At 39.5% G+C, this 144,179-nt stretch overlaps 3 protein-coding genes and 2 long non-coding RNA genes across 6 annotated transcripts in view; 3 read left to right on the top strand and 2 right to left on the bottom strand.

Annotated features, from left to right (window-relative positions):
• LOC129675654 (solute carrier organic anion transporter family member 1A5-like) overlaps nt 1-15,918 on the bottom strand; it is a 43,911-nt gene extending 27,993 nt beyond the window's left edge. The window contains exons 1-3 of the mRNA XM_055605629.1: nt 15,859-15,918; nt 6,964-7,105; nt 4,108-4,240 (exon numbers count right to left, since the gene is read on the bottom strand). Of these exons, the coding sequence (XP_055461604.1) occupies nt 4,108-4,240; nt 6,964-7,105; nt 15,859-15,918 (335 nt within the window). The remainder of the gene's footprint in view (nt 1-4,107; nt 4,241-6,963; nt 7,106-15,858) is intronic.
• A 33,048-nt stretch (nt 15,919-48,966) lies between these two features.
• Nucleotides 48,967-73,940, top strand: LOC129675666 (uncharacterized). 2 transcript variants are annotated; one of them, XR_008719968.1, is made up of 4 exons: nt 48,967-49,039; nt 49,966-50,060; nt 51,110-51,226; nt 73,876-73,940. It is a non-coding gene; the product is annotated as an uncharacterized LOC129675666 (long non-coding RNA). The 2 variants fall into 2 exon arrangements; XR_008719967.1 differs by lacking the exon at nt 73,876-73,940 and adding an exon at nt 54,078-54,611.
• On the bottom strand, nt 73,220-110,379 carry LOC129675665 (solute carrier organic anion transporter family member 1A5-like). The gene is made up of 14 exons (XM_055605647.1): nt 110,313-110,379; nt 105,014-105,155; nt 101,298-101,430; nt 95,770-95,876; nt 92,903-93,049; nt 89,536-89,634; nt 88,232-88,453; nt 85,580-85,744; nt 84,313-84,508; nt 82,605-82,770; nt 80,572-80,744; nt 76,581-76,645; nt 74,784-74,901; nt 73,220-73,997 (listed from the first exon to the last, which is right to left on the bottom strand). Exons 1-14 carry the CDS (start codon nt 110,370-110,372, stop codon nt 73,778-73,780), a joined length of 2,013 nt encoding a protein of 670 aa, XP_055461622.1. The 5' UTR covers nt 110,373-110,379; the 3' UTR covers nt 73,220-73,777.
• A 16,670-nt stretch (nt 110,380-127,049) lies between these two features.
• On the top strand, nt 127,050-132,808 carry Iapp (islet amyloid polypeptide). The gene is made up of 3 exons (XM_055605554.1): nt 127,050-127,145; nt 127,455-127,549; nt 132,083-132,808. The coding sequence occupies exons 2-3, from the start codon at nt 127,467-127,469 to the stop codon at nt 132,279-132,281; spliced, it is 282 nt and encodes a 93-aa protein (XP_055461529.1). The 5' UTR covers nt 127,050-127,145; nt 127,455-127,466; the 3' UTR covers nt 132,282-132,808.
• On the top strand, nt 127,564-130,783 carry LOC129675610 (uncharacterized). Its single transcript, XR_008719962.1, has 2 exons — nt 127,564-128,256; nt 129,442-130,783. It is a non-coding gene; the product is annotated as an uncharacterized LOC129675610 (long non-coding RNA).
• Nucleotides 132,809-144,179: the final 11,371 nt, after the last annotated feature.

The raw sequence follows: 144,179 nt of genomic DNA, 5'->3' as shown, positions 1-144,179 counted from the left end.
AAAAGGAAGAAAGTTCATTTCCTCAAGGATAAAGAGATCCAATATGAAGATGTAGCTCTATTGATCATTCGTGCCTTAAAGTACCAATCCCAGGTTAGATGCTGAACACTCAATAAAATCAGAAATGGTCAGAAATACCTGCAATACCAGCAATCAAGAGATGTGTTCAAGAGAATTAGATATCTTTATCTATAGAGTGAGTTTGAGAGTACCCTGAGTTACGTGAGACTCTATTAAAAAAAAAGAGGCTTGTGAGATACCTGATGCCTCTATATGTAAATATGCTTATGTGAAAGCCTGACAACATAGATTCCACCCAGGTCCCATAGGGTATATACAGAGAAAAAAAAATAGACTCCTCAGAGTTGTTCATGACGTCACATGAAAGACGTGAGAAAGATATTGAAAGGATAGTCAGCTTAAGATCCATGGGATTTGGAGATTGGGACACGGATGTTTCAATTGAAGGTGAAAGGAAACGTAACCATTGTGCCGCTTAGAGCACCAGTATCTGTCCCAAGTCTCCCCAAAAAGCTGAAAGAAGAGACTCCCAACATAGGGCCCAGGTGGGTTCACAAAAGACAAAGTCTAAAGTGAGGGTTAAAGTGCACATATGGAAAACCTAGATGCACAGTGCTGTCCTCCATCTCTCCAAGTGGAATTGCTCACAGGTATAAGCAGATCTAAGGAGGTACACTGAAGACTGAGGACGCGGTGGCGGAAAACAAGTGTCATTACATTTTTTAAAAAAATCTCTGCATAATAAAAGGTGATGTTGTCACTCATTCTGGCTAGTAGCTGAGTTTCTACATCTTTTGCAAGAGCAGATAATTTTTTCCCTAGCATTACAAGTTACACACAGTTTAGAAACAGCTCAAAACAGGCCAGTCTCTGCTCAATTTCCTATTGACTTATCCTACTGAAACACACACAGCATACATGTGCGGGCACACAGAACTCCCATTAACCAAGTCTGCATTGCATACAGAATTTCCAGCTAGCTTTTTGTTGTTATTCTCACAGATATGAACAAATAACCAAGGCATCATGGGGACAACCTATTACAGTGAAGTCAAACACAAAGAAAAGCTATACTTAAAGGAGCCAGGGACAATGGAAACATAAGGAAAGTCGCACAGGAAATACACTGAATTCTTGAGAAAATAACAAGATGTTCTCCCAGAAGATTTCAAAGAGTAAACAGTACAAGAAACTTTGCAAAATGTCCTGAAATAAGGCACCTGACTGGGGTGGCAAAGCTCTTATACCAATAGTCATCAGTTTCAGATTATGGAGCTAAAAAAGAAATCAATCATAAGAATTAGGAATTAGACACCGGCATTAGAATACTAATTCTAATACCAACTCCCACAAAGTTTGAGACAGTGTCTTCAAAGTGCATAAAGAACCTTTTTCTTTAGAGAATGAAGTATGGGAGAGTAAACCTGGAAACAAAAGACAGGATTCTCCTCCAGTGAATATTTAAGAGCAACACAGAGACAAAGAAAGAGAGTGGTGGTGGCTCATGGTTGTAGTACCGACACTTGGAAGGCTGAAGCAGGAGGATCACCAAGAGTTTGGGGTAACCCTGAGCTACATAGCCATACCCTTTCTCAAAAAGAAAAGAAAAACAAGCAGGACTAAAGAGATGGCTCAGTTTTTAAGAGGATTTATTGCTCCTGAAGAGAACCTGGGCTTATTTCCCAGTACCCACATGATAGCTTACAACCATCTGTAACTCCAGGTTCAGGGGAGATCCAACACCAGACATACCAGACACATGGTGCACATATATAAAAGGGGCAAAACAATCATATACATAAAATAGATGAAAGATCTCAAAAACAAAGAAAAGTGAAGAAAAATGAAAAAAATAACTAAAAATAGGGGAGGGAGACAGGAGGAAGAGGAAGATGAGAGAATAAACTAAAATATCATGAGGAAAAAAATGATGGGTAAATTTTTTAAAATGGAATTGAGACAGCCTAGAAGTTTGAAGTTTAGAGAAAATGGAAAACAGAAAATGGAAAAAGGGGGACTAAACATTAAATCTAGATAAAAATTAAATTTTATAACTAAGAGTAGCATGAGTCTGGGGTAGAAAACCTTTTTATAGTCATGCAAATATAAATTGCAAATTTTGTATAGCATTTAACGTTAAATTATTAAAAACTACCAATACTAATATCCAGTATATATATAAAAAACTCAAGAAGTTAAACAGCAGCAAACCAACTAATCCAATTTAAAAATGGGGTACAGAGCTAAATAGAGATTTCCCAATAGAGGAATATCGAATGGCAGAGAAACACTTAAAGAAATGTTCAATGTCATTAGCCATTAGCGAAATGCAAATTAAAACGACCCAGAGATTTCACCTTACTCCCATCAGAAGGGAGATCAAAAACTCAAGTGACAACACATGCTGGAGAGGTTGTGGAGAAAGGGGAACCCTTCTCCACTGCTGGTGGGAATGTAAACTTGTATAACCACTCCGGAAAGCATTCTGGCGCTTCCTCAGACAACTAGGAATAGCACTTCCTCAAGATCCAGCTATACCACTCCTAGGCATATATCCAAAAGAGGCTCAAGTACACAATAAGGACATTTGTTCAACCATGTTTGTAGCAGCTTTATTTGTAATAGCCAGAACCTGGAAACAACCCAGATGTCCCTCAACAGAGGAGTGGATGCAGAAATTGTGGTACATCTACACAATGGAAAATTACTCAGCAATAAAAAAACAAGGAAATCATGAAATTTTCAGGTAAAGGGTAGGATCTGGAAAAGATCATCCTGTGTGAGCTATCCCAGAAGCAGAAAGATGCACACAGTATATACTCACTCATATAGACATAAATTGCTGGATAAACCTACTATAATCTGTACACCTAAAGAAACTAATCAAGAGGGAGGACTCTTGCTAAAATGCTCAGTCCCTATCCAGAAAAGCAAAGAGGATGGACATCAGAAGAAGGAGAAAAGAGGGAATAAGTCAGGAACCTGCTACAGAGGACCTCTGAAAGGCTCTGCCCTGCAGATTATCAAAGCAGATACTGAGACTTGTAGCCAACCTTTGGGCAGAGTGCAGAGAATCTTATGAAAGAAGTGAAAAACAGTAAGATCTGGAGATGACAGGAACTCCACAAGGAAAGCAACAGACCAAAATAAATCTGAGCACAGGTGTCTTTCCTCAAACTGATACTCCAACCAAGACCATGCATTAAGATAACCTAGGACCCCTGCACGGATGTAGCCCCACAGCAGTTCAGTGTCCAAGTGGGTTCCATAGTAATAGGAACAGGGACTGTCTCTGACACAAACTTATTGGCCTGCTCTTTGATCACCTCCCCCTGAGTGTGAAGCAGAATTACCAGGGCACAGAAGAAGAAAATGCAGCCACTCCTGATGAGACCTAATTGACTAGGACCAGAAGGAAGGAAAAGAAGACCTCCCCTATCAGTGGACTTAGGGAGGGGCATGCGTGCAGACTGGTGGAGAAAGGGAGGTATTAGGACTGGAGGAGGGAGGGAACCACAGGGAGGAAACAAAGTGAATAAAGTGTAATTAATAAAGAATTTTAAAAAACTACCAACTCAGACAGCCAAATAGAACAAAGAATGGAAAAATTTCCCCAGAAATCAGGAAAGGGAGTAAGATATGATTCAACAAAATCTCAATTTTTTCAATTCTTTGTGCAAGTTTCTTTGGAAAACAGCAAAATAAAAATCAGCTTTAACGCTTGTCTATCTCTTGGTGACCCATGATTATGTCAAGTTGTAGATTCCTTGCAACCAAAGTATTAAAATAGTTCTGAGGAAAGACTGAACCCAAGGGTTGGCAGATTTAGAGAATCCATGAGTCCTCAATTCATGAAAGTTGTGTCCCAAGTTCATTCCTCACAAATTGACTGGACAGGACATTAAATGGGCACAAGGTCATAAAAGTCACAAATCATATTGGCAAACCAGATACCACATCTTCTAATTTCCATATCAGTTTTCTGTACATTGAAGGAGCATCGCTCCTCCCAGAGACAAATTATGAGTCTTATTTTCTGTAGTTGAATGATGAACCTAAATTAACATCAACGACTGGAATACTCACCGGCCCATGAGGAAGTGAGGTAGTGACATTAAGAAACACCCTAGTCCCATAAGTGCACATCCAACACCAATAATGATAGGTCTGTGCATTTTTGTTCCAAAATAACTCACGAATATGACCAACAAAAGGTTTCCTGGAAGAGGGGAATGAAAATGCTTGTTTCAGTAAAGTATTGGCCCCTCTTGGTCAATAGCCTCTGCACTTGCGCTCTAGGTTTCATGCTTTAACAACACTGAAACCATCCCTTAAGAATGCAAGGATTGGTCTTAGGATGTTTTATGTATAGATTTAATATGTAAAATAATTATGGCACTAAAGGAAGGTCTCCTCCACTTTGGACAATACTAAAGCTCTATTCAGGATTATCCTATCCTTGGGACACACACACAAAATGAGTTGAAAAGAACCAAATACATAAGTAAGTTCTCTACAAACTACATATTTTTAGTTTGATGAGAATGTTTACCCTGTTCCTATTATACATGAAGGAAATATCACAAAAATGTAACATTCTTCATTAATGACTTAGCATTCCTCTAAATGATCTTAAATATTTGAATGGTATAAGTTCTGCTTTCACTGGCAAATGTGAATTGCTTCCTCTCACAATTATTTCCCCTGAAGTCACCTACCACACCCATTAGTGGTAGAAATAATTAGTATTTTCTAACTTAAATAGAAATATTTAATCTTTAGTCTGAAATACATGAAATTTACAGAATTAGAGTTTTCCAAATATATTAATAACAATAATAAAATTTTCCATGAAATTGTGCAAGAATTTTTTTCAATAATCATTAACTGGGCAATAGCATTTCTGTTCAGAGTAAGGTAAGACAGTAGTGACATGAACAGTCTTGATTCCTTCACCAACAGCAGTATAATATGTGGTAAGGCTCAGCCCTAGCACACACCTTAACCCAAGAGCTTTCTGTTTATTGTAAACAAGGAGTTGTGGGGTGGCTCAGGCCTAGCACACACCTTTAAACAAGAGCTTTTGGTAAACAAGAAAAAAATAAAGCCAACTATAGGTAAAGAGGTGGATAAGCAACCAGGTGACAGGCATGAACATTAAAAAACACAGGAGGCTGGGTATGGTAGCAAATGCCTGAAATCCTAGGGAGGCAGAGGTATGCAGATCTCTGTGAATTCAAGGCCAGACTGGTCAATTCTAGGACAGCCAAAGCTACACAAAGAAACCCTGTCTTGAAAAACCAATATAAATAAGTAAATAAATAAATAAAATAAATATGAAGAAAACAGAGGAAGAAGGGATATGGAGTTGAAGGGCATTTAAGACAGTGTGAAGAAGGAAAAGGGGCTTTTCCTTTTGGGAGGTCAGCTGAGTAAGAAGGTCAACTGTGTACTTTCTCTGACTTTCTGAGCTAGTAGACTTTTACCCCAGCATCTGGCTCCTGAGTCTTTATTTGTAAAGTGAAACATTAGGATTTTCCTTGAAAAGCAACAGTATAAATAGTGGCATATGGCACCCTAGTCATAGTAAATACTGCAAAATATCATGGAGCCAATGAGCACTTGAAAATCAGATCTAAATGCTATTTACCTTGTTGTTAAAAAGCACAAACATTCCTGCTGATAGGCTGTTTAAAAGTTCTCATAATTTCACTTCAGTGTAACCGACTTCCTGTTTACCTATATAGCTTAATTTCGTGCAATTAAATATAATCCTGAAATGTCCCTGTGTTTTCATAAAGAGTCCTCTGCATAGAAAGATCAATATACACTCCTAACCCCATACTGGCTTTCAGCCATCTGAGTTATAAAAGGGGTACAACGGAGCAAGCTATGGTCCCTACCAATTTCTCATCCCTTCAACATCTCTCCATGCTCATGTTCTAACTTTCCACAAAACTGGGATGACTTTATTCCCAAATGAGTTGACACTTCATTCTCTGAACAAAACTTCCCTTCACATTTACCTGTTGATTTCTTTGCCTGGAAAAACTTTCTTCTTTAGGACACTGCCTTTTCTATCACAACTGTATCCCATATGACCTTGGATAACCAATGTTCCACACTGGGTGCATCCAATGCATAGAACATGAGAAAAAACTATGTGAGGTCTGTGTAAACCATTCATCATGACTCCTCTGAAAGGCTAGTACATGAGTGGAATAGTAAGCACTAAGAAACTTGACCCTGGGAGACAGCACAGAGCCTCCTCAGTGTGGGTGAACTTCTTTTCAATCTCGATTTTATTTCCTGTTTTGATTAAATACATTAAAGACAAGTTCACCATGAAGAAGGAAAAAGCTATGCTTAAACTGGAAAAGAGAAGCACCAAAGCTTCCATGTCACCTTGTTTATAGAAGGACTCTTTTCCTCCTTCACCCATTGTACTCTCATATCCCATATCATCACCCAAATGCAGGAGTTGAAGTTCATCCTCTCTTCATAGGAATTATGTCTGATGCAACTCAGAAACACTAAAGCTTCCTCATCTTCCCTAGTGGCTAGGATTGGAGAGCCATGAAGCTCACAGACATAGTAGGGGAAAAAATTACTCTCCCATTTGGAACATAAATTTCTCCAGGCTCTCACATCAACATTCTAGAATGCCAAGGAAAAGGCCTTAACTTCTCTTTGAGTTATCAAATGGTAGAATTGGAATTAATGTTCCTTATCTTCTATGCTCATCAGAAGAAAGAGACCCTATCAGGATATGTGGGAATAATTAGCTGTCATCATGAGAATAATTAAATTATTGGCTTCTTCTCAAGAAACCAGGCTATGCAGTCAATATTAGGAAGCACATAACTCAGACTATATACTCTAATACAGGAAATAAAGATAAATATTAATATATAAAAATAAGTAACTGTAAAAATAACTCACCCATCTCAAAGCTCCCACTGATTACTCCAACTATTGATGTGGGGAGACTGAACTGTCTCTCTATTTGTGTGAGCATAGAATTCATATAAGCTCCTGATAGTCCTTTGGCTAGATATGCACATGTTAACGCCAACAGAAATATCTAGGAAGAAAATAATTAAGAAAAATTGAGAACTTTGTTTTCCACATATATATCTGCCATCAAATGACAAAACAGCTTTTACCATGAGGTAGAGGATTGTGTCCAACTCAAAGAGCACTTGAACCTGCAGGAAACTTTAAAATGTAATCTCTCCTCTGTCACAATGGCCTCGCTCTGGAAAAGCAGTTAGAATAGTTTGTTATGGGTGGTGAATTTTCTCAATATTCTTTGCTCTTTAATAGTGTACGTTATTCACACAGAAAGACATGGAGTTGTGACATGGAGTTATTCTATGGAAGACACAGCTATTGATGGGTCTTCAGCATTGCACTGTTATCTGCAGGACAAGTGCTGTCCCCTTTAAGGAAGGAAAGGAACAGAACACAGAATTACACCAAGGCATTGTTTTTGCAGCAAAGCTACTATGTTCTCTCTGGCTGTCCTGGGACAGTTTGATACTTTGTCTTCTCTTTCAGCATTCTTGGGCACAAAGATTTACATTCTCAGTACTGGAGGCAATGGCCACAGCAAAGTGATCTGAGACTTTCTTCTTCTTAGTGTACTATTTTCTAAAAATTTTATCTCAGCAGTCCAAGCGATTCTCATGGTATAGAAATGCAGGGCAGAACATTTCTGGGGTCCCTAGGGTACAGGATAAAGGGTGGCTGTGTGCTCAAACTATGCTGTATTAGAGTAGTACTCATTACTCATAACTTATTGTCACAAGTACCAATTAATTTAGCTAAACATGAGCAGAAACAAATGCAAACAAACAATAATTGGGAACTGGGAACACCAAGTTCAGTATACCTCAGAACTACTCTGCATCTCTAATGTAGTATAATTCCATGACTAGACATTCTCCTTCTAAATTCAAATGCCATTTACAGAGATGTTCACTCTTCCTGCTCTAACTCTTTCAGTGGATGTGATGGACAGTTTAAATTTTTCAGTTAGTTTTATAATTCAAATCTGATATTTAAAAGCAAGGCCTACCAAATTGAAAAAAAAAAAAGACAGACTTGGGAAGATCATTTATTCTATTTGTATTTTGGAGAAGGATACAAAATAGGTAACGAGCTCACTGTTCTTTCTCTAAAGTATTTGTGCAGAAAGTAAAAGAAACCAATGGCCACAGTGCTTCAGATCTACTATTACATCATATCTCTCTGTGTAAAGCTCAGCCTGCTGACATTTCACCTCAGCACTGTAGAGTCTGAAGCTAATCCCTTTGAAATAGTCTTTTCAGGTTTCCTAAGGGAGTTTTTGGTTTTTTTTCTCTTACATTCTTCATCCTTTCTTCTTGTGTATGAATATGTACTTGTGGAGAAGACAATCTCAGGTGTGATTCCTCAAGCTTTGTCATTTTTTAATATTATTGTAAATTTTTTGCAATTTATTCATCTTATATCCCAATTGTAGCCCCCCTTCCTCAACTACTCCCAGTCCCATTCTCCCTCCCTCTTCCTGCCATAACCTTCCCTTTGTCTACTCTTAGAAGGAGTTCTCCCCTGCCATCAGACCCTAGCTAATCAAGTCTCATCAGGACTGCCTGAATTCTCTTCCTCTGTAGCTAGGAAAGGCTGCATCACCAGAGGCAAGGAATCAAAGAGCAGGCAACCGAGTTCATGACAGAAGCAGTCCCTGTTCCCCTTATTTAGGCTACAACTGAGCAGATAGTCTAGGTCCTCTCCATGCATAGTCCTTGGTTGGTGCATCAGTCTCTGCAGAACTCCCTGCACTCAAACTTTTTAGCTTTGTTGGTCTACTTGTGGAGCTCCTGTCCCCTCCATGTCCTTCTATCAACTCCCCCTTCTTCCATAAGACTCCCTGTGCTCTGCCCAAAGTTTTGCTGTGAGTCTCAGCATTTGCTTTGATCTCCTGTTGGGTGGAGCCTTTCAGAAGAATGCTACAGTAGGCTCTCATCCTGTTCCCTCTCTTCCATCATTTCTACTGTCTATCCTGTGTGCCATTCTGAATGAGATTTAGGATCCTCCTTGTTATTTAGCTTCTTTAAGATTTTAGATTTTAGTATGGGTATCCTATTTTATATGGCTACTATTCGCTTAAAAGTGACTATACACCATGTGTATCTTCTGCTTCTGAGTTACCTCATTCAGGATAATCTTTTCTAGTTCCATCCACTTGCCTGATTTTCCTGATTTCCTTGTGTTTATTAGCTGAGTGGTATTCCATTGTATAAATGTACCACAATTTCTGTATCCATTCCTCCATTGAGAAACATCTAGGTTGCTTCCAGATTCTGCCTATTACAAATAAAGCTGCTATGAACATAGTTGATCAACTGTCCTTGTTGAATGATGGAGCGTCTTTTGTGTATATGCCCAGGAGTAGTATAGCTAGATCTTGAAGTAGTGCTATTCCAAATTTTCTGAGTAAGAGCCAGATTGATTTCAGAAGTGGCTGTAGGAGCTTGCACTACCACTAGCAATGGGAAAGTGTTCCCCCTTTTCCACATTCTTTCTAGCATGTGCTGTCACTTGAGTTTTTGATCTTAGTCATTGTCATTGGTGTAAAATGGAATCTTAGAGTCTTTTTTATTTGCATTTCCTTGATGACTAAGGATACTGAGCAGTTCTTTAAGTGTTTCTCTGCTATTCAATATTCCTCTGTTGAGACTTCTTTGTTTAGCTCTGTACCCCATTTTTAACTGGATTAAGTGGTTTGTTGGTGTCTAATTTCTTGAGTTCTTTATGTATTCTGGATATTAGCCCTCTGTCAGATGTAGGGTAAGTTAAGATTTTTTTTCCCAGTCTGTAAGCTGTCGATTTATTCTATTGACAGTGTTCTTTGCTTAACAGAGCTTTTCAGTTTGATGAGGTCACATTTATTAATTTTTGATCTTAGAGTATGAGCTGTTAGTGTTCTGTTCAGGAAGTTGTCTCCTGTTACAATGAGTTCAAGGCTCTCACCAACTTTTTCTTCTAACTGATTTAGTGTGTCTGGTTTTATGTTGAGGTCTTTGATCCACTAAGACTTTAATTTTAAGCAAAGTGATAGATGTTGCTCTATTTGTATTTTTCTACATGTGGACATCCAGTTAGACCAGCACCCTGTGTTGAAGATTCTATCTTTTTTTTCCATTATATGGTTTTGGCATCTTTGAAAAAAATTAGTTATTCATAGGTGTGCAGGTTTATTTCTGTGTTTTCAATTCAATTCTATTGATCCACCAGTCTATTTCTATGCCAGTACCATGCAGTTTTTATTACTGTTGCACTATAGTATAGCATGAGATCAAGGATGGAAATAGTGCCAGAAGATCATTTATTGTACAGGATTGTTTTAGCTATTATGGGGTTTTTTGTTTGTTTGTTTGTTTGTTTTCTTAAAAAGTTGAGAATTGTTTTTTCAAGGTGTATAAATAATTGTGTTTGGTATCTTGATAGGAATTGCTTTGAATCTGTATATTGCTTTTAGAAAAATGGCCATTTTTACTATGTTAATTTTACTGAGCCATAAGCATGGGGGATCTTTCTATCTTTTGATATCTTCTATCATTATTTACAGATGATACGATAGTATACATGAGCGACCCAAATTTTTACCAGGGAACTCCTACAATTGATAAACACCTTCAGCAAAGTAGCTGGATACAAAAAATAACTCAAAAAGTTCTGTAGCACTTCTGTATATAAAAGACAAATGGGCTCAGAGAGAAATCAGGAAAGCAACACCCTTCACAATAACCACAAAAAAAATTATAAAGTATCTTGGTGTAACTCTAACCAAGCAAGTGAAAGACTTGTATGAAAAAAGATTTGTCCATTTTGTAATGGCAGGGACTCTCACCTACCTGGATGCACCCACAAGACAAAACTGACTTGTCTGTCAGCCCCAATTATTTGTCATACTCCACCCAGCCCCTACACTGGAAATATAGTTATGTGTCTCCATACCTAGTTTTTAGGCTTTGAGGACTGCACTTGGGTCCTCCTGCTTCCAAGACAACTACTTTACTGCCAAAGATATTTTCCCAGATCCTTTGAGAAATTTCTCTTTCTTTTCTTTACTGCTTTTTGGTTGTTAAATTTACTGTATGTTCATTTCATACATTACATGATATGTTCCGATTATTAGTTTCTTCCTTTCTCCTCCTCTCTTTTCCATCAACACCCTTGTTTCTAGATGGCCTATACAAGGTTTATGTGTGTTGATTTAGTTTTCTTTTACCTTTTTAGATTAACCAACACAATCTGTGTAGCCACTGAGTGAAAACTAACTTTGGTACCTGGGAAGTCACCAGTGCAAGCATGATTGAAAACCATGAATGCCATCATAGAAATTTTCTTGGTGATTATATGTCTAAATTTATGAGCCAGGTCCTTCATTCAGTCTGACAATGTAGACCATTTGACTTCCTTATCATTCTACATAGTTCTAAATTCTGAAAAGTAATATTTTTAAGTAATTACCTCTAAATTTTGTGTTTTAAAGTCATGGTTTTAAATTTTTTTCCTTAACATTCACACCAATATCTACTCTTGTTAAACTCTGAAGTAGTTTTGGTGGTTTGAATAGGACTGGCTCCATAAACTCACAAATTTGACTCTGACCACCAGGGAGTAGCACTATTGGGAGGTTGGCCTTGTTGGTAAAAGCATCTCACTGAGGTTGGCTTTCAGGAGTTCAGAAGCTCCAGTCAGGCCCACAGACAGCGTTTTTCTGCTACCTGCTGACAGGCATGTAGAACTCCTGGCTCCTTTTCCAGCACCAGGTATGCCTCTGTCCTACCAGTCTTTCTTCCATGATGGTAATGAACTAAATGTCTGAATCTGTAAGCCTGAACCAATTAAATGTTTCCCTTTATAGGAGTGGCTGTGGTCATGGTGTCTCTTCACAGCAAGAGGAACCTCAACTAAGACACCAGAAACTAACTTTGAGAAGATGTGATTATAGATGCTTGATGACTTTTCTCAACAAACTATTAATCCTAGTAATCAATAACCACATTGCTCATCATTATCCTAATACATGAAGCTGTGGATGCAGCTCGGTGCTTAAGAGCACTAGTTGCTCTTGCTGAGAACCTGAGTTATTTTCCCAGGACAGACATGATGGTTGAAAAACACTGAAAACGCCAGTTGCAGGAGATGTAACACATTCTTCTGACCACCAAGGTTACCAGACACTCACCTGGTACACCAACATAAATGAGGCCAAAATAATTATTTACAAAATGAAACATTAATTTACATAAATGAAAACACCTTACAGTTGTAGAAGTAATTATAGATATGGGATAGAGAAGTTGCCTGGTGTGTGTGAGCACCTGTATCTAATCCCTCATGCCATTAGTAGAGGGTAGCCCTGAAGGGTGAGCACACACACATCCAGAGACAGAGACAGAACCAGACAGACATAAACACAAAGAGAGAAGTCTCAGAAATTGTTTTTTAATCTTAAGAAGTAGGACTACCATTCCTCTTTTCAGATGAGAGACAGTGTCATATAAACAAGATGCATAAATTGTCCAGAAAGGAATAGTTAATAAGCATCAGTTGAGGATTAGAAGCCAGGGGATCTGGACTCCCTAGAAGCATGTGAGAACTGTAGAAAAGCATAAAGTATTTTGAGTTCCAATAATTTGTATATCATTGTTGGAAAAAGCACTTTCTAGGAGATGATTCTGAAGCCTCTTTTACATTAATATATGGATTCCACCACACGTGAACAAACGGAAAATGAGCTAATGACAGGATGGCTTAAGAAGTAGCAGCTCAAGAGGAATATTTGAAGGGCTCTGCAAAAAATAAGCCAGTGCTTGAATTTTCTGGGTTAATGTAAGTTCACATTTTGTGCTGTGAAGACACCTTTGTAGCTATGAGAACAGTAGTTGTCTCTAAAATACTTAATACCACCAAAGCAGCTAACAGAATAAACAGCTTTCTTACAAACAATGATTGTTGTATTGCCAAAGCTTGAAGAAAATATTTGTCTGACCAGGTCATATAGTCATCTTTGCATATTAATAAGCAGAGTACTTCCTTCAGAGGAACAGTTTTCTACCCATGACCACTGACCTTCTATCAGGAACACCTGAAGACTGAGCACTGACTTGACTTCTGATATCAGACTAAACTCCACCACAATTTAAAACATGCCTAACTACATTTTAAGCCCCATCTTTGTTTAAGACCCTCTAAAATATTTTTTAAAAATTAAACACCAAAAACCAAATGGCTCAAAAGCACTTATGGAAATCTTTAATGTCCTTAGTCATCAGAGAAATGCAAATCAAAATGACTCTGAGATTCCAACTTACATCTGTCAGAATGTATAGATCAAACCTCTAGTGACAGCACATGCTAGAGAACATGTGACGGGAGAACATGTGACGGGGAACCCTCCTCCGCTGTTCGTGGGAGTGCAAACCTGTATAACCACTTTGGAATTAAATCTGGGTTTCTCAGAAAATTGGGACTAGCTCTACCTCAAGACCCAGCTATACCACTCCTAGGCATATACCCAAAAGATGCTCTACCATACAACTAGGACACTTGCTCAGTTATGTTCATAGCATCTTTATCTGTAATAACCTGAACTGGAAACAACCTACATGTCTCTCACCTGAAGAATGAATAAAGAAAATGTGGTACATTTACACTATAGAATACTACTCAGTTTGAAAGGGTTAGACTAACATTGTAACCTATATGTCTTCTAAAGCCTATAGTTTTGAGTTTTAGGTTCAGGTTAAGCTAAAGCCTCTTAATACCTTTCCAGAGAATGGAAAAATGTGACCTTATCTATGAGGACAGATAGAAAAAAAAAAGGCAAGCAAGCAATGACCTTCACTCAGCAAAAAGAAAAACTCCTGTCTTTGAGATAGCATTTCTTAGCAACAAATCTAGACTTCTTCTGAGTAGCTTTTGACCTCCAGCCAAAAGTCTGTAGCCCCTAATCTTCAAGGATGAGTTAACCACCCCCACCTTCAATTGCAGCTGCATCCACACTTGGCAGGACTGGCCAAGCTTGAGCACCTAAGACTAACCAATTATCTTACTTTATAGCTTCCTCGTCCAATCCTAGATTGCCAAGACTGCAACTTCAAATCTCCCGCAATTTTTCTTTTAAAAACCTAAAGGCCTTTGTCTACGGGTGCCATTCTTTGCTGACCGGCAGGGGTGACCCCATTGCGCAATGGTTAATAAACCTCTTGCTTTTGCAACGAGTCTTGGTCTGGGGGAGTTTCTGGGAAGGGCACGATCTTGAACTCCTGAGCTGTGAGACCCCAGGTCTTACAAGTTATTAAAAACAAATACACCATGCAATATGCAGGCAAATGGAACGAACTAGAAAAGATCATCCTGTGTGAGGTAACCCAGACACAAAAAAGAAAAAATACACATGGTATATACTCACTTATAAATGGATATTAGTCCTAAAATACAGAATAACCAGGTTACAATCCATAGACTCAAAAAATCCAAGGAGGTCCCAAGAGAGGATGCTTGATTCTCACTCCAAAGAGGAAGTAAAATAGACATCTAAAGTAGATAAAGGGAGAAAACTGGGTGAGAGAGGGACTGGGGAGGGTAACAAAGTGAGGATCAGAGATGGAGGGAGGACTGGGAAAGAACAGAAATCTCTGAGAATTGCACCTCTGGGACAGGGGAAGGTTGTAGAGTTCATGGTGGTAAGCCTAGCTGAGACCCTTAGCAGTGGGTGTTAATGAGTCTGAAGTTGTTACTTATTGTAGCCAGGTGGGATTTACAAAGGAGGGAGGGGGACACCAAACCACTCAGAAAATCTTTGATCCAAAATTTGTCTTGCCTACAAAAAGTGTAGCAGTAAAGGTGGAGCAGAGATTGAGAGAATGGCAAACCAAAGACCGTCAATTTGGGAGAGAGGCAACCCCTCACACTACTAATGATACTTTGCTACGCTTGCAGACAGGAGCCTAGCATAACTGTCTTCTGTGAGGTTACATCCAGCAGCTGAGGTTTCATGCAGCAGAGGCAGAATTCCACAGTCAAACAACAGGCTGAGCTCAGGGAGTTTTGTGGAAGAGTGGAAAGAAAGATAGAGGGAGCCAGAGGGGTAAAGTACACCACAAGAACACCTACAGAGAAAATCAACCTGGGCCCATGGGGGCTCACAGAGACTGAACCACCAACCAAAGAGCATGCATGGGCTGGACTTATACTCCCTACACACTTGTAGCAGATGTGCAGCTTGGTCAACATTTGGGTCCCCTAACAATGGGATTAGGGGCTGTATCTGATTCTGTTGCCTGCCTTTGGAACCCTTTCCCCTAGGTGAGTTTCCTTGTAAGGCCTCAGTGGGAGTAGATGTTCTTAGTGCAGCTGACACTTGAGGTGCCGGGGTGGGATGGTACCCCTTGGGGGGCCTCTTCTTCTCTGAGAAGAATGAGAGGAAGGATTGGAGAGAGGGGGCCTGACAGTAGGCCTGAAAAGAGAGGGGAGAGGGGGCTGAAAGTAGTCGGCAAAGTGATTAAATAAATGAATTAAATAAATGATTAAATAAATAGCAACAACATCAAAAGTAGCTCTAAAGCATTTTGATTAAATTTCATGGATGATTAATCCTGGTTAGCTATCCATAATATAAAACCAATTTCTTTATGGCAAGAAATTAACAACATATTGGGTAAAATGGCATTTGTGTCACAAAACTTCATGTAAGCTGAGCAATGTTACAAGGATTTTCAATGCTTGTTTAAAAGTCTCTCACGCCTATATACATGCATACATCTAAATAACCCATACCTTGATCTTGGAAATACATCTGACTCCATGGGTTGCAACACTTTTCTCGGGTTCTTCCATGTTGTTCTTCTGATTGTTTCCAGATGTTTATGCTGTAAATGTCCTGCTGCTGTCTTTCCAAAAAAACAAAAAGCCCAGACAGTTATTAAATGATTTACTTAATGGTAACAAGTCATTCTATTTTTATTTCTAATGTTGAATTGTTTTTCTTATTTTATTATTTTTCTCTCGTGGATTACATCCCAACCACAGTTTCCTCTCCTTCTATTCTCCCATGTCCCTCCCCACAGCCTACTTTCTCCTGCAGACTCACTGCTCTTCATTTCACTTTAAAAAAGAAAGTTCTGGTCTTCCAGGAATATCAATGAAACATGGCATAACCAGTTATAATAAAACTAGGTACAAACTCTAATATAAACTTTAAAGGAAACAACTTAGTAGAATAGTTGGTAAATTATTAACCCCTACAGTTTTTTTATTATTTACTGAACTGTAACAAGTAATTCTGGGGAAAAAGGAACATTTTTTAGGGCAAGGCTGTCTTAGGGTTTCTATTGCTATGATAAAAAGCAACTTGGGGGAAAACAGTTTATTTTAACTTATAGTTCTATATCACAGTTCATCACTGAGAGAAGTCAGACAGAAACTGAAGGCAGGGACCTGGATTCAGGAGCCAGTGCAGAGGCTATGGAGAAATGCTGCTTGTTGCTTTGCACCTCAAGTCTTCCTCAGCCTACTTTCTTATAGAGCCCAGGATTTCCTGACCAGGGACCGCATCTCCCACGGTGCGCTGGACCCTCTCCCATCAATCATCAATCAAGAAAATGTACTACATCCTGTCTCAAGTTGACATAAAACTGTCCAGCACAGCTGGTGATGTGGTCGTGGGGGCAAACTGTTTGTTTTTTAATCTTGAGGAGTTTGAATTCTTAGTAGCCAAGTAAAGAGCTGACCTTCTCTGCACTTCCCTGTAATCCCAACACTGGGAGAACCCAGAGAATAGGATCACAGCAGTGTGCCCCCCTGACACTCTAACCAAACAAATTCCCAACAGGTTCAGTGAAGAGGTCTGTAGTGGTTTGAATAGGTATGACCCCCACACACACCAGACTCATTTGAAGGCATGACCTAGAGGAGTGGCAGTGTTAGGGGATGTGGCTTTGTTGGAATGGGTTTGGCCTTGCTGGCGGAAGTATGTCATGTGGGAGTGGGCTTTGAGGTATCCTATGCTCAAAATAACCCCTGTGGAGCAGTTTGTTTCTTCTGCCTGCAGATCAAGATGTAGAACTCTCAGCTCCTTCTCAAGCACCATACCTCCAATCCACCATGCTTCCTGCCGTGATGATAATGGACTAAGCCCCTGAAACTGTAAGCCAGCCCCAATTAAACATTTTCCTTCGAATGGCAGAGAAACACTTAAAGAAATGCTCAACCTCAGTAGCCATCAGGGAAATGCAAATCAAAACAACCCTAAGATTTCACTTTACACCCATCAGAATGGCTAAGATCAAAAACTCAAGAGACAACACATGCTGGAGAGGTTGTGGAGAAAGGGGAACCCTCCTCCACTGCTGGTAGGAATGTAAACTTGTACAACCACTCTGGAAAGCAATCTGGCGCTTTCTCAGACAACTAGGAATAGCGCTTCCTCAAGATCCAGCTATACCACTCTTAGGCATATATCCAAAAGATTGTCAAGTACAATAAGGACATTTACTCAACCATGTTTGTAGCAGCTTTATTTGTAATAGCCAGAAGCTGGAAACAGCCCAGATGCCCCTCAGTGGAGGAATGGATGCACAAATTGTGGTATATCTACACAATGGAATATTACTCAGCAATAAAAAATAAGGAAATCATGAAATTTGCAGGTAAATGGTGGGATCTGGAAAAGTTCATCCTGAGTGAGCTATCCCAGAAGCAGAAAGATGCACACAGTATATACTCACTCATATAGACATATAATATAGGATAAACCTACTAAAATCTATACACCTAAAGAAACTAATCAAGAGGGAAGACTCTTGCTAAAATGCTCAATTCCTATCCAGAAAGGCAAAGAAGCTGGACATCAGAAGAAGGAGAAAAGAGGGAACAAGTCAGGAGTCTGACACAGAAGACCTCTGGAAAGCTCTGCCCTGCAGACTATCAATGTAGATGCTGAGACTTATGGGCAACATTTGGGCAGAGTGCAGGGAATCTTAGGAAAGAAGTGGGAAACAGTAAGATCTGGAGAGGACAGGAACTCCACAAGGGGAGTAACAGAACCAAAAAATCTGAGCACAGGGGTCTTTCCTGAGACTGCTATTCCAACCAAGAACAATGCATGGAGATAACCTAAGACCCCTGCACAGATGTAGCCCATGGCAGTTCAGTATCCAAGTGGGTTCCATTGTGATAAGAACAGGGACTGTCTCTGACATGAACTGATTGGCCTGCTCTTTAATCACCTCCCCCTGAGGTGGAAGCAGCATTACCAGGCCACAGAAGAAGACAATGCAGCCACTCCTGATGAGACCTAATTGACTAGGATCAGAAGGAAGGAAAAGAAGTCCTCCCCTAACAGTGGACTTGGGGAGGGGCGTGCATGCAGAGGGTGGAGGAAGGGAGGGATTCGGATGGAGGGAGGGAGGGAACCACGGGGGGGGATACAAAGTGAGTAAAGTGTAATTAATAAAGAAAAAAACATTTTCCTTATGAAAAGGGGCCATAGTGGTCATGATGTCTCTTCACAGTATTAAATTCCAAACTAAGACAAGACCCCATCAAAAAGCAAAAGGTTGAACATTCTTGAAGAAGACATTGAGCATAATTCATATGCCTGTGTATGTGCACCTGCATGTATGCTTAAGTGCACACTCAGACCCAGACACACAAACCTATATACACAGAAACTAAACACACAGAGAAGGAGAGGGAGATACAGAGAGAGAGAATATCTTGAATAGAAACAATTGAACAAGTACCTTGAATACTATACTATACTATACTATACTATACTATACTATACTATACTAGAAGGTTATTTTATTCTGAATAACCTTGTAAAAAAAAGCATAATAACTGGATGTGTATGATTTCTATTGAAAAAGCCAATGCGAACAACTATTTTTATTCTTTGGTGATATTAATGATAACCTCAGAGCTTGTTAGGATCTGATCCTAAGCTAATGAAAATGTGGTTAAAATAAAGCTTTTTATTAGCTAAAGCAAATAAGATGCAGGTAATGTTCTTTGAACTCACTTGACAGCTGTTACCTCTAAGAATAGGAAGACATCTTTTGAGTTTGCACTAAACCTCCATGTCCATGAAGCATAGGCTCTTTGCCAGCTTCCTTCTTGAGTTCTTTGAATTCCAAAACTTCCCTGGAATTTCAAGAAGAGTGTTTCTCTTCTTTGGGTCATTGCTGATCCACAGAAACCTGTGGAGACATAGAATCGTTGTAATCACAAAAAATAACCTATATAGAAACAACAAATCAGTCTATGATCTGGTGAAGAATCCAACAATTCCAGATTTTAAAATGCAGTGTTTATTAATTGTTGATCTTAGAGCTTGAGCTATTGGTGTTCTGTTCAGAAAATTGTCTCCTGTACCAATGAATTCAAGGCTCTACCCCACTTTTACTTCTATTAGATTTGGTGTAACTGGTTTTATGTTGATGTCTTTGATCCACTTGGACTTGAGTTTTGTGCAGGGTGACAAATGTGATGTCAAGGTTGGCTGGAATCCTTTGGTGGGGCAGTCTCCCCATCTCTGAGAAAAAGGAGGTGGGGTGATGGTGGAAGAGGATGTGAGGGTGAGAGGAAAGGAGGGAGGAGGCTAGTATTAGGCTGTAAAGAGATGATAAATAAATAAATAAATAAATAAATAAATAAATAAATAAATAAATAAATGCAGGGTTTAGAAAAATACCAGACACCTAAACAGAGATCTATATGTGGTTGTTTAAAACATATATATTACGTACAGACATTCCTCTCTGTATAGGTAATATGTAGGTACAAGCATTTAGATGCAACACAAAAATGTTACTTGAGCTCTATTCAACTGTGTTAGCCTCATCAAACTATTTTGTGTCTTGAGAGTAGGATATTTTTCATCATCATCAAATTATTTTAATTTTATTTTTAGAAAATCTGCTCAACACTGTGGTGTGATTTCTCGGGAGAATCTGTTGTTCTGCCACGTTCCTCTATGCTGCTGCTGAAAGTGCATGCTCCTCTCACAGGCAGGTCCAGATGTTGTCATCTTTGGGGCGGGAATCAAATGAAACCTGGGAGTCTCAGGTTCTGCTTCTCTTAGGAGCACCTAGAGCATTCAAAGTAAGGTTCATGCGAAAGGCTCCTGGATCTCACCAGAGTGTGGAAAAGAGCTTTCCACAGGTGTTACAGTTAGCTCTTTTTCTCTTTTTTAAATGAGATTGCCAGTACCAGATGGCAGTTGAAAATTAGATGTTCCAAAGTCAATGGTGATACCGAAATGTTGCAACCCTTCGGTTAAGCTGCCCTGCTAATGGCAGAGGATGTGGGTGAACACCTAAAGGTCTGACTGCTGTTTGGTCAGTGGTCAGCGGCTCCCCTCTGCAGATGAGCACCCAGCTCTCAAAGTTGGGCAGACTTCAGAAGTGACAAGGCAGCTATGACTGTCTGGCCATAAGCCAATTTCTGGAGTCCAGCAGTCCAGGAGAGAATTCTTCAGAGAGAACGGAAGCATGTCCTTCCCCAGAGTAAATGATGAATCTCAGGCGGTCATGGTGAAGGAAAGGAATGAGAGACGGAGCAAGTGTTTATTTTGTGAATAGGAACATTTTAAAATGTGGGGAGTGAGAGGGGCTTAGGGGGTGGATATGTTTGATTCCCTGGGGCTGAGGCTGCTAGGCATACTTCATTTACATGTAGTGGTACAGACCTATTGTAAGAAGGGGAACACAGAACTTAGTTGTTCTATGGTGGGAGAAGAACTGCAGGCAGGGTTAAAGATCATTTGCGGAAAGCTAAGGTCTCATTAGCGTAGAGTAGGGTATTTTCAAGAATTCCCAGGTGCTTACTGAACAAGTTTCTTATTAGGAAAGGGTCAGGCCTGTAGTCTTCCCTGAGGGCTTCACTGTAGTTTTCCTTGTAGCTCTCCTTAGAGGATCTGGGGTGTCCCCATATCCGGAGAGGAGTCAGCCCAGAAGAGAAAGAAAGTCCATCATTTCTGTACCAAGCTCAGGGGCTATCCCAGACTTCAACCTTACTAACAGAGTCCAATAAGTATCCACAGCACTAATTTATGAAAATACTCTGAACAACATCCATTTAGCAAGTGAACCAAAATTATTCTAAGTTTATAAAACATTTAAAATGTTTGTACCAGCGTTCCCAATTCCAGTCAACTTTGAGTGACTGTGTATGACACTAGCTTTACTTGCTACTTTGTAGTTATAAAAAATGCTTACTGAACATCTACTATGTGCCAGTCACTGAATAAAGCCCAAGATTCAACAAAGAAGAAGACAAGTTTGCTGTTCTATAGAAAAGTGAAATTGTTTAAGACACCGCAGGCACTAGAGAAAGTTGCTTGGACCCAGATATCTAGAAACCTAATCTTTTCCTTGGAAAAAAATAACATTTTTCTTATAAACAAATAAATGTACACTAGGATAGAATGGGGTCATGCAGACTGAGATATAACTTGCCAGGATGCAGTCAATTTCAGAGGAAAAAAAATTGTAATGAAAACCATTCTCGTGTGTCATTTGGGTGCAGTATAATAGTTTAACCTTTGATTCTTTAAAATAAGCACAGGTCTGAAGATCTGTTTGCAAGCTATATGCATGCTTTGAGACAGGTCACTCAGTTTCTATATAAAAGAAAACAGCATCTATCTTTCTCAAAGTACAGAGAAGAAAATGATAGAAGAAAATGATGGATAGCAGAAAAAATCTAATGTAGGAAAACAGTAGTAAAAGCATAAGAAGAGTTAGGAAGCCAAACTGGGAAGTGGGTTAAAGGCTGTATCAGAAAGAGAAGGAGCTGAAATGCACAGGAGTCCTCAAGGACATAAAGCCACCATTGGAAGGTCGGAAATCCCTGAGATCCAGAACAAATAAAGCTAAGGTAAGACCAGATGAACACCAACTAAGACAACCATAGTCCTCACTGAAGAATTAAATATGCTTATTATAAAATTGGTGCACAATGTTCAAAGAATGGTAGCTACTTGCTAATGCACAATAGACTTAAGTTCTCAGTGCTTTGCAGACTTAGATCAGGAGACAGGTCATTGCATATTTCAGCAGCTCTCACACCCTATACTCACATCTCTAAGGGACACTAAATACAAAAGTTTGCCTTCAAGTCAATGGGTTTCTTTATTGACATGAATGCATGAATTTATCCCTTCTTTATATCTGGAAAAAGGCCATAGTCAACATGTCTTTACAAAACAGTCTCTCCACAAGAAAAAAGAGCAACTGTTTGAAGGTTTACTACCAGGAAATCCACTTGTAAATAGAGACAAGCTATCATATTCCTGGGTGAGTTTTTGTTGTTGTTGTTGTCTGTTTTGTTTTGTATTGTTTTTGTTTTGTTTTGTTTTGTTTTGTTTTAAGATAGGGTACCTCTGTGTAGCCTTGGCTGATCTGGACTCACTTTGTAGACCAGGCTGTTTTCCAACTCACAGATATCCATCTGCCTCTGCCTCTATGAGTGCTAGAATTACAGGCCAGTGCCACTATTTTGCAGCTAAGTTATCACATTCTTTTCTTTCTTAATTAAATTTTTATTTTTTACATCAATTACAGGTTATTCCCTTTGTGTGCCACCTGTAGTCTCCTCCCTCCTACCGTCCCAACCCTACCCTCTCTCCCTCATCTCCTTCTATGCCCCTCTCCAAGTCCATGGATAGGAGACATCCTCTTCCCCTTCCATCTGACCCTAGCTTACACGGGCTCATCCGAACTGGCTGCATTGTCCTCCTCTGTGGTTTGGCAAGGCTGCTCTCCTATTAGGGGGAGGCAGTCAAAGAGCTAGCCACTGAGTTCCTGACAGAGACAGTCCCTGTTCCCCTTACAAGGGAACCCACTTGGATACTGAGCTGCCATGGGTTACATCTGAGCAGGGGTTCTAGGCTATATCCACGAAAGGTCCTTGGTTGGAGTATCAAGTCTCAGAAAAGACACCTGTGCCCAGATTTTTTGGTTTTATTGCTATGCTTACGGAGCTCCTGTCCTCTCCAGGTCTTATTATCTCCCCTTCTTTCATAAGATTCCCTGCACTCTGCCCAAAGTTTGTTTATGAGTCTCATTATCTGCTTTGAAACCCTGCTGGGTAGAGTCTTTCAGAGGCCCTCTTTGGTATCCTCCTGTCCTGTTTCCTGTTTTCTATTTCCAATGTCCATCCCCTTTGCCTCACCTTTTCTAGGTGCACAGATTTTTGTAGGTTTATCCTATATAATATGCCTAGTATCCATTTATAAGTGAGTACATAATGTGAGTGACTTATTATTTCTGGGATACATCACTCAGAATGATCTTTTCTAATTCCCACCACTTGCCTGCAAAGTTCATAATTTTCTTGGTTTTAGTTGCTGAATAATATTCCACTGTGTAAATAAACCACAATTTCTCTATCTATTCCTCCGTTGAGGACATCTGGGTTGTTTCCAGGTTCTACCTATTACAAATAAAGCTGCTATGAACATGGTTGAACAAATGTCCTTATTGTGTATTTTGAGTATATGCCTAGGAGTGATATAGCTGGATCTTGAGGAAGCACTATTCCTAGTTGTCAGAGAAAGCGCCAAATTGATTTCCAAAGTGGTTGTACAAGTTCACATTCCCACCAGCAATGTAGGAGGGTTCTCCTTTCTCCACATCCTCTCCAGCATGTATTGTCAATTGAGTTTTTGATCTTGGCCATTCTGATGATATAAGGTGAAATCTCAGGGTCATTTTGATTTGCATCTCCCTGATTACTAAGGACACTGAGCATTTCTTTAACTGTTTCTCTTCTATTCTATATTCCTCTACAGAGAATTTTCTTTTTAGCTATGTACTCCATTTTTAATTGGATTACTTGATTTGTTGCCTTTTAACTTCTTTAATTTTTTACATAATCTGGATATTAGCCCTCTGTCAGATATAGGATTGGTGATGATTTTTTCCAATCTGTAGATGGTCATTTTGTTCTGAAGACAGTGTGTTTTGCTTTACAGAAGCATTTCAGTTTCATGAGCTTCCATTTCTTGATTGTTGCTCTTAGAGCTTGGGCTGTTGGTATTCTATTCAGGAAGTTGTCTCCTGGACCAATGAGTACTAGATTCTTCCCCACTTTTTCTTTTCTTTTTTTAATTTATTTATTTTTATTAATTACAGTTTATTCACTTTGTATCCCCCATAAGGCCCTCACTCCTCCCCTCCCGGTCCCATCCTCCCTCCCCCTTCTTCACGCATGCCCCTCCCCAAGTCCACTGATATGGGGGGTCCTCCTCTCCTTCCTTCTGACCTTAGTCTATCAGATCACATCAGGGATGGATGCATTGTCATCTTCTGTGGCCTGGTAAGGCTGCTCTCTCCTCAGGGGGAGGTAATCAAAGAACAGACCAATCAGATTATGTCAGAGGCAGTCCCTCTTCCCATTACTATTTAACCTACTTGAACACTAAGATGCCATGGACTATATCTGTGCAGGGGTTCTAGGTTATCTCCATACCTGGTACTTGGATGGAGTATGAATCTCTGGGAAGACCTCTGTGTTCAGATTTCCTGGATCTGTTGCTCTCCTTGTGGGGTTCCTGTCCTCTTCAGATCTTACTATTTCCCACTTCTTACATAAGATTCCCTGCATGTTGCCCAACAATTGGCCATAAGTCTCAGTGTCTACTTTGATAGTCTGCAGGGTAGAGCCTTTCAGAGGCCCTCTGTGGCAGGTTCCTAGGTTGTTTCCTATTTTCTTCTTCTTCTGATGCCCATACTCTTTGCCTTTTGGGATGGGGATAGAGCATTTTAGTCAGGGTCCTCTCTCTTGATTAGTTTCTTTAGATGTATACGTTTTAGTAGGTTTGTCCTATGTTATATGTCTATATGAGTGAGTATATACTGTGTGTGTCTTTCTGCTTCTGGCACTGCTCACTCAGGATGATCCTTTCCAGGTCCCACCATTTACCTGCAAATTTCATGATTTCCTTATTTTTCATTGCTGAGTAATACTCCATTGTGTAGATGTACCACAATTTCTGCATCCATTCTTGAGTTGAGGGGCATCTGGGCTGTTTCCAGCTTCTGGCTATTACAAATAAAGCTGCTACAAACATGGTTGAGCAAATGTCCTTATTGTGTACTTGAGCCTCTTTTGGATATATGCCTAGGAGTGGTATGGCTGGATCTAGAGGGAACGCTATTCCTAGTTGTCTGAGAAAGTGCCAGATTGTTTTTCATAGTCGTTTTACGAGTTTGTATTCTCACCAGCAGTGGAGGAGGGTTCCCCTTTCTCCACAGCCTCTCCAGCATGTGTTGTCACTTGAGTTTTTCATCTTGGCTGTTCTGATGAGAGTAAGGTGAAATCTCAGGGTCGTTTTGATTTGCATTTCCCTAATGGCTATTGACATTGAGCATTTCTTTAAGTGTTTCTCTGCCATTCGATATTCCTCTACAGAGAGTACTCTGTTTAGCTCTGTTCCCCATTTTTTAATTGGATTACTTGGTTTGCTGCTTTTCAGCTTCTTTAGTTCTTTATATTTACTGAATATTAGCCCTCTGTCAGATAAAGGGTTGGTGAAGATTCTTTCCCAATCTGTAGGCAGTTGTTTTGTTTAGATGATGGTGTCCTTTGCTTTACAGAAGCTTTTCAGTTTCATGAAGTCCCATTTATTGATTGTTGCTCTCAGAGGCTGTGCTGTTGGTGTTCTGTTCAGGATGTTGTCTCCTGCACCAATGAGTTCTAGGGTATTCCCCACTTTGTCTTCTTTCAGCTGTTTGTTTGAACAATCTTCTGTTTCTTTTATTTCATTCAGTGATTTAAGCATTTCCTCTCTAAAGGCCACAAACTGTTTGGCTGCAACTTCCTCTAGTTTTTTATGGATGGCCATAATCTCTTTGAGTTTATCTTCCTCTAGGTCTTTAGGTATTTTATTTGTTTCCTCTGTTATTCTCTTCATAAGCATAGTTGTTAGTTCATCTTCTTGGATTTCAGTTATGCTGGGGTGTCCAGGGCTACTTCCCTCTGGATAACTGGGTTCTGGAGATGTATTGCTCTGTCTTTTGTTGGTTGATCTTTTATGCTGGCCTCTACCCATTGGGCTATCTTAGGTGTTTGGGGTTAGTTTGGTTCCTGGGGATCTTGTGGTGAAGAGAATCCCCTTGGCAGGAAGATGGTTTTTCCTGAAGGAAACCTTCTCAGATTTTTGGGTATAGTCACTGGATGGCTGGTGTTTTTCAGGAGTTGCCGCTGCTCACCTCAGGATAGAGACCTGAGTGGTAACTGTGGTCCTTGTTAGTCGAGAGGGTTCTCCTCTCACCTGGGGAAGTCCTGAAGACAGCTGCCCTGCTTCTGGGTTTCTTGTTGTATATTTAGTGATCTGCTGCTGTAACCTGTGTGTCCCATGGTTTGGTCAGTTTGTTAGGGATAACTGGTTGCCCCTTGGAGCAGTATCTTGGGGTTGATCTCAGGGATTCCAGGGTTTTGTAGGTCTGAGTTTGGGGCTCTATGTCCCAGTACCCAAGCAGTAATCTGGCGGGTGAGTACTGCTCTCCTGTTAACAGCAGGCTATCTGGTGCACAGCAGGCCCCTGGGTTGGGCCGGTCTGCGGGACCTATTCCAGGGATATACTGGGTGGCCTAAGTCTGTCCCCTTTGCTTCGGTCCTTGTGAGGATTTCTCCCGATAGTGACTCCCAGTCTCTGTTACCCTAGGGCACACAGCTGGAGAGCTGGCACACAGCAAGTGTCTGTGCCTGTGGCTGGAGTCCAGTTCAGTGATGGAGGCTAGAAACCGCTGGTCTGTGAGACTTTTTCCAAGGAAAGACTGGGTGACCAAAGTCAGTACCGTTTCCTTCCTTCCCTGTGGAGTTCTCTCGAGACTGGGACTTCCAGTCTCTGGTGTTTATTGTGCCCACCGTTCAGCTTGGGAAGGTGATCAGGATTCCCAGGTGTGTGGCTCTGGTCTGGGCACCTGGTGCCTGTGTGACCTGGGATTTCTTCCAGGTTCTGGCTGGGTGGCCTGAGAGTGGACCCGACTGATTCCCACACCATGGGGGTTTCCTCTCACCTGGGAAACACGATCGCTGTTGTTTTAGGGCCCAGAGTTCAGCCTCTTGGTCGCTGTACGGGAAATGTTGTCCTGCTCCTCAGACACAGTGTTCTCCTGGTGCCGCCATCTTGTTGTCTCCCACTTTTTCAAGTAACTGATTTAATGTGTTTGGTTTTTTATGTTGAGGCCTTTGATATACTTGGACATTAGTTTTGTGCAGGGTGATAAATACGGATCTATTTGCATTTTTATACATGTAAACATCCAGTTAGACTAGCACCATTTGTTGAAGATGTCTTTTTTCCATTGTACGGTTTTGATTTCTTTGTCAAAAATCAAGTATCCATAGCTGTGTGGGGTTTTTTTGGGTATTGTATTCGATTACATTGATCCACCATTCTGTTTCTATGCCAATACCATGCAGTTTTTTGTTTTGTTTTGTTTTTTTACTATTTATTACTATTGCTCTATTGTGTTGTAGTACAACTTGAGATCAGGGATGACGATACCTCCAGACGATCGGTTGTTTTACAGGATAATTTTGGCAATTCTGGGTGTTTTGTTTTTCCATATGAAGTTAAGAATTTTTCTTTCAAGTACTGTAAGGAATTGTGTTGGTATTTTGATAAGAACTGCATTGAATCTGTAGATTGCTTTTGGCAGGATGGCCATTTTTACTATGTTAATCCTACCAATCCATGAGCCTGGGAGATCTTTCCATCTTCTGATACCTTCTTCAATTTCTTTCTTCAGAGACTTGGAAGAGTTTTTCAAACAGGGTTTCGCTTGTTTAGTTAGAGTCCCACCAAGGTATTTTATGTTACTAGTGGCTATTGTGAAGGGTGTTGTTTCCATAATTTCTTTCTCGGCCCTTTTGTCTTTGGTATACAGGAGGGCTTCAGATTTTTTTTTTTTTAGTTAATTTTGTATCCAGCCACTTTGTTGAAGGTATTTATCAGCTGAAGGAGTTCTCTGGTTGAATTTTGGGGTTCACGCATGTAGACTATCATATCATCTGCGAACAGTAATACTTTGACTTCTTCCTTTCTAATTTGTATCCCCTTGATCTCCTTTAGTTCTCTTTTTGCTCTAGCTAGGACTTCATGTACTATGTTAAAGAGATATGAAGACAGTGGGCAACCTTGCCTTGTCTCTGATTTCAGTGGGATTGATTTAAGTTTCTCTCCACTTAGTTTGATGTTGAATAAAGGCTTGTTGTACATTGTCTTTACTATGGTTAGGTATGGGCCTTGTATCCCTGATCTCTCCAAGACTTTAAACATGAACGGGTGTTGGATTTTGTCAAATACTTTTTCGGCCTCTAAGGAGATGATCATGTGATTTTTCTCCTTCACTTTGTTCATATGATGGATTACATTTGATGGATTTCCATATCAATATATGGAAATTATGAAGGAAACCACCCCTGCATGCCTGAGATGAAGCCTACTTGTTCATACTGGATATGTTTTACGTGTTCTTGGATTCAGTTTGCAAGTAGTTTGTTGAGTATTTTTGCATCAATGTTCATAAGAGAGATAGGTCTGAAGTTCTCTTTTTGGTTAGGGCTTGTGTGGTTTAGGTATCAAGGTGACTGTGGCTTCACAGAATGAGTTTGGTAATGTTCCTTCTGTTTCTATTTTGTGGAATAATTTGAAAAGAATTGGAGTTAGCTCTTCTTTGAAGGTATGGTAGAAGTCTGTGCTGAAACCATCTATTCCTGGCCTTTTTTTAGAAGGGAAACTTTTGATGACTGTTTCTATTTCCATAGGGGATATAGGACCATTCAATCTTTCTACCTGATCTTGATTTAATTTTAATAAATGGAATCTAACCATAAAATTGTCCATTTCCTTTAGATTTTCAAATTTTGTGACATATAAACTTTTGTAGTAAGACCTAATGATTGTTTGGATTTCCTCAGTGTCTATTGCTATGTCCCCCTTTTCATTTCTGATTTTGCTGATTTGGATAGTTTTTTCTGCCTTTTACTTTGTTTAGCTAAGGGTTTGTCTATCTTGTTGATTTTCTCAGAGAACCAGCTCTTGGTTTCATTGATTCTTTGAATAGTTTTATTTGATCCTAGTTTTTTATTTCTGCCCTGAGTTTGATTATTTCCATACATCTACTCCTCTTGGGTGTATTTGCTTCTTTTTTTTTCTAGGACTTACAGGTGGGCTATTAAATTGCTTGTATGAGATGTTTCAAATTTTTTTTGATTGCACTTAGTGCTATGAATTTTCCGCTTAGCACTGCTTTCATTGTGTCCCATAAGTTTGGGTAAGTTGAGTCTTCATTTTCATTGAATTCTAGGAAGTCTTCAGTTTCTTTCTTTATTTCTTCCCTAACCCAGCTGTCATTGTGTAGAGAGTTGTTCAAGTACCATGTGCATGTGCATGTAGGCTTTTTGCTATTTCTGTTGTTGTTGAGGTCCAGCTTTAGTCCATGGTGGTCAGATAGAATACAGGGGTTATTTTGATCTTCTTTTATCTGCTGAGGCTTGCTTTGTGACCAACTCTATAGCCTATTTTGCAGAAGATTATATAAGGTGCTGTAAAGAAGGTATACACTTTTGAATTTGGGTGAAAATTTCTGTAGACATCTATTAGGTCCATTTGATTTAGGACCTCTGTAAATGTCATTATTTCTCTATTTAACTTATGTCTAGATGATCTGTCCCTTGGTGAAAGTGGAATTTTGAAGTCTCCCTCTATTAAGGTGTTGGGATTGATGTGCAATTTAAGCTTTAATAATTGTTTTATTTACAAATGTAGTTGGTCTTGTATTTGGGCATAGTTGTTGAGAATTGTGGTGTCTTCCTGGTGGATTTTTTTCCATTGATGAAAATGAAGTTCTCCTCCTCATCTTTTTTGATTAATTTTGTTTGAAAGTCTATTTTATTAGATATTAGGATAGTTACTCCAGCTTGTTTTCTGGGTCCATTTGCTTCAAAAAACATTTTCCAGCCCTTTTCTCCGAGGTAGTGTTTATCTTTGTTGCAGAGATGTGTTTCTTGGATGCAGCAGAATGTTGGATCCTGTGTCCCCAACCATTCTGTTAGTCTGTGTTTTTTTTATTGGAGAGTTGAGTCCATTAATGTTGTTAGATAATAGTGACGAATGTATAACCAATGTTATTCCCTTTTATTGTGGAGATGGTGGTATTACTATGATTCATTGCTTGTTTTCTTTTAATTTTTGTTGTGAAAGTTATCTGTATCCTATGTTTTCTTGGGTGTCAGTCGTTGTTTTTGTTGGAGTTTTCCTTTAGTATCATCTGTAGGGCTGGGTTGCTGTGTAGATATTGTTTAAATTTAGTTTTGTGATGGAACATTTTGCTTTCTCCATCTATGTTGATTGAAAGCTTTGCTGGGTATAGTAGTCTGAGTTAGCATCCGTGGTCCCTTAAGGTCTGCATGACATTTTCCCAGGCCCTTCTGGCTTTCAGAAGTTCTGTTAAGAAGTCTGGTATGATTCTGATAGGTCTACCTTTATATGTTACTTGGCCTTTTCCCCTTGCTGCCTTTAATATTTTTTCTTTGTTCTGTAGAATTAGTATTTTGACTATGATGAGATGTGAAGAATTTCTTTTCTGGTCTAGTCTATTTGGTGTTCTGTAGCCTTCTTATATATTTATGGACATCTCTTTCTTTAAGTTGGGAAATTTTTCTTCTATGATTTTCTTGAAAATATTTTCCAGACCTTGGAGACTGGAATCTTCTTTTTCATCTATTCCTATTATTCTTAGATTTCATCTTTTCATGGCATCCTTGATTCCTTGGATGTTTTGTGGTTTTGTGTTTGGGACATTTTCAACTTTACTTTTTCTTTGAGAGAAGTATCAGTTTCAGCAAGTGTATCTTCAGCACCAGAGATTCTCTTCTTCCATCTCTTATAGTCTATTGGTGATGCTTACCTTTGTGGTTCCTGATCATTTTTCTAAGATCTTCAACTCCAGGGTTTTCTCTGCTTGTGTTTTCTTTATTGATGGTAAATTGTTTTTATTCCTTGCACCAATTCCTTTATCTGTTTGAATGTGGATTCCTGTCTTTCTATGATGCCTGCTATTTTTTGTTCATTCCCTCTCAATATGCCACTAATTGTGCCTCTACTTGTTTGGCTGTATTTGTCTCTATTTAAGAGCTTTCTTCATTTCCTCTTTATTTGCCTCCCCTTGTGTGGCTATTTCTCTGAGAGATTTGTTCATTTCCTCTTTATGTGCCTCTAATAACTGGATAAGCATAGCTTTAAAGTCATTTTCCTCTGTTTCCAATGAATTAAAATATCAATATTAAAATATTGATTTTGTGGGTTGCTGGTGGAGCCATTATGTCCTGATTTTTGTTAGGTGTGTTCTTATGCCTGACATCTGGCCATCTACTTATCTGTAACCTTCACTGTTTGTTCCTGGAGTCTGTACTTCAGACTGGGTCCATCTTTCTCTGATGTCTGGAGTATTCTTCGGGAACATAAGAGCGGTCCACTGGTTTGAGTGTGTGCGTTGGTGTTTCAGCTGTACCTAAGGGAGAAAAAGCTGCTGGGGCAGGATCACAATTGCCAGGGAGCAAATGTGTATGTGTGTGTGGAAGTGTGTCTTGAAGGAGAGAGTATAGATGCTTGAAATATGGAGGGGAGCATGCACAGGGGTTTGCAGATGCTAGCACTGTTGGCGGGCCCAGTTTGCGGGCACAATGTTCCTGTGCCCATGTTCTGAATACCTCAGTGATCTACAGTCCTGTCGTACTGTTGCTCTGGTATTCAGATCTGCCTGGGTTACAGGAGTTGATTGCCTGGACTTCACTGGTAGACCCACAGAGCAGGAGCTTCAATGTTGATAACGCTGTCCCAAGAATCCCTATGTTGCCACAGAACCTGGGGCCTAGTGTTGTGTTCCACTGAGAGTCCAGCCACCATGGCAGAACTAGGAGGGCTCTGGCACAGATACCTTCTAAAAGGTCCTGGGGACCTGCCAGCACTGTGCTCTGTGCTAGGAGCTGCATGCACTGTGGGACACCTGTGCTGCCTCTGCTGCTGCCTCCACCAGTTAAAGGGAAAGTGCCTGGGAATTGAGAAATACATGGAGAATTCCACAGTTGACCTGTATCCTACTGGTCTCAGTTCAGAGTCCCTCCCTTTTCCCCAGAAGCCTCAAGTTCATTATTTTGGGTTCAGCTTCCCCTCCACTCACTAATTTCAGAGTATCAGATCCTCTGTCCCTCAGATACATAGGATGTGAGTGCTGATCGCCACCATCTTGGATCCCCATCAAGCTATCACATTCTTAAACACCAGTTTATTTACTGCTCAAAGTGATACTTTGGACTACAGGTGTGATGTGTATTTTTCAGTTCAGTGACTAACACACAAGAAATGTTTAAATGAGTCTTTGTTCCTGAAAAATTGCTGCCATATTGGAAAGAGACAGCTCTGATCCCAATTAAATAACACATTACTTTGTTAAATAATGGACATCATAGGAAATTATAGATGATAAATAATGAAAATCAACCTGACATTTGCTTTACATATTTTAAGCATTATTCTGGAAACATTTGTCACACTAGGGCATTCAAATCCCCTAAACCCTTGTAACATTATACTCTTACCCAATTTTAAAGATTCATTCACCTCTGTAGACTATTACCACCTACAGCAATCTGGCCCTTCTCAGAAGAATGCGTCTGTGTGTACGTCCTAAGCAAGAATCTTCTGAATGAGTTTACAGTCAAATTTATTTTAAATCTCCTTTGCTAATTTCAATGCTGTTTTCTGTAAGTATGACTTAGAGAGGATTTTTCCAGTTAAAAATAATGGAGAAATTAAAATTCTCTTAGTTAAGAGCTTTTTCTGCTTGACCAGAGGCCAAGGAATGGGACCCTAGCATTGTCCAGAGGGCTTCACATGACACTAGTGCCCACATCAGGTTGCCCTGAAACACCTGAAACCCCAGCAAGGGAAACCAAAATCATGTTTCTGGCTTCTATGTTAACCTGCACACAAAGTGTACAGACACAGAAAATAAAGTAAGCCATTTTTTAAAACTGATAAAGGGTGCACAAGCATATAATCCCAGCTTTAGCAGCACTATAAAGGGAAAGGCAGGAAATGGTTTTAAGTTCAAAGTAAGCGTGGTCTTTGTGTTGGACTCCATGGTAATCAAGGTACAAAGGCTAAGCCTGTCTCAACAACACACAAAAAATTAAAGACAGTTGGAAAATTAAACAGTGTTACTAGAATTAACTCTAACATTAACAGGAACACTGCGTACTTCTGAGCCAAACTAATGCTGTATCCTATTTTTTTTTAATTATTAATTAATATTAGTGCATCTGCCAAATCTCCTCATTTGCTCTCCTCTTTTGCTTTACTTAAATTCGGCTGTAATAAGTCAGTCCGAAAACATCCTGTTTCTGCCCAGAACCACTGAATTGCCAACAGGTACCTCGAGTCACTACCAGAATGTCCAAATGGCTGCATGTATTTGATGTCAGAGCAGTGTTGTTCAGATTTCTCTGTGGGATATGGAAAATAAAATACTTGTATAAATTTCAAAAATGGAACACCACATGGCTGTGAATAAATACTGGTGATAATCAGGGACTGGGTCATCATAGTTATGTATATATAACTTTCCATTTGTCAGCATTATGCTTCAGATCATTAGACAATTTTCAGTGTTCATTTGTTGCCATGTGTTCTTCTATTTACACTTCTAATGTTTAACTTAAAAAGAGGACATGCATGAGGAACACCAGTGTTAACAACACAGCCTCCTGAGCTTAAAACAAATGGGGTTTCATAACTTACTTTTGCATGATCTTCAATTTTACTTTTGATTCAAAATTTTTATCTAGTTCCTCATTATATGGATTCATAAATCAATACTTGGAAAGAAATTAGTATGAAAAAATGTATCTACCTTGGCATTTCAGACTAGGAGAAACATCTACAAATGAAGAAAATAAAACTTGTAGAGATGTTTTAATTCAGAACACGGCTGTTCTGAAAAGAGATCACATCCCAAGACCTTCTAAGTGGGTGTGATCCATATGGAATACAAACATGCCTTTAATCTAGGAAACAGAGAAGCAAATATGAGTTCAAGGACAGCCTGGTATAGAGAAAGTTTCAGCTAAGAAAAAGCTTAGGTCCAGGTATGGTTTTACATGCCTTTAACCCCAAACAATGAAGGTTTTAAAGTTAGTTTGTAGAAGGAAGCACCCATGTTTGAAAGTGATGTCTGAGTGGCAGCAAAAGTGATGAATCAGAGAAAGGTTTGACAGACTAGGATATATCCAACTCTCTCAAGAAGAGAGAGGAAAAGGAAGCTACTTAGGGGTAATACAGAAAGTAGAGAAGGCAGTTTTACCAGGACAGGAATATGGAGAGAGAGAGAGAGAGAGAGAGAGAGAGAGAGAGCAAGCTAGATACAGGTGAAGACAAAATGAGCCAGAGAATGAGAAGGAGTCAGAAGATTAGAAAAGATTGTTGGAGTTAGTTTCAGGTCAAGCAGAGCAATTCAGGAGCTGAGAAAGAATCCAGATTGAGTGAATAAATTATCTGGAAGAGGAGTTTGAGACAGATCAGCTGAGTTGAACCAGCCAGCCCAGAGCTCAGTAAGTACAAGAAACTTCCAAACCACAGTTCTGCTGGTCTCCCTGTGGATACCAGGTAAACAATAAAATCATACGGAATCCTGGATCCAAGATGCTGGATCCCAGATGAATGTGAGTCCCAAGAGCACAGTGTCTGGTAGGCCTGTATGCCTCAGCTCAGCTGCCTTCGGAGGCACCAGAGCCCCCATGGCTGCTACCTCAGGCAGAGCCCCTCTCCCACAGCTGCCACCTGATGCAAATGCACCCCACCCTTCATGTTCCCTGCACCTGTGCCCCTGGCCTCCAAGGTTTTTGTGCCTGCACCACTGCCTTCCAAGGCACCTGTGCATGTACTGCTGCCCCTCAAGGCACCTGTACCCACACCTGCCTTCTGAAACACACCCCAGCATGGCTGCATCCAAAAGGCCAGCAACCATTTGCGTTCCCCCGGACCTCTCTCATCACCCTGAAATGTACTCCAGGCTCTAGACTCCAGAGACAGGTGGATACAATCTTTGGCTACATATTCCAGGAGCAAACATCCAAGGCTACAGACAACCAGATAGCTAAAGGCCAACATAAGAACACAAACAATAAGAACTAGGGCATCATGGCTCCACTAGAAGCCCCCCAAACAATGGATATTCTAATGCATCTGAAAGACAGGAAAATTATTTTAAATCTATGCTTCTGAAGTTATTAGAGGAATATAAAAAAGAAGCAAATAAATTTCTCAAAGAAATACAGGAAAATACAACCAAACAAATAGAGGCCATCAAGAACAGACAGGAAACCACAATCAAACAGGTGAAGGAAATTAATGAAACTAATCAAGACCTGAAAACAGAACTAGAATCAATTAAAAAAAAACACAACCTGAGAAAACCCTGGTGATGGAAAACTTAGAGAAGAGATCAGGAACCACAGAGGTAAGAACATCACCAATAAAATATAAGAGATGGAGGAGTGACTCTCAGGCATTGAAGATACAATTGAAGAAATCAAAACATCTCTCAAAGAAAATAGTAAAACAGAAAAATTCCTGACACAAAACATCTTAGAAATAAAGGACACCATGAAAAGATGAAACCTAAGAATAATTGGAATAGATGTTTAAGAAGATGCTAGGCTCCAAGGTCCAGAAAATATTTTCAAAAAAATCATAGAAGAAAATTTCCCCAACCTAAAGAAAGAGATGCCCTTAAACATATAAGAGGCTTACAGAACACCAAATAGACTAGACCAGAAGAAAAATTCCTCTGGCCACATAATAATCAAAACACTAAATCTATAGAACAAAGAAAAATATTACAAGCAGCAAGGCAAAAAGGCTAACATGCAAAGGTAGTCCTATCAGAACCACTCCGGAGATTTCTCAACAGAGACTATGAAAGGCAAAATGGTCTGGGCAGATGTCATGCAAACACTAAGAGCCACAGATACCAACCCAGACTATTATATCCAGCAAAACTTTCTATCACCATAGACAGAGAAAACAGGATATTCCATGGCAAAACCAATTTAAACAATATCTATGCACCAACCCAACCCTACAAAAGATACTAGAAGGAAAACTCAAACCCAATGAGATCAGCTACACCCAACAAAACACAGGATATAGATAACTTAACAACAGCAAAATAACAACAAAAAGAAAACAAGCACACAAACACACTGCCACCATCAACTCCACAAGAAAAGTAACTAGCAATCATTGGGCGCTAATATCTATCAACATCAATGGACTCAGTTTTCCAATAAAAAGACACAGCCTAACAGAATGGTTACAGAAACAGGATTCAACATTCTGCTGCATTCAAGAAACACTACTCAGCAACAAAGATAGATACTATCTCAGAATAAATAGCTTAAAAAGGTTTTCCATGCAAACAGACTCAAGAAGCAAGCTGGAGTAGCCATCCTAATAAGTAATAAAATAGACTTTCAACCAAAATTAATCAAAAGAGATGAGGAAGGACACTTGATTCTCAAAGAAAAAATCCGTCAAGAAGACATCACAATCCTGAACATTTATGCCCCAAATACAAGGTCAATTACATTCATAAAAGAAACATTATTAAAGCTTAGATCACACATCCTTCCCAACACATTAATAGTGGAAGACTACAACAACCCACTCTCACCAATGGACAGATCATCAAGACAGATGCTAAAAAAGAAATAATGAATCTAACAGAGGTCATGAATCAAATGGACCTAATAGATGTCTATAGAGCTTTTCAGCCAAACACAAAATTATATACTTTTTTCTCAGCACCACAGAGAACCTTCACAAAAATTGACCATATAGTTGGTCACAAAGAAAACCTCAACCAACACATGAAAACTGAATTAACCCTTTGTTCTTTACCAGATCACCATAGATGAAATGTAGACCTCAACAATACCAGAATAAAAAAAGCCTACATACTCATGAAAATTGAAGAGTTCTTTGCTCAGTGATCACCAGGTGAGAGAAGAAATAAAGAAACAAATTTTAAAACTCCCCAAATTCAATGAAAATGAGGGCACAACTTGCCCAAACTTATAGGACACCAGGAAAGCACTGCTAAGTGGAAAGTTCATAGCACTAAGTGCATTCATGAAGAAATTGGAGAAATCCCATATTAGCAACTTAACAGATCACATGAAAGTTTTAGAAAAAAAAGAAGCAAACACACCTGAAAAAGTAGATGGCATAAAATAATCAAACTCAAGGCTGAAATTAATAAATTAGAAACAAAGAGAACACATACAAAGAATCAATGAAAACAAGAGTTAGTTCTTTGAGAAAATCAACAGGATAGAAAAACCCCTAGCCAAATTAACTAAAGGACAGAGAGATAGCATCCAAATTAACAAATTCACAAATGAAAAGGGGGACATAACAACAGATACTAAAAAAATCCATGAATCATTAGGTCTTACTTCAAAAGCCTATAATCCACTAAATAGCAAAATATAAATGAAATGGACAATTTTCTTGACAGATTTTACCTTCAAAAGTTAAATCAAGAACAAGTAAATCATTTGAACAACCCCATAAGCCCTAAGAAAATGGAAGCAGTCATCAAATGTCTCACAATAAAAAAAAAAAAAAAAAACATAGGACCAGATGGTTTTAGCATGGAATTCTACCAGACTTTTACAGAAGACCTAACACCAAAACTCCTGAAACTATTCCACAAAATAGAACAGAAGAAACATTGCCAAACTCATTCTATGAAGCCACAGTCACCCTGATACCTAAACCACACAAAGACTCAAATATATATATTCAGACCAATCTCCCTTGTGAACATTAATGCAAAAGTACTGGATAAGATACTTGCAAACCAAATTCAAGAACACTTCAAATACATCATCCACCATGATAAAGTAGGCGTCATCTCAGGGATGCAGGGATGGTTCCACATACAAAAATCTATCAATGTAATCCACCATATAAAAAAACTGAAAGAAATTAAATCACATGATCATCTCATTAGATGCAGAAAAAAAAATTGAAAGATCCAACACCTATTCATGACAAAGTCATGGAGAAATCAGAAATATAAGGCCCATACCTAAACATAATAAAGGCTATATATAGCAAACTGGTAGCTAACATCAAACTAAATGGAGAGAAAGTAAAAGCAATCCCACTAAAACCAGGGACAAGACAAAGCTGCCCACCCTCTCCATATCTCTTGTGTATTACTAGAAGTTCTAGTTAGAGCACTAAAACAACTAAAGGAGATCAACAGGATACAAATTGGAAAGGAAAATGTCACAGTATTGCCATTCCTATATGATATGATAGTATGCAGAAGCAACCCCAAAAATTCCACGAGAGAACTTCTACAGCTGATAAATTCCTTCACCAAAGTGGCAGAATACAAGATTAAAAAAAAAAAAAAACTGTAGTCCTCCTGTATTCAAATGACAAACAGGCTAAGAAAGAAATTAGGGAAATCACACCTGTCACAATAGCCACAAATAATATAAAGTGTCTACGGATAACTCTAACCAAGAAAGTCAAAGACCTTTATGACGAGAACTTCAAGTTTCTGAAGAAAAAAAATTGAAGAAGATACCAGAAGACAGACAGATCTCCCATGCTCATGGATCAGTAGGATTAACATAGTAAAAATGGCCATCCTACCAAAAGCAATCTACAGATTCAGTGCAATTCCCATCAAAATGCCAAAACAATTCTTTACAGAGTTTGAAAGAACAATTCTCAAATTCATGTGGGGAAAAAAAAAACAGAATATCTTGAACAATACTGTTCAATAAAAGATCTGGCAGTGTCTCCATCCTTGGATGGAGAGTGTCTCCATCCTTGGAGACACTCTCAAGCTGTACTATAGAGCAACAGTAATAAAAACTGCATGGTACTGGCATAAAAACAGACTGGTGAATCAATGGAATTGAATTGAATTCCCAGAAATAAACCTGCACACCTATGAACACCTGATTTTTTACAAAGAAGCCAAGACCATACAATGGAAAAAAAGGACAGTATCTTCAACAAATGGTGCTGGTCTAACTGGTTATCTATTTGTAGGAAATACAGATAGATCCATATTTATCACCCTGCACAAAACTAAAGTCAAATGGATCAAAGACCTCCATATAAAATCAGACACACTAAATCTGTTAGAAGAAAAAGTGGAAAAGTGCCTTGAACTTATTGGCACATGAGACAACTTCCTGAACAGAACACCAACAGCACAGGCTGTAAGATCTACAATTAATAAACAGGACCTCTTGAAACTGAAAAGCTTCTATAAAACAAAGGACACTATCAACAGAACAAAATGGCAGTCTACAGATTGGGAAAAGATCTTCAACAATCCTACATCTCAAAAAGTATAACATCCAGAATATATAAAGAAATCAAGTAATTAAACACCAACAAACCAATAATCCAATTAAAATTGGGATACAGAGCTTAACAGAGAATGTTCAACAGAGGAATCTCATATGTTGGAGAAGCCCTTAAACTAATGCTATGTCTGAGCGAAAAGGCTGTAATGCTTCAAGAACTGCTTCAGAGACAACTTCCTCTCTCCAGGCATTTATTGCTGGACCTGAAACCTTGGACCCGCCGGCCTGGCTAGGTTTCATTTCTTCCTCCCGTAACTGGACACTTGGGAGCCTGGACGACCTGAAGGGAGAAGCATACCTGAGCTACAATCACCCTTAAGAGCTGTAACACCAAGCCGAGATCAGGGCTGAGAAAACCCAATCCTTCCGGGTACTCCCCCAAACGCTGCCATAACCCTGCCACGGAGGAGCGGAAGGATAAAGAGGTGCACAGCGGCTTCACAGTGCCAGGACCCCAGTGCTGCTGGCTGCTCCTAGCAAACAAACTTCAGCTCGGGATCTGGGACTGTGGTCATTCAACACGTCCTGAGACTCTCCTGGGTCCAGCGCAATAAGGTCTAGCACCAAGTCCTATCACCAGTGCCCCCCTGACCCCTGGCAGAGAAACCCCAGCTCAGGATCAGACTGAGAAGTCCCAACCCCTCCTGGCACTCCCCTGAGAGCACTGCCATAAGCTTGCCCTAGCAGAGGGGAAGGACAGAGAGGCAGCCTGCCACAGGACACAGCACCCCCTCTCCAGTGCACCCAGCAGCCCCTAGCAGAGAAACCCAAGCTCTGGATCTGAGGACACTCAACCCTACCTGGTACTCTCTCGGGATCAGAAAACATAGGTTCTTCCACCAGGCTGCTTCTGGCAGAGAGAACTGGGCCCGGGATCTGGGATTGAGAACACTCAACCTAACTCTTTCCCGTGCTACCCCGGGACCAGTCAACTTAACCCCTCCTGGAGAGGGAAAGGACAGAGAGGCACACAAGAAAGGTGGACACTGAGTCCTGCCACAGTGTCACAGAGCTGACTGTTAGCCTACCCGCGCATTTTCAGCAGCAAGACCAAATCAGAGAGTAGAGAGCAAGGGGAACACCTGTGCATTCCAACTGGTCCTGCAAGAGAGTGAGTGAGCCTTCTAGGAAGAGTTTGCTTCAGACCCAGGGCCTCTCCACAAAAGCAACCAGAGGAGATCCCTGCCACCCACACCCCTAGTGTGGGCATCATAGGGATTCTTGGGATAGCGACCCCAACGTTGAAGCTTCTGCCTTGTGGGTCCATCAGTGTAATCCAGGCAAAAAATCCCTGGATCTCAGACAGAACTGCATAATAGTGGCCTGCAGGCCACTGCAATAGTCAAAGAATCCACGCATGCACACGGCGCCCGCTAAAAGCACATACGAATAGCGCCAGCATCACATTCCTTACTTAGGCAAAACTGAAACCACAACGCATACTCCCAAACCAGGGAACCTCTCTCATCTTCCTGGAAAAACAGTCCAGAAAACAGAAAGAGATGATCATAGCCCAAACTACAAACTTGAGGAACAAACAGTGAGGGTTATAAATAACCAGATGGCCAGAGGCAGACGTAAGGACACTCCCAACAAAAATCAGGACAAAATGACCTCACCAGCAACCCCACAAAACAATGGACACTTCAATTCACTAGATATACAAGAAAACGACCTCAAAACTATGTTTCTCCAGATATTAGAGGCCCATAAAGATGAAATGAACAAAGCCCTCAGAGAAATAACCAAAGAAATCGAGACGAACCAAGAGAAAACAAATCAAGCTCTCAGAGAAATGACCACAAAAATTGAGGCAAACAAAGAAGAAATGCACAAAGGTCTCAAAGAAATGTCCACACAAATAAAGGCAAATAAAGAAGAAATAAACAAAGCTCTCATAGAAATACAGGCAATTATAGCCAAAGAAGTAGAGGCACAATTAGTGATACATAGAGAGGAAACGGACAAAAAAATAGAAGCTGTCACTGAAAAGCAGGACTCCACATTCAAACAGATGAAGGAAATGGTGCAAGACATGAAAACAGAATTAGAATCAATAAAGAAAACACAAATAGAGAAAAACCAGGAGCTGGAGAACATAGAGAAAAGATCGGAACTACAAAGGCAAGCATCACCAACAGAATACAAGAGATGGAAGAAAGAATCTCAGGAGTTGAAGATACACTTGCAGAATTTGACACGTCTCTCAAAGAAAAAATAAAATCAGAAAAGTTCCAAACACAAAACATCCAAGAAATCAAGGACACCATGAAAAGACAAAAATCTAAGAATAATAAGAGTAGGAGAAAAAGAAGACATCAGGCTCAAAGGTCCAGAAAATATTTTCAAGAAAATTATAGAAGAAAATTTTCCCAACTTAAAGAAGGAGATGTCCATAGACATACAAGAGGCCTACAGAACACCAAGTAGACTAGACCAGAAAAGAAATTTTTCACGTCACATCATAGTCAAAACACTGAACCTACAGAACAAAGAAAAAATTCTAAAAGCAGCAAGGGAAAAAAACCAAGTAACATATGAGGGTAGACCTATCAGAATCATACCAGATTTCTCAACAGAAACTATGAAAGCCAGAAGGGCCTGGACAGAAATCGTACAGTCCTTAAGGGACCACAGATTCCAAACCAGACTACTATACCCAGCAAAACTTTCAATCAACATAGACAGAAAATTCAAAATATTCCATGAAAAAAAACAAATTTAAACATTATCTACATAGTAACCCAGCTCTACAGAAGTTACAAGAAGGGAAACTCCAAACCAAAGAAAACAACTACATCTAAGGAAACAGAGGAAATAGATAACTACACAACGAAAAAAGCAAAAGAATACAAGCAATAAAACTCAGTGACACCACCAAACCCACATCAAAAGTAAGTAACAATTGTTGGTCACTAGTATCTATCAACATCAACGGACTCAACTCCCCAATAAAAAGACACAGACTAACAGAATGGTTGCAGAAACAGGATCCAACATTCTGTTGCATCCAAGAAACACACCTATGCAACAAAGATAAACACTACCTCAGAGTAAAGGGCTGGAAAAATGTTTTTCAAGCAAATGGTTCCAGAAAACAAGCTGGAGTAGCCATCCTAATATCTAATAAAATAGACTTTCAACCCAAGTTAATCAAAAAAGATAAGGAGGGCCACTATATTCTCATCAAAAGAAAAATCCACCAAGAGGACATCACAATTTTGAATATCTATGCCCCAAATACAAGAGCAGCTACATTCGTAAATGAAACAATATTAAAGCTTAAATCACACATTGATCCTAATACCTTAATAGTGGGAGACTTCAACACTCCACTCTCAGCAAGGGACAGATCAACTAGACAGAAAACAAATAGGGAAATAAAAACACTTACAGAGTCCCTAAATCAAATGGACCTAATAGACGTCTACAGATCTTTTCATCCAAACTCAAAAGAGTATACCTTCTTTTCAGCACCGCATTGGAACCTTCTCCAAAATAGACCATATAGTTGGTCATAAAGCAAGCCTCAACAGATACAAAAAGATTGAAATAACCCCTTGTATTCTATCTGACCACCATGGACTAAAGCTGGACCTCAACAACAACAGAAATAACAAAAAGCCGACACGCACATAGAAACTGAACAACTTGTTACTCAATGACAGCTGAGTCAAGGAAGAAATAAAGAAAGAAATTAAAGACTTCCTAGAATTCAATGAAAATGAAGGCACAACATACCCAAATTTATGGGACACATTGAAAGCAGTGCTCAGAGGAAAATTTATAGCACTAAGTGCCTGCAAGAAGAAATTCGTAACATCACATACAAACAACTTAATGGCCCAACTGAAAACCCTAGAAAAAAAAGAAGCAGATACACCCAAGAGGAGCAGACAGCTGGAAATAATCAAACTCAGGGCTGAAATCAATCAGTTAGAAACAAATAAAACTATTCAAAGAATCAATGAAACAAAAAGCTGATTCTTTGAGAAAATCAACAAGACAGACAAACCCTTAGCCAAACTAACTAAAAAGCAGAGAGAATCTATCCAAATCAGCAAAATCAGAAACGATAAGGGTGACATAACTACAGACGCTGAGGAAATTCAAACAATCATTAGGTCTTACTACAAAAGCCTATATGCCACAAAATTTGAAAACTTAAATAAAATGGACAATTTTCTTGATAGATTCCATCTTCCAAAATTAAGTGAAGATCAGGTAGAAAGACTGAATAGCCCTATATCCCCCAAAGAAATTGAAGCAGTCATTCACAGTCTCCCCTCCAAAAAAAGCCCTGGGCCAGATGGTTTCAGCGCAGAATTCTACCAGACCTTCAAAGAAGTGCTAACACCAATTCTCCTCAAACTATTCCACAAAATAGAAACAGAAAGAACATTACCAAACTCATTCTATGAAGCGACAGTCACCCTGATACCTAAATCACACAAAGACACAACAAAAAAAGAAAACTTCAGACCTATCTCTCTTATGAACATTGACGCAAAAATACTCAATAAAATACTTGCAAACCTAATCCAAGAACACAAAGATATCATCCACCATGACCAAATAGGCTTCATCCCAGGCATGCAAGGGTGATTCAACATACGGAAATCCATCAATGTAATCCACCACATAAACAAACTGAAGGAGAAAAAAACACATGATCATCTCCTTAAATGCCAAAAAAGCATTTGACAAAGTTCAACATCCATTCATGTTTAAAGTCTTGGAGAGATCAGGGATACAAGGCACATATCTAAACATAGTAAAGGCAATCAATATACAGCAAGCCTATACATCAAACTCAATGGAGAGAAACTTAAATCAATCCCACTGAAATCAGGGACAAGACAAGGCTGCCCACTCTCTCCCTACCTCTTCAACATAGTACTTGAAGTCCTAGCCAGAGCAATAAGACAACTGAAGGAGATCAAGGGGATACAAATCAGAAAGGAAGAGGTCAAAGTGTCACTATTTGCAGATGATATAATAGTATACATAAGTGACCCCAAAAATTCAACCAGAGAACTTCTTCAGCTGATAAACACCTTCAGCAAAGTGGCAGGATAAAAAATCAATTTAAAAAAATCAGAAGCCCTCCTGTATACCAAAGACAAAAGGGCTGAGAAAGAAATTAGGAAAACAACACCTTTCACAATAGCCACTAATAACATAAAGTACCTTGGGGTGACACTAACCAAGCAAGTGAAAGACCTGTTTGAGAAAAACTTCAAGTCTCTGAAGAAAGAAATTGAAGAAGATATCAGAAGATGGAAAGATCTCCCGTGCTCATGGATTGGTAGGATTAACATTGTGAAAATGGCCATCCTACCAAAAGCAATCTACAGATTCAATGCAATACCCATCAAAATATCAACTCAATTCTTTACAGACCTTGAAAAAAAAGATTCTCAGCTTTATATGGAGAAAGAAAAAAACCCAGAATCTCCAAAACAATCCTGTACAACAACAGATCATCTGGAGCTATCTCCATCCCTGATCTCAAGTTGTACTACAGAGCAATAGTAATAAAAACTGCATGGTATTGGCATAAAAACAGAAAGGAGGATCAATGGAACTGCATAGAAAACCCAGAAATAAACCCACACACCTATGAATACTCAATTTTTGACAAAGAAGCCAAAACCATTCAATGGAAAAAAAGACAGCATCTTGAACAAATAGTGCTGATCCAACTGGATGTCTACATGCAGAAAAATGAAAATAGATCCATATTTTATCACCCTGCACAAAACTAAAGTCCAAGTGGATCAAAGACCTCAACATAAAATCAGATTCTCTAAATCTGTTAGAAGAAAAAGTGAGGAACAACCTAGAACTCATTGGCACAGGAGAAAACTTCCTGAACAGAACACCATAGCACAGGCTCTAAGAGCAACAATCAATAAATGGGACCTCATGAAACTGAAAAGCTTCTGTAAAGCAAAGGACACCATCATCCAAACAAAACGACCGCCTACATATTGGGAAAGAATCTTCACTAACCCTTTATCTGACAGAGGACTAATATCCAGTATACACAAAGAACTAAAGAAGCTGAAAAGCAGCAAACCAACTAATCCAATTAAAAAATGGGGAACAGAGCTAAAAAAGAATTCTGGACAGAGGAATATCGAATGGCAGAAAAACATTTAAAGAAATGCTCAACCTCATTAGCCATTAGGGAAATGCAAATCAAAACAATCCTGAGATTTCACCTTACACCCATGAGAATGGCCAAGATCAAAAACTCAAGTGACAACACATGCTGGAGAGGTTGTGGAGAAAGGGGAACCCTTCTCCACTGCTGGTGGGAATGTAAACTGGTACAACCACTCTGGAAATCTATCTGGCACTTTCTAAGACAATTAGGAATAGTGCTTCCTCAAGACCCAGCTATACCACTGCTAGGTATATACCCAAACTTTGTCAAGTACACAAAAGGGATACTTGCTCAACCATGTTTATAGCAGCTTTATTTGTAATAGCCAGAACCTGGAAACAACACAGATGTCCATCAACAGAGGAATGGGTACAGAAATTGTGGTATTTTTACACAATGGAATACTACTCAGAAATCAAAAAGGAGGAAATCATGAAATTTGCAGGCAAATGGTGGGATCTAGAAAAGATCATTCTGAGTGAAATATCCCAGAAGGAGAAAGACAAACACGGTATATACTCACTTATATAGACTTATAAGATATGACAAACATAATGAAATCTACACACTTAAAAAAGATAATCAAGAGAGCAGACATGGGGTAAGATGATCAATCCTCATTTAGAAAGACAGATGGGATGTGCATTGAACGTATGACAGGAGTCTACTGAGCTCATCTGAAAGACTCTAACTAGCAGTGTTTTCAAAGAAGATACAAAGACTCATGACCAAACCTTCGGCAGAATACAGGGAATCATATGAAAGAAGGGGAGTTAGTATGATGGGGAAAGGATAGGAGCTCCACAAGAACCAAATATATCTGGGCACAGGGTCTTTTCAGAGACTGACATTCAACCAAGGACCATGTATGGATATAACCTAGAACCTCTGCTCAGATGTAGCCTGTGGTAACTCAGTAACCAATTGGTTTCCCATAGTGAGGGGAACAAGTTCCTATTTCTAAAAGGAACTCAATGACTGGCTCTTTGGCCTCCCCACCCCCCAAGGGAGGAGCAGTCCTGTTAGGCCACAGAGGAGGGCTTCACAGCCAGTCCTGAAGATACCTGATAAAACAGGATCGGATGAATGGGGAGGAGGTCCCCCCCCATCAGTGGACTTGGAAAGGGGCATGGTGGAGGAGGGAGGGAGGGGGATTGGGAGGGAATGAGGGAGCGAGACACAGCTGGGATACAGAGTTAATAAAATGTAACTAATAAGAAAAAAATAAAATTAAATAAATAAAAAAGAGCTGTAACACTGAAAACTCTCCCTCCACTGCGGACCAGAGAGCTGTAACTCTGAGAATTTTTGAGAAGGACTTCTCCCCAAGGAGCCAGATCCTGTGGACCCCAGCTGTTCCAGGCTCTGCTTCATTCTTTCCAGCCTGGTGTGCTATGACACCTGGACAGCCCTGATGGAAGAAGCAGAAGAAGGCACCACATACTTTTTCTTTGTTCCTTGAGATTTTTATACATGCATACAGTGTGCTTTGAACAAATTCATCCTTCATTCTTTTCTTTCCAAATTCTCCCAGACTACCCCAACTTCATAGACTCTTTCCCAACTTCCTGTAGTCGTTTTTAAAATCCACTGGGTTCAGTTACTTTTCCCTTTAATATAATTTTTAAAAACAGTTCTTACTCTGGCATTACAAACTATTTCTGAATATCCATGACATGGAGAGAGTGGATCATTTGCCCTTGGTTTTAACTTCTCCATTTCTATAGCATTCTCTTTGCATGTAAACATGCTTTTTTGCTATTCCTAATTACTGTTTGCTTTTCTTAAAAAAATCACTTCTGCACATGGTATGTGCTCACTTATAAGTGGGTATTAGACCTATAGTACAGGAAAATCACACTACAGTCCATAGACTCAAAGAAGCTAAGTAACAAGGAGAGCCCAAGGGAGGGTACCAGAATGCCACTGGGAAGGGGCCATAGAATAGACAGCAGAAGTGGATAAAGAGAAGGAACTGGGCAGGAGATGGAATAGGGAGGGAAATAGGGAGAGGATCAGATGTATGGAGAATGGGGGTGGGAGGTGAGAGGGCTGGGAACAAGGGAAACAAGGGGGAAAGACATCTTGTTGTCAAGCTGGAGGCCTGCGACAAGGTAGGCTCTGGGTGAACACGAGTGTGACTCTAGCTGAGACTCTTAATAGGAGGAGAAAGGAACATGAAGACTGAAGAGACCACCTCCTAGCCAGGTAGGACTAGTGGAAGGAGGAGACCAACAATCCACCGACAAAACCTGTGATCCAAAAATCCTGCCTACAAAAAGTGCAGTGATAATGGAGGTACAAAGATTGAGAGAGAGTCCAAATAATAATTGGCCCAACCTGAGATCCACTCAATGATAGAGAGCCAGCCCCTGACACTAATAATGATGCTCTGTTATGCTTGCAGACAGGAGGCTCCAGCCAGCAGTGGATCCAGACAGATGCTGGGACTTGCAGCCAAGCGTGGGGCAGAGCTCCAGGGGTCCTGTAGAAGTGTTGGGGGAAAGATGGGAGGACCTGGAGAGGACAGGGACCTCACAGAAAGACCAAGAGAGACAACTAACCCATTTTCATTGGGGGCTTTCAGAGACTGAGACATCAACTAAGAAGCATGCAAAATCTGGACCCAGGCTCCCTGCACACAAGAAGCGGGGGGGGGGGGCACTGTTTCTAATAGGGACTCTGTTGCCTGCTTTTGGATCCCTTCCCTCTGGCAGCACTACCTCGCCTGGCCTCGGGGAATGAGGATAGGATCAGTCCTCGTGGGATTTGATTTGCTGGGAAAAGTTAATACGTGGAAAGGGGTTCCCCTTTTCTGAGGGGAAAAATGGAGGGGAAGGGAAAATGAGGGGAAGTGGAGGAGACTGGGAGGAGGAAAGGGAGGGGGCACCCTTGGGATGTAAAGTAAATAAACTTATATAATTTTTTTTAAAGTAGAAAAATATCACTTTCTTATTATTATACTTAACTGTTGGAAATTTCACTTGTATTTCCCAAAATGGAAACTCCAAACTCCTACCTCGCCTGGTGCACCATTAACCCCACAAAGGCACGCAGTATGTGCTCTGCTAGTATTTGCTCAACTGTTCATGGGGGGGATGGCCCACCTGCCCCAGCTGCCTATGAAGCACTTTCCATCTACAGGGTGGAAATTAATGACAGAGCCTCTGTGGTGACAGAGCTCAGCAAGGTGAGGGATATATAAGAGCCAGCCTACTAATTGCCACACCATGCGAGCAGGCTTGGGCTGTGCTTCCTGGAGCTTCTGACTATCGAGGCACTTTCTGATTTCGCTACACTGACCACTGCAAGGTAAAAGGCACGCTGCTTGGGAAGGTGTCACTTAGAGGAAAGCAACCTTTGTGTCTGTTGAAGCCTGCTTTGAGACATAGCTGCCGCTATTTTTGTATTCAGCATATTCAACTTCCATCTGTTTATAAGATGAAGTTATTAAGTTTTAAATGTTAAAATTTTAACCTTGTAACCTAGAAGTAGTTATTCATAACTGACAATAACAAACCCTGCCAGAGGACCTAGTTAACATACACCAACAGAGCCTGACAGAGGATCAAGCTGACCTTATATTTTACTCTGATTCAATGGTGTCATAACTCATCTACACACTGGGCTACACACTGGTTGCACTCTAGTTATCAGTGTACCTGGTTGCACATGGTTGCACTCCGGATGTACTTTGGAAGAACTTTACTACCTCACCTTGGACCAATCAGCTTAAAGGCTAGCTGACAATACTTTATATAATTAGCCAAAAACATATTATGCTTTGTATGCTTAGTATGTGTTACTGCCCTCCCCATGTCTTTCATTCAGTTTGTTCTATAAAAAGTCTGCCCTAAGAGCAGGTAGATGTCACAGCTAAGCTCCTAAGTCCTTATTGTGGCCCTGATCAATCAGCTTGGAAAAGTTGTTCAAATAAACCATCAATATCTAGCCAAGACCGGTGTCTGAGAGGTTTGCGTGGCACTTTTGGGGCTCTAACAGTATTATCTGTAAGGCTTATTTCAGCAAAACAGTAAAGAATGGGGTGTTATACTAGAAATTCTCTTGGTTTTTGAGCATTTGGAACTATTTTAAAGTTGACAAGCATCAGCAAAAAAAAAAATAATTACAGAGATACTTGTAAAATACATTTTAAATTTTCTTCAAAGGTTCTAATTTAAAATCGCATCAGTCAGAACTGAAGAAGGCAGCTTGACTTCAGTGCTTTTTCTCTTCAGGGAACCCGACAACTGATGTGCATCTCAAAGCTGCCAGCTGCTCTCCTCATCCTCTCTGTGGCACTAATCCACCTGAAAGCTATACCTGTGGGCAGGTTGGTACCCTGAGAATCCTACTTCTTTAGAAAAGTGTGAGGAAATTAGAATTCAGCACTATGTAACTAACAGCCCTCATAATGCTCAATTTGTAAACAAACTTTCCTATGGGTAGTACTTGAACCTGAATGATTTCCTAATTCTGTGTTCTTTCTGACACATAATTTCCTAATTTCCTAATTCTGTGTCAGCACCTGAAGACTGACATGCAGAACTTTCAACAGACAGACAAAGTTATCAACATTTGTCTGGAAATATGTTAGAATTCACAGGGGCAAAGTCAGAGTACCATGACAGGGAAACTGAGAGGCAGACATTCTTACTGTTTGAACATAATACTGGAAGAAACTGATGATTCCAACAAAATGTCTGTTTTAATTTCAGTTGGAATTTTGGTGCATATTTTACAGGTTTTTGTGGGGGGGGTTGTTTGTTTGTTTGTTTACTTCTTCATGAGGTATAGGAGTATCCACACTTCTACATCTTCTTCTGGAAACTGAAGTTATAAAATAAGAGGCACATGAAAAGTTTTAAGAAGTTAAATTTCAGGATTAGTTTAAAACCCATTTGCTATTTGAATGTCTACCCATAACTGTGCCCTACACAGTTATAAGAACATATTCTACACAAGATGTCTGATCATCTGTAAATGTAAATTAGTAACACATGAAATATTATCAATGCACATCATCATGATTTTTGAGGAAGGATTGTGTGAAATATTGAAGCTAAACAAAGAAAACTAAATAGCAGTATGAGGAAATCTAAGGTAGTTTAAGACTGCTGGCAGAACAGTAGTAATTATAAGCATCAGATGGAGACCACTTAAAATGGTAATTCTCCCTGATTTCAATGGGGTTGATTTAAGCTTCTCTCCATTTAGTTTGATGTTGGATATAGGCTTGCTGTACATTGCCTTTACTATGTTTAGGTAAGTGCCTTGTGTCCCTGATCTATCCAGGACTTTAAACATAAACGAATGTTGGATTTTACCCAATGCTTTTTCATCATCTAAGGAGATTATCATGTGGGCTTTTTTTTCTTTCAGTTTGTTTATATGGTGGATTACATTGATGGATTTCCATATATTGAAACACCCCTCCATACTTGAAGTGAAGTCCATTTGGTCACAGTGGATGATGTCTTTGTTATGTTCTTGGATTAGGTTTGTGAGTATATTGTTGATACAAACAACAGCCTACAGATTGGGAAAGGATCTTCACCAACCCCATAGCTGACAGAGAGCTAATATCCAGAATATATAAATAATTCAAAAAGTTAAACAGCAACAAATCAAGTAACCTAATTAAAAATGAGGTACAGAACTAAACAGAATTCTCTATAGAGGAATATTGAATGGCAGAGAAATACTTAAAGAAATGCTCAGCATCCTTAATCATCATGGAGATGCAGATCAAAATGACTCTGAGTTTCACCTTACACCCATCAGAATGGCTAAAATCAAAAACTCAAGTGACAATACATGCTGGAGAGGATGTCAAGGGGAACCCTCCTCCATTGCTGGTGGGAATGTAAACCTGTACAACCACTTTGGAAATCAATCTGGCGCTTTCTCAGACAATTAGGAATGGTGCTACCTCAAGATCCAACTATACCAGTCCTAGGCATCTATCCAAAAATGCTCAAGCATATAACAAGGACATTTGCTCAGCCATGTTCGTAGCAGCTTTATTACTAATAGCCAGAAGCTGGAAACAACCCAGATGTCTCTCAATTGAGAAATAGATACAGAAATTGTGGTACATTTACACAATAGAATACTACTCAGCAATAAAAAACAAAGAAATCATGAAATTTGCAGGCAAATGGTAGGAGCTAAAAAGATCATCCTGAGTGAGGATATCCTAGAAGCAGAAAGACACACATGGTACATACTCACTTATAAGTCGATATTAGACAAATAATATAGGATAATCACACTAAAATCTGTACACCTAAAGAAGCTAAGAAAGAGGAGGATGCTGGGTAAGATGATGAATCCTCATTCAGAAAGGCAAATGGGATAGACATCAGAAGAGGGTGACCTCTGAAAGACTCTACCCAGCAGGATAGTAAAGCAGATGCTGAGACATAGTCAATCTTTGGGAAGAGTGTAGGAAACCTTATGAAAGAAGGGGAGATAGTAAGATATGGAGGGGACAAGAGCTCCACAAGGAGAGCAGCAGAACCAAAAAATCAGGTCTTTTCTGACACTGATACTCCAACCAAGGATTGTTCATATAGATAACCTAGAACCCCTGCACAGATGTAGCCATGGCATCTCAGTATCCAAGTGGGTACCCTAGTAAGGGGAGCATGGGTTGTCTCTGACATAAACTTAGTGGCAGGCTCTTTGATCACCTCCCCCTGAGTAGGGGGGAGGGAGGCCACAGAGGAAGACAATGCAGCCAGTCCTGATATGACCTGATAGGCTAGGGTCACATGGAAGGGAAGGAGAACCTCTGCTATCAGTGGACTAGGGAAGGAGCATGGAAGGAAATGAGGGAGGGAAGGCAGGATTGGGAAGAATGAGGGAAGGGGCTACAGTTGGGAATAAATTTTAATAAACAAATAAAAGTTTAAAAACACTATAATTCTCCATCTATTTAAAAGACTCCTGAGAAGCTGGGCTTGGTGGCTCATAACTTTAATCCCAGCAGTTAGGGAGGTAGAAGCAAACAGATCTTTTTGAGTTCAAGGCCAGCCTGGTCTGCAAAGGGAGTCCAGGACAGCCAAGGATACATAGAGAAACCCTGTCTGAGGGGAAAAAAAAACAAACAAAAGAAAAAAACCTCCTAAGACTAAATCTGTAAATCTAATTTAAATAACATAATGAGAATTTGTGCCTAAATCAACTTTGTGCCATATAGTCTTAGGAGACCAAATTTAGCCACTCATTGTCAGCACAAAGAATTAAATTCACCTTTGAAAAGGAATGGGATTTAAGTCTCTCATTAGAATTATCACCATCATCTCTATATTTTCTCTTTTGTGTTATTCCTTGGGTGAAGGTTTATGTCAATGTGCAGACATTTCTACATCACTGGCTGTGACTAAGAGGAGGAATCATCAGAAAATGACTTTTGTCATCTCCTGAATTACCTAGTTTCACAGGGTGTTCTCAGAACTGGCTATAATGGACAATTGGATTTCTCATGATAAAAGTAACTGAAACCATGTGAAGTTTCTAATAAGCAGAACAATTGAATGATGATGGGCAATTCAACCATATGACTCATCTGCCCACTAGTATCTGGTGCTACTTTTCCAGTACATACGGAAATCAGCTCAACACAGCTACCAAGGGTCTTGTGGTGCCCACATCTTATGCAGTGAACATCACTCTAAAATAGAGTAATTCACAGAATTACTGAGTGTTTATTTTAGTGTTTTCTCATAACCATTTATCTTGTACTTTACTAACAAGACATCCTTAAAATGTCTTTCAATGCATTTCTTTACATCAATATTTTTGGTGATGGGATATATATGACAACTTACCTCTGAAGAACTCTGCCCCCATCAATGCCTTGAACATCATCAAACAGAAATCCCCCTGATTGCTAGATAATGTTCTCTACTATCTTAAATCTATTAGTTTTCAGGTTCACAGACCAACTTCTAATCCTAGCCGTATTTTAGAAAAAGTCACATTTATTTAAAATTTAATATCTGGTCGTAAATGATTTATTTATTTCCTGAGATGTGGGAATGAGATGAGAGCCATACTCAAGCTTGGGCTGAGCCCAGAGTGTTTCTATTTAACTATCCCTAGGCCTAGGCCTGGAACCCTCTATTTTCCATAGAATCTAATCTTCTGCCGGCCCAAACCTTAAAGGTTCAGCTTCCATCCTCTGATTGCTAACCTAGGCCTAGAATGTTTTCAGCCTCCAAAATATACTGCTGAATAAGCTCAACTCTTCCAGTTCTTCCTAAACTCTGGCTGGCTGGTTCAATTCAGCTGTTCTGGCTCAAAATTCCTCTCAAACTAACTAATTCAAACTTGCTTCACTCAGCTTCTCACTGAATTGCTCTGCTTGGAAAAACTGCCTCTGAACTCCACAAACTGAACTGTACCAAACCAACTGCACCGAACTCAACCAAAGTGAACCTGACTATGCAAACTCTACTGTATTTCTGCACTGTAGTCTGCTTCGATTCTCTTGGTGCTGCTCTTAAGTTGCTTCTCTTTCCTGACTGCTTTTGTAAGAGGTGGGCATATCCTATTCCTGACTCATTTTGTCAAATCATTCTCTGATTCGTCACTTTCTCTGTCCCTCAATTAGACATCATTGTTTGGTATTAAAGGTATGTGTGTATTTCAGCCAAATGGATTAAAAGTGTGTCATGTCTATATTCCAGTCATACAGATTAAAGGTGTGTATGTCAGCCAAAAGGATTAAAGGTGTATATTAAGGGTGTGTCTGTATTTTAGCTAGATCACACAGACCTGGGTCTTTGAATGTAATTCGTTGCCATAGTAGCCATGATGCCAGACTAAAATTCCTCTACATCTGGTGTTTGGTAATATTGCCAAAATTCTTTGAAGCATTAAGCCTATTTTAATATGATTTTCACATATACCATGGCTTTAAAGAACAGACAATAATATTGAGATGAATACAGACCAAAAATGTGTTTCCACAATATCCAAAAGAACAGGGCCAAATGACCCTTGGCTGACTCCTTCAAAACTGTGAGCCTAAGTGTCTTTCCTGTCTTTAAGTTGATTTATTTCGGGTACATTTATACAAACAGAAGTCTGACAAACAAAAACATGAGATATTCCAAGAATCAACCATGGAAGTAAATAAAATGCCTTAAATAGAGGTAAAAATCCAGGTATGGTGGTACATACTTGTAAGCCCAACACTAGAGAAAAGTGGGACAATCACAAGTTGGACATCAGCCTGGACTACACAGAAAGGTCAAGGCCAGCCTGGTTGATGTAGCTAGAATCAAACAAAAGTAAATTCATAAGTAAATAAATTGAGATATTGCTCATATTACCATTACTCGTACCAGTGGGTGAAAACATGGTTCAATACCCTTGGCATAAAAAACTTCAGTTGTCAGAGTTAGCCTATCCCTAACATTGAAATTTTTGAAAAGCAGAGGTCTACATACTCATTCCAAGGGCTTCCATGGAGCAAAGAGTGGTAGAACAGTGATCAATTCATTTGTCCTGTGACTCCATAATTAATTTTAGATGATCTTTTAACCACTTAATATTATGGGTCTTTACTGATGTTTCTCTACAGTCTGCTATAGTAAGAACATCAATGTGAAATCTGTTCTCACAACAAAAGTTTTAGCATGGAAAAATGTACTGTGGGCAAACCGATGACCAGCAATCTTGAGAACATATTTACCCTCTGCCTATTGGTTAGTAACCAGATACTTGTCCATGCCCATTCTATGGAGAACACCATTTGATTTACAGATGTGATTTCACGAGATGCATTCACATTTGCTTACTCAGTAGGTGTTTTCCTGTGCCTGAGTCACCTCACTCTACACGATATCTTCAGTGTTGTATATTGCAGAACTCCTCATGTAATCTTTTTCCTCATATGTTCATTGCATAATCTCAAGAAACATACAAAATATATTGTTTGGCCCATGACAATGGCTTTCACAAATTAAAAGGTTGCTAATAGGAAATAAGCCCCAGAGAGAGCAAGGCCAACGGGGAATTGAGAGGCTCCAGGGGAACCCAAACTGCACCACACCAGATCTGGAAATTTAAAGCAACCTGAAAGTAAGGACTGCTCCCTAATGTGCTCCTGAAAGCCAGACTGACTGGTGAGTAGTTCTGCTTTGTTTGATATTCTAGAAAGTTGGAGACACAAAGGGGATGGCAGTGTTAAGGGCCAGCTGACTTCATATTTTTTCTTCCTTTTCCTAGTTAAACATAATGTTAGAAATGTATTTATTTCTATATTGTTCTCCATGTTCTTTTTCTCTAATCCTATCCTAAGCTAACGGTAAACTTACGATTTGTTCTTTCTCTATAATCTTATGACTTACTCATCATAAACTGTTTCATTGCTTCATGGTGTGTTCTGAAAATGAGTTGGTCAAAAAACGCTTCATGACAGGTTCTGAAAAGTGGCTGGCCATAAAACCACAACATGTAACTAATTTACTAACTGAAAAAAAAATCCACTTTTGTAATCACTTATTATCTACCTCAGGCATGAGCCTGCTTGTAAAAATGCTCCCCTTATTTTAGTTAGAGCCACTTCTCTCTCCTAGTTCCAAGGAGACTGCAAGTTTGACCCAACCATAAAATAAATTTTTCCTATTTATCTATCTATTTATCTATTTATTTATTTCTTTAATCATTTTATAGCCCAATCTCATCCCCCTCCCTCCTCTCCTTCCAGTCCCACCCTCACACCTCCTCCTCCTATTTCCCACTCTCCCTCATCTCAGAGAAGGGAAGGCCCCCAAGGGGCACCAACCCACCCTGGCACCTCAAATCATAGCAGGACTAAACACATCCTCTTCCATAGGGGAGTAACAAGGCAGCCCAGCTAAAGGAAAGGGACCTAACATTGGTTACAAAGTCAGAGACAGCCCCTATGCCTATACTTGGAAACATTTTGGTGTTTGTCCCTGGCTTTTGTGTCATAACAGCCAGACAGAATCTTTAACATAGTCTTGGGGGGAAAAGGGACACCTTACTGTCCTGCTTTTCGTGTACATGGAGGTAGCTATCACATGTCTGAATTCATCTGGTCTTCTCTGATCGTGTTGTTGTACTGTCTTTTTCCACTATTCTCTGTTGCCTGTTGAATTTGTCTTTTCAAATTTTGATGCAGTTATGAGAATCAGACTAAGCACAGCCAATTTGCCTCTGAGCTGCATGCTGCAACATTTTAAAAATTTCTATAAGGCAGACTGCTATCGGCTGCCTCTATGCTGGCCCCCAACTGGATATTGCTCTGTCTCTGTCCCTCTCATTGGCTCGAGTCTCATAGATACACCAGACACTTCTCTAATCCCTACTATTTGAAATCATTTTCCCGTACTGTGCGTCTAAATGATGCCTTTTATTCCTGCTTGCTCTATCTTCCAGCTGGTCTCTGTCACTGACCATGGAGCTCTGGATGTGGCCACACCCACTCCATGCCCACATCTGGAGTGATGCAGGCACCCCCAGTGCACAGCCCTAGAGAGCACCGTAACCCTCTGTTCCTTCTGCTGATGCTCAGCTGGCCCACTCCCAGAATTTATTTCTAAGTGTTCTTTGTTCTCTGTTTGCTCTGGTCTATCCCTGTTATCACTGAATTTAGTTTTGTACAGATTAAGGTATCTTTTGGGCATGGATATTATTGATGTACTGTTTTATTCTGCTCTACTTTATTAAAAAGCTCACACTATAGCATAACTGTCTTCTGAGAGGTTTCATCCATCAGCTGATGGAAACAGATGCAGAGACTCATAGCCAAACAATAGGCCGAGTGAGAAGGTCTATGGAAGACTTGGGGGAAGGATTGTGGGACGGGTCAAGGATACCATTAGGAGAACTGCAGAGTAAAATAACCTGGGCCAATGGGGGCTCACAGAAACTGAACCATCAACCAGACAGCATGCATGGACTAGACTGATACCCACTACACATATGTAGCAGATGTGTAGCTTGGTCGTCTTACCGGTCTTCTAACAATGAGAGCAGGGGCTGTCTCTGAATCTACTGCCTGCCACTGGATCCCTTTTCCCTAGCTGGGCTGCCTTGTCAGGCCTCAGTGGCAGATGTGCTTAGTTATGCTGCTGCTGCTGCAACTTGAGGTAGCAGGGTGGGTTGATATTCACCTTCTCTGAGAAGGAGAGGAGGAAGTCAAGGGAGGGGTGGATGAGGGTTGGACTTGGAGAAGAGGAGAAAGGGGATCAGGTTGTAAAAAGATTTACTAAATGAATAAATTTAAAAAAATAGCTGGCTCTAGAAAGCCACCTGACCCTAGAACACTGATTCTCAATCTAGGGGTTGTAATGACTGTGGGGGCTGAATAACCCTTTCACAGGTGTTAAGAACCATGGCTCTGCTTAGAGAATGGCTTCTGAGTGCTTTGTGGATTGCTATCCTTGTGGGAAGTCCCCAAGGAGAACTTCCTTTATGCCTGGTAAGGACTGGTATGAGAGAATCTGCAGCCTCTGCTTTTTTTTTTCTGGATTGACCATGAGGTAATTCCTTTCTTCTAGCAAAACACTATGTATACTCTTGGTAGCCTTTTCTTTCACTATGTCTGTAACAAGTACAACAATGGCATAATAGAAATCTCTTAATAATTCTGAGGTATATTTATTAGCAATACATCACGGAATTGAGATGATGATTCCTGAAGCAACTCAAAACCCAGAAGAATTTTAAGAAAGACAAAATAGAGATCACAGTGTCTCTTGAAGCACATAATTATTCCCAGAAAAACACAAAGTATTCTGTAGCTCAAAAAAACCAGTCCTTCTAAGAATGGATCACAGAAGTTAATGAGCACACATAAACATGCAGACATTAGTTCAGAAACAAGAAACTCTTCCATGTAGGTACCAAATCCTCAGGCAGTCAGAAAACAGGAAGGGTTGGACAAGAGTTAAATAACTCTGTGACAACAGAATAAATTTATCTTAGCTATGGCTATGCAGAACAGAAATGTAGACATTGTAGGAACATATTTATGAAAGAGAAATTAGGTGTTTAAGATACAGTATACAGAACATACAGATGTGCCTAAACTATGAGGCCATGAGGCAAAATATTTACATATGGAAAATAAAGTATACGAGAGAGAAACTTGTGAAGAAACTTTCTGAGAATAATTATCTAGTTTCTTGGAACATATTTAGAGAAACAAAAATGAAAGTGTATGCTTTGTGACTTTGAAATGAAATAAATATGGAGAGGCTTGTGCTTTTCAGGGCCATTTTCTTAACAGAAAGCTGGTGGTCATGTTCTTCATTGTACTGACACCATATCTCTATCCTTAGGGTCCTAGAACCCACCAGAGCAAGACTATAGCAACAAGAGTCTCATATTAAATACCCTGCATGTCAGATATTTACATTAAAATTCATAATAGTAGCAACATTACAATTATGAAGTAGCAATAAAAGTAAAATTTTGTGATTGGGGGTCATACAACATATTAAACAGTTACAGCATTAGGGACATTGAGAACCACTACTCCAGGATGAAAAGAAAAGAAAATAAAACAAAAACAGTCCAAGAAAAAACAGTATGTGCTTTAAATGACAAAAATATAAACTTTTCATAGCTTACAATTCGTAAGCTTATTGAATATAATTAAACATCTATTAAAAACCAAGAGCCTGATGTCGACACTTTCTGATTCTCTGTAGATGTCTGGTTTTTATACATTTCTGTTTAATAGCCTCAAGGTATTTGATATTTTATTATCCTGCAACTTGATAACTTTATAAGAAAAAAATTTAATTAAGCTTTTTAAGTTGTATGCCTCCAATCTTGTGTATATCTGCAGATATATACAAGCTGGCTATAAAATAAAACCTCTTTAAAATACTTCAGTAAAATTCTAGATATGCCTGCCTAAAATAATTAGAACTGTATTTAATAAAAGTTAATATTCCTTTAAAAACAAGATAGGCAAGGTCATTAGACTTTCACATAAGTATCCAATCACTCCTCCAAGTAGGCTATATGCAATCAGGCCCTAATTAAATGAGATCTCAAAGTTTTCTGGGGAAAGTATGGTATATAGGCTAAAAATTAAGAAAAGGAATAGGGTCTACCTATGCAACAATGAGAAAGCTGTGATACAAAATGGGGTAAGGCACCAGATGTTGTTTAACACAGCCTTAGGAAAAAAAAATCTTACAACAAATGGTAAATTTATTTGCTACTGTCATTGTAGTGAGACTTTTGGAATTTTTTTTCTATAAACAGCATGGAAATATTATGAGAATATGACTTCATTTTAATCTCAGGTGTGGGGATATGGGGCAGCTTCATAGCAGCTGTGATTTGTCTCAGGCTCTAGAAGGGACATGTGCACCTGTGCCTGCGACCTTCCTCCCTTAGCACAGCTCAAACACCAACACCCACTCTCAAACCGGTGGACCTCTCTCATTTTCCTGAAGAATACTCCAGACACCAGAGAAAGACGGACCCAGTCTGAAGTACAGACTCCAGGAATAAATAGCAAAGGTTATGTATAAGCAGATGGCTTGAGGTCGGTATAAGAACACATCAAATAAAAGTCAGGATATCATGGCTTCCCCAGCAACCCCCAAACTCAATGGATATTCTACTTCATCAGAAACACAAGAAAATTATTTTAAAGCTATGCTTATCCGGGATTAGAGGCACATAAAGAGGAAACCAACAAATCTCTCAAAGAAATCGCCACACAGATGGAGGCAAATAAAAAGGAAATGAACAAAGCTCTCAAAGAAATACAGGCAAATTCAGCCAAACAAGTAGAGGCACAAGCAGAGGTACAATTAGTAGCATATAGAGAGGAAATGAACAGAAAAAAATAGAGGCCATCATAGAAAGATGGGAATCCACATTCAAACAAATGAAGGAAATGGTGCAAGACATGAAAACAGAATTAGAATCAATAAAGAAAACACAAACAGAGAAAAGCCCTTGAGCTGGAGAACTTAGAGAAAAGATCAGGAACCACAAAGGTAAGTATCACCAATAGAATACAAGAGATGGAAGACAGAATCTCGGGTGCTGAAGATGCATTTGCAGAAATTGATACATCTCTTAAAGAAAAAGTAAAATCAGAAAAGTTCCAAACACAAAACACCCAAGAAATCAAGGACACCATGAGAAGATGAAATCTGAGAATAATAGGAATAGATGAAAGAGATGATTCCAGTCTCCAAGGTCTGGAAAATATTTTCAAGAAAATCATAGAAGAAACTTAAAGAAAGAGATTCCCATAAATATACAAGAGGCCCTACAGAACACCAAATAGACTAGACCAGAAAAGAAACTCCTCACATCACATATTAGTCAAAACACTAAAATACAAAAAAAAAAAAATTATAAGCAGCAAGAGAAAAGGCCAAGTAGCATATAAAGGTAGACCTCTCAAAATCATACCAGACTTCTCAACAGAACCTCTGGAAGCCAGAAGGGCCTGGGCAGATGTCATGAAGACTCTAAAGGACCACAGATGCCAACCCAGACTACTCTACCCAGAAAAGCTTTCAATCAACATAGATGGAGAAAACAAAATATTCCATGACAAAACTAAACTGAAACAATATCTACACAGCAACCCAGCCCTACAGACAATGCTAGAAGGAAAACTCCAATCCAATGAAAACTATATCGAAGAAAACACAGGATATAGATAACTTCACAACCAAAAATTAAAAGAAAACAAGCACTGAAACACAGTAATACCACTAACTCCACAATAAAAAGAACTAACATTCATTGGTCACTATTATCTAACAACATCAATGGACTCAACTCTCCAATAAAAAACACAGACTAACAGAATGGTTGGGAACACAGGATCCAACATTCTGCTGCATCCAAGAAACACATCTCTGCAACAAAGATAAACACTACCTCAGAGTAAAGGGCTGGAAAATGTTTTTTTCAAGCAAATGGACCCAGAAAACAAGCTGGAGTAACTATGCTAATATCTAATAAAATAGACTTTCAAACAAAATTAATCAAAAAAGATGAGGAGGAGAACTTCATTTTCATCAATGGAAAAAATCCACCAGGAGGACATCACAATTCTGAACATCTATGCCCAAATGCAAGACCAACTACATTTGCAAATAAAACAATTATTAAAGCTTAAATTGCACATTGGTCACAACACCTTAATAGAGGGAGACTTCCAACATTCCACTCTCACCAAGGGACAGATCATCTAGACAGTAGCTAAATAGGGAAATAATGACACTTACAAGGTCCTAAATCAAACGGACCTAATAGATGTCTACAGAACTTTTTCACCCACTCTCAAAAGTGTATACATTCTTTTCAGTATCTCATGGAACTGTCTCAAAAATTGACCTGTCAGGCATAAAGCAAGCCTCAACAGATACAAGAAGATCCAAATAATCCCTGTATCCTATCAGACCATCATGGTCTAAAACTAGACCTCAACAACAGCAGAAATAACAAAAAGCCTACATACACAAAGAAACTAAATAATTCTCTACTTAATGACAGCTTGGTCAGGGAAGAAATGAAAAAAGAAATTAGAGATTTCTTAAAATTCAATGAAAATGAAGGCAGAACTTACCCAAACTTATGAGACACAATGAAAGCAGTAAGAGGAATGTTCATAGCACTAAGTGCCTCCAGAAAGAAGTTGGAGACATCTCATACATGTAACGTAATGGCACACCTAAAAGCCCTAAAAAAATTAAAAAAAAAAGAAGAAGCAGACACACCCGAGAGGAGTAGACAAATGGAAATAATCAAACTCAGAGCCGAAAATCAATGAATTAGAAACAAAGAAAAAAATTCAAAGAATCAATGAGACCAAAACCTGGTTCTTTGAGAAAATCAACAAGATAGACAAGCTCTTAGCCAAACTACTTAAAGGCAGAGAGAATCTATCTAAATCAGTAAAATCAGAAAAGAAAAGGGGGACATAACAACACCAAATGAGGAAATCCAAACAACCATTAGGTCTTACTACAAAAGCCTATATGCCACCTATTACAGATCAAACACACTCCAGATAAGTGTTCTTGTAATTTCAGTCAACAGCCTAAATTTCCCAGCCTATTCCTTATTCCTGAGGGTGCCCTCTATCTTCCCCCTTGTTTTGAAACTTCTTCCACCACCCCAATTACAAGGACCATAGGCATGTAACTTTCCAATATACTCCAAAATTAAAGATTTCCCCATAATCTTCTCAATTTTATCTTCTGTCCATAGTCTGTATCTGTCTCCAGCAGATTTCCAAACAACTAAACACATCAGATTATCCAAAATTGCCATCTTAAGGAGGTCCTTAAAATTAACAACCTGGACTTGCTTAAAGCTGATGAAAACGACGTTTCTGACAAAAATTTGTGCCAACTTAAGCCGCTGCTTCAGACCAACATTCTGGACTGCTCCAAAGCTACCTGTACTTTGATGTTTCCACATGCTTAAACAGACCCTGGAAGGGAAACTAGATGTGTTCTGCCTTCTCCTCATCTTTGATAGACACTCCAGCCTTCCTGGGCCATGACAACCACATCCCAATTTCATCTATAAAGCAGCTATAAAAAAAGAGTATGTCACACCTTATTGTTAACAAAGGCTGGAATATGAGATCCAAAGGAAATTAGCTTTCCTATATCAAAGAAGCCACTTGCCTATAAATATGTATTCAACACAACTGAGATATAAACCATTAGCCCTGCATAAATGTGAATGAATTTTTTGATTCATGTGATCTACAGCCAGTGTGAATGTGATATCTAAAAAACAAAACAAACAAACAAACAAGAAACAACTCTATTTTATGCTAGACATCTGTCTTGGTACTCTCTACTTACCCTCTGTTTATCTCTGACACCATTCCCAGACAGATAAATTCCCAGTAATCCTGACACCCAGAAATGTACACCTATAACCATTTATTTGTTATGACTTTTTGTCTTCCGTAACCTGCTTATGCAGACATTCAAGTTACCTTGACTACCCAATCTTGGCAGAGAAAAACAGCTCTTGGCTTGCTTGTGCAGATACTAAAAGTCTTCTTGTGATTTTTGCCTTAAAAAATCCTTCCTGAGCCAGTTTCTCACAGCAATCTCAAGTTTGACTCAAATTATTGTCCCGTTAGCAGTAATCAGTAAATCTTTTAACTGTACTCCTACTGAGTCTAAGGTCTTGTCCCCTGGGATCAGGAACTGCATAATAATACTTATTCTTTACCTCGTTTGATTTTAATTCATGGACTCTCTAGGCAATTGTGGTTGTTTGAATAAGAAGGGACCCTATAGTCTCAAAGGGAGTGGCACTATTAGGAGGTATAGCATTTTTGGAGAAGGCATGGCCTTGTGAAAGGAAGTGTGTCACCCAAGTGGGCTTTGAGTTTTTGAGTGCTCAAGTCAGGCCCAGGGGCTCTCTCTTTCTTCTGCCTGTGGATCCAGATGGAGAATTCGAGCTCATTTCCTAGCACCATATCTGCTTGCATACCTCCATGCTTCCCCTCATAATGACAATGAGAGACCAAAAGATTAAAAACCAGCTATTATTAACATTTAAGGCCTGAACTAGTTGGGTGGAGAAATCCAGGAATGCCCTGAGGGAAAGAACCGCTTTACTGCAATCTTTCCCCATGCCTTGGGCATGCTGGGAGGGGACCAAAATCTTTAAATCATCCAACTAACCTGAGTACGGGCTCTCACCTCCCACCACTTCGGCGGTGGAGAGTGTGGGCCCAAGCTGCAGTTTGTAATTTGTAATAAAAAGAACCTCATGTATTTACAGGGGAGTCTGTTTATTCCTGGTCTTTTGGGGTTGATTAACTGGGCAGAACAACAACAGGCTAAACCTCTAAGACAGCACCAATTAAATGTTTCTTTTATAAGATTTATATTGGCCATGGTGTTTCTTTACAACAATAAAACCCTGACTAAGACACCAACAAATTAAATAGTCTATAGACAAATCCTAGAAGGGGAATTATTTTAAAATATGTGTTTCTTGGGCATAGGACAGAATTTTTAAAGTAGTAAAGTATATAGGATGCAAGTGTTAGGACCAAATAAAATGATGATGCACACAGCAAATTTTATATGAAAGAAGTTTATTAGGTGGAGATGAAAAGAGAGAAAAGGAGAGAGCGAGACATGATAGGGAGAATGGAGGGGGTGGCCCGACATAGAAAGGAGAGAAGGCAAGAGAGGAGAGGGCAAGAGAGTGACAAAGTGGTGGGTTGAACCTTTTAAGGAGAAACTTAACCATGCCTGTCAGGTGTGGCTATCTGGCAGGTGATACATGATGACATCATAGGTTGCTGGGCAACCCAGGAGCAGGCTGCCTAAATGCTAACAGTAACAAACATCTATCTACCCATAGAATGACCAAAAACTATCCAGCCACTCTTGGGAATGGGGCATAGTTTCCTTAAATTGCTTAATGCTGATTTGGGATGTAGTTTTTTATTATTGGGGGATCAAGAAAATTAGAATATTATCTAGTCTTAAGAAAGCTAGCTGTAACTTTTTCTGTCCAGTCTCTGAATGCTGAGAAAGTTCAGAGGTTAACTGAAGTCCTGACTGCAACAGTCTGTGATGCTGGACAGTCTAACCAGCAGTTTTGAAATTGTCCTGGATGTAGATTTTTGAGGAAACAGTTGTTGATTGAAGCCATCTGTCTGGTTAGATCACACGGGAGATCAGTCTCTTTTTTGGTGTCTGGTGCTCTTGCTCTGCAAAATATATAAACTTTCAAATGTATTATACATTTTTGTATTAGTATGTGTACGGGCTGTGCACTGAGCACAGTTCAGTTAAAGATGATTCTCTGTTCTGTGTTACAAAAAATAGAGCATTTGTTTTTCTATGTAAGTTAGTTTGTACTGTATACCAAACTGTAAAATAAATTTTTATCTATGCCATTTTTTAAAACGGCTTGAAAAGTCCTGGGGATTTTGTAGCCAAAGATTCATTGGCCATGCATAGCTGATGTCCTGGCTGGAGATATTTTCATGTCTCAGTCAGTCTTATAGCTGTTCTCATGCGAACAAATCAGCAAATTATGTTACCTGTCCTGTTTTATTTTCTTGATTTTTTCCTTCTCTCTGTAGCCAATATTGTCAGGAGGCCTCCCCTTGTCATATTTAATTTCCATCTGTTTGGATGGAATGCATTAAGTTTTTGTTTTCTGTTCAGACAAGAGCATATTCTCCTCCCAAACACAACACATTTCCTGTCTTCCATTTTGGAATCAGGACCTTTATACACTGATCTAGTTGAGCAGTCCCTTCCAAAATCCAGTGTATCTTAGCAGGTGAGCTACTTGTCTCATTTAAAATAAATAAATAAATAAATAAATAAATAAATAAATAAATAAATAAATAAATCATTACATAATCTGACCTGGCCCACAGGTCAGTTGAACAAGACCCTAAGAGAGGGGGTGAGAATTGGGTGGGACAAGAGACACGAGAAATGAAGACCAAAACAGTTTCTCTGATAAAGGTCTCAGTTTATTCAAATTTTTCATACAACTTTATAGGCAGGGTGGAAGGAATGTAATTGCCTTTGGCAGGGTTCTAAGTAACTAGGAATCACAGGATGACCCACCAGAGGAGTCACAAGATGTGCTAATAATGGTGTATCACAGGACGACCCAACAAAAGAGTCACAAGGTGTGTTAATAATGCTTGTTTGGAAAGTTCCTCAGAAGAGTTACTAGGGAACCCCGAGGGGGGAGGAGGGTTTAAGGTGTTTCAGGAAGATGACCTTTATCGAAAGCACCAGGTCAACTAGGAATGCACTATTGCCAAGAATTCTGGGGGCAGCAAGGTACCAGAAGGCCCCCCACAATAATCTATTTTGGAGAGATATTGTATTCCCCTTCTGTTTTATGACCCACTTTTAAAAATTATTAAGATCTTTTCAAAATTGTTTGACTTATATGATTATAAGTTATATCTATGACAGGTTTCATGTCATAATGTCTAAAAAATTGTTGTATTTCAATGGATATACATGCTGAAGCACCATCAGTTCCAATTTGCAAAGGTATCTCCAAGACAGTCACTATCTCTAACAAATGTGTAATGTTAGAATCATGCTTTCCATAATTTAAGGCAAAATCCCATTGGAACTCTGAATATGAACCTATGATATGGTTTATAAATGTCAGTTCTGCAAACTCTGAAAAATGGAGCACACAAGCCACTGTATGTCCTTGTTCAAAGGCATCACCAAACAGAATCTATATTTCTACTTTAGTATATAGACCTTCATCCAGTAATTGAACCTTTAAAATACACAAGTAATATCTAATATGAACATGTTGGCCTATGGGTAAAGCATTTTTACATAGTATCCCATTGGGCTGCCATGCAATTTCTTCTAGCCTTTGTGAATTTTTCACACCTGGAACTAACCCTTTTGATGTTATTGTAAGTTCCAGATTGGATTTCTCTTAAGGTTCCCTATTTTGAGTCAAAGATTCCTCCAACCTCTGTTCTATAGCCTTTAATTTCTCAGCCTCTTTTTTCTCCCAGTCTCTCTTATTCTGATCTCTTCCAAAGAGAATATACAAAAGAGTATATACAAAACTGAAATTGTCACTGTAAAAGTTACTTATATGCTAAAAGAAACAAACTCAGGTAGAATCAAGAAGCACTGTGTCACTGTGTCTTCCTCCACTTTCAATTTAGAAAAATAATCTCTTTTAATCTCAAAACCTTTTCCTAACAACTTTACATTTTTAGAGCCAGCTCCTGTAAGACCTGGGGTCTCACAGCTCAGGAGTTTAAGATTGCACCCTTCCCAGAAACTCTCACAGACCACGCAACTCATTGCAAAAGCAAGAGGTTTAATTTAACCATTGTGCAATGGGGTCACCCCTGCCGGTCAGCAAAGAGTGGCCCCAGGAGACAAAGGCTTTAGGTTTTTAAAAGAAAAATTGTGGAAAATTTGAAGTTGCAGTTTTGGCAATTTAGGATTGGATGAGGAAGCTATAAAGTAAGATAATTGGTTAGTCTTAGGTGCTCAAGCTTGGCCAGTCCTGCCAAGTGTGGATGCAGCTGCAATTGAAGGTGAGGTGGTTAGCTCATCCTTGAAGATTTGGCTGGAGGTCAGGAGCTACTCAGAAGAAGGAATGGGCCATCTGGGTTTGTTGCTAAGAAACACTATCTGGTCGTTCTTTTTGCTGAGTGAAGGTCATTGCTTGTTTGCTTTTTTTTATATTGTCCTCACAGATAGAGTCACATTCCTCTGTTCTCTGGAAAAGTACTATGAGGTTTTGGCTTAACCTGGACCTAAAACTCAAAACTATAGGCTTTAGAAGACATATAGGTTACAAAGTTAGTCTAACCCTTTCACTCCCTTTCTAAACCTTATCAGTTCAGATGCTTGAGGCTTCTCAGTGTGTCTCTGGCTCCTGTTTTCAGAGAGAGTCTGTCTCCTTCCAGGGATCCTGAAGTCTTTCCCACTCTGGGAAGTTATTGGGTCCACAAGTGTTTGCTCCTCTGATCTGCAGGAGTCAGGCCAGCAAGAGCCCCTTCTCAAAGAGATTTAGATTCCTTCCTTGGCTAGGAAAGTTTGGCCTTGAATAGCTTGCTTGTGTTAAAAATATCACTTTTTTTTTCCTCAGCAAAGGCTCCTTAAAAGATCTGCCTCTGGGTTTTGTGTGTGTGTGTGTGTGTGTGTGTGTGTGTGTGTGTGCGCGCGCAGCCAGGGGTGGCCTTGCTGCACCAGGGGGTCCTGAGCTCCTGCCTGAAAATCTGTTTTTCTCTTTAAGAATCAGAACTAAGAAACTGTTCTGTCTACATTTAGATTCAATGTAAATTCTTGCTAGATTAGAGTAAGTTCTGTCCTACTTGGTACACCAAAATATTAAAGTTATTTTTATAAAATAGTGTTTGTTTCTCAGTTTCTGTCTTACCCTGGCTAGCATTAAAATAATTAAGACTCTATTGTACTTGTTTAATAAGCTTCACAACACAGTAACTGAGGAGTTGTTGCTCTATTCTTAACTTCTTAAACTAATCTGTTGGTATAATGTTCTTTTGAAATGTATACACCTTACCCTTGTTCATTCAAATGCTGATTCCCACCCCCCCACACACACACACTGGTTTCAATCCGGATATTGCATTGTGATACTCATTCTAAGCATCCTATCTCAACTCTTATGTAAACAGGACAAAATAAAGCAACTAGACACAATGTTGAGCAGGGAGGAGCCAGAGGGCAGGAAATGGGTAGGAAGAGAAGATCCAAGAGGAGAGCTAGGAGAGAGAGCTGGAGGAGAGACCTTGGAGGACATGGAGCATGAACCAGACCTAAGATTTCACAAAAAGCAAGTATAATGTGGGAAATCTAAATGTTAGGAGGTTTAGGATGGAGTAACTACTGCCCAGCATTGTGTTCTAGGTTAACTAAATAAACCCGGTCTCTGTGTGATGATTTGGTTATACAGCTGTTAGGACTAACAGCAGCATTACCAGAAGATAGATCAATAGTAAATATTAATCACTGCCTACAACACTAATCTGCCTTCCTTTTGTCAAAATCCCAGAGATACTTGCACTTTGTAGCTCTCTTGCTCCAACTCCTCTTCTGATGTCTCTTGAACCTCCGCCTATGGCTGAATCCCCTAACTCCTCCTCCCCTGGCTGGCAGGAAGTCCATCCCTATTCTCTCTCCTGCTCACTGATTGGCTGCTAGCTGCTTTATTGGCATATCAGGGGACAATTAGGGAGCAGTGTTTACACAGCATTGAGAGAGGAGATTCTCAAAACAAAAATTTCAACCAGATATGGAGGTACAGAAATTAGCATTTGAATTAACTTTTGCATACAGTTTCTTCCCCGAAGTGCTACATAGACACAAGCCCAAAGCATAGGGGACAAGTGATCATGGCCTAAGACCTCTGGAAGCATGGGCAAATAAGTTTTTCCTTCTTAGAAGTGTGTTGGTTCAGGTAACAAAAAGCTGTCAACTCTCTTGAACATTCTGGCTCTCACAACGATCTGTTGAGTGTACCTGTCTTCACTCTGCTCTAGCTTGTGGATATTTACCATGCGCAAACAACCATAGTATACTGACCCCCCCCTGCCACACTTTTTCTTCCTTTATCCTTCCAGTATTTAGCGATTTATACTATTGTTATATTATTGACTTTCATTCCAAAGAGGAGGACAATGAAGAACAGAAGGGAATGGATCTATCCATGCTGCTATTTTAAGCCAAAGCTTAAAAACAACAAAAAGCTTGATGTTCCTTAAAGTCTCTTCATTCTTTATCATCCACAAACTAAGATGATTTCTTTATTAGTTACTTTTCATTGCAGTGATAAAACACCACAACCTATAAAAACGTTTATTTTCCCTTTGATTTCAGAGGGACTGAAGACCCTCATAGCAAGGAGGCATTACAGAAATCAGCAGGAATGGCAACTGGAGCAGGAAGTTGAGATTTTACTTGCTCAACCAAAGCACAAAACAGAGAGTGAACTGGAAGTAGGGTGAGGCTTTTAACTCTCAAAACAGCCCAGTGATACACTATGTCCATCAAAGATATACCTCCTAATTGTCCCCTAGTAGTGTTATCAACAAAAAAACCATATGTCCAAATGCCTGAGTCTAAAAAGGACATTCCTCATTCAAACAACCACAGCTTCATTTTGTTTTTAATGTATACTTTGAATTTAATGAATGCAAAAGTCAGTCTTTAAAAGTTTCTAAATATTTTTATTTATTCATTTATTTGTTTATTTGGGGATAAGTTAGGTATACCAAAGTACAGGAGTAGAGGGCAACTTACAAGAGTTGGTTCTCTCCTTCCACTACATTGATCACAGGCTTCAAACCCACCTTGGCAGGATTGCTGGCAAACACCCCTTTGCTAGGGGCTTTCCCCAGTAGGGGGTGTGAGAGTAGTTGCCAACAGGGAAGCCCACAGAGTAGATAAAGAGTTTGAGAGTAGAGGGAGGGAGTAAGGTATGATGCCAGGAAAATCTCACAGCCCTGACATGCTAGCAATCAGATCACTTTTTTTTATTATTTGTATAGGTCTCAGAGAATAAAGATAGATTAATGATTATATCATTATTATTATTATTATTATTATTATTATTATTATTATTATTATTAGCCCTATAACTACAATTTAAGGAAGCTAAAGACTATTTTCTCCAAAGCAAATGCATACATTATATGACAGCCTGATATTAGGCTTGTAGTGTTTATAGTTTGAAAATATTCCAAACAAACAGCAATATCTGAACTCGTCTTTTTATGAATAACAAATACTAACCTAACTTCTTTTACTACGTGTTTCATCATTTATGCTAGAAAGTAGGAAAAGTTTATATTAATCAATCTGTCTTATTTACTGAGTTTTATTCTTTCAGGGCTGTTCTCTGCATGACCCATTATATTTAAACAAAAATTTCAAAGAACTGTACACTTATAATAATAATAAAAAAAAGTCCTTGAATCTATAACCAATTCTCCTGGCCAGTCAGAGCTTGTCAATTGTCTCTGTTTACTCTGCACCAATATGCTGCTTGAGTTGGCCCAGGGGCAAATACCCCAAGAAGTTTCTTGGAGAAATGCCTCATCTAGCTATGTGCTTATCGGTGCTTAATGAGCTCCAGAACATAAGGAAGATTTCCAAATAGTGGCTAGATAAAGTTAATTTTAAATTTTTTTTCTTAAAAAAGACTCAGATACGGCGGCGCCGGGAGAGCACTGTGTCTGAGAAGCAGGACAGCACTCTCTGTGCAGCGACCAGGAGACTGAACTCTGGGCCCTAAAACTACAGCGATCCTGTTTCCTAGGTGAGGGGAAGCTCCCAGGGCATGGGAATCTGTCGGGTCCACTCTCGGGCTGCCCAGCCAGAACCCGGAAGAGATCCCTGGTAACACGGGCACTGGGTCTCGGGCCAGAGCCGCACGCATGTGTGTCCCGATCACTTTCCCAGGCTGATCTGTGGGCACAAGGGTGCCAGAGATTGGGAGTCCCAGTCGTAAGAAAACCCCACAGGGAAGGAAAGTTGCAAGTCTGATCATGGGTCACCCAGTCTTTCCCTGGAAGGTCTTGAAAAATGATAGTTAACAACTCCTAGATATAGATGTGGACAGACATCTTGCTCATAGAAAGAAAAATTATTTCAGTGTGGCACAGTCACAATGCCTGTTTTCTGCTCCAAATACCTCCAACATCAAAATATAAATTCAATTAAGTTAAATAGTGTTTCAAGGATAGAAAAGTTTTAAGCTATTTAAACATCGATAGGAAACACAAATTTCCCTTGATTGAGTTAAAAGAGAAGATGCCATCTGAAAATGAAGGCAGCTTTACAGTTCAGTGTGGGGGTTACCGTACAAGTTTTGTCTGGGAAATTCTTAAGTGTTAGCCCAAAGTTCTGAGGATTCTATCAGAAAATATTTTTTTACGTTTCATTTATTTATTTTTAATGTTTTATTAATTACACTTTATTCACTTTGTATCCCCCCTGTAGCTCCCTCCCTTCTCCCCTCCCAATCCCTCTCTTCCCCCTTCTTTTCCACACATGGCCCTCCCCAAGTCTACGGATAGGGGAGGTCTTCTTTACCTTTCTTCTGATCCTAATCTATTAGGTCTCATGAGGAGTGGCTGTATTGTCTTCCTCTGTGGCCTGGTAAGGCTACTTCCCCCTCAGGGTGAGGTGATCAAAGAGCAGGCCTATCAGTTCATGTCAGAGGCAGTCCCTGTTCCCATTACTAGAGAACCCTCTAGGACACTGAACTGCCATGAGCTACATCTGTGCAGGGGTTCTAGGTTATCTCCATGCATGGTACTTGGTTGGAGTATCAGTCTCAGGAAAGACCACTGTGCCCAGATTTTTTGGTTCTGTTGCTCTCCTTGTGGAGCTCCTGTCCTTTCCAGATCTTACTATTTCCCACTTCTTTCATAATATTCCCTGCACTCTGCCCAACAGTTGGCCATAAGTCTCAGCATCTGCTTTAATAAAAACAAAATGACTGCCTACAGATTGGGAAAGAATCTTCACCAACCCTATATCTGACAGAGGGCTAATATCTAATATATATAAAGAACTAAAGAAGTTGAAAAGCAACAAATCAAGTAATCCAATTAAAAAATGGGAAACAGAACTAAACAGAGACTTCTTGATAGAGGAATATCGAATGGCAGAGAAACATTTAAAAAATGCTCAGTGTCTTTAGCCACCAGGGAAATGCAAATCAAAACGACTGAGATTTAACCTTATGCCCATCAGAATGGCCAAGATCAAAAACTCAAGTGACAACACATGCTGGAGAGATTGTGGAGAAAGGGGGACCCTCCTCCACCGCTGGTGGGAATATAAACTTGTACAACCACTCTGGAAATCAATCTGGCACTTTCTCAGTCAACTAGGAATAGCGCTTCCACAAGATTCAGCCATAGCTCTCCTAAACATATATCCAAATGAGGCTCAAGTACACAATAAGGACATTTGCTCAACCATGCTTGTAGCAGCTTTATTTGCAATAGCCAGAACTTGGAAACAACCTAGATGCCCCTCAACTGAGGAATGGATACAGAAATTGTGTTACATCTACACAATGGAATATTACTCAGCAGTAAAAAACAAGTAAATCTTGAAATTTGCAGGTAAATGGTGGGAACTAGAAAAGATCATCCTGAGTGAGCTATCCCAGAAGCAGAAAGACACACATGGTATATACTCACTCATATAGACACATAATATAGAATGAACCTACTAAAATCTGTACACCTAAAGAAACTAATCAAGAGGGAGGACTCTGGCTAAAATGCTCAATCCCCATCCAGAAAGGCAAAGAGGATGGACATCAGAAGGAGAAAACAGGGAACAAGTTAGGAGCCTGTCACAGAGGGCCTCTGAAAGGCTCTGCCCTGTAGAAAATATTTTGTCATGAGTAAAAAATAATTTTTATGGCCCTTAAAGATAAGATTTTCTATAGTACCTGTCATGATTCAAAACATGTATAATGTGCATTCTGTTCATGGGCTTATATAGACCAGTAGAACACTCACTATAGCTTAGTTTTCAGTTCGCCATCATTCTCAACCTTAGGACTTTGTTTTACATCCATGCATTTGCTCTCCTTCTCTGTGAACTTTGTCTCTGCAGGTTCAGTTTCTGAAGAGTCAATTCCCCCAGGGAGTTGGAGCTTCCTCAAAAGTATTAGAATGAAGAATGCAGGAAGATAGCTTGATCCTCTTAGTGCTGCAGGCACCCCAAGGTAAATGCGCCTGTTGAAAAGAGCTCATCTGTATTAAATCTTATCATGTTTAGTGAAAGCTAATTTTGTATATTCTTACAGATTCTTTATTCTTTGAAGAAAAAAATCCAGTGATTATTTTTCTTTTATATAATCTGTTTTGCTATGCTAGTATATTAATTCTTTTTGTTAAGATGTCAAAATTTTTTCACCATAAAAGTTTCAATGTATTTTCTTCATTTGATGATGGCTTATTTCAATTGTCAGTCTGAGTGGATTTGGGATCATATAGAAATACATCTCTGGGTGTGTCAATGAGAATTTTTTCAGAAAGTTTTAGCTGATGATGAACTTCCACCATGAATGTGAGCATCACGCTCTATCATCCCTACTCCCTTAGAAGGGAGGGGGTCCTTCCTCTCTGTCCATAGATATGGGTTGGTAGGAAATGAGAGGTTTTGTTCCTGTCTACAGTACCCTGATCCCTGATATCTGAATCTTGCTGTCTTGTTTTCCTCCAGTGCTCTGCCATGCTAGCTCAGTTCAAGGTGCAGCTCTCCCATCCTGCTCCAGGGCCTCTATGTAGATACCTACTTTCTAAATTATTCTGAAGGGTTGATTAGGAAACCCATTCACACTTAAATGAATTAAGCACTTTAGAAATTATGGGAAAATATTAAAATATATAAATAGGGAAGTTATAGCAGCCATGTGCTTTCTGAAAATGAAGCCAAATATAATCTTATCAATTAAGAGCATGTTAAATATTAATGGGGACATTTTATGCACAAGAGTAGATTTCAAAAGTTATCTTTACCTGAAGTTATTTGTATCATACATCCTGCATGCCCCTGGCTCACCACATTTCAGAGTTCCCCAATGTAAACAGGTTCTGTCTATCAAAGCACCAAAATAAATAGGTCCTGGGATGCCAGCTGCAATGAAAAGAGAAAGAAAAACAGCTCATTAACAGGAAGAAAGAAGAAAGATGTGTATTTTATTTTGAAGTACTTCAATTTCTCTTTTATAAGACTGTTTCTCCAACCATGGATCATCTATGAAAATAACCTAGAACCCCTCCTCGGATATAGCCCATGGTAGCTGAGTATCCAAGTGTGTACCCTAGTAAGGGGAACAGGAACTATTTTTGACATGAACTCAATGGCTGGCTCTTCGACACCCCAACCCCCGGAGCAGCCTTGCTAGACCACAGAAGAGGACATTGCACCCAGTCCTGAAGAGACCTGATAAACTAGGGTCAGATGGAAGGGGAGTAGGTCCTCCCCTATCAGTGGACTTGGGAAGGGGCAGGGAGGAGATGAGGGAGGGATGGTGGGATTGGGAGGGAATGAAGGATGGGGCTATGGCTGGGATATAAAGTAAATAACCTGTGATTAATATAAAAAATAAAAATTATTATAAAAATAGAACAAACTATGAATCAAAGACTCTAAACTTACTTTGAGAATTATCAGTGGATGCAAAGTTTCTAGATCAGAACAAATACAAACTATGTAGAAGATGCTAAGAAAATATTCTTTAAGTTCATAACCATGAACCTCATGTATTTTCTAAAATGTCTTGTGCTGGTTTTCTATACATCTAGCTAACAAAAACTATTTCCTACTGATTTTTGCTTGAATATGCTAAAATATAAAAGGTGTAATTAATTTGAGATAAGATCTTTAAAGATAAGGGGAAACATTTTCAACTATACAGTTACTTCATTCTCAGACTATTACAAGTAGCCATTACCAAACACAATGCTTGTACACTGAAGCTCAACAAAAAGTGGGCAGAGCACACCTATGTTAAAGATGCTACAGGTCATTGGAACTTCCTGGATATGGGCAGTAGGGATAATGCAGATCCAAAGGCAAATTATCTTTACCTCTCTTATTGATCATTCATTGCCTCATTGCTGCTTCCAACTATATATCCATGCAAATCTGAAGTTTTGGTGATGTTATTGACTTAAGAGGTCACTAGACTCCACCCAAACACTAAGAATGCCATCAGATAGCATCTGAGCCTACAGCAGAAATTTCCCTGCTTTGTTGTAACTATCCTACATGACATTCCCACATATATTTTTCTTTTTTATTTAACTTTTATTAATTACACTTTATTCATTTTGTATCCCCTCATAAGCCCCTCCCTCCTCCCCTCCAGGTCCCACCCTCCCCCGCTTTCTGCATGCATGCCCCTCCCCAAGTCCACTGATAGGGGAGGTCCTCCTCTCCTTCTTTCTGATCTTAGTCTATCAGTTCTCATCAGAAGTGGCTGCATTGTCAGGGTTCTAGGTTACCTCCATGAATAGTCCTTGGTTGGAGTATGAGTCTCTGAAGTGCCTTGTTCATGGATTCCTTTGTTCTCTAACTATAAACATCACAAAACTGTCTTCATATATTTGTATGATATTTGTATGACTTCAATCTGTATGCCTATGTCATAATCACTCATTTTTGATTCCAGAATAAACCCTTATAACCTTTAAGGAGAGAGTTGTGTTTGGGGTTGACAAGATAGTTTCTGTTTCCTTATTCAGAAAAAAAATTAATTAATTTACTGAGCACTTAATATTGGTCTGATATGTTGGGGAAATTCATCATACCAAATACTCTTGTGCAAAATGCATGTAATCCAATTCCAAGTGACTTCTCTTCAGACTTGATACACCTGGAAAATACATGCATACATACATACATACATAAAAGTACACACATATCTGTCCTAGCATCCTTCCAATGACATGATTCTAATTATTAAGATTTTCATTCTGATGTGGGAATAGTACAGTTCTACCTCTGTTATGCCCACACAGAAGAATGAATTCTGAAAGTTGTCCTCTGACCTCCACACATCTAAAGCAGAGCTGAGCCCATTAACAGTTAGACACTGTCTGCTAACCTAGATGAATAGTTTCCTGGTTACTATATCAACCACCATGCCATACCCACTGTCATAGACCCAAAATTCTGAAACCACAAACCAAGCAAATCTTTCTTCTCTTATGTTGTTTGCCCAGCATTTTGTCATGTTGATAAAAAAAAAAAAATCTAACACATGTTACATAAAAATTCAAGATATGGTAAAGGCATTCCCACAGATAAACCAAAAGAGAATCTTTCATGTAGGATATGACATTAAGAAAATGACTTTGTTCTATGGAGTTAACAATTTTAGACATTTGTCTCCCCTATACTGCCTACAAAAATACACTTGAAATGGTTTGAGTAAGGATAAAAACTGGAAAATATTCTCATAGGAATATGGAAGCCCCTTTAAAATGTGATCTTTTTCTACTAAATACATCTTTGGGTAAGAAAATCATAATATATGCAACATGTGGGATTTTATTTTGGAAGGGGTTTCATGAAAGAGTTCAGGAAAACACAACAGACTAGGAGACTAATGATAGCCTGCAACCAGTAATACTGTACAATCCATCATTTACACTGCAATCTTCAAATTCATCAAGAAAGACCAAAGAAAAATGAAAAAAAATTGAATATACCTTAACCTCATTATATCAAGAAACAACACATTAGGGCCTACAAATGGTTCAGTAGGTAAAGTTCTTTATCACAAAGCTTGACAAACTGATTACAATACCTAGAACCCACAAGGTGGAAAGAGAACCAAGTCCTGTGAGATGTCCTCTCATTTGAACATGCATCCCATGGCATGCAAACCAAACACACATACACATACACATCCACACATCCACATAAACGCATGTACACACATGTGCATACAAACTATTTCTTTTTTTTTTTTAGTGAATAAATTTTTTTATTATTATTTTTTTCTTTTTAGTTACATTTTGTTAACTCTGTGTCCCAGCTGTATCCCGCTCCCTCATTCCCTCCCCAACCCCACACTCCCTCCCTGGTCTCCTCCCTGCCCCTTTCCAAGTCCACTGATAGGGGAGGACCTCCTCCCCTTTCATCTGACCCTGTTTTATCAGGTATCTTCAGGGCTGGCTGCAAAGTCCTCCTCTGTGGCCTAACAGACTGCTCCTCCCCGGGGGTGGGGGGGGATCAAACAGCCTGCCCTTGAGATCCTGTTAGAAATAGTCCGTGTTCCCCTTACTTTGGAAAACTACTTGGTTACTGAGCTACCACGGGCCACATCCGAGCAGAAGTTCTAGGTTATATCCATAGATGGTCCTTGGTTGAGTGTCAGTCTCAGAAAAGACCCTGTGCCCAGATATGTTTGGTCCTTGTAGAGCTCCTATCCTTTCCATATCATACTAACTTCCCTTCTTTCATATGATTCCCTGCACTCAAATACATTAAACCATCAACCAGCCACTTGAGAGTCAACTTCAAAATGAGAAGGTGAGTGTGGGAGGGAAGTGGGAGTAGGTATGCAGAAAACACACAGAGCATGTTTGGAGGTTCTAACAGGAGCATCCACCTGCTCATATGCCCTTCACCTATGACCATCCTCCTCTATGAAGAACAGTTATCTTTTCAACTGAGAATGCAACTTTGGAACTGAGGCATCTGGAGTAGTGAGCGAGAAAGACACCACTTAGCCACATCAGCTGAATCTTCCTAGCAGGTGATGAGGTGACAGATGTCACAGCCAAATGTCCCTCATTTGAAATAACAACTCTTAAGTACTAGCAGTACTTGATGTCTTTCTCTGTCCATAAACCTATGAACTAAAACAAGGCATATACCACATCGCCATCTGTGTGGATATAAGAATAGAACAAAAATCTGGGCACAGGAGTCTTTTCTGAGACTGATACTCCAACCAAGGACCACTCATGGAGATAATCTAGAACCCCTGCACAGATGTAGCCCATGGCAGCTCAGTCTCCAAGTGGGATCCTGGTAACGGGAACAGGGATTGTCTCTGACATGAACTCAGTGGCTGGCTCTTTGATCACCTCCCCCTGAGTGTGTGGAGGGTAGCCTAACGAGGCCACAGAGGAAGACAATCAGGTCCTGATAGGGTCAGATGGATGAGAAGGAGGACCTCCCCTTTCATTGGACTGGGGGAGGGGCATGGGAGGAAAAGAGGGGGATGGGGAGGGAAAGAGAGAGGGGACTACAGCTGGGATACAAAGTGAATAAGTTGTAATAAATTTTTAAAAATTAAATAAAAAATTGTAAAAAGAAGAAAAAAAGGATAGAATATCTTACAGAGGAAATAAATATATAAGGACATATATCTAGTCTATTCCAGTGAGTGAGTATGATGAATAGAAGCAGGAGAAAGAAAAAACAAAGGGGAGAAAGAGAAAGGGAAAAGGAGGGGAGGGAAGGTTTGGAGAGAGGAGAGGAGAGGAAAGGAGAAGAGGTTTAAGGGGAGGAGAGGAGAAAAGCAAAAAAAAAGAAGAAGAAGAAGAAGAAGAAGAAGAAGAAGAAGAAGAAGAAGAAGAAGAAGAAGAAGAAGAAGAAGAAGAAGAAAGGGATTTGGAAAAGGAGAAGGAGATATGTGGGCAAGGAAATGAAAGGCCACAGGAAAAGAAAGGGAGAAATGAGAACTTTGATCCAGTCTATAAGAATGAAGTGTTATGAATCATGCATCGGTTAACTCAATATTGCTTCTGAATTTCAATGAGACAAGAAAAGGGGAAGTTGAACTGTTTCCCATTGTTAGTGGGTGTGAAGGTTGCTAGACTGGAAAGAACACCTGCAAGAAAAATAACCTTCAAAACTAAGCTCTACAAATTTCTCACTGTGTATTTGAGTTGAGTACCTAGTGCTGTACTCATGTACCTTCTTGTTAGGGAGTATCTGTTATTGCATTCGTGTTCTTTGTTAGACAGAATGAACTCAGGATGTCAAAAGAGCCTGGTCCCTTTTATACAGTCAGTTAGCTGAGCCATACGAAATGAGTGCTAGGCACTGCTCTCTACCTGACATAACAAGAAGACTGTTCTTTTAGGCTCAGTGAGGGGAGAAAAATAGGAAAGGGAAGAAAGAAAAACTTCAGCAAACTTTCAATTATTGTTAAAGTTAGCAATGCTTAGCCTAAGAGTCTTGATAAAGGTATCTTAGAGCATTGAGGTTCTAGGAACCATGACTCCACGCGAATTTCTTGGGAAAAAGAATTTAATAAATGAAAACAAACCAAAACAAAAACAAAAAAACAAACCTAAATGGCATCAGTAGGTTCGATCAGTCAGTAAAGGTGCTTACCACAAAGACTTTAAGACCTGAGTTAAATCTCCAGAACCCAGAAACATATGATGATAACAACAATAATAAAACAACAACATCAATAATAATAACAATGAAGCCCAATTCAGTGACATTCATCTATAATCTCAGAATTCCCACAGTGAAATAGGAGGAGCAAACAGCATTGCTTGGCACCTTGAGGGCTAGGTAGGCTGCAGTACATAGGCAGAACAGCATCAGGAATAACAAGAGAGACCCTGCTTCAAAACAAGATGAAAGGGGAGAGCTGAATCCCTAACATTGTCTTCTGACATCCCTGTGTTCTTAGTGCCATTTAGGAGCACACAGGAGCTCACACTCATACACACACACACACACACTCTCACACTCACACACACTTGCATATGCACACACCATAAAGAAGGAAAGAGAGAAAGCTAAATGAAAGAAGCTACTTATTACCTCAGAAGAACCATGTACCCAGGTATGGCTGCAAGTGAATAGATGAAACAGGCAATTCCTGAAATTATTAAAAAGTACTGCAGCCTGTTTGCACAGTCACGGCCCTTCTGACACAGCCCGAGGACTGCAGATGAGTTTCCAGACCAGCGAATGCAGCTGCAGTTTTGAAACACCTGTCAAACAAACAAAAACCAGTGTCTTATTTAAGGAAGAAAACTATTGGGCTTAGACCTTCAGTATTTCCTACAAAGGCAGTTGGATTGGAGAGTGTTGGGACCAATAATACAACTTGGAAGAGCACTCGCCAAGCTAGAATGAGGAACTAGTTTGAGCACAAATACTATTAAACAAAAATACTAAGTAAGTGAAATGGAGATTCTTTTTTCTCTTTATTTCTATCTCTTTTTTGATATCTCAAAATTCCATCCTAAAATATAAAAATGTAAATTTTAAAATTGGTTATTCTTTTTAAATACATGGAGTAAACTTGCAAAAATTCAATTACCCTGAATGCACATTTTATTTTATTTACATTTATTTCTTTGCTTGTTTTTCTTTCTTGTATGTGTGTGCATATGTGTGTGTGTGCATGTGTGTCTGTGAGTGAACACATGTATGCTACAGCATGCATGTAAAAGTCAGAAGGAAAGTAATGGTAGTTAGTTCTCTCTTTCTTCTATGTGGGTCCCGGGATATCATTCTGGATGTAAGTCTTGGTGGCAAATGCCTTTACTTGTGCCAACAATCTAGCCTGCACATAATTTTCTAAAAGTAAATAAATACTATTTTGTTTTGTTTGTTTTGTTTTGACCCTAGTACTAAGTACTAAAACAAAATGTACTTCTGAGTATTGGTGGAATAGTTAGTTGCTTACTAATAAACAAAGTGATACCCCCCCCCCAAAAAAAAAGCTTACTTAAACAATAAAGTCAATACTTACGTTCCCAGGTCTGATTATGAATGAAAATTTCTATTTCATTTTGATTGTCAACCAATTCTAAGTATTATGACATGTCTAAGGGAAGGAAAAATGCTTGACTCTTTATCTTGCTAAACCATCACAATGAGGACTGGGGAGATGGAACAGTCAGTAAGTTCTGCACAAGCATGAGGACCTGAGTTCTCATCCGCAGCACACACATGAATAATGCATGCACAGAGCATGTGCTTGCAACAATGGTGCTGTGTGGTGGACACAGGTGACTCCCTGGGGCCCTCTTGCCAGGCAGCCTAAGAGGACCAGCAAATTCCAGGCCGGTGGGATCCTGTCTCAGAAGCACCAAGTACATGGCGCCTGAGAGTCAACAGCTGAGGTGGTCTTCCGGCCTGCATATGCACACACACATTACATACACCAAATATGGAAGGAAGGAAGGAAGGAAGGAAGGAAGGAAGGAAGGAAGGAAGGAAGGAAGGAAGGAAGGAAAGAAAATAGTTAAAAAGAAATCTCATGATATATAAAGATAAGTTTCCTATCCAGCTCAACTACACAGCAAATTCGAGGGTATCCTGACTTTCACGAGGCTCTATCATAACAAAGGGCAGATTCTAAGAGTAATTTACAGTTTCAATTCTAATGCTGATTTACGAATAGGTTTCTATATCTGTGTGTATACAAAGAGCTCCATGTGGGTGCCTGAGGAAGGCAGAGGAAAGTATCAGATGTCCTGGGGCAGGAGTTGTGAGCTGCCCCACATGGAAGCTGGAAACCAAACATGTCCTCTGAAAGAGTAGCAGGTGCTCTTTATAACTGAGCTCTCTGTAACCCATCCAGATGTTTTAACTCAGATCATTTGAATAAAGATCTCATCTGCCTTGAAATTACAAAATAATGCTCAGACCCTGCAAGGTTTTACATAATATCTAGGAATTTTAATATCAAGTGTGTATGTAAAAATTAAATTGAGTTGTTCACAAATATTAATCTATTTTATAGCATGACTAATTTTGTTTTTTAGAAGCTGTAGGCTTAGGTCATAGCACATGTTAACACAGTACACACACATCAGCCCAGATACTGAAAGGATGTTTACCATGTTGATTCCTGTTCCAACAGATGTCTCACAGCCTGCAAGACAGGCAGACATGTATGCTAGGCCATTGTCTCCACATACCGGATCCCATGTTTTTGTTAAGCAGCTACACCTTGTGTTGCAGTCAGTGAGGACCTCATTCTCCACAACAAGAGGCTGAGGAAGTCTGAAATGATTTAAAAATAATGGTACAGATATTAAACCCACCCAAGTACTTTATTTTCTTCTCTTCATCTCAGTGTTTGTACACAAACACACACAGAGGCAGAGAGGGAGGGAGAGAGACAGAGACACACAGAGAGAAACATTTAATCTTCTCCCTCAGAGCAGAAATAGAAATGTCTAAATATCGACATGTATTGACTATATTATGTTTTTAGCAAGCCAGTTATCTCCTCCAGTGGTCCCATGACTAAAATCAGATGACATATATGCATATATAGTTATATATAATTTTTATGCCTTTATGTTTGAAATTATTTAAATCTTACAATTCTTAAGGATTTTGAATGAATATTACTTTTAATATCTTTCTATGTGGGTCTCTCTCTATGTCTGTTAGTCTCTGTCTCCTCTCTCTCTCTCTCTCTCTTGTGTGTGCGTGTATGTGTGTGTGTGTGTGTGTGTGTGTGTGTGTGTGTGTGTGTGTAGACAGATGGTCACAACAGCATGCATGGTAAGGTAAATAGATAAATAGATAATCTTTCACCTTGCTGGAGACAGAGTCCCCTGATGTTCACTCCTGCAAATACCAGACTAGCAGGCCCTGAACTTTCAGGGTTTTCTTACCTGTGCTGCTCAGCTTACAGTGGGAGCACTTGGATGACACACACTCAACCATGTCAAGCTTTACACAGGTACTGAGGATCTGAACTCAGGACCTCCTGCCTGCTCAGCAAGTGCTTTACCACTGAGTCCTCTCCCAGCCCTGTGAAAGGGACCCCCAAGTATATATTTCATTTTAACTGATTTTTTTATTATATAACTTTGCCGTAAACTAAGTTTTAAATTTCCCATGCTAGTACAGAATATGAACAGGCAACCTTTAAAATAGAAAATCTAAGACCACAGAGTACACGAAATATAATTATACCAGTGACATATAAAACTATATACATAAATTGACTTACCATTAGATTCAATTATGCTTAAATTGGGTTTGTTGCAGAAACCTATGAGTGCTTGTTGCTCTGTATAGCCAACTTTTAAAGCTCTCTCTCTCTGTTTTTTTGCAAGACATGGTTTCTCTGTAGAGTTGGCTGTCCCAGACTCACTTTGTAGATCAAGCTGGCCTCAAACTCACCGAGATCTGCCTGTCTCTGCTTCCCCAAGCTCTGGGATTACAAGCATGTGACACCATCCCTAGCTAAAGCTATTTCTTGATGAGAGTATAAAACACATGGATAATTTAGAGTAAAATCTCAAGATCACTTTCCTATATTACACTTTAAATCAGTCTATGGTATCACCATGGCAACTACCCATATGTATATGGAATCATAAACTTACTCACTGGTAGTCTCCAAACCTCTTTATATGCTTACAATTTGTGTGAGATTGTATAGGATTGATGGGTGGAAGAAAAATATAACATAACCACGAATAACTGTCATTAAGTCATAATAAAATGATCTGGTCATATACAAGCATCCAAAAGAATGGACTAGCAATGTTGAAAGTATTATGATCTTCATTAGAAACAACATACCCTTCATAAGAAATAGTTAAGCCGGCAACTGGGAAATTATCACAGGCCATCATAAAGTGAAAAAAAGATAGAAGGTACTCGACTAGGGAGAGGCAAAATGATATGGATGCAGCTTTCTTGACAGGAATCTTGAACTTCTTCATAATAAAGCCACTAATTAAATATCCAAGGCATATTGGAGGTAAGTAATAAAGACCTATAAATGAAAGTAAAATATAAAACACAGCAGAAAAAATGTTATCAATTTATCTAATACATCTTACTTAAGAAACTAGCTCTACTATTCAATGATCTGAATCCTATTCACTCACATATTACATACAAAGAGGTTTTCAAATGCTCCATAACATCACTTTAAAGACACAATTAGCATGTATTTAATAATTTGCAGCAGCTTATCAAAATCATATGAGCAGCACACACACATATGGTATTAGATATTTCATGTATTTTATCCACTCTGTTTAGTGGGAACTTGACTCAGCTCCAGGTGATTTTGAAGGTGACTGTTGAGTTTGTGCTTATCAAGTGTAGAACATTTTGTGCATTGTTTGTTGCTCAGCATTTTTCCTCCCTGAGTCTTCTTACTCGGCCAAAAAAACAAAGGGAAAAGGAAAGAAAAGAGAAAGTCCCGGCTAGGTTGCATTCACAGTGTCAGCAACAGGCTTAGAAGAATTTAACCACATTTTGCAACTCTATGCCCATGCATTTACTATTTTATGTCTGAGGGTGAGGACTGGGATTTGGATTTTCAGAGAACTCTAGGTAAGGTGGATGCTGGCAGCCTGAGAAACTCAGTTTTCAAGAGTAAAATGAACCCAGGAAAATTTCAAAGTTGCTCACACTCCCCAAGTTTAGTGTACTAACAAGAAAAGTAGACTGGCTGCACAGACTCCTCAGACCATGAGGGAACCAAGCAGCTGAATTAGAAGGAATGTGGAGAGCAATCTGGGAGTAAAATACAGAATCCCAAGGAGTTAACTCTGCATTCTTCTTTGAATTAACATATTTCAGGTCTGAAAATTGACTGATATGAACTTCCCCCAAGATTTCCATAACTATGATTGGAGAGAGAACTAGAGGGTATTTCTGCCATCTTCCTTTCCATATCTTTTCATGATTTCCTTGGAGATTGGAAAGAAGAAATTTACAAGAATATCCTAACAAATTTCAATTTCATCGGAATCTCCTAGTTGTATTATCTTACTGTTTATCATGTCCTTATGGTACATGGAAGTGCTCCTAAGGAAATAATGAAAGGACATACCTATGAGAAAGACTACCTCTGCAGTCGATTTTCCAAATTGCTGTTCCAGGTATTTAGGCAAGAAGGTAAAGGAATCAACAAATGCATTGAACTGAAGAACACTTATGAAGATGAAAAGCATGTAAATCGTATTGCAGGACAGGCTCTTCATGAATGGTAAGAAATCTGAAACAAGAGAATGTAGAGACCACCAAACTTGGCCTTGAATTTTGTTTCCAGTGTTCTCCTAAAATCTTCTCCAAGATTCTTTACTGTAACAAAAATGTATTTGATAAATCTTTAGCTCTTGAGGGTAAAGTTCTATATCACTGCATAAATCACTTCTGGAAGTTAGTGACACACCCAGCTATATAAGAATCAGAACTCAATTGTGCCAGCAAGCAAATCTATAAGGAGATGTAATTGTGTCTGAAGCCACACTCTCTCGTTTGCTTTCTCTCCTTTTTTTTCTATTGGTAATCTGCATTCACTAGAAGTGACTAGTCTATTCTCTGGAATCTGCAAGGGATGTGCTTGGATGACACTTGAGTTCTGCCACTGATGCTATCACTTCTTTATTCCAGGATGGATAAGCTACAGCTTAGCAAGGCTCCAGAAATTTTGCTGCAGCCCAGACAACCTCAGCATCTCACCAGCACTTCAAAGCAAGACATGCATTAGAAGCACGTAGTGATATTTTTAAACATCTCTACATGAAGGTCTCACTCTAAGGAATGGTGACTCAGTTGGTGTGTGCCAAGCACCTTCCAAGTGATTTAACAAAAATGTTGCCCTGTTTAAGGAACTGAGAGTCAAGTTTGCAGCCTGTCTCTAGAAAATGGATTGGATCTCACTGATGGTAATTTGGATGAAATTTACACTTAATAGTCTTTTTCCTTTTCTTATCGTCAAGTCTACTGTCTTGATTTTCTAATTTTATCCTATCCTTAACAAATAGCCTAAAATTTCATTGAGAGACAAATATCAAGAAGAAAACACTTAGAAGTAGAGGCAGAAAAGTTTAATTTTTAAATGGACTCCAGAGGGAAAATCCATCTTTATGAGTGAGATGTTTGTTGTCAGTATTCCTGGGAGCTGTTGAACTCATCCATGTTTGCTGACAGCCCTGTCTTACTAAATGCATCTCCACAGTTACAGTTATTTTCTGTGTGTCTTATTTTCTGTTAAGCTCTTTCCTAGTTTTGAAATTAGGTTGATTTTGAAATTAATTGCACAGGCCAGTCAGTATTGGCCCTTTCAAAAGAATTGCTAACATGACTATGATACTAAAAATGTTCAAGCCCTTACACTGGCTCCTAGTGAGACTGGCCTCTCAGCCATGGTCTGTAGTGTTGAAGGAAGACCTGTGACTATTCAGTGCACATACTGTTGGGGGCTATGAGCGACTGAGGAAATAGTGATGTCATCCATAAAGTGCTCCCCATAGTACTCTGTGACAGAACAACACAGAAATCCACATATATAACATACTATTACCCTCTTTTGACAGGTAAAACAATGGCCCTGTCCTATCTTCCAATTATGCACTTTATGAATTCCAGAGCCCTAGGCACACCATTTATGTTCTAGCTCTTTTGAGAATACTGCACAGTTCTTAACACACACAACTGTGAAACTACTGTTAACTGTAGTGCAGGGAATCCTATGAAAGGGGAGATAATGGGACCTGGAGAGGATAGGAGCTCCACAAGGAGAGCAACAGAACCAAAATATCTGGGCACAGTCTTTTCTAAGACTGATACTCCAACCAAGGACCATTCATGGAGACAACCTAGAACCTCTGCTCAGATGTAGCCCATTGTAGTTCAGTATCCAAGTGGATACCCTAGTAAGGGGAACAGGGACTGTCTCTGACATGAACTCCGTGGCGGGCTCTTTGACCACCACCACCCCCTGAGGGGAGAGCAGCCTTGCCAGGCCACAGAGGAGGACAATGCAGCCACTCCTGATGAGACCTGATAGACTAGGGTCAGATGGAAAAGGAGGAGGACCTCCCATATCAGTGGACTTGGAAAGGAGAATGGGAGAAGATGACGGAAGGAGGGTGGAATTGGGAGGGAATGAAGAAGGGGGCTACAGCTGGAATACAAAGTGGATAAACTGTAATCAATAAAAGAACACCCCGCTGCTAAACCTTAGCTTCTCAGAGAACTGTCGTTACTGTGCATCATAGGTTAATAACATCCCTATCTGTTTTAAAACAATCTATTCTAAGAGAATACTTCATCAACGTAGAGTATTATGTCACCTATCATGTTTTCTCTTTCAGCCATGACTTCAGGAATGCTCACAGCTAAATTTACACTTTTCTTATCAAACAGCTTTTTATATTTATCATTAGCTTAAATTTCTGTTTATTCATGTTTTTAATTTGGACTAATGTTTCCTATAAAATAGGTTTTTCCAAATAGAAAGGAAAATATATTTGCTCACTGGGTGTTCAGATTAACTTGAAATTTTCATAAAGTATAATCTAAAGAAAGTCAGGTTCCAGATTATGTCAGTTGTTTCCGAATAGTGACTGTGGAAGACATTTACCACATCTGAGTAGGGAAGATTAGTGACAAACTATCTTAACACAGCACAGCCTGACAAGTGCCCACTGAATGCAGACCCATCTGAACAAATAGAGTTGAAAAATTTCCTGTTTGCCTTTAGTGATTCCACGGGTTTCCTCCTTGGCCTTTTCTCTTTCTTTCTCTTCTTTGTCATTTTTGGTCACATCCCCATTATCCTCTAGTGCTTTCTTTGGGAGTGTTTTTGGAAAAAAGAAAAATGGGATGCTGGTCAGGATATTCACTCCTGCACAGATCAAAAAGCCGATCCACCAAGCCCCAACCCAGCGTATATCAATGGGAGTGATGGTCAGATCATCTGTAAAGAAACACAGATATTGTGTTAGCTTGCACCATTCTTTCTGTGTAAACTGTAGAAAATTATTAGGATTCATGAATTCATCTAACCTAAACTTTGTATATTATTTGTAAACAATTTACACATTTCATATTGTTCTTATTTGGGCCTTGAACTTTTGGCCTTGAACTCCTCTGCCTCTACTTCTTAAATTATGGGACTACTTCTTAATCTTGGGCAGATCAGGATCTGCCAGGTTACTGTGCTAATTCAGACCTTTAAAAAAAGTGTCTGAGATTCATCAATTGGGTTAAGAGAAAATTATGGAAGAAGAAAAAAGTGTGGTGTGTCACATGGCACAATAGTTAAAACTAATTTTCAAAAAGACAGAAACAAGATTTGAGACATACTTAAGAAACCAGCTTTAACCTGATGTATTCCTGACTCAAAGCATCATAGTAGCTAAGGAAGCAGGCTGGAGAGACAGTTCAGAGTTATCGTTGCTCTTGCAGAGCTTCTGACTTCTATTCCCAGCAACCACTTGGAAACACATAATTTCCTGTTACTCTGATTTCAGGAGATCTGACACCCTCTTGACCCAGCCGATACCCACACACACAGCGCAAAAACACAAGAAGGAGGGGGGCACATATACATAACAAAGATAATTAAATAAAATGTTATTAATTTATTTTTATATTTTGTGTATTCAATTAAAAACTAATTTTATCTAACAGAATGTCGTGATATATTTTCCAGCAGTAATGAGTTACCCTGTTTGTCATGAGAAACCTTTATAAATTGGTGCTAGTCACATAGCAGAAAGATCTGTTTTGTCATCCACAGTGACTGCCTTATTGAGAAAAATGTATGTGAATAAATTTTTTTTTGAAACAAAGGGTGTGGCTGAAGTATGCTGAGAGAATTGTGGATTTTGAATCTTTAGGTGGCATTTTTCCCTTACTCTGTTCCCCTTAGGTCTATCATCTAAAAGTGATATTTATCTAACTGAAGATCAAAAAAGGCAGTGGTATATATAGCACCCCTGAACATTCTTCCACATGCTAGGGATTGGGCTGTGTAAGTGAAACACATTGTGTTACCTGTATTCACAGACCCCGTGTCTACGTAAATCCTTGCACAGAAGGATCCCAACAAAAGTCCAATCAAAGGGCCAATGATTTTTCCTGTTTCTAAAATCCCTGGAAGTAAACAAAGACAGAAATTTACATGAATACACAAAAAAATCTGCTTGTACAAATAAAAGCTTGAGATTGAATTATTTTTTTAATCTTAGGTTTATTTTTCTTCCTTTGCAGAGCTGGGCATCCAATCCAATAGGCCAGGCAAGTGATCTACCAATGACCTACACATTCCACTAGCTCAGATATTTTTATATATTCAATAGATAAAGAAATTAAGCCTGATATATATATATACATATATATACATATATATATACATATATATACATATATATATACATATATATATAATGTCCATATATATGTTACATATACATATGTGTGTTATGTGTACATACATGGGTTTTTATAAATATTGAGAAAAAAGCTCCCATTGTTGCAATATGGATTGTTCACCGGAACTTCCTGTGTTGCAGACTTGTTTTCCAGGGGCACATCACTGGAGTCTGATAAAACTCTTCCCAGGCAGGGCTTGGTGGTGGGTCTTCAGGTAATCTAGAGTAGAACTATAGCCCCTTCCTTATTATATTTGCTTCCCAGTCATAAGATAGGCTGGATATCCTTCCGTCATGATGAGCTACCTTGTGGCAGGCCTTCAAAGCACAGTTCAGCAACATAAACCAAAAGCCACAAAGCGGTGGGCCAAATAAATCATTATCTCAGGTATTCATTAAAATGAAAGAAAGTTTGACTGACACAGAAGCCTCATTATTTAAAGCCACTTTCCAAATTCTCTTTTACACTGAGTTAAAGGCAAAGACTGTTCTATCATAGGCAGTCCCATCAAAGCCATGATGTGAACAAAGTCCTTTGATGTGTCCATGGCCATGTTTTCAGAGCGTCTCTGTCATGCTTAGCTTTCATTGTCAACTTGATACAACCTAGAATTAATTACCTGGGAGTAGAGTCTTAGTGAAGTACTGTCTACGTTGGGTTTGGGTGTGGACATGTCAGTAGATTTCTGAATTAAGTTAATTGAAGTGAGAAGACCAAGCGCACTGTAGGCAGTCCCATTCCCTAGGTAGGGAGTCCTGAACTTCATAAGAGTGGAGAAACAGTGGAGCACTACCGTGAAAGCAAAGACATAGCATGTGTACATTCACTCTCCCTGCTCCGGTAGTGGTAACCAGCTGTTTCAAGCTTCTGCTACTGTGACTTCCTATTATGACAATTGTAAGCCAAATAAACCCCTTTCTCTCCAAAGTTTCATTTTCTCACATCAACAGGAATAAAACTAGCACAGTTTCTAAATGAGTGTGTGTTAAAATGAATTTCTTGTAGCGCATCTTCCTCGAAGTTCTAGTCTTCAAACTTCCTTCCATGGAAAGAATGTGTCCTGCTTGGCAGTGGCATCTCTCATTATTGCATTGAACTACACATGGCTGCTGAGGGTCCTGAGCTGCAGCCTGGTGTGGGATAAGTCTAAGGGGTGGGGCTCAAGAAAGCTCCACCCAGTCTCCATTTCTTAACTCCTGCAGGAACCCTGCTCAGTGCAACCATCTTGGCTCCTGTCCACTTCTGATGTTTATTTCTTAACTTATATAAAGTTGGCCAGTTCCACATCTGACTGCTTTCTCCTAACACCTACTCCAAACTGTACTTGTTCTCTCAGATGCTTTCTCTTTGGCTTTTCCTGCTGACACTTTAACCAATTTGCAAAGAATTCCCCAGTATGTGGACTTATGAATTCTCAATACTTATATGTCTTCCCTAAGCAATTTCATTTCTTCCATATTTATCATAAATAACTATTGGTTTTTATATTTTTTGTTTCTTTGTCTCTTCAGGTACAGAACCATTATGAAACTGCATTCCAACTTTCTAATTTGTTTTATAGTTATTTGATTATATATAGGAAAACATATATAAACACATATAATATTTATATATTATATATTTATTTATTATATAATATACAATAAATATTATCTATTTAATTATATAATAAATTATATAATATAAATATATAATTATAATTTATATATAATTATATAACATAAATATATAATTGTAATTTATATAATTATATAGCTCTATTTGTGATACTAAGTGCCTATTTATGTATCAAACAAAGATACATGAATTATGTATTATTCATCTTAATACAGTTATGATATGTCATATATTTATGTATATAATTTTATGTATTTATATTTTTTTATATATTTATATATAATTTTTCTATAGGGTTTGAAAAAGACATCCACATTTTAACAATTTATTGTAGGAAAGTGCTTCTATTGTTTTCCTTAGATGTCTGTAAAGAGATCTAAAGACAAAGACTAGTTTAACACTACAAAAGAATATTGCCAAATTTAAAAGTCTCCAAAAAGGAACAAAAGGGTTGTGTTTTTTTATTAATTAGTTCATCTTCATTAATCCTAAGCCTATTCCTTTCTTCTCTTATCCTTTTGGGTTTTTGTTTCTTTTTTTTTTTAAGAAATATGTCTACATTAATCAAAACATCTTTATATACTAAGTTATAGATTTATAATCAACTACAAACAAATTTACTCAAGAACAGAAACAAATTATTCATAACAAACTAAGACTATTTAGGAGGCAACATAAGAAGGCAGACACTAAATTGGCTCTTGCCTGCTAGATGCATAGATATTTTTAAAGATAATTTCAAGGAAAACAACTAATTGAATGAACTCAGATATTTATTAAAATTATGAAGAAACCTGTCTAGAATGAGGGTTTATAAGAAAGGAAACTGTGCCATTAACTTCATAAAGTAGAGTACAGAGCCCGGAATAGTAAAAGAGAGTGGATGATAAGAAACATTATGGTATGGTGGTATGTTGGTATGGTGAAGATGATAGAGAAGACATTATAATCACAGAGTTTGGAAAGTCTTACTATGCAAAATTTATGAGAACATGACAATAGAAAACAATACAGGGACAGCCAGATGTTTCAGCAGGTAAAGGCCCCTGTCCAAACATGGCCTGAGAACCAGAAGCAAAAATAGAAGAAACAATTGATCCTAAGGAATATTATTTTCAGAAAATACTGGGGAACTTCTTAATAGTTTAGAGATAGCATCGCCGCATCAGAGGACTGTTGATCCCCAGACCAGAGGCCTTTTCAACAGTGAGGTGCTGCTTGATGAAATAGCTTGTCTGGAGCTACTGGTTAATCCCCCATTGCACAGTCTAATGACCTACATGTGTAGCACTCTGCTCACCCTCTGGAAACCACAAAGCATCCAAACCAATAATCTATTTGTACATGCCTAAGCCTGATTTTTCAAACTTACCAATGTATAAAGGGGAATTTTCAGATTTGGCAAAATCTTCTATGTAGGAAATACCCAAGGGCATGATGGGAGTTTCACCAATTCCACGAATGACATTTCCTATCATTACATATATCCACATTAATGATTTCATTTCTTTCACACACTCTGCATTAAAACAAGAGAAAACTGCATGTGTATATTGACAGTCAATTTTATTGATAGTTAATTCAAATTTTTCTCTAAGCCTTTCATAGGTCACAAGCCCACGACAACCATACAGTGACATACATTACCATGCTGGCTGTGCATCAGGGAGTCACCCCTGCTGTGTACTTGAGAGAATACTCACCAATGGAGCATAAGTGCTATATTGGGGCCCATTTCCACTTGGGTGGGAGAGGTAACAAAAGATGAATACCCCTTCCCAATTCAGTGTTTAGTGACAACACATTGGTTGTGAGAATTCATACCACAGTAATAGACAAGCAATAAAAACAAGGACTCTCCCTCACTGCCAGGAACTCAGTTTTCCACCAGCCAGGGAACCCAGTTAATTAATATGTGCATTGCCTCATTCTTTGACAACTTTGTGGAAGAAAAAAAAAAACAATCATGTGTATGTCTCTGACAATTCATGCTGTACTTAGACAACACAAATGGAAGTTTGAAATCTCTATAGCCTCAATTACTTTGTCGAAAGATTTTACCTAAATAATAAAAATATTTTCTATACATCCCATCATATAAAATCAACCAAATATGCTAACTGGTGAAGTAGCAGATGATGAGTGGAATGACAAAAAAACTAGGCCAAAGGGAATAAAAGGCAAAAGGAGAAATCTTTGAAGGTTTGCAAGTACCTCCCAAGTTTACCCTAAGCTAAATAATAAATATGCCACTCCATAGGGAAGCTGTAACATCATGCTTTCAGGGAAGTGAAGGGCAATGCATCCTCTCTTGTGGACTGGTCAGGGGCTGCCCAAAAATGTACTAAGCACAACAGGCCATTAGGCCTAACACTTATTCATTACTAGTTCAGGAAAATAAGATTCCATCTCCAGGAGTTCATAACTGTGTTTTTAATAAACATGATGATTTCTGTCTAGGGATCACAGGTAGACTCTCAACCCTCTTCTAAGGCAAAACTGAAGTATCAGATGCTGGAAGAATAAAGAGTTTTTCTGGGACTCTGCATGTGGAAAGATCTTAATTTATGTACTGAGATGGAAGAAGGAAAAGAAGAGGCTTTTCAAAAGTCGGTTAGGGAGAGGATAACTGAGATCACTGTCTCAGTTATCAGGAGATGAGAAACCTAGCATGGAGGTCACTGTCTCTCCTTATGACATCTCTGTGGCTCAGAGCTTCAGACATGGCTCCTCTTTGACTCTCAAGTTACTTTGATCTCCACAGATTCCCTAGCAGCAGTGACAACTACAAGCCTTGAAAACTACTGTAATTTCTGTGTGGTGAATCTGGCATAAAATGGAGATGTTCTGGTCTGAGATAATTCTGCTGAGTCAGCTCCAGACTGTGCTCAGGAAATGTGTTGGGTCCTTTAGTCTACCTGACATTAATAGCACTTTTAAAAACATATATGTAAATGTGCGCACCTTCTGTGTACCACATGTATACAGGTGCCCAAGACAGCCAGAAGAGAGCACCCAACTTCCCAGAACTGGACTTAGGGGTGTTTGTAAGCAACCCGTCACTGCTGGAACCAAACCAAGCCCTCAGTATGAATAGTGTGGTGGTCTGAATGAAAAGACACCCTAGACCCTCTGATATTTAATACTAAGTCTCTGCTGGGTGCTGTGGTACACACCTGTAATTCCAGCACTTGGGAACCCAGAGGCAAGTGGATTTCTGTGAGTTTGAGGATGGCCTGGTCTACAAAGTGAGTCCAGGACAGCCAAAGCTACACGAAAAACAAACAAAACAAACAGAAAGAAAAGAAAAGAAAAGAAAAGAAAAGAAAAGAAAAGAAAAGAAAAGAAAAGAAAAGAAAAAACAACCAAACAAAACCTTAAGTGTCCAGTGGTGGTGCTATTTGAGGAGGTCTAGGAAGAATGTCTCAGTAGAGATAGGCTTCAATACCTTAAAGTGTCACCCTACTTCCAGTTTGACCTTCTCTGCCTTACACTTACACTGAAGATGTGAGCTCCTAGATTCCTGCATTTACTGCCATATTTCCCTGCCATGACTGATTCTCATTCTTCTAGAACATGCCTCAAGAACCTTACTAGGTCACCTAAGACCATCAGAAATATCAGATATTTGCACTATGATTAATAAAAGTAGCAAATTTATAGTTATGAAGTAGCAACAAAAATAATTTTATGTTTGGGTTGCCATAACATGAGAAACTATATTAAAGGGTTGCAAAATTAGGAAATTGAGAACCACTCCTCTAGAACCGTAAACACAAATAAACTCTTCCTTGTGTAAGTCCCTTGGTCAGAGTAAAACAAAGTAACTAATATATGCAGCAAGCACTGTTATACAACATCTAGCTGGGTCTGGAGGGACATGTCTAGAGACAGGCCATCATGGCTCTGCCATACTCAATGGACTAATCTGTTGATAGAGTCATGATGCCGGCATTATTGAGAAGTACTTAAAGAAGGAAGGTGGGCCTAAGTCTCTTATGCTTGTGTGACCAAATCTACAGTGTTGGTTAAGAAATAAAGGAATCTTAACATATATATTCAAACTCAGGAGGTAGAGTATTCTAGATTATTAGACAACTCACTTCCCTGAAAGGAGAAATAAATTTTGTTCATTTGTCTTACATTTCTACTAAACTGAGTATCATATCAAAGTCCTTCATAAGGGAGTATTCTGTGGCTGATTCTCTGAGCAGAAAGTAATGAGAAACACTAGTCAACCTGCTGGGTCTTGCGTTGGCTTTAACGTCTGGGTTCTGTTTTCCATACACAGGAAGCTGTCTGAAGATAAGTTGCTTGCAGGTGTAATCGTTGTTTCATATTCATATCTGTGTGGACACAGGAAACATTCACTGTGAGGATCTGAATGAAAGGAGAGCATCTGTAGATTAGTGACCCCTGCTTCACTGAAAACACAGCATCTAGAGCCAGTAAAGACATGTTTACATAGCAGTCACTCTCATGACCATAAATCCTATGTGAGGCCAGCGAGATGACACAGCAGGTCAAGCACTTACTGCACAATCCTGATAACCTGAGTTCAGTCCCTGAAACCCACATGAAGAAAGGAAAGTAATGACTTCATAAAGTAGTCCTCTGATCAACACATGTACATGCACATACACACAGACACATGCTTGTGCTTACACATGCCTACACACACGAAAACATATACACACATAAACAAAAGTCTAAAGATGCACACAGAGAAAGAGAGACAGAAGAGTTAGAGAGCGAGAGAGAGAGGGGGGGATATCTGTATCATTAAACTGAACCTGCGTCTAAGCTTGAGAATGGCCTACACTGCATGTGGTGGCTCATGTCTATTTATGAAGCATTTGAGAGGTAGAGATAGGAAAATCAGAAGTTCAAGGCCACTCTCAGTTACACAGCAAGTTTGAGGGCAGCCTGGGTTTCACAAGAGTCTGCCATTAAAAAGTAAATAAGTAAATAAAAGTAATAGATATCATCAAGAGAGCTTGATAATCACCAAAATGTGTTCCTACTTATATTTAGTTGTCAAGTCTCTCCATGAAAGTGACATAAATTTCAAATTCTCTAATGTCAAAATTCACTCTCTGTAATTTCTAAATAGCTATTTTCTGGAAATAATTGGAGTGATATAAAGAACAAAAGCAAGATAATAAAAGAAAGCCTCAATAAAGTAGAATTAAGAAGACAAAAGCTTTAGAGAGACACAAGCAACACAGAACAAGACATCTGCTTAGTTCTCCAAGCTGTGGCCCTATCCTTCCTTTCTGAGACTTCAAACAACCATTCTTCCATGTGTTCAATAACTCCAACACAAGATAAAACTCCATACACCATAACAAGTGGTGAAAGAATCCATCATCTGATTACAAAACGTTGTGGCTCCAAAAGTGCTAATAAACTGTGGTCCTTAACTTGAGCAAATCACCAAGGATCAGCTTGTCTGAGAAAGAAAATGACACACTTCACAATGAGGAAAATGTGTCCATCTAAGCCTTTGTTCCTATGCTAGCTCTATTTGTAAGTGTTTGTTAGATGAGGGACAGCAAGGAGAAAACACAGGCTGCTGAATTTGAGTATGAAATCATACCTGCCAAACATTTTAATTTCTAGGCTGCACAATATAGCACACAAAAAAAAGTCAGCATAACATTCCCTTAGAACAACTTCTTGGAGGTCCCCACAGAGTTGGTCAGTGAACTGTGTGTGGACAAGGTCCTGTGTCTCTCTACTCACAGTTCCATGAGAATAGGACAGATTCAAAGAATTATCACCCTTGGAAAAAAAAAGGTAGAAAAACACAATAATGATCTAGTATATCTTGACATTGATGAGAATAGAACAGGAAATGGAAAAATATTTTTAAAATTCTATCTACTATCACTTCATTTGATTCATTATCCACTTAAAATTCAGTTGTTCATTCAGAGACCATTCATTTCCCCAAATGACAATAAAGTGTCAGTTGGAATGTTTCAAAACAAAAAAAAGGGAAAAACCCATTTCCTCAAAGATAATGAAATTTAGATATGGAGATGCAGCTCAATTGGTCTTGGTGCCTAGCAAGCACCACCAAACCCAGGTTTGATCCTGAACACTCAATAAAATCAGGCATGGTGGTAAATGGCCTGTAATCCCCAAACCCCGGAGATGTAGGCAAAAGGATCAGAAGTTCATGAATATTCTTAACTACAGAGTGAGTTCAGCACCACTGTGTTTAAAAAAAAAGGGGGGGGGTTGTGAGATACAAGATGCCTCCACAAGTAAAGATGCTTATGTGGAAACCTGACAACTTAGATTCTACCTCTGGTCTCACAGGGTAGAAAAAAAATCAACTCCTGAGAATTGTTGCCTGACCTCACATGAAAGCTCATGCACATTTCCTACCACCAACACAACATATACAAACAAAAATAGCTAATAATACAAAACTATAAATGATAGATCAAAAGTATGGTCAACTTAAACTCTGTAAAGTAATTCTAATCCAGCAGCATGGGTGCTTTGGCGGGAGATAACATCCAAAGACCTTCTAGGTCTATGTAATCCAGTGGGAATGCAGACATACCCTGGATTACAGTATGATCTGGCTGGACTACAGACTCGCCTATAGTACACACTTGTAATTTCAAACAATGAATGTGAAGATGTTTAACTGAGAGGCAGACAAGGTGACTAATCAGAAAAGATTTGACAGAATAGGATATGCCCAACTCTTACCAGAACAGAGGAAAGAGGCGATTTAAGAGAGCAACAAAGAGGGAGAGAGAGAAGGGACAGTTTTACAGAGACAGGTTATAGAGAGAACAAGCTAGACACAGATGGAGACAGAACAAACCAGAGAATGAGAAGAAGTCAGAAGATTAGAACAGATTGCTTGAGTAGTTTGAGACCACACAGAGCAATTAACCAGAAGCTGAGAGAAGCACATTTGAATCAGTCAGCTTGGAAAGGAGTTTTAGGCAGAACCGGTGAGCTTAACCAGCCAGCCAGAATGCAGAAAGAGCTAGAAAGGTTGAGCTTATTCAGCAGTATGTCTCAGAGGCTGAAAACATTCTAGGCCTAGATTAGATTCTATGGAGACTAGAAGCTTCCAAGATTAGGCCTAGGTTAGCATATAGAGGCAGTGAGCCACCCAGAAAATTACTTTAGGAAATTAAAAGTTACTTTTACAAAGCTCAATAAAATTTTGATATGGGATGTGGATATGCAAATTTCCACTGAATCAAAAGTAAGATAACCATAATCATCATACTATGGTAGCAACAGGTTATGTTCCAGGCTACTCTGGAAAGCTGCAAGAAGAGACTCCCAATGCAGCTCCCACAAAGGGTACACAAAGCAAAGAGAAAATTGAGTGTTAAAGTGCACATAAGAAATAGCTAGATCCTCATACTCATCTTCCATCTCTCCAAGTGGAAATGCTCACAGATGCAAGAGTCTCCAAACAGGTACATTGAGGACACAGACGTTGAAAAGGAGGAACATTATCTTTAAAACTCTGCATACTAAAGGGTTATATTCTGATTCCTTTCTGGTTCATAGTTATGTCAACCACTTTTCAAGAGGAGAGAATTTCTGCCTAGGGCCACAAGTTATCCATGTTCCCAAGATAGCTCAGAATCAAACAGTTCTTCTCAATCACCAGCAAGTCCCCACTCAATCACCTGCTGATTCATTCCTTACCTTTTTAACAGTTTTCCTTAAATATAAATAAATAACCAAGAACATCATGAGGACACTCTATTACAGTGAAGTCAAAGACAAAAATAACCTACACTTGAAGGAGCCAGGGACAATGGAGCATAAGGAAAGTCATTCAGGAAATACACTGAATTCCTGAGAAAATAAGATATTCCCTCAGAAAAGATATTTAGGGTACAGAGGTGCCCTCAACAATAAAATTTAGAAATATGATAATATGAGTGGCAAGGCCATTTAAGTGACTGGATGACAAAGTTAAATCTCCCAGGAAGTACTAAGGAGATGGGAAGACATGAGGTTAGAAAACCAAGATGGCAAGATAGGAATGAAAACGAAGATGCCAGGGCTTGAATTACAGCAGAAGGAGGAGGGGAGAAAGAAAAATATTATCAAGGAGAAAAGAGGACAAGAAACTTTCAAAATGTCCTGACCTAAGGTATCTGATTGAGGTGGCAAAGAGCTTATATCAATAGTCATCAGTTTCAGACTATGGAGATAAAAATTAAATCAGTCAGAAGAGTTAGAAACTGGTCACAGGCATTAGAATGCTAATTCTAATTCCCACAAACTGTGAAACAATTTCCTCAAAGTCTGTAGGGACTTTTTTTTTCTCTACAGAATGAAGTGTTGGGGAGTAAACAGGAAAACAGATGATAGGCTGCTCCTCCAGTGAATGTGGTGGCTCATCCTTGTACAATCAAGACTTGGAAGGCTGACACAGGAGGATCACCAAGAGTTTAAGGGCAGCCTGTACTATACAGCAAGACCCTGTCTCAAAAAGAAAAAAAAAAGCAGACTAGAGGGATGGCCCAGTGGTTAAGAGCACTTGTTACTCTTGAAAATGGGTTCATTTTCCATCAACCACATCATAGCTGACAACCATCTGTAACTGCATTCCAGAGGACCCAACACTCTCTTCTGATCTCTGTGTACACAAAATACATAAATGGTGCACATAAATACATACACATAAAAGAGTCATATACACATAATATATAAAAGAGCTGAAAATAAAAGAAAGAAAGAGAGAGAGAGAGAAAGAGAGAGAGAGAAAGAAAGAAAGAAAGAAAGAAAGAAAGAAAGAAAGAAAGAAAGAAAGAAAGAAAGAAAGAATTTAAAAGGGAGAAGGGAGTCAGGAGGAAGAGGAAGCAGACGGAAGTAAGTAAGATGAATTCATAAGGAAAAGAAGGATGGGGAATACCAAGGAAATGGTAACAAGCTGACCTAGAAGTTAACAGTTCAGAGGCAGGGGGCAGAAGCAGCAGACAAGAACAAGAGGCATCCCCAGGACAACAGTAAAGCCTATGACCAGTGTTGAGAGCTGTCACCCTGCCAGACAGTGAGGGACTTGTGCAAAAACCAAGAAAAGTCAGTCAAATGAGGAGAAAATAAGCTAAATAAGCTAATATTACATCTAGGAAAAAAAATGAGTTCTATAACAAAGAGTAGCATGATTCTAGTAGAAAACATTTTTATAGTAATGCAAAAATAAATAGTAAATTTTGTATATTCAACAGTAAAGTATTAAAAATTAACAAGACGTGAAAGCAAACAGAAGAACTGAAAATTGTCCTCTGAAATCTGGGAGAAAAGTAAGAGCTAACTCATCATACTTTCAGTTTTACAATTTTCTGTGTAAGTTACTTTGGTAAGCATGAAAATAAAAACCAGCCATGACATTGGTCTATCTCTTGGTGACCCACAATTATGTCAAATTGTAGACCCCCTGTAAGCAAAGTATCAAACTTGTCCTGAGGAAGGACTCAGCACAGGGGTTGGCAGATTCAGAATCCATTCATGTGCCTCAACTTCCTAAGACAGAGGTGTCTCAAGTCCCCACTTCACAAATTGCCTGGATGGGACCTTGAAATGACCTGAGTTCACAAGAGTCACAAATCATATTGGCAGACCAGGAGACCACTTCTTCTAATTTCCATATTAGCCTTCTCTATTTGTGGGGAGCACTGCTCCTCCCAGAGAGGAAATTTGAGCCTCCTTTCCTATAGGTGAAAGTTGAAACTAAAATATCATCAAGTGCTGGAATGACTACTCACCGGCCCATGAGGAAGTGAGGTAGTGATATTATGAAACACCCTAGGCCCATAACTGCACATCCAACACCAATCATGATAGGTCTGTGCAGTTTTGTTCCGAAATAACTCACGAATATAATCAACAAAAGGTTTCCTGGGAGGGAGGAAGGAGAATGCTTGTTTCAGTAAAGTATTAGCAGCTCTTAGTCAACAATCTCTCCAGCATTTGGACTCGAGGGTTCATGGTCTAACAACCACCTTAACACAGGGATTAGTGCTTAGGATGTCTTGTGCGTTGTTTTCATATGTAGAGCAACTGTGACACTGTGGGAAGGTTCTCTTCCACTCTGGAGAATACTAAAGCTCTGCTCAGGCTTGTTCTGCCCCTGGGATTGGACACAAAGGCAGTTGTCAGCCTGCACATCACCTCCGACCTCTCCTTTCATGCCTGCTCTATGCAAATTCAAATGGATTCATGTTTTTAACTTACTATTTAAGAACAGCTTTATTGCTCAACATGGCCAAGCTGTATGTCTGCTTCTAGTGTCTCCTCTTTCCTTATACCAGGTAATACTGTTAGCAGCGAGATGGTATAAGACCTAACCCTCCAACTGAACCTTAGATGTACATTGCAGGAGTCAAAATGTTAAACCAAAAATTGATCTTTGTGGTTTAGGAGAAAACTTTATTCAAAGAAACTCAATGAAAAGTCCTGCTCTGGCAGAGAAGCACTGGATTAACATGTGACAGAGAGGCCTTTGATAAGCATGTTTTAGAGCTAAAACAACAAGTGGGGCCTGGAGGAACAGACTTGCCATCCCCAGAAGAGGAAGACTACAATATCAAAGTCAGCGTGGGATACAAAGTGAGTTCAAGACCAGCCTGAGCAACTTAGTGAGACTTCCTTAGTGTGTGAGGACCCAGGTTCAATCATTAGTATTATTCACTTACACACACACATGCACGCGCACACGCACACACACACACACAAGTTGAAAAGAATATATAAGCAAGTTCTCTACAAACCACATATTTTTAGTTTGAAGAGAATATTTACACTGCTCATATTATACTTAAAGGAAAGATAAGAAAAATCCAATTCTTCTTTAGCAACTGAGCAAATCTGTAAGTGATCATAAATATCTGGAAGTCACTTGAAGACTTTGGGGTTTCTTTCTCAATTTTATTTCTCTCTAGCCTGAAATCTAAGGATATATTGCAGTATTTTAAATAACTTAAATGCACAGGCTCTTGTCTGAAATATCTATTGGTTGAAAAGCAAAACTTTCCCTCCTCATGTTAGGCTGATTGCCTTTTATATTCCCTTGCGGTGTCCCTCAGATAACTGGTGAGAAGGCATGGGAAGAGAGGTAAGGTGTGGCTCATGCTAGGGTAAGGTTGCTTGAAAACCACCTGGGGAAATGCCCACCAAAAGCTTCTTTCACAGACAAATGTGAATTGCTACCTCTCATAACTATTTCTTAAGACATTCCCTTAAGTCACCTGCCACAGCAGGTGGTGCTAAAAATAGTTAATATTTTAAACAGTTAATATTTTAAATAGTTACTACTTTAAATAGGAATATTTCACCCTTAGTCTAAAATCCATGGAGTTCACAGAGTTTTCCATGAACTTGGGTAAGAATTATTTTCAATAATCATTAGCTGGTCGCTAGCATTCTGTTCATGGCAAGTAGGTAGCAATAGTGAAGAGAGCAGCCATGATTTCTCCACCAGTCAAACTATAAATAGTGGTATGTGACATCGTGGTTGTTGAAAATTCTGCAAAATGTCATGGAGCCTATATTAAAACTCAGATATAGTTGTTGGGAGTTGATCTAGAGCTACTATGAATTAAAATGTCAATTGCTTGCCCAAGATCCTTACTGTCCTACAAGCAAATTCTCATGTATCCAAAATGTTGTTGTGTGAATGTTGCCTCCCAAATTATCCCTGATTGGCTAATAAAGTTGCCTACAGCCTGGGCTAGACAGAAGAGAAATAGGCAGAGTGAAGTTTTGTGCCTTGTGGAGTCACAGAAAAACCACGAGGAGGGAAAGGAAGGAGGAAGAAAAGAGCATGTCACCATGGGTTAGCATAACCAGGAGCACATGACCAAGGGCAGCTTGGTCTGAGAACTGGTTTGATGGAGCAGAAGCAGTCCAAATGAAAGAGATGAAGGTATTTATGGAAATTTTGAATGGGAAGCAGACAGGATAGCTTAGAGGGTTGATATCTACACAGCCCTAATGTTTTAAGGTTCAGTATAAATCTAACAAGTTTCTGTCTCTTTTATTTATAAAATAACAGGTAAAAGAATACCTGCCACTGTATTAATAACCAGCCTTAATCAATATTAATAGAATAATTAATTGTTTACAAAGCTGGTTTGTGAATAACTGCTGCCATAATAATTTCCTGTATTAATGAATATGTACAGAATACTTTATTCTCTTTATCTTACTGTTAAAAAACAAACATTTTCCTGTCTGACAGAATGATTAAGTGTCCTGATAACTTTACTTCAGTTTAACTAGCTTCCTCCTTACCTATATAGTTTAATTCTTTTTGCAAGTAAAATATTATTCTAAAATCATGAGCCCTCAGCATAGAAAGGTCAATATCCTCTTTCAACCCCATGCTGGTTCTCTGCCATCTGAGTTATAAAAGACATACTCCAGAGTAAGCTACAGTCTCTATACATTTCTCATCCCTGCAACTCTCTCCACGCTCATGTTCTAACAACTTCCAACTTCACATAAAACTGGGCTGACTTCATCCTCAAACAACTGACTTAATGCTCTACCCTCTGAACAAATCTTCCCTTTACATTTACCTGTCCATTTTGGGGTGTTGGAGGAGTCTGAAAAACCTGTATGCCTTCAAGAGACTGTCTACCATAGTACAACTGTGTCCCGCAGAACAATATTCCACACTTGCTGCATCTAACACATAAATCATGAGCAGAATCTATGTGAGGTCCATATAAGGCATTCACCCTAACTCCAGTTAAGACCTGGGATGTGGGTGCAAAAGTAAGCACTAAGGAGCTTGACCCTGGGAGGCAGGACAGAGCATCCTCAATGTGGGTGGGCTTCTTCTCAATCCTGATTTTCATTGCTGTTTTGATTCAACACAGTAAGACAATTTCACTAGGAAGGAGGTAAAAAATTATGACTAATCTAAGAAGAAAAGTACCAAGACTTCTGGGTCACTTTATTTATGGAGGGAATCTTTCCCTCCTTTACCCATTCTACTCTCCTATGTCAGTTCATCACCCAAAAGCAGGAGTTGGAGTTCATCCACTCTTCATAAGAAAGATGAGGAAAGCTTCCTCATCTAGTGGGTAAGAGTGGAGAGCCATGAAGCTCACACACAGAATAGGGAAAAAATTTTACTCTCTCACTTGGAACATAAGTTCCTCCAGACTCTCATATCAACATTCTAGAATGCCAAGGAAAAGGCCTTAATTTCTCTTTGAGTTATGAAATGATAGAATTCGATATTAATACTCTAAATCTTCTGTGATTCCTTGCAGGAGAGAAAAAGGAGGAAATGTCAGGCCATGTGGCAATAATTAGCTGCCATCATGAGAACAGTTAAATAAGTGGTTTCTTTACACCAAACCAGGCTACTCAACCAAAGTCAGGAGCGTGTAACTTAGATTATATAGTGTGATGCAGGAAATAAGGAGAAAATATCCATATATAAAAACAAGCAAATGTATAAATAACTCACCCATCTCAAAGCTCCCATTGATTAATCCAACTATAGACGTGGGGATATTGAATTGTCTCTCTATTTGTGTGAGCATGGAATTCATATAACTTCCAGATAGTGATTTGGATAAATATGCCCATGTTAATGCCAACAAAAACATCTAGGAAGAAAAGTATTTAAGAAAAATTAGAACTTTGCTTTATGATTAATTTCTGATTATATATCTACCATTTGCTGACAAAGGAGCCTGTTCCATGAGCTGGAGGATTGTATCCATCGTAAACAGCCTATGAACATTTAAGAAACTTTAACGTGTAAGCTCTCCTCTGTCTGCCAGTGTTCTCACTCTGGTAAAATTAGAACAGTTGGTTAGTGGTGGTGAGTGGTGTAGCTAGGTACAGCTTTGCTCTTTTCAGTTTATCTTATTCACACAGAAAGACATGGGTTGTGACATGGAGTTATTCTATGGAAGACACAGCTATTGATGGGTCTTCAGCATTGCACTGTTATCTGCAGGACAAGTGCTGTCCCCTTTAAGGAAGGGAAGGAACAGAACACAGAGTTACACCAAGGCATTGTCTCCACAGCAGAGCTACTGTGTTCTCTCTTCAGGAATAACAAGTCTCTGGATGTACTGGGTCAGTTCAACACTTTTTCCTCTTTTTCGGCATTCTTGGGCACAACAAGCTATACTCTCACTACTGGAGGCGATGGCCACAGCAATGTAACCTGTGATTTTTATTCTTTTGGTTAACTATGTTAACACTTCAACTCAGCACTCCAAGCAGTGTTTATGGCATAGAAATCCAGGGCAGAACTCTTGGGTTCCCTCAGGTGCAAGATGATAAAGGGTGGCACTATTAGGAGATACAGCTTTGTTGAAATAGGTGCGGTCTTATTGGAGGAAGCCTGTCACTGAAGGTGAACTTTGAACTCTCAGAAGCTTAGTCAGGCAGATTGTCACTCACTTCTTGCTGCCTGCCAATCCACATGTGGAACTCTTGGCTCCTTCTGCAGCACCAGTTCAGCCTGCAAGCCACCATGCTACCCACCATGTCAATAATGGACCAGACCTCTGAACCAGTAAGCCAGCCCCCAATTAAATATTTTCCTATGTAAGAGCTGCAGTGATCATGATATCGCTTCATGCCAAGAGAAATTCTAAGACAGAAACTAAAGATGGACTTTAAGAAGTAGTGTATATAGATGTACCACAGTTTCTGCATCCATTCTTCAGTTGAGGGGCATCTGGGCTGTTTCAAGCTTCTGGCTATTACAAATAAAGCTGCTACAAACATGGTTGAGCAAATGTCCTTTTTGTGTACTTGAGCCTCTTTTGGGTATATGCCTAGGAGTGGTATGGCTGGATCTTGAAGAAGCGCTATTCCTAGTTGTCTGAGAAAGCGCCAGATTGATTTCCAGAGTGGTTGTACAAGTTTACATTCACACCAGCAGTGGAGAAGGGTTCCCCTTTCGCCACAACCTCTCCAGCATGTGTTGTCCCTTGAGTTTTTCATCTTGGCCATTCTGATCGGTGTAAGGTGAAATCTCAGGGTTGTTTTGATTTGCATTTCACTAATGGCTAATGAGGTTGAGCATTTCTTTAAGTGCTTCTCTGCCATTCGATATTCCTCTACAGAGAATTCTCTCTTTAGCTCTGTTCCCCATTTTTTAAGTGGATTACTTGGTTTGTTGCTTTTCAGTTTGTTTAGTTCTTTATATATATTGGATATGAGTCCTCTGTCAGATAAAGGAGTATTACTCAGCAATGAAAAATAAGGAAATCATGAAATTTGCAGGTAAATGGTGGGACCTGGAAAGGATCATCCTGAGTGAGTTGTCCCAGAAGCAAAAAGACACGCATGATATATACTCACTCATATAAACATACAACATAGAATAAACCCACTAAAATATGTACATCTAAACAAACTAAGAAAAGAGAGGACCCTAACTAAAATGTTCAATCCCCATCCTGAAAGGCAAAGAGGATGGACATCAGAAGAAAAAGAAAATAGGAAACAACCTCGGAACCTGCTACAGAGCGCCTCTGAAAGCCAGAAGAAAACAGGAAACAACCTTGAAACCTGCCACAGAGGGCCTCTGAAAGCCTCTGCAGTATAGACTGTCAAAGCAGATGCTGAGCCTGATGGCCAACTGATGGGCAGAGTAAATGTAATTTTATGTAAGAAGTGGGAAATAGTAAGAGCTGGAGGGGACGGGAACTCCACAAGCAGAGCAACAGAACAAGATAATTTGAACACAGGGAACTTACCAGAGACTCATACTCCAACCAAGGACTATTAGTGGAGATGACCTGGAACCCCTGCACAGGTGTAGCCCATGGCAGTTCAGTGTCCAAGTGGGTTACATAGGTTACATAGTAATGGGAAGAGGGACTGCCTCTGACATAATCTGATTGGCCTGCTCTTTGATCACCTCCCCCTGAGGGGGGAGCAGCCTTACCAGGCCACTGTAGAGGACAATGCAGCCACTTTTGATGAGAACTGATAGACTGAGATCAGAAAGAAGAGGAGAACCTCCCCTATCAGTGGACTTGGGGAGTGGCATGCATGCAGAAAGGGGAGGGAGGGTGGGATCAGGAGGGGAGGAGGGAGGGGCTTATGGGGGGATACAAAATGAATAAAGTGTAATTAATAAAAAATTTTAAAAAAAGAAGTAGTGTTTGTAAATAGCTGATGACTTTTCTGTACAAATGCTGTTAATTCCAGTAACTAATAAACACAATACTAATCATTATTTCAAACTTTGAAGCTGGAGTTGCAGCTCAGAAGTTAAGAGCCCTGGCTCTTCTTAATGAGGCTCCGGGTTCAGTTCTCATCACTCACACGATGGTTCAAAGCCACTTGTAGCTCTAGTTGCAGGGTATCCAGCACCTTCTGGCCTCCACTGATACCAGACACACAACTGGTACATGAACATACATGTGGGCAAAAATCCATATACAAATTTAAAAATGTTAAAACACCTTAAATGCTAAGGAGGAGGTATAGAGCAGGGATAGAGAGGTTGCCAGATGTGTGTGAGTGCCTGGGTCTAATCCCTCATACCGGTAGTATGGGATAGCCCCTAACGGTGGGACAGAGACAGATGCGCGCACACACACACACACACACACACACACCCTCAGGCAAATAAAGAGAGACAGAGCCAGAGAGAATTCTCAGAGCAATAATCTTTTTTTTTTTTTCTAATCTTAAAAGGTAAAACTACCATTAGCCTTTTCAGATGAAAAACACTGAAGTATAACCAGGTTGAAGAAATTGTATAAAATGGCACATCTAGGAAAATTAAGAGCCAGGGGATGTGCTCCCCAGTCGTATGTGAGAAGGAAAACATGAGAGTTTGGGGGTTCCAATAATTTGTACATCATTACAGAAAAAAAGCATTTCCCAGGAGCTGAGTCTGAGGTCTCTCTTTTAGGTAAATAACATTATGCTACATGTGAATAAAGGTAAAATGAGCTTTTACTAGGAGGCAGCAGCTCAAAGAGGAATGTGTGAAGGATTCTGCAGAAACTAGGCCAGTGCTCGAATTTCCTGGGTTAATATAAATTCACATTTTGTGATGTAAAGATGCCTTTGATGTAGGGAGTTGGTCTGATGCTTGTATTTTGATGCTAATTACTGGCCCTCAAGATCTAGTTACTGCCTAGATACACCTATCCTTGTTGTGTAAACTGCCTAAAACATTATTGCTAATTGGTTGGTTAAAAGTCCTAAAACCTGAGCAGGGCAGAATGGGGTAGACAGGGCTAAGGTTCCAGGGCTTTGGGTTCAGGAGAATCCCAGGAAACAGAAAGATGGGAAGAGAGGAGAAAAAAGGATACAGCAGTAAGTTAGTATGAAGAAGGACTAATAATGCTGTGGAAAGATCCAGATGAAGAATACAAGCAAGTATTTATAAGATGAAAGGTAGCCCAGATAGGAATGTTTAAGGCAGATGGCATTGCCTGGGGGCTGGGAGGTGGGTGGTGAAGTTATTGAGACAGTGTAGGTGGAAATATCTGCCAAGCTCAAGGTAAATAAGGCAATTATAAAAACCAACAGTGTCTATGTCTTATTGATTGTGATAGCAGGTTAAATCATACCACCATAATAACTATAGGGCAAATAATAAATGATGTATAGCCCAACACCATTTTATTTGCACTACTTTGGATCTATGAGAACAGTAGTTGTCTCTAAAATACTTAAAACCACAAAAGCAGCCAACAGAATAGATAGTTCTCTTATAAACAATGATTATTGTGTTTCCCAAGCTTGAAGAAAATATTTGTCTGACCAGGTCATAAGTCATCTTTGCATAGTAATCAACAGGTGAACTGTCTCTTAGCCATGACCTGTAACTTTCTGCCAGAAACTCCTGAAAGCTGAGCACTGGATTGACCTCTGATTGCCGACTAAACTCCACCACAAGACACACCTGAAACATTTTATTTTATTTTTAAATTTTTATTTTTTTAATATTAGTTACAGTTTATTAACTTTGTATCCCAGCTGTATCCTGGTCCCTCGTTCCCTCCCATTCCCACCCTCCCTCACTCATCTTCTCCCTTCCCCTTTCCAAGTCCACTGATAGGGGAGGACCTCCTCCCCTTTCATCTGACTCTACTAGCTTATCAGGTCTCTTCAGGACTGGCTGCAATGTCCTCTTCTGTGGCCTAGCAAGGCTGCTCCTCCCTTGGGGGGAGGGGAATGGTCCAAGAGCCAGCCATTGAGTTCATTTCAGAAATAGTCCCTGTTCCCCTTACTAGGATACCCACTTGGATACTGAACAACCATGGGCTACATCCGAGCAGGGGTTCTAGGTTATCTCCATATTGGTCCTTGGTTGAAGATACAGTCTCACAAAAGACCCCTATGCCCACATATATTTGGTCCTTGTGGAGCTCCTGTCCTCTCCAGATCATACTAACTCCCCCTTCTTTCATATGATTCCCTGTACTCTGCTGAAGGTTTGCTTATGAGTCTCACTATCTGCTTTGATACACTGCTAGGTAGAGACTTTCAGAGGCCCTCAGTAGTAGGCTCCAGTCCTGTTTCTTGTTACCCCATCCTTCTTTCAGACCATCTAAAGCATTCTGATTAGGTTTCATGAATGAATAATTCTGGTTAGATATCCCTAATTATTAAACCAACTTCCTTAAGACAAGAAATTAACAACATACTGGGTAAAATGTTATGGAAATGTTATGGAAAACTTCATGTAAGCTGAGGAATATTACATGCACTTTCAGTGCTTGCTTAAAAGACTCTTGTGTGTATAAGCATGTATACATCTAAACAATCCATACCTTGATCTTGGAAAAGCATCTGACCACAGGGATTCCAACCCCTTGTTCAGTTTCTCCCATGTTGTTCTTCTGATTGTTTCAGATGTCTGTCCTTTAAATGCCCTACTGCTGTCTTTCCGAGAAAACAGATAGTTATTAAATTAAATTGTTCATTGAACTATAACAAGACATTCTTAAAGATAAAACAAAAACAAACAGAAAAAAAACAAAACAACAAAAACTACCTTGGGGCTACGGTGTATTAGTATTTCTATTGCTGTGATAAAAATACTGGGACCAAAAGCAAATTAGAAGAGAAAGGGTTTATTTTAACATAAAGTTCTATACCACATTTCATCCCTGAGGGAAGTAAGGGCAGAAACTCAAGACAGGAACTTGGTTTCAAGATCCGATGCAGAGGCCACGGAGGAACACTACTTCCTGTTTTGCCCTTCATGGCTTGCTCAGCCTTCGTTCTCATACCACCCAGGACTGCTGGCCAAGTGGTGACACCACCCACTGTGAGCCAGGTCCTTCCACCTCAGTCATTAACCAAGAAGATGCACCCCAGGCTAGACCATAGGTCAGTCTCTTCAGGACATCTTCTCAACTGAGGTTCCCTCTTCCCAAATGACTCTAGCTAGAAATTGTGCAGTGCTGCTGGGGTGGTGGCTCAGTGAGTAAAGGGCTTGACTCCTAAGCTTGCGGTCTTGAGTTTGAATTCCTAGTAATGAAGGAAAAATATAGCTTCCCTGTACCTGCTATTACCCCAACACTGGTAGAACCCAGTCAGCAGGATCACTGCAGTGTGTCAACCTGGCACTCTCATTGAATGAATCACCAACAGGTTTAGTGAAGAGACCCCATCATAAAACATGGAGATAACCTAGAACCCTTGCACAGAGGTAGCTCGTGGCAGCTCAGTGTCCAAGAGGGCTCCCTAGTAAGGGGAGAACAGGGGCTGTCTCTGACATGAACTCAGTGGCTGGCTCTTTGATCACCTCCCCCTGATGGGGGAGCAGCCTTACAGGGCACAGAGGAAGTCTATGAAAGACAGTCCTGATAGACTAGGGTCAGATGGAAGGGAAGGAGGTCCTCCACTATCAGTGGACTGGGGAAGGGGCATGAGAAGAGATGAGGGAGGGAGGGAGAGAGAGAGGGAGGGAGGGAGGATGGGATTGGGAGGGGATGAGGGTGGGGCTACAGCTGAGACACAAAGTGAATAAACTCTAATAAGTAAAAAATTATATTAAAAAAACATAAGGTGGAACATTCTACAGGAAGACATTCAGAATTGACTTCCAGCCTCCATATCGATACACAAAAACCCATAAGTACATATACACCTCACACACACACACACACACACACACACACACACACACACATACACACTTGAATAGGAACAATTTAACCAGTACCTGGAATGTTATAAAAATACCTAGGAAATTTTTTGTTTTGTTTTGTTTTGTTTTTACTCTGACTGACCTTGTAGATAACTAGGATAACATTGGGTTTGTTTGATTTCCCTTTTTTGTCTATGGCCATACCACCCTGAATGTGCCTGATCTTGTCTAATTTCTCTTTTTCTGTTGAAAAAGCAATGCAAATAACTTTGCTTATTCTTTGGTGATATTAAAAATAGCTTTGAAACTTGTAAGGCTCTGACCTTAAGCTAATGACAATGTGGTTTTTTTTAAAAGTTTTTCATCCCTTTAGACAAAGCAAAATGAGACCCAGGTGATGCACTTGAAGGCTGCTGCCATTAAGAATGAGGAGACATCTGTTGTGATTGTACTAAACCTCTACCTCACTGAAGCATAGGCTGTTTGACCAGGCTTCCTTCTTGAGTTCTTTGAATTCCAAGACTTCCCTGGAGTCTCAAGAAGAGAAACACCTTCTGGTGCACTGTTGATTCACAGAAACCTGGGGAGACACAAAATTTTAGGTGCAAAAGGAGTAAAGTAAGTAAAAACAACAAATAAGTCTATGATCTAGGGAAGAATTCAACAATTTCAGTAGAGATCTGTACACGATTATTTATGGCTTACATATAATGCATGGGCAAACACGTTTCTCTGTCTAGGCAATATGTAGGTACAAGTATTTAAATGCAAATTCAGAAAGATGATCTGAGCTTTAATCAACATGCTAGTCTCACAAACTATCTATTTCATGTCTTGAAACTAGGATGTTTTTCATCACTATCAAAGTATTTAAATCCATATTTGTTCTAAAAAAAAATCTATTTCAACATACCTGTATGATTTCTCAGGAGTATCCAGAGCACTAATTTATGAAAATTCTCTGAACAATGTCCATTTATCAAGTAGTTCAGAATGGCTCTAAGTTTATAAAATGTTTAAAGCATTTACCGGTGTTCCCAATCCCGGTTGCCACTGAGAGACTAGGTCTGACTCTGATTCTCTTTGGTGCCTTGAAGTTACAACAAATAGTTAGTGAACACCCTCTATGTGCCAATCACTACATGAAGCCCACAGTTCAAGAAAGAACAAGACAAGCTTGCTTTTCTATAGAAAAGAGAAATCCTTTGAGAAAGATGGTTGAACCCACATCCCTAAAAACATACTTCTCCTGGAAAAGAAAAATTTTCAAATAAATAAACAAACAAATAAATGTACACTAAGATAGAACAGGGTCATAAAGTCTGACGTACAACTTACTTTCTTTAAAACTACAGAAGAAAATTTGTATGATATGGATGAAAATTACAGTGACTGTTCTTGGAAGTTCTGAACAGATATGTGATGGAACCCCTAGACTTAAGGCTCTCCCACATAAAATCTCAAGTCCACTTAACTTCCTGAGAGGACCTGATACTGATTTTGGAAAGAATAGTAGAAGTTGATTTCTAGTAGAGAGGAAACTTATAATTCAAATCTACACCAAATACAGTTGAAATGTCAAAGTCTGAACTCTCCTCACCTGCCCCTCTTTTGCTCACCCAGAGTGCCATCTCTCATCAGCCTTTTTTTCTACCTTTCCTCCTTGCCCAGGCCTGAGCCCAGGTTGGTCACTCTACCCATCAGTAAAAGAGAACTTATGGCTCCCCCATGTCAAAACTGTCTTCACTTTCTTTAGTGTCTTAAAATAGTTATGTTCTAAATATCTACTTTTTTTTAGCCAAGAGTAGCTGGAGTTAGTCCCAAGAAGATCACTGGCTAGTTCATTCTTTGAGTACTAGGTAATCATCTGGATAGTTTTTATCAACACCTCGAAGATTCCTTTCAAAATACTTTTGTGTGTCAGAGAAGTTTTCCATACAATGCCTTGACTGTAAATAAAGCATATAAAGCCAGGCACTTGAAAACAGGTTCATTGTTAATAAATTAACCCACACCTTCTTCTAAAATACCACCCTTTTCTTTGAAAAATGTATCTTTTCAGATGCATTTTAAACATGTCCGTAGAGGAAAAGAGGCAAATTAACATCTGTTTCATGGATTTAACAAAACCTGTGTAACCCAATACCGAATGCTCCTGTTGGGCACTTTGAACCTAAATGAGAAACATCCACAGAGTAACAGCCATGTGAACAGTGATCCTTTGTTAGCTCAGTACTGTTTAAACAATGACTTCTGCTCCCAGGATCACACAGTGTCACAGACAAATCCATATCAATTGTCAATGTTCATGAAAGCAGCACATTTCACTTTTAATTGAACAGACCAAAAAATGTCATATCTTCCCTTCTTTAGTATCCACATGAGGAGCAGGAGTACACCACATCCCAGGCAAAAACCAGCCACAACTTTAAACCATTTTGCAGTTTGTTTTATTTTAAAGATATATGATAGCTGGGATACAAAGTGAATAAACTGCAATTAAAATAAAAAATTAAAAAAGATATATTATGAAATATGTGCTTTCTCAAACTTTTAAAGAATACAGAATTGCTCAGTGAGGGGAGCATACTGTAAAGCAGATCTTTAGAACAGTCACTATCGTGCAGTACTGATGCTCTGTATTCACTGAGCAGCAATCCTATGAGGAGAGGAGGGAGGTGGAGAGACCCTTTGGTGAGTGGTCCTTAATAACATCACAGATGCAGGAGAATACAGGTCTATACAAAGTGAACACATGCTCACTCCTCATCCTCAATTGCCACGCAGTTTATGTCTGTCAGAAAATGCATGCTATGCATTCCACCTGCTCTGCACCACTGAATTAATGAAACAAAGGCTTTGCTTTACCATGGCCAATCATGTAGGAAGAAGACTTAGGGTATGGTCCCCTCACTGGTGACAGGAAAAGTAAGTCAGGGGGCTGGAGAGATTTCTCAGTGGTTCAGAGAACTACCTATCTTCCAGAGGTTTTGAGTTCAATTCCCAGCAACAATATGGTGGCTCACAAACATCTGTAGTGGAATCTTATTCCCTCTTCTTGTGTGCATGAAAACAAAGCACTCATATACATTAAATAAATAGATAAATAAATAAATATTTTTAAAGAGTGAGTCACAGCAGCAACTTTTATGAAAAGCATCTATTTCCAGAATCCTCAAATTGCCTCAATTATGAAAGACAGCCTATTGTGTGTCTTTCTGCTTAGGAAGCCAATAGCAAGCCAAGGAAGAACAGGAAGAATCAACAATGACTCGCTTGATTCTAAACAAATTATTTTGCTTTGGTCAGCTCCTTCCAATCAGAGGAGACAATACTGAATTCTACCCTTTAAGCCTGAAATTTATAGGTACATTTTGATTTCCTACATTTAAGGTACCTGGAATGTGCTCCTATGGGAAAACTTAACCAGATATCAAGAATATTGCCCATTCATATGCTTCCAATTCCACCATACTAACAAGACTAGAATACAGACAAACCCATCAGTTTGTGAATTTGGATATGTTCTAAGTCTACACAGAGAAGCAGAACAGGAAGTGTGAAACATGAGTTCTGCCTTTAACAGTACCAGCTGTGAATGACATCAATGTCACTCCTTGTACCAAACATATCTGAAGAAGTAGGACATAATTGCAAAAGAAGCAGTTTTCCACACTTAAATCACTTGCTTTGACCTTTCTGGGCAGCTTATGGTCTCTAATGAATAGTCCAGTTGAAACCCTGCACTTTCTGGCCAAAGCAAGAATCAGACCAAGCCAGTATGGGGAGAGTTCTTGATACCCAGTTGTTTCAATCAGTGTTTGGTCTATTTCCTCATCCTATCATCATCACTGTGTGCTTGCTCTCAAGAGGTTTTAGAAGCTACTGGGAGAGGCAGATTATTAAGTGGTAATGGAAAGCCATTGCCATGATGCAGTAAATTTCAGGGTTGGGGAAAGATTAATGAAAACCATTCTCATGCCTCCATGTGTGAGGTGGTTTTTTTTGTTTGTTTTTTTAGTTGAGGGACTAACACACAAAAAAGTCTAAAGGAGTCATTGTTCCTGAAGAACTGCTGCTACATTGGAAAGACACAACTTGGATCTCATTTAAATAACACATTATTTTGTTAAAGTTGGACATCATTATAAATAATAGCTAATAAACATCAACCTGATATAACCTTCATGTATTTTGAGAGTTATTCTGGAAACTTTTGTCACATCAGTGCATTCAATTCTCCGACAGCCCTATGACATGAGCACTGTCAGCCCAACGTTAAATATACAGGATTTAAAGCACAGAGAAGTTGAACAACTGCCTGAAGTCACATAGATCATACATGGCAAAACCAATATTCACCTCTGAGGACCTACCAGCTGCAGCAATCTGGCCCTTCTCGGGTGCAGGTGTCTGTGTGTAAGTCCTAAGCCAGAAGAGTCAAATTTATTTTAATTCTCCTTTTCTATTTTGTTTTCTGTAAGTATCACTGGAGATTTTTTCCAGTTAAAAACAGTGGATGAGTCAAGGGATAGAAGGACCCAGAGGGGATAGAAGATCCACAAGAAGACTAACAAAGCCAACAAATCTGGGCCCAGGGCAGCCTGTGGAGGCTGATGCACCAACAAAATACCATGTATGGAGAGGACCTAGACACCCAGCTCAGATGTAGCCAATAGTCAATCCAGTCTCCATGTGGGTTGTATAGTAAGGGGAGCAGGGACTGTCACTTTCCCCTGGTGGGGCTGCCTTGCCAGGCCACAGAGGAAAAGGATCCAGGCAGTCCTGATGATACTTCATAGGCACAGGTCAGATGGTAGGGAAGGAGGGATCCCCCTTTCTGAGGACTGGGGGAGACAGATAGGGGGAAGAGGGAGGAACAGTAAGACTGGGAAGAGATGAGGCAGGGGGCTACCACTGGCATATAAAGTGAAATTTTATCTTTAAAAATTAAAATAAATTACAAAAAAAAAGGATAGTGGATGAGCTAGAGAGCTACTAATTAAGAGCTCTTGCTCCTTGGCCAGAAGACTGCGTGAGACCCTAGCACCCCCATTGGTTGCACTGAAACCCATTGAACTCCAGCAAAGGATGCCAAAATTCTGCTTCCAGTTTCTATGGGCACCTGCACACAAGTGCACAGACAAATAAATAACATAAATCCTTTTGAATGAATGATAAAAAAGCACACAAGCCTATAATTTCAGTTGTAACACTACAGAGGGAGAGGCAGGAGGCTAGTTATAAGTTCAAAGTAAGCCTAGTCTTTACAGTGGACTTTGTGCAAACCAAGGTGCAGAAGGTGAGCCTTCTCAAAAGGAACAAAATTAAAGACAATTGGAAAATGAATCAGTGTCATGGTTGTTGACTCTTTAATATTAACAGGAATGCTGTGTACTTCAAAGCCAGACTAATATATTTTAGTTCTTTCAGTTAATTATTATCTTCTAATTCACTCAGGGCATCTGTCAAGTCTCCTCATTTGCCCTGTTCTTTTGCTTTATGCAGATTTGAGTTTTATGAGTTAATCCAAAGACATGCTAAATTTCTACCCAAAGCCATCAGATGACCAACTGGTTCCTTGAGTCACTGCTCAGAATGCCTAACTGGCTGCATACATTTGACATCAGAGCAGTGTGGTTCACATGTCTATGTTTCACAAAAGGGAACAGCGTGGTGCTCTGAATAAATATTGGGTAGAATCACGGACTGGTTTCATCAGAGTTGTGTCTATATAACTTGTCATTCATCAGCATCATGCTTCAGGTCATTAGACAACTTTTAGTGTCCATTTGAGGTCATGTGCTCTTGTGTTTACACTTCTAATTGACTATTAGATAGAGGGGAACATGAGGAACTCTTGAGCTTAAGAAATATGGTTTGATAAGTTACTTTCTCCTGATGCTCAAATTTCATTTTTTGATTAAAAATTTTAATCTAGGACCTCAGTTATATGGTTTTACTCTTCAGAAACCCATATTGGAAAAAAAATAGTGGAGGAACTAGAGGTCTCTTAGTTAGGAGCTCTTGCTGCTTGACCAGAGGCCAAGGAATAGGACCCCAGCATTGTCCAGAGGACTGCGCATGACACTAACACCCACATCAGCTTGCTCTGAAACACCTGCAACTCCAGAAAGGGAAGCCAAAGTCCTGCTTCTGGCTTCTATGTGAACCTTCACACAAGTGCACAGACACATAAATAAAATAAATCATTTTTAAGAACTGATAAAGGATGCACAAGCCTATAATCCCAGCTTTAGCACTATACAAGGAGAGACAGGAAATGATTATAATTTCTTTTTTGTATCTTTATTTGTAAAGATTTCTCCAAGTCTGAAATGCCCAGGTAAATACAAACAGAACACCAACAGCACAGGCTCTAAGATCAACAATCAATAAGTGGGACCTCATGAAACTGAAAAGCTTCTGTAAAGCAAAGGACATTTTCAACAGAACAAAACAACAGTGTACAGACTGGGAAAAGATCTTCACCAACCCTACATCCAATGGAGGGCTAATATCCAGAATAATAGACAGAACTAAAGAAATTAGACACCAACAAACCAAATAATCCAATTTAAAAATGGAGTACAGACCTAAACAGAGAATTCTAAATTGAGGACTATTGAATGGTGGAGAAACACTTAAATGTTCAATCCTTAGTCATCAGAGAAATGCAAATCAAAATGACTTTGAGATTCCATCTTACACCCATGAGAATGGCTAAGATCAAAAACTCAAGTGACTACACATACTAGAGAGGATGTGGAGAAAGGTGAACCCTCCTCCGTTGCTTCTGGGAGTGCAAAGTTGTACTTTGGAAATCAATTTGGCACTTTCTCAAAAAATTGGGAATAACACTTCCTCAAGATCCAGCTATATCACTCCTGGGTATATACCCAAAAGATGCCCCACCATTCAACAAGGATATACTCAGCTATGTTCACAGCAGCTTTATTCGTAATAGCCAGAATACGGAAACAAACTAGATGTCCCTCAATGGAGGAATGGATACAGAAATTGTGGTACATTTACACAATGGAATACTCAGCTATTAAAACCAGGGAAATCATGAAATTTGCAGACAAATGGATGGAGCTAGAAAAGATCATCCTGAGTGAGGTAACCCAGAAGTAGAAAGACACACATACTATATACCCACTTATAAGCAGATATTAGCCATATAATATAGGATAGCTATACTAAAATCTACAGACCTAAATAAGCTAAACAACAAGGAGGACCCTAGGAAGGATGCTTAAATCTCATTCACAATGGCAAACAGGATAGACACGAGAAGCAGTGGAAGAGAGGGAACAGGATGGGAGTCTATTATAGAGGGTCCTCTGAAAGGCTCCACCCAACAGAGGATAGAAGAAGATACTGAAACTCAAAGCCAAACTTTGGGCAGAGCACAGGGAGTCTTATGGAAGAAGGGGAGGTAGAAGGACATGGAGGGGGACAAGAGTCCTACAAGAAGACCAACAAATCTAAAAATCTGAGCCCAGAGCGTTTTGCAAAGACTGATGCACCAACCAAGGACCATGCATGGAGAGGACCTAGACCCCCTACTCAGACATAGCTGATTGGCAGCTCAGTCACCACATGGGTGAATGAGTAAGGGGAGTAGGAGCTGTCTCTGATGTGGAATCAGTTGCCTGCTCTTTGATCACCTGCCCCTGGTGATGTGACCTTGCCAGGGCAAAGAGAGAGAGGATTCAGGCAGTCCTGGTGAGGCTTGATAAGCTATGAGCAGATGGCAGAGGAGACCACCCCCTTTTCGGTGAACTAGGGAATGAGGATAGTGAGGAAAAGAGAGTGAGGGTGGTACCGGGAGGAGTTTAGGGAGGGAACTTCGATAGGGATATATAATGAATAAATTGTAAAATAAAAAAAAATTCTCTTAACTCCTCAATTTTAAAGAATAAATGAATGAGATTTGTTTCCAATAAATATTGTCCCATAGCATAATAAAATTCATGCATTATCTATACATTATCCTAAATAAAACATGTTAGGTGGAGTCATCTATTTAAAAACAATCTCAGAGCACTTTTTCCTCTGGCTGCTTGTTCACTAGCAAAAGAAGAATATCCTTTTAACATTTTGCTTGATGCTGTTTTATTTGGGTTCCTTTTTTTGTCACGTGTTCCTATTTCCTTATGGACAGAACTTTAGCTAAATTGTTTTCAACAAAACATTGCCCTTCCATTTATTAGAAACATGGAGACTCTTATCTCTTCCTCTGCTTGAACATCATTTTCGGGAATATACACAGATAGTCTGTTGTTTAACTTTTTGACCTATTAGTAAAATATGCTGTAAATATACAGCTCTGATGGGTTTATATGTTTCCATGCATATTTCTTATATAAGAAGTAGTGGGCTATGTTAGAAAAAGAAAAGCCGGGAACTCAGTTGTTAAGAGGATAGCTGTGCTTGCAGAAGACATGAATTCAATTTCCAATATTGAAGCTCATAATCACCTCTAACTCCAGGGATCCAACACCCTCTTCTGGCCTTTGAGGTACATTGCACACAAACATACATGCAGGAAAAAACACACATCCATGTAAAATAAATAATTTTAACAGAACAATAAAGGGGAATGGGAAGATTTTTGAGGTAAAAAGATGTGAGAGAGTAACTATATGGCCATCACCCTCTCACTAAGAAAAAAAAAACAAAAAACAAAAAAAAACAAGGTACAGAAATCAAAGTGATCAAGGCATCATTCTCCTCCCAAAAAGAATAACAAAATTGAAATTAATCACCATGAAGATGAAAACCAAAAGTTGAATAGAAGTGAATAAGGATTCAGTGAATCCAACTGATTTTCAAGTCTGAGAATATGGATGGGATGTGCTTGCAAAGATGTTAACAAGAGCAGAAAGTGTGCAGGAACTATCTAACTATCTAGGTGACTGAACAGAAGGAGAACGATGAATGCAGGTGTCCATCTCAAACAACAAACTGACAATTTTGGAATCGTGGATACACACACAAAAGAATCTATACATATGCCCAGTAATTGCATGTTAAATATATGGAACGTGAAGTCAATTGTTAATGCAAGAAGAAAAGAGGAATCAACGAAGTTATTTAAAAATCACAGGGAAGGTCACATGTTGAGCTACAAGATACACATAAGGAGCTGATTATACCGAAATATTAAAGAATTACATTACTACATTAAGATCTTATGGAAAATATTTGGAAAGGTTTCTGGTAGAAGGTATGAGGTGTGTGTGTGTGTGTGTGTGTGTGTGTGTGTGTGTGTGTGTGTTGCCTGTTCATGTGGAAGAGTAATGACATTGGGAATCTTCCTTGATCATATTCCATCTTGATTACTGAGTCAGATTCTTTCAAGTAAAGTCTATCACTAGTCTAGCTAGACAGTTTGCTAGGGGAATCCTTTGTCTCTGGGACTTATACGCCACCATACTTGTTCCACTTTTACAGGGGTGCTGCGGAACCACAGTCTAATCTTCATACTTGCTTGGCAAGCACTTTGTCTTCTGAGTTGTACCCTCAGTTGTAATTGTTTAAAAAGACAAGGCCAGTGGAAATCCAAACATCATGGGATTTTTAATTAAAGGGTAAGTGAAAAACTCACTGAAGTGGAAAAATCCCAGCATTGCTGGTGACTTAACAGTTGTTTCACAAGGTGTGGAGTCTTTTCAGGCAAAATGAAACAGTTTTTCAAACAGACATTCTGGAAATTTTGGAAATATTGCATAGGTAGAACTTGGCATGCTTGTGTATATTACACCTTTAGTGAGGAATCAGAAGAAAGACTGGCACCCAGCTCACAACATCCTGTTTTATTCTGTTCAGGACTGCAGCCAATGGGATGAGGCTGCATGGGGCTTCATTCAATTATCAGCTGTGGAGACTTGCGTTTGTATAACCAAATCTGACTTTCAACATGATTACATGTAAAAGAAAAAACATGCATTGTATCTGAAAATCATGAGGCAATGGTTCAGCTTCATTTGCTCTAAGCTATGCTCCATGAGTCAATGGTTCTTGGAAACCTACAAGCAAGTGCCTGTGTAGCCTCCTGTTAGAGGCAACTGCTAGAGTTGGCAGAGCTACAAAGAATTCACTTGTGCAAACAAGTTGAGGATAATAGTATTATGTATGGAGAAATGAGTCAAGATCAATGAACACCCAAAAATAAGACAAATGGGTCCAGCACAAATGGCAGTGTTTAGCTACTGAGGAGGCTAAATGAAAATTAAAATAACAACAGAATTTTTCTGAGACATTAAAACCAGCTGTTTCTGCCAACGTTTTGTAGGTAGCTACCAATATTCTATAACTCTGAGACTACATAAAATTAATGTCACGACACCAAACAGTTAAACTGTCATCTCAGGCTCATCAAGAAATTGTAAAGAAGCTCCCTACAGGACATTACTTTTAAGAGGTTTTTTATTTACTGTTTTTAATTGTGTGTGTACGTGTATGTCTGCATGAAGGTATGTGCCTGTGAGCACTGATCCCAGCAGAGGCCAGAGGTGTCAAATCTGCTGCATCTAGAGTTGTTGTGAACCTCCTAATATGGGGGCTGGGAACTGAACTGGGATCCTCTGGGAGAACAGTAAGTTCTCTTAACCACTGGAGCCATCTCTCTAGCTGCCCTGAAAGATGCTACCATGTAATATAGATAGATACCTGTTAAAATATAACCTGCAACCTTTGTGAGTTCATGCTAATCTTTGGGTTGTCAGCGTATTAGCCGTGTCAAAGAAAGAATTTGATTGGCACAATGAAAGAAATAACCATGGCGATAATTAGCAATGGCCAAAGGCTTCAATATCCCTGAGTTTTTGCAAAAGAAATCTTAATTATGACTCATCAGTACTGGTTAGTATAATTAGATGACATTTTATATTTATTACTAGCCTAACCACAATTGTGAGTTTGTGGAAATTCATCTGTTTTAAATATTCATGTCCACAATAGCTGAAAGGGTCTTGGCTAGACATTGTAGCAAATAGATGAAATTTATCCAAATTGCTATTGTTTGGAGACCTACTGAAACTACCACAAGCAGTTACTGCTTTTCCTCCCTCTAGAAGACAATGTGTGTCTACCTGGTACAATTTTAAGTAAACTAGCTCCAAAACACCAGTTTTGAGAGGCTTAAGTTTCCCATGCTTCTCTGTAAGAAGGCACTGAGGACTTTCTATTTAAAATGCACTTTAGGATGTGAGGGTGACCTGGCTGTGAATTCTGTCATGCTCTTGATCACCATGCTTAATCCAGATGATCTGGCTGGCTATGCAGGTACCCTCTCCACTCCCTCAGTTCAGGAAACCCTGTCTAGGAATGGTGCTAAGGACAGTGAACTGGGTCTTCTAACATCAATTAGCATAATCCCACACAGACATGTCCACAGGCCAATCCAGTGTAATCAATTCATCATTGAGACTCTTCTCCCAGCTGATTCTATGTTGTGTCAAGTTGACAATTAAATCCAAGGTACCAGCATACGCTACATAATTGAGTTACAGGCCACCCTGGATACATAGTAAGACCCTGTTATAAAACAACCAAAAAAAAAAAAAAAAGCAAACAAGGAGGAAAAATAAAAAAATAAAAAGGAAATGAGATGGGTCAAACTTACTTACTCCTTTACCAAAGTATAACATTTTTTTATTCTGATAAAATTACAGTTGAAAATTTAGAATTGGTACTTCCATAAATGAATTCATATATTTACAAAGTTTAGATAAATCTCACTCACCAAATAACTAATGGAGTAAAATACTATCCTCACTGCCTTTGGGGAACAGACATCAATATAATTGAATGAAGCACAATACCACAGCTTGACCCACAACAGCATAGATCCCCAGGGACCTGAGACATACTGCCTCTCCACCTTACCCACTGTCCACAGTCTTCTCAGCCAAACTCTACCTTAACTGCCAGCAAGATCATCTAATTAGTACATTCTAACTAATGTATTATTACCACCACCTTTTAATTTTGTGTTTCTCTCAAGCAGATATGTTTTTTTAATTTTTTATTAATTACACTTTATTCACTTTGTATTCCCCCTGTGGTTCCCTCCCTCCTCCTGTCCCAATCCCTCCCTTCCTCCCCCCCTCTGCACGCATGCTCCTCCCCAAGTCCACTGATAAGAAAGTATTCTTTTCCTTTCTTTAGGTCTCATCAGGAGTAGCTGCATTGTCTTCTTCTGTGGCCTGGTAATGCTGCTCCCCCTTCAGGAGGAGGTAATTAAAGAGCAGGCTAATCAGTTCATATCAGAGACAGTCCCTGTTCCTATTACTATGGAACCCACTTGGACCCTGAAATGCTGTGGGCTACATCTGTGCAGGGGTCCTAGGTTATCTCCATGCATGGTCCTTGGTTGGATTATCAGTCTCAGGAAAGACCCCTGTGCTCAGATTTTTTGGTTCTGTTGCTCTCCTTGTGGAGTTCCTGTCCTCTCCAGATCTTACTGTTCCCCACTTCTTTCCTAAGATTCCCTGCACTCTGCCCAAAGGTTGGCCATAAGTCTCAGCTTCTGCACTGATAGTCTGCTTTTATTAAGGGTCCTTTTGTTGTTGTTGTTTTAGTTTAAGAGGACTAGTTCACCTCTGTTCAGAATTCTAGCATACTCAAAGCCAAAGAGTAAGTCTAAAGGATCCTTTTGAGACCTTTCACAAAATACCATAACTTCTTACTCAAATAATACCACAGAAAACAATTTGGATAAGAGAAATAAAAATGAACAGGTTAATCACAGACTCACTGCATGCAAGAGTCACAATGCATTCAACTCACTGAGTTTTAGCTCATATGCATAGGACAACCTCCCTATTCCATATCCAGATAAACTTAAAGATACTGCTTATTTATGGAAAGTTCATAGGGGAGAGAAATTTCCCACAGTTCCTCCAGTTCTGGACATTACAGAGCTTTTCCTTTGTGCTGCTGGGCTTCACTGGCTTCCCAGTTTGGCTGATTTCAACAGGAATGGTCACTCCAGCAGCCCCTGTCTGCATGCTACCCTCTGTGGAAATGTATTTAGCATGTTTTCATCATAAGTCCTTTAATTGCTACCTGCTAAATGCCTCTGAACAAGCTAGACCTGAAGCATCATCAAAGCAGAAACTTAATCTACCTTACCTCTAAGTCACCTCTCCACCCCTTATTCAGGTCAGTATCTGGAACAAAAGAGATGCTCGGCGCTGGGGCTATCAGTCAGTGGTGGAGTGCGGTCTAAATGTAAGAAGCCTGGGCTTCACCTGCAGGTTAGAAAGACTCAAGTGTATATATTTAAAACGTGGATTTTCCAAGGTTTTTGATGAAAAATACAGCCCAAAACACATCACATGAAATTTCACAGACCAAGAATAATGAAAAGGTCCAAAGTATTTCTACAGAGTGTTTTAAAAGGCACACCGAAGAATCGGGAAGTGTTTCTCTCTATAAATCATTTTTCTTTATAGAAACACCAGTGGTTAAGCTGGTATATCTGGTTATAGCTATATATAGTGGTGATACCTGATATATAATGCCTATGAAACTCTAAATAAAAACCATATGCTACACAGTATACATAAAGATCCGTTTTTAGGAGAGTGAACATAGAGCAGAGCCAGGAGTGGCATATGAAATACAAGCCTTTTGGAGATGAGGTAAGATTAGGATTTCAAGGTCATCCTGGCCACATATTGAATTCAGTACCAGACAGAACCAGAAAGGTCAGTTTGTCAAAATGAAGAAAATATTTTAAATGGAATAAAGATCTGATCAGAAACAAAAGAAACAAAATTTTCCTGTGCCCCTTCTCTCAGAAAACTATTACTGGACAAACTCCACTTAAATAAGGGTTCCAGGGCTGAGGGGTCAACTAAGTCAGTGTGAAGTATTCGCCTCCTAAGAGGACATGCATTTAAGACCCATGTAAAACTGTGGGGGGGGGGGGGGGGGGTCTGCCTCTAACGCCAGAACTAGAGAAGCTGAAACAGGAAGCTCCCTTGGCGATCCCATTGTAACCAGCCATTGAGTCAAAATTCTGAGTTCCCAGTCAGTGAAACAGTCTGTCTCAACGGAATAATTGAATGCTTCTAAGGATAGTCCTGAGATTGTCCTTGGGCTTCTGTAAGTACATACTCAAAAATAAACTGAAACACACACACATACACATTCAATTAATCAGTCAATGAATGCTGTGTGCCTATGTCTCTCTCTCTAATTCCTGATAAATAAATCTTTAGCTGTAAAACTATTGGTTTTATGTCTTTGGTGTTCCCCACTTCATTATTAATGGCTTTTATTTTCCTTTTTTTAATTTATTTTTTAATTTATAAGAATTTATTCACTTAGTATGCCAGCTGTAGCCCCCTTCCTACATCCCCTCCCAGGCCCACCATTCCTCTCTCTTTTCTTCCCATGCCCCTCCCTAGGTCCACTGATAGGGGAGGTAGTCTTCCCCTTCCATCTGACCCTAGTCTATCAGGTCTCATCAGGAGTGGCTGCTTTGTCTTCCTCTGTGGGCTGGTAAGGCTGCTCCCCCCTCAGGGGGAGTTGATCAAAGAGCTAGCCACTGAATTCATGTCAGAGACAATCCATGTTCCCATTACTAGGGAACCCACTTGGACACTGAGCTGCCATAGGCTTCATTTGTGCAGGGGTGTAGGTTATCTCCATGAATGGTCCTTGATTGGAGTATCACTCTTAGAAAAGACCCCTGGGCCCAGATTTTTTGGTTCTGTTGCTCTCCTTGTGGAGCTCCTGTCCCCTCCAGGTCTTTCTATCTTTATTTTCCTTTTAAAATTTATATTGTTTCTTTGTTCTTGAAAGTTTCATATGTGCATGCAATGTGCTTTGAACAAATTCAAAGATTTTCCCTCAAAATCTTCCCAGACTGCCTCTACTTCACATACTCTCTCCCAGCTTCCTGTAATTTTTTTAAATGCTGAGTCCAGTTAATTTTCCCTTTTATGTGCTTTTTAAAAACAGTTCTTACTCTGCTATTACAAACCTTTTCTGAGTGTCCTTACTATTGAGAGAGAAGATCATGTGCCCTTGGTTATAACTCCTCCATTTCTCTAGCATTCTCACTACACGTAAACTCACTTTATTGTTATTCTTGATTACTGTTTTTTTATTAAAAAAAAAAAGTCACTTCCTTACTGTTAAACTTAATTGTTGGAAAATTCACTGTATTTCCAATAAATGGAAACTCCTACTGCGCCTGGTGCACCATTAACCCCACAAAGGCACGCAGTATGTGCTCTGCTAGTATTTGCTCAACTGTTCATGGGGGGGATGGCCCACCTGCCCCAGCTGCCTATGAAGCACTTTCCATCTACAGGGTGGAAATTAATGACAGAGCCTCTGTGGTGACAGAGCTCAGCAAGGTGAGGGATATATAAGAGCCAGCCTACTAATTGCCACGCCGTGCATGCAGGCTTGGGCTGTGCTTCCTGGAGCTTCTGACTGTCAAGGCACTTTCTGATTTCGCTACACTGACCACTGCAAGGTAAAAGGCACGCTGCTTGGTGTCACTTAGTGAGAGAAAAGCAACCTTTGTGTTACTTTTAGGACTTATTTTAGCAAGAGAGTGTGTTATAGTGTGTTATAGAATAGTGTGTTATAATAGAAATTCTCAGGTTGTTTTTAAAACAAAGAACTTGAACATTTTGGAACTATTTCAAAGTTCATGAGCATCGATAAAAATAATAGAGATTTTTGTAAAATACATTTTAAATTTTCTTTGAAGGTTCTAATTTAAAATCGCATCAGTCAGAACTAAAGGAGGTAGCTTGACTTCAGTGCTCTTTCTCTTCAGGGAACCTGACAAATGATGTGCATCTCAAAGCTACCAGCTGCTCTCCTCATCCTCTCTGTGGCACTAATCCACCTGAAAGCTTCACCTGTGGGCAGGTTGGTACCCTGAGATTCCTACTTCTTTAGAAAAGTGTGAGGAAATTAGAATTCAGCACTGTGTAACTAACAGCCCTCCTACTGCTCAATTTCTAGGCAAATCCTGCCCTTGAGCAGTGCTTGAAGTTTAACTGTTTCCTAACTCTGTATTGTTTAGGGACAGCATTAGCGTCTGAGGACTGACAGGTAGAACTTTCAACAGACAGAAATAGTTAGCAACATTTGTGAAGAAATATGTTAGAACTCACAGGAGCAAAGCCAGAGTACCATGACGGAAAAACTGAGAGGCAGACATTGTTACTGTTTGAACATAATACTGGAAGAAACTGGTGATTCCAACGAAACATTTATTTTTATATCAGCTGTAATTTTGGTGCGTATTTACTTTTTTTTTTTTTTTTGCCTTTTTCGGGGGAAGGGGCGTGTCTAGAAGTATCCAAAATTCTACATCTTCTTCTGGAAATTGAAGCTGTAAGATAGGAGGCAAATGAAAGCTTTTAAGAAGTTAAAGTTTAGAATTAGCTTAAATCTCATTTGCTATTTGAAGGTCATTCCATGCTGTGGCTCTACAGATATAAAAACTTATTCTACACAGGATGACTTCTGAACGTCTGTGGATGTAAATTAGTAATACCTGAAATATTGTCAGTGTGGAGACCATCCCTGCACATCATCATGATTTCTGAAGAAGGCTTGTTGGAAATATTGTAGGTAAACAAAGAAAGCTAAATGGTAGTTTGAGCAAATCTAGGGTAGTTTATGACAGCTAGCTGGATAGGATAGTAGTAATTACAAGCTTCAGATAAAAACCACTTAAAACTGTAATTCTCCATCTATTTAAAAGACACAAGACAAAAATCTATGAATCTAATTTAAAATAATATAATGGGATTTGTGCCTAAACCAATTTTGCTCCATATATTCTGAGACCAAACTTAGTCACTCACTGACAGCCCAAAGAATCAAATTTACCTTGAAAAGGAATGTGATTTAAGGCTCTCATTAGAATTATCGTCATCATTTCTTTATTTTTCTCTGCTGTGTTTGTCCTTGGGTGAAGGTCTGTGTCAATGGGCAGACAGTACTACCTCACTGGCTATGACTAATAGCAGGAGTCATCAGAAAATGGTTTCTGTCATCTTAAGACTCACCTGGTTTCACAGGATGTTCTCAGAACTGACTATAATTTTCAATTGGCCTTTTCACGACTAAAATTAATAATAAGCCATTATGAAATTTCCAATAAGCAGAACAATTGAATGATGATGGAAAATGCAGCAGTATGACTAATGTGTCTGCTAGTATCTCGTGTTGTTCTTTCAGTACATACAGAGATTTGCCCAGTGCCTCTACGGAGTGTGTTGTGGTGCTCAATCTTATACTGTGAACATCACTCTAAAATAGAATAATCCTCAGCATTACTGTCCATCAGGTTCTTTTGTGTGTGTTTTTCTCATAATCATTTATCTTGTACATGCTAACCAGACGCCCTTAAAATGTCTTACACTGCATGTCTTTGCATCAATATACCTTTTGGTGATGGGGGATATATACATACACACACTCGTACCTAGTTGGATCATGAGGAGCTCCCGGGAGTAGCTGAACACTTCTACATATCAGTGTTAATGTAGACAAGCCATTAAGAAAAAAAAAAGCCGAATGTATATATAACATATCTCATACTAGCTATTTCACCCTTTCCCAGCATCCTAATGACTATTTTAGTTTTGCATGCTCTCATCATCTTTACATGGAAGGTTCCTTGGAGGAAGCAATTTTGCATCTAAGAAACAAGCTTTAAGAACTCTTGCTCTGTGGTGGTGCTTTCTGGTTATTTAGTAAGATGGTGTTTTATTTAGAGTAACTTAAGGTGCTATTATTGCCCTCAGATAAATGGTCAAAATCCAGCCTCACAACTTGCCTGTGAAGAAGTCTACACTCTTCTCCCATCACTGCCAAGAACATCGTTAAACAGAAAGCCACCTGACTGCTAGATCATGTTCTTTCCTATCTTACATCTACCAGCCTTCAGGGGCACAGACTGACTTCTAATCCTAGCTGTATTTTAGTAAAAGTCACCTTTATTTACAAGTTAATACCTGGTGTTTGGAAACATTGCCAAAACTCTTTAAAGCATTAAGTCAATTCTTGAATATGGTGTCCATGTATAGTATGGCTTCAGAGAAGAAACAATGGAGTTGAACACAGAGCAAAAATGCAGATCCTCCTGAGAATGGTGGCACACACTTGTAATCCCTGCACCTGAGAGGGAAGGCAGGGAGATGGTGCCAGCCTGAGCTTTAAAAGTGGGAACTTGCTTCAGAAATGAACACATTAAACACATTAAAACTCACTGCTTCTTTGTTGTAGATTTACACAAAACAAAGACACAGTGTACTTGATGCTGTTGGAAGAGATTTCTGTAACAGGGAGGAAATACAGCAGTGAGAAAGCAAAATAATTTAATAATTTAAATTTTTCATATATAGTATTTAGGGCATAAGGAACTTCTGCATAGAGGCAATGATGATTTAAAACCTCCGCCACAAAGTCTCCCATGGCAACATCCATTGCACTTAGTCCCTAGGTGTGTATCATCTACATGGTCCTAGGCGTTTACTTTTAGTCCCGTAATGATCATTTTCCACTATCCGTGTATCTAAATCTCAACAGTATTTCAAGTTCTGTAACTCTGAAAACTAAAACATTTCCCAATCAACACAGTAAACAGTGTTACTATTCCATATATATCTACAATCCAGTTTTGAAATCACACTAATAATGTTCATTTCTGAAATATCTTTCAAAGCCCTAAGTCTTAAAAGTTTGGTCCTTCACCAATGGTAAGAGTACACAGTAGTAGAAAACTGTGTGTGTGTGTGTGTGTGTGTGTGTGTGTGTTCCATAGAGAACACCATTCCACTATTTGATTCACAAATGTGACTGTGTGAGATGCCGTGTGTGTGTGTGTGTGTGTGTGTGTGTGTCTGTGTGTCTGTGTGTTTGAGGAAGAGAGAGTGTGTACACATGAGAGAGAGAACCGAATGGGAGGTTGGGGTCACTTGACTTGTGCCTTCAAAGGAGACTTGAGGGACCTAGTTTTCCCCTCTTCTTCTCTTTGTTTGCTTTCTAGTTATCATGCAATTACCAGCTTGCTTTATGTCATAACTATCTACTGTGATGTGTATCTACAATATCCAAAACAACAGGACCAAATGACAATCACCAAAACTTTGTGCCCCAGTGTCTTTCTTGTCTTTACATTTATTTATTTCAGGTGTTCTTATACAAACAGAAAGGTGAAAAACAGAGACACAAGATATTCTGAGAGTATAGAGCCAAAATAAAGAAATGCCTCAAACTGAGGTACAAATATGAGTGTGTTGGTGTATACGTACCTGTAAGCCCAACATGAGGGAGAAGCCAGACAATCATGAGTTGGAAGCCAGCCTGGGCTACATAGAAAGGTCAGGGCCAGCCTGGCCTTCAAGGCTAGACTCAAAACTAAGCAAATGCATAAGTCAATGAGTTAAAATACAAATGAATGTTAAGTTGGTTCTAATTTCTGAGTTATTGCTAGTATTATTATTCAGTTGCTCAGGGGCTAAAACCATGATGACATTTCAACACCCTTGATTCAGAAAGACTCTAAATGCACCAGTCAACCTAGTCCTCACACTGAAGCTTTTGAAAAGCAGAGGTCTACGTACACACGTCAAGGACTCTCATGGAGCAAAGAGTGATGGTACAGTGATGAATTCATTTGACCTGTGACTCCATAGTACCTTTTAGATGACCTTTCAATCACCTAGCATTTTTAATGTTTCTATCATGTTTATTATAATAAGAACACTCAATAAAAGATCTCCTTTCACAACAAAAGTTTTAGCATGTAAAATTTCATACTATGGGCAAATTGCTGACCAATGGTCTCGCTGCCCAGTGATTAGTGCCCAGATATGTGCCCATGCCTGTTCCAGAGAGCACACCATTCCACTATTTGATTCACAAATGTGACTGTGTGAGATACCTTATGTGTGTTCCCTCAGTATGCACCTTCCTGTACCTGAATTATCTCACTTCTCATAGTGTCCTCAGTGTTATACATTGCAAAAATGTATGAATATATTGTTTACTTTTTGCCAAAAAGAGGAAATGAGTGCATTTTTAGAATTAGCAATTACAGGCTAGATATAAATTATACATTCCAATCATTTTTATATAACAGAAAGTCAGTCCACCAACTTAGAATATAAGTCAAAGAATTTATTATTATGAGAATGAATGCCAAGTATCCAAAAAGATACTCCTTGTATTGTGAGCAGTGCGGACCCCAATGAAGGGTGTTGCGTGCTTTTGTGGGTTGAAACTGATTCCTCTGCCTACTCTAGGCATCAGAACTGACTGTCACACAAATGTTTGCAAACCAATGCACTGACTTCTATAAAAATATTCCCCATCTTTGATGCATAAAATAGTGGAGGTGACTCGGCTGCCTCACAACCTGGTTCTTCTTTCTTATTTGTTCAGTGGTACCAACCATCAGATGGACAAACGAAAGTGCAACACAGCCACATGTGCCACACAACGCCTGGCAAACTTTTTGGTCCGTTCCAGCAACAACCTTGGTCCTGTCCTGCCACCAACCAATGTGGGATCGAACACGTATGGCAAGAGAAATGCGGCCAAGTTTCCAAACGAGGAACCCTTGGATTTCTTACTCCTTTAGAGTCAACATGTTTTTGCATCTCTTGTAACTTTATGTAGAAATACTTTGGTGGTTTCCTAAATAATTTAACAGTGCCTTTTTCATTTCTAGTGTGAATGCATAACAATGTGCTCATGCTTGCTGACTGTGTACGTAAATTCTCATTCTAAGAATTGCTTTCAACCAAGTGCTGATCAAGGACAGGGTGGAGACAATGTCTCTAAACACAACATGTTCTTGCTGTACATTCATATTTTAGAAATATTTAAAGTTTCTCCTTTTTTAACTTGTAACTTTGTGGTTCAAGTTTAAAAATAAAGAAGAGACTATGTGAGCATGAAACTTGAAAAGTCAGTAACAGCTAATAGTAAATTTTGATTCTGGACTTTGAAAAAGCAAATAATCTAAGTACCTGGTCAGATGCACTTCAAAATAAATTAGAAAACTCTTGTTCTTGTTAATTAAAATGTTTAAAAATTGTTTTCTTTATTGTGCTTGCTGGCGGTAAGAGTCTGCTTGAAAGGATAAAAGTGGTTTGTGTCCACAGAGGTTTGTTGTCGTTTTCCTGCAGAGAGCTTTAGTGATGTCTCTGGAAGAAGCTTTCAGCAAACCTCAGCTATATTTGGGTCCGGCATTTTCAAATGGATCTTGTCTTCTATTTTCATATCTTCAACTAAGAGACCCCAGATTCATAGAAACCAAGCCTATATGTCAATTTATTCTATTGACTAAATCACAGAAGTTTCTGGAAAAATGATGTGACTCTGTAAGTCAGTGTTACAATCTACATGCTCTTCCCTGACTGTAAATTAGCACCATAGGAAATAACATTAATGTATATAAATGCCCATAATACTAACTCATATCATTTTTTTAAAATGGGGCCCTGTCTGTCCTGGAATGTATTCTGTAGACCAGGCTGGCCTCAAACTCAGCAATCTGCCTGCCTCTGCCTCCCCAATGTTACAAAAGGTGTGATCCACAACACCCGCCTCTGTTTCTTTAAAAAGCAATGATATCTTGCCAGGCAGGAGTGGCACACACCTTTGATCCCCACACTCGGGAGGCAGAGGCAGACAGATCTCTGTGAGTTTGAGGCCAGCCTGGTCTACAGAGCAAGTTCCAGGACATCCAGGGTTACACAGAGAAACCCTGTCTCGAAAAATGAAAAACAATAATATTTTTATTTATTCTTCTAGTATTTCATATACATAGGCAATATATCATAATCATATGTATTCCTTCATTTCCCCTTCCAATACCCCTGAACTCTCTCAACATGTCTCCCTTCCAACTTTATTTCTTTCTCCTTTTTTCTCTAAAGGCACTTAACTTGGATTTCTTAAAAAAATAAAACAATAGAAAATAAACAGAGAAATCCTTCCTAGTGAGATTCTGACTTACAAATATGATGGGGACACTGAAATTCCCTTCATGAAGTGTGTCTTACATTACCAAACTGTGTGTGTGTGTATGTGTATGTGTGTGTGTGTGTTTACTATTGCTGCTGTTTTTCATATCCTGTGAATGTTTTAGTTGTATATTGAAATAAATTATATATAGAGAGAGATAGCTATAGACTCCTATATTCCTGGGCCCGGAATCACTCTGCGCTTCAGTTTCATGGCTACCTTTAGATGAGTAGCTTTGTTCTGCCACAGCCTTCCAATCTGATGCTCCAGCCTCACCAAGTCTGTTGTCTTTCTTCATAGATGTAGAAACTAAATCATGAACATTTGAAAAAAAAAATAAATCAGAAGAAAATAGAAGGAAAGAGGGAACAAGGGCTGGAGAGATGACTCAGCAGCTCTGAGTTGCTGTTCTTATAGAGGACTGAAGTTTGATTCCTAGCAGCACAGAGGGTAATTCACAACCTGGACTCCACCTCCTGGAGGATATGACTTCCTCTTATGGCCTCCACAGACCTCTGCATTCATATTCACAGACACATACATCCATATATTAAAAATACTAAAAATAAATACTGACACTTCTGGATTAACATCAATCAACTGACTCATGGGAGATTATGTAGCTAAAAACAGTAAGTCTAGAGCTACCATCTAGACCCTAAGGTCCAGGTAATTTATCTATTTTGCATACAAACAAAAGTATTTCTGTCTTCCCTCTATGTGTATTGTAGCTTCTCTTACATACAGTGGCGCCTGAAAAGTCACTTTTTGAGCTGACCCCTAAATTGGCAAACAAACTTGGCATTGAGGATAATGGTCATTGTCCCACACATTATGAAAGGAGTTGGGGGGGGGGGTTAGAACCCAAACTGGGAGGAAAAAAGCTTGAAAAGGCCTAAATCTAACTAACTTAAATACTTTCAACATTGAAAGATTGTATGTAACGTATATTTTTTTCTTCCAAAATTTCAATGATTTGACTGCTATATTCCTATTATTCATGTGTGTGTGTGTGTGTGTGTGTGTGTACGTGTGTGTATGAGTGTGGGCAAGCATGTGCTGCCGTACATCTGTGCAAGGCAGAGAACAATGCTGGGTGATCCCACCTTCTGCCTTGTTTGAGGACGGTTCCCTTCTTTGCTGGTTCTCTATCTGTAGTGGCCCAGGCTTGCAGGGATTCTCCTCCCTCCTCTTCCCATCTCACCACAGGGATCTGGGATTACAGAAGCTACTGCCCATCTCTACATGGGTCCTGAGGATCTACTCAGGTCTTTGTGCTTCCATGGCAAGTGCTTTACCCACTGAGTAAAAAAGCTGTTGTTTCTGTGTTTGGTAAAAAACTGAAGAAATTTTCTTTCTTGAGTCAAGGAGAACTTAGAGAAGTGAGTAAGCCCAATGCAATGTGGTCGGTCAATTCCTCAGGGAGTCTCCAATGGGCTCTCAGGTCACATGTTCATCTGTATTGTCACTGTTGCCCTTGAGCATCTGACTTCTGTCCATCTCATACCTCACTCTTAGGATACCTCCAGCCGCTGGCTCGCATATTCTGGTCACTCAAAACAACTTTTTCTACCTCTGGGATGTCCTCAGTTCTATTTACAAATGCTACATGCTCTGTGTGTGGAAACTGTCCTGGTCCACTCAGTTTCCCCTGAATTCCAAGATACCAACATTACTCCAGACACCAGCTTGCTCAAACATTTCCTCAGTCACGGTGGACACAATTTACTTTGGTGTTTGATACTCTCAGTGTGATTATAACCTCAACACATAAAAGTTCACAGTTTCTAATTTATATTTTGGTCATGAGGCTCACTTGTTATCTCTCTGTCTATCCTGCAAGCTTCCTAAAATCGGAGCTGTATGAATGTCATCTATAATTTTCACAATATTTAAGTTCATTATTTTCATAAAATAGGTATTTGATGCATATAGGTAGAATGGCTATCATCTATGAATAATGAATGTGCAAATGCATAAATGGCCTTTGGTATAACAGTAAATTATTTTATAGTACAATGGAGTTTTAAAAGGGTGTAGCTTTTTAATGTCCTCTTTATAAACCAAAGATAGTAATAACTTCCTCACATAGTTTGATTAAAGAATAGGACTAAAATAAAGTCCCTGGCATGCCTTTTGTGTTTAATTAGCCATGGCTATTTTAGCCATGATGACTGTATCTAAACAAAGGGTAAGAAGTCTCGGTATTACGAAGTGTATTCCTGCTGTTGACTATTAGAACTTGAAAAGTGAGGAAGAGAAACATGATAAAGGGCGGCAGCATTACTGGGCATTAAACAATGTTGGAGAAAGCCTCAAAGATCAACAAAGAGAGAAACGGAATAGCAATAATCCGCCCGCTTGCTAGATATGGTGTACACCACCAAATCTCTTCCTGCTCTAAGAGCCAAGTGACACAAAGACGCCTGCGCTGCACCACTGCACCTAGAATTACAAAATATGGATGGATGGACCCGTGTGAGATCCAGGCTCTGCAAATCCACCTTCTTTCACTGTGAGAACATTCCTGCGCTTCTCCAGAACAAAGGCTAGGACCCCTAAGAAGGAGGGCCTTGAAAATCCTGTTTATAAGCAGATTAGAAGAGTTGGAGGAGAGTCTAATATCCTCAAAGAACAGAAGTTAAGTTGGCTGAAAATTTACCACATGCCTTGGTCATTTCTTCTTCCCTGACATGGGACACTGGAGAGAAAATGTGTTTATTTTGGTTTATACTTCCAGAGCCCAGTCAGCCTATGGTGGTGAGAAAGTCAAGCAGGAACTGAAAGCAGCTGGAAAGCAGCACCCACAGTAGGAGCAGAGAGCCTTGAAGCTTGTGCTCAACACCTTGTCTCCCATCTCTGACTACTGCTGTGGTGAAATCATGACCAAAAGCAACTTGGGGAGGAAAGGGTTTGTTTCAGTTACTCTTCTGCATCACTGTCCATCACTGAAGGAGTCAGGGCAGGAGCTCAAGCAGAGCAGGGGCCTGGAGGCAGGAGCTGATGTAGAGGCCATGGAGAGTTTTGCTGACTGTCTTGCTCCTCATGACTTGCTCAGCTCAGGGGTGGCACCACATACATTGGGTGGACCCTCCCCCATCAATCCCTAATTAAGAAAAATGCCTTATAGCTGGATCATATGGAGGCATTTTCTCAGTGAAGGTTTCATCCTTTCATGTGACTCTGGTTTGTGTCCAGGTAATAAAAAACAACCTTCCCAGCACACCACCCAAGAAATCTGGATGGGTCTTCCCACTTCAGTTTACCTAATCAAGACAATCTCCACAAGCATTCAGAGGCTTCTCTCTCAGGCCGTTCTAGATCTCATTCAGTGGAGAGTATCCCACCACATACATAATTACACTTACTTTAAATTAACTCCATGAGAAGGAATGATAAAAGGGGAACCTAAGTCCAGTGTGTTTGTATGTGTTTGTTTACTCCTATATCTAAACAGATAGAGTGATAATGTATTGATATCTGGGTTCTACATATGGCAGAAATCATGTGATGGCTCCTAGAACTGGGCAGTTTTTGAAGCTCACTCTGTGCTGTAAATAATGATTTACACCTGTTAGCCCAGCACTTGGTAGGCTGTGGCGAGGGATTCCTCAAGGCTGGTCTGAGTTCTCCAGAAATAAACCTGTCTCAAAACCAAACCAAACCAAGGAATTGGTTTGGGGGATTCTCACAGCTCCGTCTGGTAAAACGCTGCAGCCTGAGGTTGTGGAATATATCTGGATGCAGAGGCAACGCTGCTGCCCCTCACCCTGCAAGCACACACTGCAGTTCAGCCACTGCTCAGGATGGCTGAGACACAATGTGCTGAGCTTCCTTAATGTCTGAGACTGCCCTCATCTTTAGTACAGGTTGCCCTCTGGGTATATTTAGCTACAAAGTTGAATCATCCAAGATATACAACACAACAAAGAGTTTGGTTTATTTACCTCCAACAAAGAGTTTGGTCACTTTGACCAGCAACCTGAAGTAAATCATTTTTCTGTCTGTAAGACATGATGGTAACAGGATATGAACTTATTTAAAAAGTTGTCTTCATCTCTCTGTTGCATGTGTGTGCACAAAGCCTCAGAAAAGCTTTACAGCTTTTTCTCTTTTTTATAATAATCCATACACTTTTGTCTCTAATGTTTTCTAGGAATATATAGGAACTATCCACCATTAAACAGACACACACACACACACACACACACACACACACACACACATACTCACACACATAGACACACACATATTCACACCCTACAAAACAGAACTCACAAGCAGGCAAGGCTGCCTGGCTAGCTACCCCAGGATCCACACAGCCCTGCCTCCCTACCATGCCATCACACTTGGCTCTTTTCCATATTGACTCAGGTCCTCCTGTTTGGGAGGTGAGTACACGTTGGCAGCTGAGCTGCCTCCCCAGACTCAAAGAGGTCACAATGTATGTGGTGAACAGTCAGTGTTCTTGCTAGAAAATGTCAAGTGTTCTAATAACACCTGAGCCCTTCTTTACACGTATATATAGTATTCTTTGAAAATATAGGAAAAAGTTGTTATAGCAGAATCAAAGCCATAGTCATGAAAGTATATATTTCTGACACTACAGTGCATAATGAATTCAAATATGAAGTAGCCAAAACAATTAGGTTCATTTAGCACCAAGATTTACAGGCTACAGACCAGGAGCACACAAACAGAAATGACATGTCACTGGGACATTTTAACAAGACACCCACATAGAGATGAAAGACTTACTCTGGGCTTTTCATAGCATTACCTCAGACATTGTTTAAGAATTTTATAGAATTTTTAAATCACATAAGGAAAACTTTTGGATCGAGGAGTGTGTAACAACCACATACATATGTATTCAGATAGATAGATAGATAGATAGATAGATAGATAGATAGATAGATAGATATGCATGTGTATATATACATATATATATATATAGCCAATTTCCAAGCTACTGTCACTTTATTTTATTTTAAACATATAAATATACAACCTTAAACTCAGTCTATACTATCTTAAAAACAGGAGGAAGAATGAAAATACTTTTATCAAGTCAGCGTCTCACTTCTGTAGCCTATACTGGTTTTGAACTCATAGCCATGTTCTTGCCTCAGCCTCCCTAGTGCTGAGTTACAGGAACAAGTCTCCATGCCTGTTCTTAAAATTTTGCAATATATTCACAGCTTAAATAGTTTACAAAACGGTGAAGGCACAAGAATCTGTGGGAGAATGAAGACATTTTTTGCCTCTAAATCTCTGAGTCCCACCCAAACTTTTCTATCTACCATTTCATATTCTTTTCTCCTGCCATACAGACATTCATACCAAATAAATGTCTCAGCATGCAGGCTGCTGCAGGTGTCATGCCCACAGCTGGCAGAAGCCAAATTAACAGACATGGACTGCAAGTAAAGCTGCCTTGGACAAATAGGATTCCAGTGGTGACGTCAGGAGACAGCTCTAACCACCTGTCTCTCACAGCCGCTTCGGTGCCTGATTCTAAATCTAATCTTATACTAGACTTACTGTTTTCTGTTGACCTCCAAAGGATGAAGAGAGAGACAGTGGAAAGAGATGGCTCAAAGGTTAAGAGAACTGGCTGCTCTTACAGGGACCTGAGTTTAGTTCACAGCATCTCAGAGACGTCCAGATTTTTAAAATATTAAACATTGTCAGAAATATACCTTTCCTTACCTTACTGGGAAGCATGGAAGTCCCACATTAGACAGTACCCAACTAATTATTTGGCTAGAGTTCATATGTAAGTGAGGGAAGTGTAGTCAGTAATCCTTTCATAAATCTAGATACATTTCAAAATATTTCTCAAAAAATCAACAAAGGAATGATCCTCATGGCCAAACAACAAAGTCCCCTGTGAATTTTGATTGCTTTCAATGAATTTGAAGAAAATTAGCATTTACTGATAATCTTTGACAGTTTAGTACTTTTTTGGTATACAACTGTGAAGAATTTAAGTAAACAGTGCTTATGGAGTATGCCTATAATTCCAGCACTCAGGAAGCAAAGACAGGAAGATTGTTATAAGTTCAAGCCTGGCCTGGTCTCCATAATGAGTTCCAGGTTACGTTTGGCTAGCAGGACTCTTTTTAAAAGGGAGGAAATTCATACAGTCAAATGGCAATGATAAAACTAGATCTTCATACAGAAAGAAGAATTGAAAATGAGTTCTCTGTCTTTCAAAAATAACAGAAACTTCTGCAAAACCAATTAATTGATTAGAATTTCAGGTCCAGAAACAAATTATCTTGGGCCATTTTTATTTCTCTTAATAGCCACTTAATGCCATCTTTCTGGCTGTGTTCTTAGGATAGCTTTGTGTTCTTAGGATAAATCATTTGAAATTTACAAAGCACAAGATTTACAGCCAACCAAAGCTAGAGATACTGCCAGAAAACATCCAGGCCTGCAGTAGAGGAGTCCCCACTTAGTTTTCATCCTCCTACCATGTCTCCACCAACATATCTGAAAAATGGCTTGATTTTGTTCTGCTACTCTAAACTGTTTCTACATTGGAACATGGATTTCCAGGTAGCCTAAGTCTGTTTGTGAGTCATGGCCCTCATATTTTGCTCCAGACTAAACTATCCCTTATCCCTGCTGAGATTAAAATTTTGTTTTTCATTAATATTTTTAATCAGTAAGTCTAAGACAACCATGACTCAGTGGTGATCTTCACAGAGAAAAGTCGAGTCAGGAGTTTCTGGAAGCGGTGAACTCGTGAACTGTTTCATAGACAAGACCATTCTCAAAAGCCCAAGGACAAAGTCCCTAAGAAATTCTGGAGAAAATCTATCATGTGAAATGTATCTACAGGAATCTCCCCCACCACCACTCAGGTCAACTTGCTAAAGTGGCTGAGCAAAAGCATGAACTGTGACTTCAGTTCTTGGCAGCAGCTAGAGCAAGTAATCCCTGAGCAGGGTTCTGCACATATCTACAAGCTCAGTTTCACATGAGGGAGAAAAGATGCCATAAAAGCCCCTCCATTCCTGTTGTAGATGAAAATGCTGCCCACAGGCTCAGCTGGTCATGCTGTTTGGGAGGTGGTGAGACCTGTAGGACCTGAAGCCCCTCTGAAGGTAGTAGGCCCATGCGGGGCTGGCATTGAGGGCTCTAGCCTGTCCCCACTCTAGTCCCATCTGTTTGCTGGCCCACCGATGGGCCACTCCTGCATCCTCCACCATGACCATGTACCTTAAACCATTATCTCAAATAAGCTGCTCTTCCCCTAACTTCCTTCTTGTCAGGTGATTGATCACAGCAATAAAAACAGAACCTTAGTTATCAAGAAGTACAGGTAACAACCTTAGACATTTACACATCACTACTTATTACATACTATTACTAGCTTAGTACATAATCTTCTACTCAAGTCTCTGGTGGTCAGTGGATGACAGGACTGAGCATATGACTAATGAAGCCTTCTGCTATCCTGTGCTAGGGTTGGAAGATGAGAAAAACAACATAGCAGAAACCTTACTAAGCACTGCAGCATCCACGAGAGAAGTGAGCCAATCCCACAATGGCACTGATCCAATGAAACAGTATGCTTTGAGCACAAATAAAGACAAGCAGGCTGGTGGCACAAAACTGAACCCAACCAGAACCAGGATCAATGGGAGCATAATATGTAAAAAGAGCTCAACAGGAAAAGCAAAGCTTATTAATAAATGGCTGTGATCATTTATCTAGGTACCCTCTATCAAAATAGAAGAGAGATGGTCCTGGCCAATATCATGCTCAAAAAATGTAAAAGGAGATTTTATATTTGGAGATTGGAGATTTTAATAAAAAAAAAACTACATTGCAAAAACATTAGGGAAATATTAATCTGAGGAAAAAACTTCTTTAAAAATATTTTAAATGGGGGGCACAAAAACCAAACAAAAAAAACATAATGAGAAAATGTGGATCTACTTCATAATACTCCAATAATACAGAAGCTTAGAAACACTATAAATAGAGCAAAAAAATGATGTCATGGGGAAACGTTTGAAACATACATGAAAAGCAAAGTTTATGACTCCAATGTAAGGGAAAAGTAACTCCTATACATGGGAAACAACGTGGGAACATCACCAAAGTATGGTTTGTATAGGGCTCATTAGGTGCTAAGGAAACACACCCCAAACTATATATGCCCTGGTTTTACACAGTGAAAGAAACGAATGAAAAGACACCCAATACCCAGTGGCAGAGTGTGGAGCGGTGGGGCTGTGCATGCAGGGTGCCAGGCCTCTCTGACTTCACTTTGGGGGACCCACCTGTTGTCACCTAAAGACCAAGCACCACTTAGATACCTGTGCTGACACTGATAGCTTTCCATAATGCAGCCTTAAATGAATGAAAGGGTGAACATGACTATGGTTATGTGTAATGACATGTTTCCATATGTTCTTCATGAACATGGAAAGAAAAAGATAAGCAACAAGTGACTGTGCTATAATGTTTGTTTGTCTTTAAATAATATTGTTGCTTTTTTGATTTTCAACAGAAGTGCCATAAAGTGTGTGTGTGTGTGTGTGTGTGTGTGTGTGTGTGTGTGTGTGTGTGACTGTCAGCAGTGTGTGGGGGACAGTGTGGATGGTGAGAGCTCTGCATTGAGACTTGAGGGGTGGGACGTAAAAACCTGTAGAAAAAACAAGGCTTGTCAATTGGAGAGGCTGATGCAGATGAACTAGACACAGGAAGAGAGGCCTTCCAGGCCACTGACAAAGCAAGAAACAACACTCCTGAGACTCACTCTCACTTCCATTCCACCAAACCACTTGTAGCTACACACTTAAAAACAGGTGTACCAAACTTTATGTAAGAATTAACAACCATGTTGCCATTGCACAGAATAAACTCAGTATTGAATACAGTTGCTGGAATTTAGGATTCGATCTGCCTCGTGTTTCCCAAGCAGAAGTTGCTGGGTTTCACCCACAACAGGCTGAATAAATGAGTGGCTTTTACCTGAGTGTTCCTTACCATCTTCACTGAACGTTGCTTCTGGTTGACCAGCTCACTGATGCTGTCATCAGTCACCTGCTGGGCGACTGGCGGGAGAGACACACAGCAGAGTGGAGGAGCCTCCTGGCCCCTGGGAAAGAGGGGGGTATAAAAAGGGATCTTTGTTTACATAACTTTTAATCCTTTGTTAAAGTTTCTTTGATTCTGAGGGTTGCATAAAACTGGTTATAATCTTGGAAAGATTCCAAGAATTGCCACTTAGAGCCTCAGGCTCCTCCTTCCTGATTCCTTTGTTTGCAAACAGTTAACTCTTCATTGGCCTTGGCTCTGTCAGGTCTTAACAAAAGACCATAGAAAAAGAACTCCCTCGAGATGTTATTGTTACTGGCCCTCAGATTTTTTTTTTATTATTATTATCTGATTAAGGAGCCTTTAAAAAACCCACTTTATGAATTCAGGCGTGCACAGAAGGGCTGGGGAGACTGATCAAGCGGAAAACTGTAGGCATGATACCAGCTGCTGCGTAGCTTCTGTGTCTCCACCAGTGAATAAATTAAAAGGCAAAGTCGTGGGACCGTGCAGAGTCAGTGCGTTCATGGATGAGCCTTGCAGGCTTCTCAGAGCAAAGGAGCTCCCAGCGCAGGGGACCATCCCACCAGCTGTGAGGGCTTTGGGGTTTTCTTTGGTTTTAGGATGCCCCACTTGGTGAGTCACCTTCCCTTCCTTTTCTAATGCTCTAAAGATGTCCACCTACCCCTGTCTAGCAGAGATAATGTTTCTGTCTCTGAAATTATTCATTATTCATAAAGGTAGGTTGGGGTGGTGGTGGTGCACACCTTTAATCGCAGCTCTCGAGAGTTAGAAGCAGGTGGATCTCTTTGAGTTCGAGTCCAGCCTAGTCTATGTAGTAAGTTCCAGGAAGTTTCAGGACAGACAGGGCTACACAGAGAAACCCTGTCTCGAAAAAAACAAAAGTAGGTTTCCCCAATCTTCTCTGTTCTTTGTGATGAGACCAGTATAAAGAAACTAACTGCTTAGGAAATGGACTATGTTTTAGAGAAGTATAAACTTACTGCTGGAAGCAAAAGGCCACTAAAAATAAAACGAGATTTGAAAAAAAAAAAAAAAAAAGGAAGGAAGGAAAGAAAGGAATGAAGCTTACTGTCTATTGCTAGGGGCAAAAAGTAATTTTTAAAAAACTCAAAATAAAGTTATGTCTCCCTTTCTCCCTTCCTCAGTGCCCACAGCCTCAGCTCTGGCTTTAATCTCCAGGATGCACATTTTAAAAGCTGGGTGTTTGGAATACACTTGCAATCTCCAAGCTTGAGAGGTGGCATCAGGTAGAAGCCTGGTACTTAAGGTCTAGCCCTCCTAGCCTACTCAATGATTTTCAGTGCCTGGGTTTTGCTTTCCTTTCCTCAGCTTCTCCGATCCCTATATAACTCGGCCATTTTGGTTATGCACTCTCTTATCCTCTTGGTCCACAGTTCCTCTCTTGCGTCTGTCTTACTTT

This window comes from Psammomys obesus, unplaced genomic scaffold, assembly GCF_907164565.1.
Source record: "Psammomys obesus unplaced genomic scaffold, mPsaObe1.curated_primary_1811, whole genome shotgun sequence".
NCBI lineage: Eukaryota > Metazoa > Chordata > Mammalia > Rodentia > Muridae > Psammomys > Psammomys obesus.
This window is presented reverse-complemented; position numbering and strand designations above follow the sequence as displayed.

Coding starts and splice junctions, on each gene's coding strand:
- LOC129675665 (XM_055605647.1), bottom strand. CDS start 110,372: ATGGGAGAAACTGAACAAGGGGTTGGAATCCCTGTGGTCAGATGCTTT. Junction 105,156..110,312: donor GATGCTTTTCCAAGATCAAG/GTATGGATTGTT, acceptor TTTTCTTCCTAG/ATGTTTTTGTTGGCATTAAC. Junction 101,431..105,013: donor CAATGGGAGCTTTGAGATGG/GTGAGTTATTTA, acceptor CCTCCCTCCCAG/GAAACCTTTTGTTGATTATA.
- Iapp (XM_055605554.1), top strand. CDS start 127,467: ATGATGTGCATCTCAAAGCTACCAGCTGCTCTCCTCATCCTCTCTGTG. Junction 127,550..132,082: donor AAAGCTTCACCTGTGGGCAG/GTTGGTACCCTG, acceptor TTATTTGTTCAG/TGGTACCAACCATCAGATGG.